This window comes from Cricetulus griseus, chromosome 3 (genome assembly GCF_003668045.3).
Source record: "Cricetulus griseus strain 17A/GY chromosome 3, alternate assembly CriGri-PICRH-1.0, whole genome shotgun sequence".
In the NCBI taxonomy this organism is placed as follows: Eukaryota; Metazoa; Chordata; class Mammalia; order Rodentia; family Cricetidae; genus Cricetulus; species Cricetulus griseus.
In genome coordinates, this window is record NC_048596.1 from 87,110,038 (window position 1) to 87,254,216 (window position 144,179).

The 144,179-nt window shown below is 38.2% G+C and overlaps 1 protein-coding gene across 5 annotated transcripts; it reads right to left on the bottom strand.

Annotated features, from left to right (window-relative positions):
• Window positions 1-8,708: 8,708 nt before the first annotated feature.
• Window positions 8,709-62,906, bottom strand: Far1 (fatty acyl-CoA reductase 1). Of its 5 annotated transcripts, XM_035442270.1 has the most exons (15): window positions 62,763-62,906; window positions 50,887-50,937; window positions 46,123-46,165; window positions 44,236-44,298; window positions 36,538-36,731; window positions 34,779-34,954; window positions 28,347-28,526; window positions 25,840-26,017; window positions 24,866-24,910; window positions 24,638-24,756; window positions 24,032-24,099; window positions 22,237-22,408; window positions 14,682-14,811; window positions 13,726-13,853; window positions 8,709-12,070 (listed from the first exon to the last, which is right to left on the bottom strand). In XM_035442270.1, the coding sequence occupies exons 5-15, from the start codon at window positions 36,724-36,726 to the stop codon at window positions 11,908-11,910; spliced, it is 1,548 nt and encodes a 515-aa protein (XP_035298161.1). In that variant the 5' UTR covers window positions 36,727-36,731; window positions 44,236-44,298; window positions 46,123-46,165; window positions 50,887-50,937; window positions 62,763-62,906; the 3' UTR covers window positions 8,709-11,907. The 5 variants fall into 5 exon arrangements, with proteins under 5 accessions (XP_035298161.1, XP_027265927.1, XP_027265926.1 ...); XM_027410126.2 differs by lacking the exon at window positions 46,123-46,165; XM_027410125.2 differs by lacking the exons at window positions 44,236-44,298; window positions 46,123-46,165.
• Window positions 62,907-144,179: the final 81,273 nt, after the last annotated feature.

Consider the following 144,179-nt stretch of genomic DNA (forward strand, 5'->3'; position numbering starts at 1 on the left):
TAAAGAAGATACCAGAAAATGGAAATATCTCCCATGCTCTTGGATAGGTAGAATCAACACAGTAAAAATGGCAATCTTGCCAAAAGTAATCTACAGATTCAATGCAATCCCCATGAAAATCCCAACACAGTTATTCACAGACGTTGAAAGAACAATACTCAACTTTATATGGAAAAACATAAAAACCCAGGATAGCCAGAACAACTCTGTACAATAAAGGATCTTCTGGAGGCATCACCATCCCTGACTTCAAGCTCTATTATAGAGCCATAGTTCTGAAAACAGCTTGGGATTGGAACAAAAATAGACAGATAGACCAATGGAATCAAATTGAAATCCCTGATATTAACCCATACACCTAACACCTTATTTTTGACAAAGATGCTAAATCTATACAATGGAAGAAAGATAGAATCTTCAACAAATGGTGCTGGCACAACTGGATTCGGACATGCAGAAGACTGCAGATAGATCCATATCTGTCACCTGCACAAAACTTAAGTGCAAATGGATCAAAGATCTCAACATAAATCCAGCCACACTGAATCTTCTAGAAGAGAAAGTGGGAGATACCCTTGAATGAATTGGCACAGGAGACTGCTTCCTGAACATTACACCAGTAGCACAGACATTGAGATCTGCAATTGATAAATGGGACCTCCTGAAACCAAGAAGCTTCTATAAGGCAAAGGACACAGTAAGACAAAATGACAGCCCACAGAATGGGAAAAGATCTTCACCAACCCCACATCTGACAGAGGGCTGATTTCCAAAATATACAATGAACTCAAGAAGCTAGCCACCAAAACACCAAACAATGAAATTAAAAAGTGGGTGCAGAACTAAATAGAGGAATCTGAAATGGCTGAAAGACACTTAAGAAAGTGCTCAAAATCCTTGGCCATCAGAGAAATGCAACTCAAAACAACTCCTGAGATACCACCTCATACCTGTCAGAATGGCTAAAATAAAAAACACCAATGACAATCTATGCTGGACAGGATGTGGAGAAAAAGGAACACTCCTCCATTGCTGGTGGGAGTGCAAATTGCTGGTGGGAGTGCAAATTTCCACTTTGGAAATCAATATGGCGGTTGCTCAGAAAAATGGGAATCAGTCTACCTCAAGATCCAGCAATTCCTCTCTTGGGCATATATAACAAGGACATATGTTCAACCATGTTCATAGCAGCATTGTTTGTAATAGCCAGAACCTGGTAGCAACCTAGATGCCCCTCAACTGAAGAATGGATAAAGAAAATGTGGTACATTTATACAATGGAGTACTACTCAGCAGAAAAAAGCAATGGAATCTTGAAATTCCCAGGCAAATGGATGGAACTAGAAGAAACCATCCTGAGTGAGGTAACCCAGTCACAAAAAGACAAACATGGTATGTACTCACTCATATATGAATTTTAGACATAGAGCAAAAGATTACCAGCCTACAATCCTCTTCACCAAAGAAACTAGGAAAAAGGGGAAAATGGCATGGACCCCAGGAATGGGAAGGGGCAGGAACTCTTGAGCTAATTGGGAGCATGAGGGTAGGGGAGAGGGAGCTGCCAGAATGAGAGGAGAAAAGGAGAGGAGAGGAGGAAATGGAGGAGCAGAAATATTGAGTTGTGGGAAGAATAGAGGAGAGCAGGATGAGAAATACCATATTAGAGGGAGCCATTATAGGACCGAGAAGAGATCTGGCACTAGGGAGATTTCCAGAGACCTACAAGGATGACACGAACTGACAATCTAGGTAATGGTGGAGAGGATAACCTAAATGCCCTTCCCCTATAATGAGACTGATGACTACTTTTTATGTCATCCTAGAGCCCTCATCCAGTAGCTGATAGAAGCAGAGGCAGACATCCACAGATATGCACTGAACTCTGGAACTTAGTTGCAGAGAGGGAGGAATGAAGATCAAAGGGGTCGGTACCAGGCTGGTGCAACCCACAGAAACAGCTGGCCTGTACAAGGGGGGGGCATATGGACCCCAGACTGTTGTCTGGGAGGCCAGTACAGGACTGATCCAGACCCCTGAACATGGATGTCAATGAGGAGGCCTCTGCACTCTAGGGGCCCCTGGTAGTGGATTAGTATTTTTCCCTGGTATAAGAAGGGGCTTTGAGATCCATCCCACGTGAAGGGATGCACTCTCGGCCAGGACACATGGGCGAGGGCCTAGGCCTGGCCCAGGATGATGTGGGGGAATTTGGGGAGCCCCCGTCAAGGGCCCTACCCTGCCTGGGGAGGGTGGATGGGATGGGGGTAGGTCGGGGATGGGGATGGGGGTAAGGGAAGAAGAGGGAGAAGGGATTGACATGTGAAATAAGCTTGTTCCTAATTTGAACTAATAAAAAAATTACAAAAAATTAGTAACTCACTGTGGAAATCTGTCCATTCATTAAAATAAGTGAAAATGCTGTGTGCAGAGCCGAGTAGCCAGACCCAAATGCAGAGCAAGAGCGTGATCTACCAGTTTTGAAACATGTACCCTACAATTTGCAGGTGTAAATGAACATTTCTGATCCAAAGAAGGAATCTAGGTAAGGTTTTTCTCTTCTCCCTCTCCTCCTTCAAAAACAGAAACATTTTCTATCCTATATTTGTATTGGTGGAGTGACTCCCCTCCTTTTCTACTCCCTTGGAGTTAGCTTCTGAAGTTTGACATTCTTGCTAATTACAGGACACGGGTTGCCCCACGCCTTTAGCATCGAGGACAATCAGGCTAATGCCATGTGAAGTTCTTTTAGAAGAATCATGATGTATAATTAGAAAAAATAAAGTCCCACATTCAAATGCAAGCAAGAAAGGGGAAACTCTCAGAAACACAAAGAGAGCCCAGGTCACCAGTTACAAATCTCTCAGCCCTTAGGAAAGGGAAGACCAACCCATCTGCCGAACAATAGGCTGGCTACAAATGATTGGAACTGAAGCACAAGGTGTGCCATCTTAAGATGTGGCTAACAAAATCCATGGGGACAGCTAGTTCTAAATGGGTTAATCTCTGCCTTTGGGTGAGGCAAATGAAAAGGCTATCTTGGGTGGGGTTGTTTTGAAGGAACTCTATCCTAGGCAAGAGCTGCTGGTTGCAGAAAAGCAGCAGGCAAGGGTGCCCAATGGAACTGCTATGGACACTAGGAGAAAAGAAAACTGAATTTTAATAGCTTTACTCAAAATGTACATTTCTTAGAGGTGAGGAATGTGAAAGGAAACAGTAGAAATGGAAAAAGTCAATGTATATAATGGAAAATACTAATTTGGTTATACAAATTCAGGAAATTTTAGGTGATTCTGAGAAAGAGTACTAAACACTTAACTATATTCTGTACAGATGTCTGTTAGAGTATCCACTATGCAGTTTGGCTTCTCTGTCCTTACAGAACAGGTGTTTGTTTGATTGTTTGTTTGTTTTTAGAAGTGACTAGGAACTTCTGTTATGCAGTCACTAAGAGACACAATGCAGCTTGTTCATTTACAGACAACTGCACTTTTTTACTGAAAAGGGTCAATGGGATTTCCTGGAAAATGCTAAACCACAGCAATTTTGCACTCTGCTGTAGTCTGCATTTGGAAAATAAATGATGGTACCCCCAACCCACCCCCAGTGTGGCAAGGCAACTCTTCAAAAGATTTAGGTGGTTCTTGGTCTCCCCAGGTACAAGTCTTGTTATAAATACTAATCCCAGGCCCCATTTCTAGGATGCCTGGGTTGGGGCCCAGACACTTCCTTGTTACATGAATCTGCTAAAAAGCATTAGACTAGGGCAGGGAAGGGCACTCATCATCAGAATCACAAGAGAGTTTAAAACATTCAGACCCTTGGACTTCTCTTTAGCTCTAACTATAAGATCTAGGGTCTAGAGATCAGCCAGGTTTAAAGTGTTATACTGGTTACTTCAGTCACTGGTCAGCTATGGAGCTTTGGTTTAGGAGAATAATGGTAAAGAATGGTGTGGTTTGCAGGCCATCTCATTCAGGGAGGGACAGCATTTAAGACAGGAACTTCTACCACTCAAATGTTCAAGAACCTTAGCAATATGGTGAAGAATGTAAATGTAAGATCAGAGAAACCAACTTAAAAGAAAGTCAGTAAGCATAACCTCTTCTTTGATAGCAACTGTATTTGCTGAGTTACCTAATAAAAAGGAAAAGAATTTACAGATTGACAGGTGAATCAAGTCAGCAAGTTATCAATGGATACCCTTTCAACTCTAACCATGTGGTTATGTCCTAAACCATTAATCTGTCGTTTGTGTAAGCTTATCTTGTCTCCTAGAAGGGGGACCAGTGCACTGGGAGATGGATGCCAGATGCTCTTGGGAATCAAGACAGTAAGGACACTTTCAAGTGAGAGGTGGGAACACAAACCAGATGGAGGGTTAACCAAGCAATACGCAGCAAGGGGACCAGGGCTGGCAAACAGGCAATGCATAACCCTCAGAGATACAGGTAGGTGTACAATGCCTGGGCTTGAGAACAATGTTCCACAGTGGAGCTTTAAAATACCTTCATGTCCACATTTCCCCCTTGTACTCGTTATTGATGGAGAATATTTTCTGACACAAGAAATCCCTCCATTTTTCTTCTCAAGGGGTGGTTGTGAGAATGCCTTTATTCAATTGTATTAACACATCTCAATGTTGAGCAGGATTTCTGGATACAAATACTGGTGCTTCCTCATGAAACCATCTTATTTGTTCTGTGATGACCTAGAATCTGGCGGTCTGTTAAACTAACAAGAACACAGATTTAAACAGTGTGTTTGTAGGGAAGATCTCTGTCATTCAAGGTAAGAGGGAACTGCTAACATATGAGTTCAAATAATCCTAAAACCATGGCAAGAGAAAACTGAGGAGTGATGTTAGATGGACATCTATGCAAAGTGGACAATGTTTTGCTGTACACTGGCCCAAGCCTAGTGATGCATTCTGATAATGTGAAGAAGGCATGTGTGAGGGCAGGTCAATGAGAGGGCAGACTACCCTACTATGCTGTCAGATGCTGTGTGCCTTCCCAACCAGTTTGGCATTATTAAGCTAAGCAAGAATCAAAGGGGTCCTTAATCTATACTACTAAACTTCTTTGAATAAATGTTTTAACAACACAAAAAGGCAACACAAAAAGCCCACCTGATACTGTTATGATCTAAGAATTTAAAGATAGTTTTTAAATTAATGAGTAACAAATAGCCTATTAATGCTTATTGAATGAAGCTTGTCAATTGATGCCAAGTTTGTCACTTGACACAACCTGGAATCATCTAAGTGGAAAGCTTGGATTAAGGAATTACTTAGATCAAACTGGCCTGTAGGGAATTGTCCTGATTGTTCATTGATGTAGGAGAACCCAGCCCACTGAGGGCAGTACCATTCCATGGACATGTGGTCTTGGGCTATACAAGAAAGCAAGCTAAGAAGTGACTTATGAGTAAACCAACAAGCAGTGTTCCTCCATGGTTTCTGCTCCAAAAGCCTGCCTTGACTTGCCTTAGTGATGGACTATGACCTGAAAGTACATAATTAATCCTTCCTTCCCCTAAATTGTTTTGTCAGAGTGTTTTATTACAGCAAAAGAGTGAAACCAGAACAACTTCGGAGTTTCTAAATTGGGCCACTTGTATTATTAACATGTCTCCATTAAAAAACAAAAGGTTATTTATTGGTATGAACTTGCAATATCCCCTCAGTCCTCTTTGCAAAATCTTGTACATAAGACATTTAATCCAAAGACTGCTAAAAGGACACCTTAATTCATCAGCTAAAATTTGTAATAGCTGAAACATGCATGAACAGGTATTTTCCATGTAACAGGGTATGCAAAAAAAAAAAACAAAAAAAACAAAACAAAAAACAAAAAACAAGCAAACAAACAAACAAAAACCCAAAAAGCTTCCTGTTTTTCTTAAAGGGTAAGACAAAAAGAATCCTTACTTCAGGTTTCCTCAACTAGGCCTAGAATTATCAATACTTTCAACTGACTGGGCCATGTCATGGTGGTGAGGGGCTACCATGGCACGGGGCTCTGGAACATAGCTTCAAGGACCAGAAATCCTTTCTTAGCCTCACCAATAGAGCAACCACCTCTGAGCTAGTCCATTCCAGGGCTCCATAACTAACAAATAAGAATGTCAACATGCATTATCATTGTAATACAAAGCTAGCTAAGGTCTGTGACTGGCTATAAGCAGGCACTTCTTAGTTGGAAAGATGAACACAGACAGGCTGAGTCACAACCTGGTTAAGTAGGGAATACTTAGGAAAATCTAAAACAAAAGACCCAGAGAAGCTGCTGTAAATCATTCCCATCCATGAGTCAGACATGCTTCCTCTAGCTAACAATCCAGAATGAATAGATCCTGGCCCTTTAATGGAGCAAAACCACATTTTAACCTTGGCTGATTTTTTGTTGTTGTTTTGTTTTTTTCTTTTCTGTATGTTGTGCCTTCACCTGTAACTTAAAACAGAAACTTTTTAGTTTAAAAACAATTCGTGCTCATGGCAGAACAAAGAAGATATGAAAGAGTGGAACAAAAGCTAGCTCACCCCACCTTCCCACATGGGCAGTCGTATCTGGTATTTTGGCCTCCTCTTTCTATTCAGGCCATTTTTGACCTTTATGTATGTCCATATCCTATTTTATCTTGATTTTTCTTGACCTCCTCTTGAAATCCCAGTGAGCTAACCTAGAACGCTGTACCTCACCAGGGATGACTTCAACAATTCTCTCCAGCTTTAGTGAATATCAGTGTTACATGAAGGCTTGTGGGTTGGGGAGGGGTGCTTCTTAAAAACAGATTGCTGAACCCCCGGGGCACCTGACTCAAAATGCATTTCTGTGTTTCTATGAGATGTCCATGCTACCTGGAGATTACATTGTGAAAATCAGAGAAAACCGACAGCAAAGTTTGTTTCAACAGGTATGGTTTATACACTCAAAAATACAGTGATGCCACATCAGTGCTTTCTCTCTTCAACATTTTTATTTACTTAAATCTATATTTATTTTGGGGTATATGTGGTCCAGGAAAATCTTGTGGTATTTCAGTTTTTAATGGGCATTTCACAACAGTGAGCTCTGAGCATGCAAAGGCCCTCTATTTCCCTCCCTCCCCAGCCTCGAATTTCCCTAACTACCTTATCTTTTAGCACCAAAACAAAACAAAAATTCCTTGTGGTTTACATTACCTTTCCAGACACACTTCCAAAGGCTTGGAAACCTCTCTTCATCACCCTCTTCCTGCTGGGTGTTGAAATCACAACCCAGATATCTTATGATGAGACTTTTATTAAAGCAGTGAGTGCTCCCTCCTCTCAGCTGTATTTAGTCCTTATCTGTGGTATATATTAACTTGCTTTTATCAAATCAAAAAGCTCTTAAGGAATGAGAGATAGTGTGCCTCATTCAGGACTGGGTTACTTGAAGCTTATCATTTGGTGATGTAGACACTTACCATATAAAACAGTACCTAAGCATAATAGGCATTCAGTATTTGTTAAAATTAATGGAGAATTTTAGGAATGAAAAATGAACATTAAGTACAACCTGACAAGGAACTTTCTCTGAACAGTCAATTAGTTTCAAATCAAAAATTTCTGGATGCCTGAGTCCTTTATACAAGTTATACAGTGTTTGCAGTGACCTGTACATATAAAAGTACTTCTAGATTACTTATACCTAATATAAATGCTATATAAATAGTCATGCAGCACAGAAAATTTCAAATGGTAGGCCACATGTTTAACAGTATATACTACAAGCCCTAAGTATGGAATAATCATCAAGGTTTAAATACATATAGGCTTACACAACAAATCACCTGAGGAAACAGCCAGCTAACTAAGGGCACAAGACCAAAGCTATACCATATTATTGTTTAGGGAAGACATGTTTGTAATTTAATTTTTAAAATTAAATAATTTAAAATTATTTTCAAGCTATGGTTGATTGAATCCAGAGATGTGGATATGGAGAGCCAGCTATAGTTATATTGAACAAAACTGTGGGCTTCAGAGCTAGAATAAGTTCAAGTCCTAGCTCTGCCACTGATACTATATGTTATATGCCTCAGTTACCCAACTAAAACAGGGACAACAGAGTTGCTTTTAACAGAGGGCTTGTTGTAAGGCATAAATAGAGCATTATATGGAAATGTTTAGTGTATGCCTAATACACACTAAGTACTCAAAAAGTGTCAGATAGTTTTTACAATGTCCAACATGCATGGTGGATTTGCTCTCATAGAACCAAGAACCAAGTTAAAAAATAGGAACTTGAGAAAGATATAACATAGAGCAAATTGCATATTAAATATCAAATAAACCCTGACAAATAAAATACATGCTCTCCCTGGATGACTATTTCAAATAAAACTATCCTAATTTATCTGTTTACATGCATGTTTCCTTTTTAAAAAGGTTTATTCATATAAAATTATATTACTATGTCAAAGTCATTAGCATATTTATCTTAAGATAAATATATTGAGAATATTTCAATAGTAAGTTTATATAATAGATTTGGAAAAAAATCTTCATAGGTCTTATATAGTACATAGTTTCCAGCCCAAAGCAAGCATACACAGAATGAGAGCTTTCTTCTTCAGAGCTCAAGCCAACAGGAAATGTATTAAACTTGTATACCACTTGGAGCTTTTCCAAGTATATGCATTTTGGACTTATCAACTTGCAAAAGGAGCACATCAAACAATGTTGCTCAAGTTTTCTTTATTAAAATATTTCATATATTATTTAAACAGACAATCTCATTTCTGTCGTAAGTTACGCAGCATATACCCTTTTCATGCAAAGTTAGAATGTTTTTCTCAAAGCAGAACAAGTCAGCGCAAAGGGTTTCAAGGCAGAGCTGAAGGTCTGCCTAGAAAGGCATGCCTACAAAGCCATTTACCCCCCGACCCCATCCTGATGTGCTCTCAGCCTCCCCCAAGTGCTTCACTGAATCTCTATGAAAATGAAGAATCCTGGAAATGAGTCAGATCACTGGTGAAGAATCTCTCAACTAACACGATATCATTTATGCTAGAAACATGCTGGTGGTCTCCTGGTTCTGTTTAGATTAAAAAACTGCCTCATTAACTACTATATAAAAATATTTTAACTGTTTATTTATTCTGCCTATATGCTTCCTCTAAAGTACTGTGTGAACAACTCAGACATAAAAAGACGGGGAGAATGATAAAATGTTCAGAACTACTTAGCTATGTTAACTCATGGATGATTTCCACAATGTAAAAATACAATAGATGCTAGAATAGAAATATAGGGATTCATTTATTACTTTTTGGTTTACAAACAAAGGCACCCAATGCTTCTATTTACTTCTTATAAAAGATTATCAGTTTACACTTAAAACAACAAACAAAACACAAAACAAAATTTCCCAATCAGTTCCTACAGATAAGCACAAAGGGGAGAGAGGAGAGTCCCCTCCACTTCCAAGTTCCATCTGGCAGACTGGAGGAACGCTTATTCTATGCCACCCTTAAGTCAAACAACATACAACCAGGTCATGCTTATCTGCACTAAGCTTTAAGATACATTAGCACTGCCAAGGCAATTAAATGGTTACAATGACATTACAGTGTACAAACATGTATGCCAGAGTTCAGAGAAGGAAAGACAAGGGGAAAAGCCCAAATGGTTTAGAATACAGTTTTGTCAAATGAGTTGAATTAATTTATTTTACAGGTTGTCCTATGAATAATCTGTATGGAAAATATAATCAGAACTAAAAATACTGTCTAGCAAATTACAAACAGAATATGTTTCCAAACTCTTCAAATATGACTTGAATCCAAAGCATATTTGGTGAGGACTGACAATCTCAAATTTTACTCTCCATACTAATTTCAAAATTGTAAATTTCAGGATGAATATAATTTATTCATTATCTTTCTTTTGACAACAGAATTCTAAACACACAAAATTAATTTATAACCTTAGCATGACCCTAGTTAGCATTTCTTTAAATTAGAGTACAAGAGCAATAAAACAAAAAGACACACGTCCAATTCACTTTACAGACCCGTCCACATTGCACCTGATTCTTTTCTGAGACCCAAAGACAATTCACCAGATTCTAGGTATATTTGGCAGATGTATAAAAATCATACAAAGGTTAGTGTGTTTTCATTACATCATGGAAATGTATTTGGAGACAGAGTACTTAATGTATATTATATGGGCCACCTTAAATCAAAGGCATCATTTTATTCTATTTTCACACACTACCATGGTCTCTCATACCTTACACAAGGCATGGTCCTAGACCAGAAACTTCAGTATCATTCCAAAGAATACACAGATATTTACATACATACTTCTTTTAAAATTACGTTTAAAAGTTTACTACACCAAGTCTGGCTTCAATTCAGAAGCATTTTTTTTTTCTTTTCAAGACTATACACCTGCATGGAAAAAGTTGGTTTCCTTTACATTTTGTTTTTCCACAATAGCAAAATAAACTTCTTCTATATTGCATTTCAATTGACAAAAAATTAAAATGTAAAGTTACATTTAATTTCTTGTACAGTGTGAACTGACCCCTTTGAGCACTTTCAAGATACATTGCTGATGATTTAAATGTAGTACAACTTGATCAGCTTAATTATAACAGTGTTGTGCTGAACAAGTCATTAAAGAAAATATATGACAAAATAGTAACAAACTAGTAAGATTTAAAGGGAATTGTAATGTATCAATAAATACACATCAATTTTCTTGCTATTGTTTCTATAACGCATGTCTTTCTAAAGCTAAAACAACATGCAAAGAAATGATGACTTGATATTCAAAAGTTTGCTACTTACATGGTAAAATTTTTTATTTTAATTTTATACACATACTTATGCATCATTTATTTTTAAGGAATTCAGCTTTCAAAGTCAAAATTAGTATGTGTTGGCAAACACATGAAGACATTTTCTTAATGTTAAAAGCTGCAACTACATTCCTTCATAATAATGCATGTTCAGACGGGGTAACTCCCGTGAGAAAATTTATAAGGGAGGAGAGAACACATATGATGAATCCGTCCCCAATCCCACCTCCAATCAAGTCTTAAGAAATCCTCTTCAAAATGAAAACACATCTCCCCAGAGTTCCATTTGATCAAAACATAGACTAGAAAAATGTTTTCCTATTCTTTTGATACTAATGCAGTTTACTGTGCATGTTTTCACTTTGCTTCAAATGCACAGAGCATATACTGATACAGATTCTCAAATTCATGTAGATCTATTAGTGTCTTTAGAATAATATTTGGCCTTCTAATCATAAGAGCCAACTGATCACTTGCAGGAAAAATGATAGGTAACACACATTTAATCAGAAAGAAAATTAGAACATGTCTTTACATTTGATACCACCTGTAACTTATAGGAATCAAAAATACATGGCTATGGTCTTAACAAAACTAAAACCCACCTTTCATCTGATTAAAGAAAAAGAAATCCAACATTGAAAAATCAAATCAGATACTTAACTAATTTAGCTAGGCCTCCTGTCTGCACACTTCCCGTTGCACTGAATAGTAGGACTGCATTTTAAGGCATGTTTTAATTAGTATGTTCCAGAACTGCACAGTTATACTGGTCAATATTCCCATAGTCCCACTTCTGCCCTCTTCCTACCCTCTGAATTGCAAGGATCAAAATGTTAAGTCATAGTTTGAGTGGCTATTGCAGATCTGAGCTGGCATACCACAGTGTGTTCACTTGATTTTGAGCATAGACATTAAAATGTTACATAAAATGGACCATAATTTACTCCACGCTCCAACTTAAGATGGTTTAATGTCTTAACAAAAGGTGAGATGACTTAGGTACATTTTATATTTGTGCATTTAGATCACCATATGCATAGATGTTCTAATGCTAAATTCTTGGTCTTCAGTATCTCATAGTGCTGGATGCTCGGAAGTATGACAGAAATTTGTAACACAGACTAACCACAAAGTACCAGATGTTTCTTGCCATTTGTGATCTTGCAATAAAAATGCGCCAGATAAGAATCACAAGAATGGTATTGAAACCATAACGGATATTCCGCAATCTGAAAAGCAAATCAAGAGACACACTAAATATTTTCTAGGATAAAATTATTTTTGGATAGCAGCTAACTAATAGTTACAATTTTAATCAAAGTTCTAAGCAATTCTTTTAACTTTCAACATTTAAAAGCTAAACTAAAAGTTATTAAGTTCAAGTTAGCATAATTCAAACATGCCTGCCTGCACCTGAACAGTAACACACCAATGCATTACTCTAACAACAGGGAGTACAGCAAAGTCTCTTCATATCAGTGGACCTGGACTACAGACTTAGTAAGCAGCAATTAAACAGAGCATCCCTGTGTACCCATTCCTGTGGCAGACATCAACAAACTGTAGGTTAAGCCAAGCATGGTGATCCTAGCACTTGGGAAGCTGAATCTGAGAAGGAAGATACTAAGTTTGAGATCAGCCTGGGCTACAGAATGAGACCCTGTCAGAAATAAAGAAAGAGGGAGGGAGGGAGACAGACAAAAGTAAAATAGATACATGTCTGAGTTTCTAGAGCTGCTATCTAAATCTAAAAATGTTGCTGATAGCTAACAGTCCCAAAACTCAAATGTCAACTGACAAATCCTCATCTTAGAATAAAAGAAAGCATTAGCTCCATAAAGAACCTTTCTGCTTTCAAAGATCAGCAAGCTCTTGTTTCTCAATATTTTTTATGACTTTTGATGGTTGTATGAAGAAATTTAATCCTTCAGATAGATACTATTATAAATTCCAATATGTTAATCATGCAGTCTAAGACATGGCTGTAGTACAGCAGCAACAAAGGTGTAGAAGCAGAGACAATGGCTTTAAACAGTCAAAACATCTACATTGTAGTTTCCTTACAGTTAGCAAAATATGCAAACCTGTTTCCTCATCAATAAAACTGGTACTGTGCATGCTCCATAGAGCTATGATCTTGGCAAATGAACAGTATGAATCTTAGAAATCACACACAAAAAATACTATAATAAAATGATCCTTAGAAGGACTTAAACTCTGAATGATAGGACTACAGCTGATTTTGACTCCTCTGTTTTCTGAGTTTATTATGTTTTATTATGTTTTAAAACAGCATGTACTACTTCTACTAAGAAACTAAGAATACCATTACTATGTGCTATAAGTTTAAAAAATAAAAGCTATATAAGTAACTTTTGGTTCAAACAATAGTCTCGGTTTCTGCTAATACTTTTATTTTTCAATATAAATTTAAGGTAAATAAATAGTGATTTTCAAAATTAAACTTTACCCCAAGTTCATACACAGGAATACATATAAATGAAGACAGTAAGTTTTTATAATCTTCATTTACTCATGTGTTTGGATATTTTGCCTGCATGTATGTCTAGGTACCACATGTATACCTGGAGCCTACAGAAGTCAGAAGATGGTGTGGGTGGGATCCTCCAGAACTGGAGTGATAGTTGTGATCCACCAAGCAAGCTGGGAATCAATCTCTATTCTCCTGGAAAAGCAGCCAGTGCTCTTAACCACTGAGCCACCTCTCTAGTCCTTTAACAGTCTTAAATAAATATCACATAGTTACAAACACAAAGGTAAGCATTATCCTTAAATATATCATTTTATTCAGAATACTATTTCACCAAAGCAAACTGTGCAATATTTCGTAAGGAAGAGAAAATGTGTACCAAACCCGACTTACTTGTTTAGATGCTTTCTAGCTGCAGGGAGACCAGACATCTCTTCATTCAATACATATTTTTTAGTCCCCATGCAGTAGTTCTCTATATATTCTGCCCAATGTAACTGCCGTACATCAATATTAAAGGTCTATGGTAAGAAAAAAAAGTTATTACTTTGCCAATTTTTTTGTAATTCGTCAAAAAATTCAGTTATCTGAAGTGCAATCTCAAATGAAATAATTACAAAACACTTCAATATAGTGTTAACATAAATCTGTGTTCTTTACTACTTTACAAAGGAATTGACATACATTTCAAGTTCCTTTCCATTTCAACCTCCCCACTCTTCCTGTATATTTTCTACAGCAAACATTAATCTTCCTAGAGAACTCTGACATCAAGAAAAATCAAGCAGAGCATGAGGGCACACACTATTATGCCAGCAAACAGTAGACAGGAGAGTCACCAGTTTGGAGCCAGTCTCTGAGTTTGAGGCCAGCTTGGTCTACATAGTGAGTTCCAGGACAGCCGGGGCTACATAATGAGACACAGCCTCAAAAAACAAAACAAACAAAAATCTGAGGTAACTTCAGAAGGAATACACTTTAACTTTCAAACATCAGAGGGAAATGACAAAGAGCATACAATATAAAAAAGGAATTGGAGCTCCCTTCCAAAAAAATTCAGAGAAAACAAGGTATCCTGAACATAAAACCCATAAAGATGTTAAAGATCTCTTTGAACTTAACTTTGTGGGAAGAACGAATTAACAACTCAATTGTACTAAAAGCTTTTGATATTCCCAAATACTTTATCAATTCTGAGACAAAGAAAATTGTATCTCTCTATAAATAATAAAGACTAAAATACTGAGGAAAAAATAATTAGATCGAATTTGTGTGACAGTTGTGGGAAATGCATAGATTTCAATCTGCTGACTGGTTATATTTTCTAACCCCAAACAGAAAATACTTGCCTTTTTATCTTCAGGATTTAGCTGGTTCATTAACATATTGACATTATCAGTATTCCAAACCCAAGAGTTACTTGTGAAATACTCAAGAAATACCATGGCTTTGTGAAGACGAGTGATTGTTTTCATCATCCTGTATTTCAAGAAAAATCAAGAGTTTCATATAGTATATAGACTGGGTAAAAAAAATCCCATAATCACCAGGGTCCCAACCACTCACTCCCAACTTTGATTCAGTAAGTGTACCAAACCAGCAGAGAATCAGAATATTTCTGCATCTTGGGAAGAACAATTTATAATACAGAATGGAAAAACAAATTGGAAGTAGCAGCAAAGTAAATTTACTATCAACTGCACAAACTTCTGCTGACAAAGAATTAATTTTCAAAGGATATGTAATACTAAAGTTTAAATTCAAATTTTCTATGTATCACACTAGGCAAAAGGATTCAGTTTAGTCTCCCTTTGCTTTTTAGCTAACCTGTCCTGAGTGAAAATCCTTAACACAGATTCTACAACTACGTTATAATCCCAGAACTTCAGCATCACTGAAGCATATATACAGAAATATTCCTTTGCCATTTAGTCAACTCTATTAGAAAAACACAAGAACTTTCTCTTCAACAGTGATTGGCACCACTCCTCATTATCTGGATGTGTTATGAAATCAATGACTAATGCCAAGAACTTTCTGAAATATGCAACTCCTCAGGCCTCACCCATGCTCTTCCTTGGAGAAACAAAACAGTATAAGAGTTCTTTGTTTCTTTTTAAAGGGCATTAGAACTTTAATCATATTTGAGATTTTATTTATTATCACTTGCATAAGTCATTGATATCAAAGCACTAATCCATGTAGTAATTAAGAGCTTTCTGAATCAAATATACACCAAAAAAAATCAAAGAAATAATTCATGAAGAAACATAAGAAATCCATTTACATTCCCACAACTAGGATTAGCTCAAAGTATATGAAATTTAGAAAGACCTCAAATTAGCAGCTTTACAAATGGGAGACATGGCAGAAAATCAGAATATAAGAAATAATGAAAAAAATAAAAGCAGTATCATTAGCCAAGAAACTGTGATAACATTCAACACATTTAGAAAGAAACCCTGAATACAATACTTGAAGGAAACAAGGCAATATGGACAATGTTAAGAAAAACTATTTCATTCACTAAAGAATTTTAAAATAAATTCTTCATTAAACATGTAAAGAATTATCAAGCATCCAAAGCTGTATCTAGAAATAGATTTTAAAAAATAAGTAGATAAAACTTAGGGAAAGTTGCTTTAATGAACAAGATATTTCTGAAAAATATTTTTGTTTACAGATATAACAAATCTAGAACAATCATATACATTAATTTCATCCCAAACATGCATAGTTCACACCATTTTCCAATTAGCATTTTACTAAAATATTTTTCTTCCTAATTCCTGAACTGTACATTCTTGCCTAATCTCATGTGTAGATTCAGCCAAGTGATGATAGTTGCCATAAAATCAACCCTTGATTCAGCCATTCAAAGAATATTTCTTATTAAGACAAAAAACTGAGAGAGGCCAGGTAAAGTAGCTCATGCATGCTTGGGAGAGTGAGGCCAGAGAACTACCATGAATGTGGAGCAAGACTAGTTTACAACTCAATCCTGTCTCCAAAACAAACAAACAAACAAAAAACAAAACAGAGCAAAGAGGCTGGAAGAGCTGAAAAACTCATATACATGAGAAATTTACAAACAATATTATTAGGAAGGTAAAGTACACTTAAACTGTACCATCACTCTGGTTCAACATGTCATAGTTAGTGCTTGCAACTATACTGTCTGGTACCTGCTGAGGATGTATTTATTCTTTACTATGACAACTTCTAAAATATAATCACAATTTACAGTAAGGCCAGATCATAATGGTCATTTAATCTAGGGTTTCTTAACCTTATCTATCAAAAATAAAAGTACCTATGTACTAAGATACTTAGCAGCATCCATTGCCTTAGCATACTGGGGGCTGTGATGATCAACTCCAAATATTGTCAAATGTCCCCAGGTGAGAATCACTTAGGTGAAAAATGTCAGGTTCAGAGAAGTTAAACTGAACAACAAAAAACATGAAGCAACTTTTTAAATATGCTATTTGTAACAATGATGTAATGCTAGAGTAATTTATAATGATTTCACCCTTGCCTCCCCGTTAACCAAGAATCTATGTATTAAGAAACAGAACATAATTGTTTCAAAATATATAGCAAGTCCGATTTTATCGACACTCAAAATCATGTAAATGAGTAAACTGGACTTCCTGAACTGAACATTAGTTGAATGTAGAATGACGTCTTACATTAGGGTCTATAGAAGGTGTAACATAATGTTCACTTACTCTTGATTAGGAAAATATCTGAAGAATAAACTGTGAGACTTTAGTTAATGTGTACATTACCTAAGTAAACTTTTAGATCCCTTGTTGCCTTTATTTACTTAATTTTGGTTTTTTGTCTGTTTGTTTTGAGACAGGGTTTCAATCATTCTATGCGGGCCTATGGAACTATGAAGTCCAGGATGGCCTCAAACTCGTGGAAATCCTCCTGTTTCAGCTTCCTGAGTGTTCAAATTACAGTCACCATACCCAACTCTTTGTTGCTTTTTTATTATACACTTTACAGAGGTCTCAGGTTATTCCCACTTTGACACAGGTAAGACTATTACCTCCCATCCTACAAGGTAATTTACAGTTCACATCACAAGGGGAAGATATCTGTAACCATTAGAATGAGGTGTTGACTTCAGACGCTAGGCAAGAATGGTGCTAAGAGTAGTCTGCCTTGCTCTTTGCCTTCTCACCCTTGAAGACTTCAGTTACCTTGCATGCTGTCCAATGACCTGAGGCTGTCATGCTGCAAGGAAGCTCAAATTAGACCACATGCAGACAACACATGAAGAGTCTAATTCTACACGAAGAGAGAAAGCTGCCTAGCTACCATGCACCCTTTTTTTTCCCTTAATGACTCTCTCTAGTCTACATGCCCTGGTCCCTGTCTGACCACAGGTTAAAGACTTAATTTAACCAAAGCCACTCATTCAAACCTCTCTAGAATTCCTAACTCACTGAAGTTGTGACACTTAAACAAAAAAACTTGCTTTAAGACACTACGGTTACATGGTGATTTGTCATGCAACAGAGTAACACATCTTAGTACTGGGAAGGACTGGCAATAATACAAAACTGAGGTTTGTGGCATTTTAGAATTAGGTGGCAGACTCTAGAATGACCTTTCAGATCATTTACTGAAATCTGAAAGGGTCATGAAAAGAAAATTAGAGAACACTTTACACAGCTTGAAGCTACAATAACATGAAAGATAACAAAAACCAAACCTATATTCCTAAAATTTAATCTAGTCAAGATTTCTTGAATGGAGACAAAGCTGATCTTAGAAAGTGAGCTGTCTGACTGAAATTTGGAGAAATGTAAAAGGATAGTCAGGAATTCTTTAAAAAGTAATTTCTTATGGCAGCACATGCCTGTCAGTCATTCACACATATATAGTATGCAAGTCCTGAGTCACAGGCTCATAATGGCAGAACAGTAATAGGCAGAGGAAGCATGGCTGCAGTGCCTCCAGAACTGAAAAGCATTCAGCATAATTCACTGCACAGAAAAAAGCTGAGTGGACCACTCAACTGATGCTAGCTACCCTTGCAATCACCAGTTAACCAGTCTACTAAGAATGTATTAAAAGACAATAGGTCATCCCTTAGGAGAGTAGAAAGCAGCAACAGACTCAACAGGCCAGTGGGAGACAGATGCTAACCTACTGTCAAGCTATTACCAAATCTGTGAATGGTAACAGATGTTCAAAAAGTGGTATTTTTTATCTGGAATTCAGAGATTCTAGGTTGTATCACATCAACTATTTAATAAATGAAAACAAAAGAGAAAAAAGATAGTTTCTGAGCATAACTCAAATGCAGGGTAGAGATATAGATTCTTTAAGATTTTAGAATGACCTTATTCAATATGGAATCTTTCAGATGGAAAGACCAAATAAACACAAATCTCTCCAGATTCTAAAAACATATATCACATTCTCTAATGTTTGGATGGCAGGTTGTAAGAGGCAAAGATTTAGTATCTATAGTTACTGTTACACAGCAACCTAATGAGATCCAAGAAGGACCTATCTCAGATATTTGTAAATAGGCTCTGATCTCATTATCTTTAAGAAAGACACAATGAAAACTCCTAATTTTTAGCCACATGAATGTATATAAAAAGGGAGAGTATACTAATGAAAATGTCTCTTTAACACAAGAACCCACAGACCGAATCCATTCTATTACTGTTTTGTGAATAAAGTTTTATTGAAACATCATGTTATTTATAAACTGTCTATGACTGCTTTCCTTCTTTTAACAGCAGAACAGACTGGTAATAACAGAAACAATTGCTTATAAGGGCTAAACGTTTGCAAGACAGCTGTTAGTAAGAAATGTTTCCTGACCCATCCTGGAGTCTAACTTTTTATGGGCAGGAAACAGGATTAGTAAGCTGTTCAATCTTACATGTGCCATTTTTTATGGAAAAAAAGAATGGAGAATTCTCAGTGTAGAAATGAGTCTAGCTGTTAACATATACCTGGACTGCAATTGAGAACTGTTATAGAACAGTGTTTGCTGTGTGCCTCCCCATTTTCTCTCTTTTTGACAACAGTTTGAAGCCATTATCTTATGCTTCTCTCAGCATATGTAGAGTATAGGGCAGCTGCTAACTTGATTTGTTTCATAGGTTTTCATGAGGAGTGTCAACTGCAATATCATTTCTAAACAATCTTATCTGCAACTGGATCAGATTTAAATGGCAAAACTCTCCAGCTGATACCATGGGGATTTATAGAGGAAAGAATTAGCTGCATTGCTCAAGGCAGAAGAACGTGAATTCTCTTGGCCAGAAGTTACCTGTCAGACTGTACTTTTACAAAAATGGCTGAAAGCCATTCCTCTCACTTGCTCATTTCTAGGGTCTGACTGCTCTCCAGAGCGCCCCCTTTCCTTACATCTAAAAGGATTTGTAACTTGCTTGTGACTGAAAGAAGCAAGCCAGGCATGGTGGCATTTACCTATGATCCTGGCTTTCAATCTGAGGCCAGCCTGAGCTACATGAGATTCTATCTCAAAGAACAAACAAAGTTAAAGTGATAGTGCAGGATTTCTAGCTTCTATCTTACTTCTTCTACCACTTCAGCTACCATGTAAAAAAGTTATTCTTAGAGGCAACCGTTAGGCCTTAAAAAGATCCTACACAGTGTAATCCTGATGAGACAGAGACAGTAATACCTGCCCCTGGCTAACCCAGCCCCACATCCTCTATCAGACTTCAGCTCTTTCAGCTCCATCTGATCGCATGAGAAGTCTTAAACAAAAACCACACAAACTGATTTCTCTGCAAATTCCTGATTCCCAAGAGAAAAAGAACAGCACAAGACAATGAAATAATGACTATTTTAATCACTAAATCTAAGGTGACTTGCTATATACCACAGTATCATCTTTGTATTGCTTAGTAACTATTGGTATTTTCCCTTTAAGTTTATTGAGCTCCCAGCTATGGTTGCCTTCACCAGACCTATACAAGATAAAGTCAGTCAATATTCTAACAGGGATGGGGGAGAATCTCATGTGTTCCCACCCCTAGCTGAGAAATTACTGATAGTTGACAGCAGTCAGTGAAATGAGAATCAGTTTTCTTCAGGCATATGACACTAGGTAAGTCCAGCATGCGCCAGTAGATGGTCCCACACCCGTTCTACATAGAGAGAGCATAAATTAGATTCGGTGGGTTATTTTTTAAAAAAGAATATAAAGTCAGGAGGGGTAGAGTGGGAGGGGTAGAGTGGGTGCAGAAAGTTGGGGGTGAATATGGTCAAAATATATTGACTTCTTGTAAGAAATTCTTAAGGAATTAATAAAAATTAACTTTTCACTAATGGGAATTAGCCCATCCTCTTTGTAAGGTAATATAATAGGTAAAATCTATTTTACTTTTTGGAACCAATTTTGTCATTTCTGCCCTATTTTATAGCAACTTTACTACTATAAATATACATTGCCATCAATCATTAATTTCACCTGATTTTTAGGCATGAAAAAATGCCAACATAGCAAAACTATTTGCAAATCATTCCAGAAATATTGAAATGTCTGTTCTGTAAGTTGTTCTACTCAACATTCCCTCTTAGTTCAGTAGTGAATATATAGTTATAAACATCCTGAACTATCCAATCTACCAAAATTTCCTATGGTTAAGTCAGATCCTGAGATATTATAACTGGCAAATACCTCACTTTTATTTTTTCAGCAGCTGATGAAAGTCCTGGAATCATCTTCTTTGTACATAAATACTCAAATTCTGAATTTGCCAATCAAAGGTGCCAATGTAGTTTAAAAAACAAAAACAAAAACACATTTTGTAGTATATTACACTATGTGGTAAAGACAGTAGGAGGAGAACTTTATTTGAAGGGTTTCAATGAAAAAAAAAAAGGAAAGGAGAAAGAAAGTATATTAGAACTAACTATGAGAAAACAGAAAGTTTTTGTTTGTCAACTTTTTAAAACTAGAACATTAGTCAAAAACTGTAATTACTATATTATAAGCTGAATAGGTAGCTAAGGTATTTCAAGTAATTTTCTAGAAGCATATTATATTTTTCATATGAAACTGAACCATCTACTTTAAAGTAAAATATTTTCCCCTGAATCCCTTGTTAAAACTCACCCCTAGGTTTTTAAGGGAGAGGGAAAGGGATTCAATTTCAGCTTATAATAACAATGACAATCCTGAGGTAGGACATTTCCTATTATTATGGGAGTTTGGAGAATCAATGACCCCATAAGATGAGATCCATTCTTGGTGTCCAAGCATCTCCAATTTCTAGGTAATGTCCTGGCATCTTGATTGTGATTGTGTTTAATCAGGTTAGTAATTCTAAAGGTAAGCTCATGCTAGCGACATGATGTCTCTCCAGCAAGCTTCCACCACCTTACCAATACATAGTGTATTACTGCTATTCTTCTTACCACGGTTTCTGACCTGTCAACCTGAGTGCAAGATCGAGCAATAATGCAGGTACTGTATGTTTGACACCCTTCCAATAATGGAGCATTAGGTTGTTGGAATAGAACTTAACACAAGGGTGCCTGAATACTTGGTTTAAAGGATTCATCTTGAAGTAATGATTTATACAATCTCCTGTAGGAAAAATAAGCGTTAAAGCACTTTGAATATTATTTGTTATTCAGAAAAGCACCTAAAGTTAGACCTAGAATTCAATATATGACAGTAATTTATCACCCAAACTTTAGAATAAATAGAGTGACTTACAGCACTACCTTTGCTTTTCTGACAATGTCTTAAATTCAAGAGTCTTCTCATTCACAAAGGCCATTAAGCCTTATCATAAGCATGAACAGATACAGAGTTAATAGCATTTTAGTGTTAAGCATGGGTTGTTTAACAGTCAGAGGAACAGATAAGACAGAGCTAGTCACCATTACCTTGGGCTTCTTCCAGTCATCCTGAGGTAGATATCATACAGGAATGCTGGGGCCTTATGGCTTACAGCAATCCAGTAATGATATAAAAGGTGATTGGAGGTTAGATTTACATTGGGCCGTCTGAAGGCCTGTTCGAGAGGATTCCTCTTGAAAGTGGAAATTACATGGTATTCTGAGGAAGAAAAGTTGTGTAACAGCTTTGATAATAACCATGTAATGAAGTTTTGAAAAAAAATGTTTTTACAATGCAAAATATTCTACCAAAGATTCAGAGTTCATTCATTTAAAAAACAAGCTTTTCTACTCTCCACAGCTAAGAGAAATGGGCATTAGACTGCTGATTCCAAGTGGTTTAAAAACTGCCAGTATTTCAATTAAATGAATGAATTTTTACTAAAATTCACCCTGAAAATCTTGTTAATATTTTACCTAGGTCAGTTTATAATGCCACTCTCTATATTTCACCTCTCACGATAGCTTCTTTCTTTCTGTTCCTCTTTCCAGATTCTTATTACTGTACTTACTTAAAAAAAGAAAAGGAAAATCATCATCCATTGCTTATGAATGATTTACTCAAATTAACACATAGCATACAAGCTTACAACAACCCAAAATTAACCTCTGCTGTAGTTTATTTAGGTTATATAACATCAACACAGTCAAACTTGGTATCTTCTATGTTAATATTTTAATGGAAAAATATAATGAGGTATTCACTGAAGAATAATATGGAATTTGATTTTTCACAAAACTGTACGGCACAACAAAAGTATAAAACCTCCCTCACTTAAGATGCTTTGATATCCCTGAAGGACCATGATTTAAAATACTGTGAAATCACTCTAGAGTTTTTCTTCTTTCATATTCCAGCAGTGAGTCTTTAAATTTAAATACAAATGTCACAGAAAAACCCTAATACAAATGTCAAGTAAGATTACTTTAAGGTAGCTAGGTGTGGTGATGCATGACTATAATCCCAGCACTTGGGAGGCTGAGGCAGGAGGATAGATAGTTGGACACCAGCCTGAACTACACTGCAAATTCCAGGCCAGAATAACCTACATAGTGAGACTTTATCTCAAAAGAAGAAAAAAAAAGAAAAAAAAAAAGCAAAACAGAAATAAGGGTTAGGAATGAAGTGGTAGAATGCCAGACTTTGTGGATGGGTGAGGAAAGGGGTAGACTATTCCCAGAGCCAATTTACTTTAAAAAATTATTTAGAATAGCAAAAATTCAATTAGAAATAAAATAGATCTATTATAAAAAGCAATGGCATAAATATTTATATCTGACTCAATTTAAAATGAGTTTGCTTTCAATAGTCTTCAAATTATACCAGCCTGTTTTAGAACAAATGTACTACCTGCTATAGATCTTTGACTTTAGAATGTATTCTGGCAAAATGTATCCTACTTCCTAACTCCTTCACTTACAACTCTGGGAACCAACTGATACACCTACTCTTAGAGGTGTAAATATTATCTACAGACTGACAACATCAGGCCTGAGTGTACTCAATAGTTAGAAAAAGAACTACCCCCAAGTCACAGGTATTTTATGAGGGTGTTACAGATGACAAGAGAACAGCGAGGGTCTCACTAGGTGAGTGGAGACATACATCAGGCTATTCTTATATTGTGAAACTTTAAAGGTGAGCCACAAGGCAGGATTGGTAGTAATTCTCAAACAGCAACTAAAATAAGAATAACTTTGTAAATCAGTGGTCCTAATGCCCCATTAAAAATTCAATGAATGCTTTATGTTCTAACATTCAAAAACATAGATAAAATCATACCAACTTCCCCCCAGTGGAAAGGATTAGTGCTGCCTGTTGTGCAATTATACACCATGATGTTTCTTGGTCTGAAAAGAAAAAGATGAAAGCAAAAAAACATAAGAGAAGTCAAAAGTGTCTAAATCTTATGTACTATCAAAGTAGGAAGACATGATGACACTGGGTACCTTTTCTATATTATATAAAAAGCACCTCTAAGGGATTATTTCTTAAATGTTTAGGCTTTAGTTACAAATACTACTATTACCATAAAAGGATGCTCAGAGATTATTACAGCTGCTCTAGTATGCCATGGTTGACATACAAAAAGCATCTCTTATGAATTTCAACTCAAGTTTATACTATTTTAGTTTGGTTTAAATCATTGTTTAGGACGCCCCCCCCCTTTAGTTCCTAACAAACCTGTAAATCTAAAAATACATTATTTCTTTATTACCACTGATGGCTCCACATGTTACTGCCTCTACTGTACAGACCATGCTATTACCTATATCCTAATAGGACACTTTACTAATATGGCACAATCAGGACTAAGGGATTAAGATTAAAAGCTCCTTTTCCCTCTCAGTCACCACAGTTAATAAGCAACATTGTTGCATCATATACCTATTAACTCCGGAATACCAGGCTGCAGCAAGGCTCGTGTTGACAACTACATCTACAGGAACAAGATCTGCAAGGGCATTGTTGGAGGCACGCATTGTTCGAAGAATTCCTTTCCCTGCCTTTTTTGAAATTAAAAACAACACCTTCAGATACATAGCTGAAATGTGTATACATATGTAATAGATACAGGAAACTTTATAAAACAAGTAAATCAAAAAGTTTATTTACCGCAATGAAGAGACCACTTGGTCCATTAAAGTTATCAATCCATCCCTAATGCCAAAAATGGAAGAAAAAAGAAGAGGTTAAAACTATCATTGAAGTAGATTATTTGAAAGTGCTAACTCCAAACACACTTTGTAATTTTCTCCAAAGCCTAAGAAAGATCTACATTCCATGAGGCATACTGGTCTTAGTCCCCAAAAATGTCCCAAAAGTTTCCTCTGGGGTCACAAATGACTAAATCAAAGTATTTTTAAAGTATTACCTAGCTCTGCTAAATCTCTGCAAAGGGAAAAAAAACAGTGTATACTTTCTGTAGCTTTTCCTAAATTAAGACTTTGATTTTATACTACTTATTAATGCAGTATCTTGAGTAAGAGAAAATAATATGTGTTCCTCAATCTTAGTAAGTAAATCAGAAGAAAACAGAATAATTATCAAAACGACAAAGGACAGGCTATCACTGTTATTTATACAGACCCTGTCAGGTTTGTGTTGTTTGTTTGTTTGTTTTTTTGTTTTTTATTTTTTTCCTGAATCAGCTTACTTTCCGGCTTTTGTTTCTACCTTCTCTTATTCTGAGGATTTAAAAGTATCCTAACACCTTTTTTTTTTTTTTTCCTGTTTAGTAGCAAATTACCAAAGAAATCTCTTGTACTTTTCTTTAGCTTTATAATCTACATATGGAAAGATATACTTCACTTGCTTTGGCAATCAACAGATGAAATCACGGTCTCCTTTACTGAAAACACAGTGTAAGAACTTTCAATTTGATTTTCAATTAGAATTTAAAACTGATAATCTACATTCCATACACTCAGAAGAACCTAAGAGATAGAAGAGGTAATACTACCTCTTCCTATGTTTACCAGCTCTACCATGGAAAAGCACATTCAGCTCTTAAGTCATATCCCATCTCTTTATACAGTTATAACTTAAAACTCTGAATCCCAATTATTTAACAATTTTAAAGAGCTTACTGGAAAAGGTTCTTTCCAACTGGCACCAACAATAGATGGCCTTACAATGGCAACATTTAGCTTTGCTCCTTCTTGTTGTACAACATATTCTGCCAATGCCTTGGTGTATATGTAGGTATTAGGTCTGTCGCCTATCAATTTTGGTGTGATATCATTTACTAGGCCATCATCCATCCATCTGGCAAACAAAGAAATTACATTAAAAAATTCCAAATACTTTATCATAGATGAAAACCAACTTAATTCAACTTTGCTCAAACCTATCTGTTGCTCTTACAATAACTCTTTTCTTTTCTTGGTTTCTTGAGACAGGATTTCTCTGTATAGCCCTGGCTGTCCCAGAACTTGTTCTGTAGACCAGGCTCACCTTGAACTCACAAATTCACTTGCCTCTACCTCCTAAGTGCTGGGATTAAAGATATGTGCCACCACATCAAGTTTTCACAATAACTTTTACTAACAGGGAAAAAATAGGTAGTGTCTTTAAATATGAATCACAGGTCTACTACCTGCAACTCCAATATCAAATAAGGACCAATAGTCCTTTCATAAATCATATGTGAGATAGTAAACTTAACTGACATAAACCAATTAATGGTCTTTAGAAAGTATTATTCAACTTAAACATTCAATATTTCATGTCTTTGATCAGGATGCTACTAAAAACCAAAATGAAGTAATTCACTATCACTTAGTACTTAAATCAGAGTTCCTTTCCAAAGTCCAAATAAATTCCAAAATCTATCAGGTCCCAAATGTTTCATTAGAAATTACATATCTGTGTATTACAATTTAATAGAGTAAAAGGTTAAATATACACATCTGCTATTCACATATATTTACATTTAATATAAAAGGTCTAATAATCTAAATATTTAAGATGAACCACTGGGATTGTATATCCTCAAGTGATATTAGCAAATACTAGGATTAATAATAAAAATTGAAGCAGGTTATAAAAATTCAATTAACAACCTTCGATGCAGTCATCTCTTTAATGACCTCAGCATCTCTGAAAATCACTTATAAAAGGACCATGACGAAACAGGTGATGTCAACAGTCTTTCCTCATTTTTCTCTAAGGTGCTAAGTCCTTGTTTTCCATACTTGTCCTTTATGTCACTAAGCATACAATTAGATTCTGCATACTGTCACAATCTGATGATACCAATAATAACCAGGAAAGCTTAAAATGCTCCTACATATGGAAGTACTTTGTGTATATGGAAGAATTACAACATTAAACTACAGGCAAATAGCTATCCAATTTGAAAAAAAAAACTACAATGGAGATTGAGTTTTGAAAACTGGATAAGACGGGTAGTTGATAGATGGGAAAATAAGCCCCCTGCTCTGCAAAAACAAAACATCTGAAGAAACTCAGGTGAGTAAACCTTATTTCTACTGAGTTTACACAGCAAGCTCACTAGACAGATTCCTTTGAAAGACAGGAAAGGAGAAAAAAAGATTTAGGTTACAAGTTCTTCTCATTTCCTTAGATGCCTGCTTAAGCCAAGACTAAGAAACTGAAAAGTAATAAGCTTCATTAACTTTACTTTTCTCCAAAATCATAAATACTTTTATTGATTTGTGAGGAAATGGGGTATATATTTAGGAGCATCTGTATAGAGGCATAAAATAAAAGTAGGTAATTCTCACAAAAAATGTCTCAGTCATCTATGGTATTGATTTTCTGACAATCCATTCCCTCACCATGAAAAGCCTTTCTTAAAAAGTTATGTGTGCTTATTTCAGGAAAAATCAAGAGATTGTAGGAATCAAAGGTAAATGGGACCAAGAAAAAGCAAAAACTATAAAACAAAAAGCTCACAGAGATAGTTTGAAAACAAATATATAAAGATGTAATGGTTGTTGGACTGCTTCTGTAATTGTAGTCCAAAAAAGAGAAAAGAGCTCACACTTTATATGGTAAGAAAGACCAAAAAGCAAGTGAAGGCTAGGTTGTGTTATATGTATTTCACAAAATCCTCTACATCTACTGAATACAAATATTGTTCATAATAACAACTGCTGATGGGAAGGAATCCCCATCCTTAGAAAGACAGTAATAGGAAGGAGTATAAATCAAAGGACTAAGGTTCCTCTGATTCTCTTAAAATGAAAAGCCTCTCTATATGTATTGTACACTGCAGGGGAGGGGATCCTTTAGTAAACTAGAACCTTATGGTTAAGCAGTCATTGGTGTCTGGTCTCCACAGGAGCTAGAAATGACTACCTGAAAAACAAAACTTCTCATTTTTTAAAAACAAAACAAAATTTCTAACACATGGATAAATTACCTGACCCAAAGGGAAAACTCTAATTGACCTCACCAACAGACATAACCCTGTACAATAGGGCAACAGATAAGCAGTCAGTTGTTGAATATAGGAAGAGACAAAGGCATGCAAGCACATGTGTATGCATAGCAGAGAGAGAGAGGAAAAAAGATAAATTTGGATCCAAAGTCTTAAGATTAAAAGCAATGTGTATAAATTCAAACATACTCTAAAGAATCAATCAGCTTCTTGGGATCTACAGGGGGAGGATAAACTACTTCATCAATATGCTTTCGATTGCAGTAGGCATATGCTGTTGACACATGCATGAATACTTCCAGATTCTTCATTTGCTGTGCAAGGAGAATAAGCTGTCGCGTAGCAATCACATTTAACTGAACAGCATCTCTGCAAAAGAAAGAGACAATGAAAACTTAGAAACCTATATATTTTTTCTTTAACCTATTTAAAAACCAAATCTGAATTTCATTAGGTAATTACAGAGAAAGAAACATGTTTTTCAGTAATTTGCAATTTCTCCTTTAGCTCTGAGTTGCTCTATTTTATTTCAGTATGAACAACATCCATTTTACCAACTATGTATGAATTTTCTAATCATAAAATAAACTCCAATATAGGATTTGAAAAACAAAGCATACACTATGATGTAAAACAGGAGTATGAACAAAGCTATGGAACCAGGCTGGACTCAGATCCTGGTATGGCCTCCACCCGTCAGCTAAAATGCTAAGTTACACAAGCACTCAAGCCTCAGCTTCCTCACCTGTAAATGGGAACAGTAATGGAATCTCCCACCAGAACTAGGAAAGACTAAATGAAAAACTAACTTGTAAAGCATTATAAGCATTTAGTATCTGTTATTCTTAACACAGTTTCAAAACAGGCCACCAGTGAGTATTAAAGAAATGGTGGAAAGCTTTTTTTTTTTTCTATGTAACTTTAATCATAGCACTTTTTAATGATCCATCAAGAGGTCTATTGTACAATGTAGTAACTGGACTTAATAACTATATACCAGACTACTTAAAATCATTGATTTTTTAAAGCACTCTCAATACAAGAAAAGTTATCTGAGGTCATACACATACTAATTAGATCAATTTAGCCATTCCACATGTATCATACATGATAAACATAATACAGAGTGAATCCCAAGCCAGTGACACATCCAATCTCAAATAAATAAATAAAAATAGTGAATGACACCTAAGGAATCTCATCCTTAAGTTGTCTTCTGGCTTCCATGCACATGTATACACACACCTGTACATACACCAATAAACAGACTATAAATGTAGGTCGATGGGGACAATTTGGAATACTCAATACTGTTGAGTGGTAAAACTGGAAGAGTATTACATTCTTGTTATAAACTATAAATACAACAGATCTAAAACAAACTAGAACAATTACCAGTAATTTCAGCAATTGTACATTTACTAATCTAGTAACCTAACTTTCAGAGCAAAAACTCACCTGAAGCCTAACTTTTTAAACAATACATAAAATTTTTATAGCTAGTGAAAATTACAGATTGTTATGTTTCAACATTATAGAATATCATATAGTAAGTATAACCATGAAAAACATTAAAAACATGCAAATTATCCTACACTAAATTTGAAGGTGAAATTATTAAATTAATATTCATGATTATATAAAAATAATGTATGTTCAAACATAGATCCAATGAACTTTGAGGGGAGGCCTTTTTAAGACAGGGTGATGTGGTCCAGGGCTGGACTGGAACTCCCTATGTTGCCTAGGATGACCTCATTTTATGATCCTCCTATCTCCACTTCATGAATGCTGGGATTACAAACAAGTATCATTACATCAGGTGTGAAATATTTTTACAAAATTGAAAATGGCTTTGAGCACTTTGCAAAACATTCATATTGTCAGTGTTAAGAAAAAATAAGTCACAGACAGAATTCAGTCTACCTGACTGTATGGCAATACTTTGATATCTATCTGTCTGAAAACAATGAGGACAAAGAGGATATTGTTTAGGTATACTGAGAATATTTTATTACAAGCTCCTGAGGACAGGACAAGAAGTTCTGGGTCACCAGAAACAAGGACTAACTCATAAAAAGGAAAAGCTTAATAAATATTTCTTAAGACTTGTATTTTTTCTTTTAGTAGCACCTGAGATCCTATGGAGAAAAAAAAATTAATGAAACTAAGATGTGGTTCTTATGATCCTCCCAAATTACAACTAAGGAGAAAAAAAAACATCTGTTCAAATGGAAATCTAGCAAAAGACCTTTCACAGAGAGGATACTATCTACTAGAGCATTAGAGAATGCATTATTTTCTTTCTCATTTACAAAACAATAGGGATAAAGAGAGTGATGTTTTGGAGAAAGGACACAAGGGATATTCTGTTGCACTGTCCTGAGGATGTTGACAGAGTTTCTAGGTCACCAAAATGAGGACTAACTCAAGAGGCACACTCCTGTGCCTTTTGTCTCTCCACTCTATTTGTACCTTCAGCCCAAACCTGAAGCCATATTAAAACAACATAAGATATAACATAACTTAATTATCTGCCAGGCTAGTTTTAACCTCAATAGAAACCCTATATTTTATTTTGTTGAACCTCAGGCTGTGACCCTTACATGCTAAACCAGAAAGTAAATAAACAGAAATAAAGTTCTCATGGTTTTGCTTTATGAAATCATAAGTGCATCTTAAGACAGGCAGGGTCAGGTACAACCAAGAAATCTACATTTTAAAACATGTTTTCCAGTTATTGCCGTTTTCTTTCCTTTTCTTTGAAGGTGGGAAGAGGCAGATAATATAATATTTTTACAAAAGGCAGATTTCCCTACAGGTGGACTTATGAAAAGTTCACAGCATGAGGGAGTCAGAACTAGAGGAAAAGTCATCAACACCAAATACCCACACAAGCACCAGGATTCACCAGAGGTCTTTCTGGGCATTTTTCTAGTCACAATACATTCTTAAAGTCTAAGAATAATACACTTAAGACTCCACCATTCCTTTATCTTAATCTGTACTTCCACTCCTTTTGGAAAACCTACTCCATACTCATCCCCTAGGGCCTCATCATCTAGAACTCTTCCATTCCTGAAATCTCGTATGTTTCCAACCTGTTTATTCTTCTTCCTCTTCTATTTTTGCCTTCATGATGGCCTCTAGCCTCTTGATATTCCTCTCTACACAACTGATCCTGTCCTGTCTAGAGAATACAAGACCCTGTGACCAACTGCTTATGCAACAATTATTCCCTTTCTCCTTCCTCACCCCTTTATTCCTGTCAATTTCTCCCTGTTTCAGTATTTCAGAAACATATCTGAAAATTAATGAGCTTTGCGTCCCCAACTCTCAACATATGCTGTTCAGTACAACCTACATAGCATATATGCCCCAGGGCTTATGAAAGGCTTGTGAAAGGGTCCACATCCAGCCTTATCTTGGTTCCTCCCCAAGGCACTAGGTAAAATGTTAGGTGAGTCTCCTCCTCAGTAGTAACAATTTTATATCATGTGATTGTTATCTGTGGCTTAACAGATAGTGATGGTTATGGTTATACATGGTTTTCCCCTAAGTGGCTCTTATATGCTATTTCCAGTATTTCTGAATATCTGGCCCAAGTCTAATGTTCTACCAATATTTAGATGTCAACAGCCATTAGATCTGTTTCACAGAGATAGTTATGATGTGGTGACTAGGACTAGGACAGTGAACATTTATAACTTAACAAAGGGAGAAAAACAAAAAATTATCTAGGCTTTCCAATTTGGTCTCTCTAGTATAAGAAATTTTAATAATGAAAATATTATTAAATAGTTTTCTTAATCAAAAGAAAACAAAAAAGTAATATACTGTGGTCCTTCTGGTAAAGGTTACTTTGATGCATTTTACCTAAATTAATGTTTTCTGCTAATAAAATTCCCCTTTAAAAGCATGAAATTTCCCCCCAAAGGTCAATAAGAACTATATCAATTAGTATTATTCACCAACCCCTGAAAACACACTAAGTTTTATGTGACTTTATAAATGCTTTCTTTTTATTATAAAGAAAATAATGAAAGCATGAACTGAGGGGAAAATATGTTAGACTGGCCATTTTATAGAAATGAATTCTAAGGAAAAATGAAGCTTGCACTAAAAACCATTAATAGACAAGCACAATAGTATATGCCTGTTATCCCAGCATTTGGAAGTCTGAGGCAGAAGGAACATAGTATTAAGATTAGCCTTGGCTATCACAGGCTGATTAAAACAAAAGTCAGAGACTATATTCATAATCTTGAAAATATTATTTAAAGTGCAATGTTAGGTCTATGTGCAAATATACATGCAAGGAAAAGGTTAATTTTTTTAAATTTTCACTTAGCCTCAACTGATACATCTATGATCAACTCCTACACCTAAGGCTCAGGGATTATCACAGAAGAGGGGCAAAAAAATTCTAAGAGAGGACCAGGAAGTCTGCTATGAGATTATGTCTTCTGTATATGAGAAGACAGCTATAATCTCAGTAATATGGCTGCCTAAACAAAACCAAACAATGAAAACATCAGGTAATATGACAACACAGGGGAAATCTGTGAGCCCTACTGTGACAGCTGAGAAAGAGAGAGACTTGGTCTTTCCCAGGAATGAGCCCCCTAACTGGTTATCCAGTACCAACTGATAAATCCTAAAAACATATATAATATGAGAAACACTAAATGGACTTGGCAAGCTGTGCTTATGTATTTATGATGTAACTATAGTACACATATGAATTTTTAATAATTAATTATAAAAAGAAATTTTTTTACTGATGAAGGTACAAATTCCTTTAAGATAGAATGCAAATATTGCTTTAAATATATTTTCAAAGTTACTTTGTTTCTATTTTTTTGAAGAATAACATATGTTCATGGTAGGAATAATAGTATGTAGATAAAACTAAAAACAATTACCATCAATATAGAAAGACATGTATTCCTAACATATACATACATATATATACATATACGTGTGTGTGTGTGTGTGTGTGTGTGTGTGTGTGTATGTATATATATATGGAGATTATACTACACTGATTATATTATTTTGTCACTTCTGGATTCTAAACACATGACAGTCACTGAGGGTCTCACCTGTTGGCTCCCAAAAGAATTTAAAAAGAGTGAGTAAAGCAATGGTTTACAGACTCAGATACTCTGTGGTAAAGAGCTAAAACAACACCTCATTTAAACTTTGCAAAGGGAAGGAAAAAAAATCTTCTGAGAAGTTTCAGTTTATAGATAAGCAAACTCAAATTCAAGGAGGTTAATAACTGTGCAAACTCTTCAGTTAATAAACTATGAGGTCAAGACTAGAACTAAGGTGTGTAACTCCAAAACTTCTTCTCTTTTCTTTATATTGTTGCCTCAGCTGCCTCAGGAATAAAATGGATTTGCCTAGGACAAGCTGAGTAAAGTTAGGACAGAGGAACTGACAAATAAGTAATGTTTTGAAGACTGTAAAGTACAACCCAAGAACTATAAAAGACAGTGGTAGTACCTTCATAAGCCCAAATACTTGGCATTGTGCTCTCACACAATATAATCATTAAGAGTTATGCTTCAATGTTCAAAAACTATGGGGGTTATTGCCAAAGCCATTTGCAGAGTCTAACCTTTTGAGCATTTTAAAGGGAAGGGCTTCACAAATAGTTCTGAAACCTAAAAACAGATGCTTTACCATTTAAACTAGTGTAAGACTATATAATAAAATTAACATAAAATTGCACTTCTAAACACACCATAAAAATAAGTGTTAGGAATTAAATGCCATTGTTTGAAATGTATACTCACTTACTTCTTAAAAATATTTATTTATTTTTAGTTCATGTGTATCGATGTTTTGCCTGCATCTATGTCTGTTCACCACATATGTGCCCAGTCAAAGGAGGCCAGAAAGAGGGCAGCCAATTCCCTGTAATGAACTACAGATGGCTGTGAGCCATAATTTGGGTGCTGGAATTCAAGCCAGGTCCTCAGGAAGAGCAGCCAGTACTCTTAATCATTGAAGAATAATGATCACTTAGAAAACTGTTTTTTGTTTTTGTTTTTGTTTTTGTTTTTCCTAGAAGGAAGATGTATCCTGAAGTTCAAATTAGGTTTTAAATTAAACTTTATTTCTGATGTTACCTTATCTCTTAACAATGCCACCAAAGCAGAGTTTTTGAAATATAAACAAAGTGACTATAACATGAAAGTCATTTCTATCTATCTTAGTATGCAAAACTTGAGCTTAATTATGATTACTGTTCTGGAACACATAAAAGTGCAAACAGTTGCTAGGGTAGAATATTTAGACAACACTTCAGGAAAAGGTAGCCAACACAGCTGAGTAACTATTCCTGCTTCTTACCCAAGTACACTCTCTGCTTTCTTCTAGTACATTGCTTGCTTCTGTCCTATTTTATAAAGTCATGACAAGGTTTTCTAATCAGCATATACTATTTTCAAAATGATTATAAAAAAAGAATTTTACTAACTTCTATAGGACACTGAAAGTCAATATTAGCATATGACAGTTTCATATCACTTTCAAAACAACTTCACTAAAAGGCAGAATTAAAATTACATCTGGAAAATATAAAATTCAAATGTTAGTATCTGTACTTACCTTAAATTTTCATTAAATCTTACAGTAGCTGCACAGTGGAATATGATATTGGTAGAATCTATAATGAGCTCCTTATCTTCTTCACTGAGAGCGAGTTTAGGTTGGGTGAGTTCACTGTTGATTGCTATAATTTTCTCTCTAAAATCTGGATTTTCATCTCTCAACCTGTCAAAAAGCTATCAAATGGGAAGATATTTATTCTAGGACAGTGTTTTCCACTTCTCAAAACCTATTATAAACCCTTCCCCCACCAATGACAGCTATTTTAAAATTTTAAATTTCATGGGGTACAGAAGATTCTTCATCTTACAGATATAGAGTCAAAACTCAGAATTCAAGCAGGGCTTCAAGAAAACAGAGATGGCAGTCAGCAGCATAAACATTAACTGTCCATGTGCCTTACACCTCAGAACAGACTTAAGAAATAACAGACATCTGGACAATGATAGTCTCACCCCTCCTACACTGCCAGTTAATTGCCTTACTCTTAAAAGATTTTAAAACTGCTTAATTGTATGTGTATGTGTCTATACACCTGAGTGTAGTGCCCACGGAGGCCAGAAGAGGGTGTGGTATCCCCTGGAGTTAAGAGTTACAGAAAGTTCTTAGAGGAAATGACATTAAATCAGAAACCTGAAGGATCAACAGAACAGGCAGGCACATGGGTGAGTGATAGGGACAAAATTCAAAGCACAATAGTGTTCCTCCACAGGATGAAAAAACATACATTTTTAGAAAGAAACATCCAACTGGACTTGGCTACTACCTGGTTTTGTTTGCTTGGGTTTTTTGTTTGTTTTTTGGTTTTTTCCTTTGTTGGAGTAGATATATGCTACTCTAGAAGGGCAAGGACTACAGCTACTCTGCACAGTATACAGACCCTAGATAGAGTACTTGACAATATACAGTCTCAAATATCTGCTAAGTGAGTAAAGTCATTAGATTAGAAACACTATAAATAAAGAATTTTGGAGATTTTCAAAGCCAGTCTTAGGAATGTTGACTACATATCACCTTCATATCCTAGAAGACATAGGCCTAAAAAGGTTTAGTTTTGTGGGTCTGGAGTTCAGAGAGGAAGAAAAAGAACCAATATAGATTATACTGACAGCATACAGTTAATAAATGAAGGAGGCCCTGAGAGTGGAGATCATCCAGACAGCAATGAACACCCCATATCCAAACTATACAAACTACTTCCAAATTTAATTTAAAGGACAACCGTTCAATTCACAAAACAGAGGGTGCTATACAACTACTTCACAGGACCTTATAAAGCCAGATCAAGGCCTACAGCAGGTATATCAACATTTACTAGGCAAGCAGAGAAAGTAGAACCCAGGGGAGGGCCACAAGTACATTTTAACACCTCAATCCACACCTAGTAGTTATAAAGTACATTAATATATAGTCTCTAAGCATGGTAGGTACTTCAGAAACTAATTATTGTTATCTGAAGACTAAACTATCTGGTAGTTACAAATAAAGCATCTCAAAAAGGATACTTGGAGTATCAATCATAACAATAGTTTAAACCTTACTAGAAAATTTAGTTTAGCATAAAAGAAAGCTGTTTTTCTTTTCTTGATTCTAGTTCACTGTCACACTGCAGGAACTTAGCAAATTTTCCCAGGTCTTTTTTCTTGGAGGGGGTGGGCGTAGGTACTGAAACAATATTCCAAGCTAATGATGCTTCACAAAATTCCCATACAAGCATATACTTTTATTCCCCTTTCAAATGATCATCCTCCACACTTACCTTGCCACTAAGGATTTCTTCCACTCGCTCTTGTGGTGTTTGTCCAGCTTTCTGCCTCACCAAAACATAGACTGAATTCACCTTAGGACAAGATCTCAGCAACTTTTCCAGAAGCACCTTCCCTAAGAAACCAGTAGCTCCTGTGAGGAGGATATTCTTGCCTTCATAGTATTCTGGGATTGAAACCATTTTGACTATGAAAGAAACATGACAACACACACATTAGTTTATGAATGTATGCTCAATCTTATTTAAAAACCTCTTAGTTTCCACACAAATATTTTGAAAGACTGGCAAAAATCAAAATTGAATATTGACAAGAGCAGACTCCTTTGATTCATTATAGTACAGTGGAAGCAAGAATGGACTGCAGCTCTGCAAGACCTTGTTCTTTCCTGGATCATTCAGACAAGTCACTCACCTTCTTTTCAGGCCCCAAGTTTCTTTAGTACATTTGTATATTTAAAAGACCTCTAAAACATTAATTATGAACATGAATATTCATTCGACCTCTGTTAAACTTTGAATACAACTGAATTATAGTTCTTTCTTTCCAAAGAAATTTATAACCCTGAATGGAGGTCAGCAGATTCAAAATGTTCAGCTTGAATAACACTGCCAGGTGTCATAGCCACCTGTCATTAACCACTTAAACAGGAAGAGGTAACATCAAGTTCTTTTTTCTATACATTCATGACAATAAGCAAAAAGAAAAAAAGAGGGGGTAGAAAAATATACAAGAAAACAAACAGAGAATGAATGGGGTGAGTACAGGAAGATCTACAAAATACATTACTACAGGAGACTACACTATATTGAAATCCAAGCTCTATGCTATTTAGAGCCTGAGGGCATGCAATGCAATCAGAGGGGAAAAAAGCTTCAATACTACTTAGGTCTTAGTTAAGCTGGAAAGTCTAATAGATGTGTTTATGTTCAAGGTTCTTATAACTTGTGTTTTGGTAAAAATCTGGAGGTGTGAGCTACTGTTCCTAAACAAGTGTGGCAACTACTTCTCAAAAAAGCTTCTCTTTACAGAAAATGGAGAGCATCACAGAAAACAACTATACACAATGCAGAGAGCAAATCATGGGGAGCCAAGCTCAACAGATACATTTACATCACAGCTTCTGCATCTATGGCTCAGGGAACATCACTGAAAGGGAATGGAAAGATTTTAAGAACCAGAATACCAGTAAGTCAGCCTTGAAATAGTCTCTCCCAGAAATGGCTACATAAACAAGACCCAAACAATAGATGGACAAGTTAATGTGGGAAGGGGAAATTTTAGGGATCTCACCCCTAGATAAAGAACTACAGATAACTACTGAATGCTGGGAGAAAAAGAATTAGCCTCTCCCTTATTGGTTGTCCAATGCAGACTGCTCAGCCTTGAAACCATACATACAGAAACGGCAAAAATGGACTCAACAGGTTACATTTATTTCTGCATATACATACACTAATGTATTTAACAAATACAATCAAAGAAAAAGAGACTATCAAGTTGAGAGTTGTGGGGCATGGGAGAAATTCAAGAGAGGGTAGCTAGGAGAGACTGCAGGGAGGAAATGGAGGGGGAAGTGGTGTCATTCTATTTCAATTAAAAACATTTTTTAAATTTAGAAACAAAGAACTTCATGAATAAGCAAAAAAAGGGGGGGAGAAATAAAACAAAATAACTTCTAGAAGAACAGATGAGAATGAATTGACAGAGAGGCCACAGCAGAAGAAGAAAAGTACTCTAAGAGCTCAGAGCTGTATTTAACATCTATCTCCCCCACTCAAATCCAGGAGGAAACACCAAACTCAGGATCAAGAAGCTGGATTAGAGTATGCAGTCATCAAGGTAATCAAAAAACATGCACACAGAATAGCAGAATCACTCTTGAGAGTCTCATTTCTTAAATAAATATTGGCTCCAGCCTTTATATTTGTTTGTACTTGAGGAAAGCACGCAGCTGGTACTTGGGACAAAACTGAAATAGGCTAGGTTCTACAGTGCACCAGACATCCTTTAAAAAGTGGGGAAAGCAGGATCTACAGAAAGGAAACAAAAACAACCAACAGAAAAACAAAGTCTATGCAGCATCTTGCCTCCAGAACAGATTTTAAGGCATTACTGCTCCTGGCCCTGAAAGTATATTCCAGGAAGCTCTCAACCAGCAATCCCATCTCAGGAAAATTCTTTGGAAAAAGATATCTCCAAAATCTAAATCAAGATCAAAAGCAGCTACCAAAACCAACTGCCTAGTCCTTCACAACCCAACTACAAAGTAGGATAATGAAAACATCAAGAAGACATTCAAGTCTTATAAATACCCTTAAGGCATCTGGAAAAATCCTCCAAACCTTTTATAAGAATATTGTGTCTGCATAATGAAAGCCAAAGGTAACTTAAAAAAAAAATCCCAATGAGGTACCAGTCAAGGAGGCCTCTCAAATACAGGCTCTATGCCACTCTTGTTTGTTGCCCACCAAAACTACTTAATAAGACCCTATTGCTGAAGACACCACATACCTAGGTTACAAGTTGCAAAGAATCAAGCATAGAACAGGTTGGAAGCTTCATCCCTGCTAGCAAGCTTTCATTGTAACTAAAGGTACAATGCAATCTTCTAGAGGAGTAAAGGCATCAAAGGTCTTACTCAGTCATGAACCCTACAATCTGCAATACCAACCTGCCAGGCAAGATGTGCCCACCCATGCAATGGTGCATGACTGTTATGGAAGTAACCAACTGTTCTCTTACTGTATTGAGGCCTACTCTGTAACAGAGAATTCATACCTGGTACTGTAACCGGATCCAAAACCCCATGGCTGTAGAGGTCTTAGGCCCTAAAGGGGAAACTTACTATTGTTGTTTAGGTAAATTACTACAGCACCAACCTATTCTCTAAATATCTACATTTATAACCACACAAATGTTATTCTAAGATTCAGAGAAACTTCTCTTTGCACTTTACATTAGTGAATGCAGAGACCAATTAGCTGCTCAAGGTACTGTGAATACTGCTGAGTAATCAGGACATTTATACCACTCCTTCTAAGACTCAGGAAATTTCAAGGGAAAGGGGCAAAAAGAATGAAGAACTGGAAGACAGGAAAAAGAATTGCTGAAATGTTGTCTTCTACACATGGTACAGTCAATGTAGTTATGTCACAACAGCTATGGCTATCTGCAATAGATCTAAACAAGAAGGGTGTATCAACAGTCAATCACAGACCAGGAAGGAGTTCATGGGGCTCTATTCCTTCCTGCTGAATTACTGGCTACTAATGGACTCTGAGGAAGGGGAAGTATTGTCTTCAGTTGTGTAGCCCATGAAGAAACCCACCAAATGCTGGTGGATAAGGCATACCCATCTTCACAGATAATAATAGTTTAAACACTATGGACCTTTTAAAAAATGGAATTAATAGGGGTAGAAAAAAAAAGATAAGGAGTTACAGTAATCAGACCGCCCTTTCTACATGTATGAAGTTATTAAAGGACAAATTCAGTAAAGGTTTAAAAATATTGCATCTACAAAATAATTACTACTAAAAAGGAACAAAGATATACCATGTTTGGAAATCAGCAATTCACATAAATGTAGAAAATCCAAGAAATAACCAACCAAAAATTAATTGGTGAATGAGTTTAACAACCTCTTATCATCTGTGAGCAAGCAGCTACAGCACTGCATTCCTGAGAGCGGCACAGGATCATCATTCTCTCTTGGAAAGGGTGAATACACATAGCAACTAGAAGTTTCTGCAGGCAACACTGTATTCTCTGACTCAAAAGTTTGGCAAAAACAAGTTAAAAGTCTAACAAAGGATTGAGTACCAAGTACTACCACTGCTTTCAAGGAATTCACACAGGCTTACTTGACAAAAGTGCTTTCCAGCAGCTGTTTAAAAAAAGAATATTTTCATTTACAAAAAATATTTCCTTAACTAATAATTCAAATCCAGAATCTGTCATTTAAGCTAAAGCTACTACTAATCTGAACCTGTTTTTATTTGTAGAAGAACATGCAGGTTATTATGGGCAAACAGAGACCACAAATGAGGAATAAGAGACTAACTAGGGTATCAACTTACATACAAAATAAACTTTTAACTGTATTCCCCAAACAAATATCCTAGTATTAATATAAGGGTAGTAAGTTAATAGTTTTGGAAACTTGGTTAAGTAATTAAAATTAAGGTCCTCTCTCTCATTTTTAACTTTTTAAACTCTTAGGGTTTTCCAATAAGTACAAAAGCACAAAAATCTACTACTTAACAAGCAGTTTTTATATTGCCAAGAAACAGAAATCCTCTTTGCCCTGTGATGATACTGAATTAAATTAAAACTTCCAATACAATGCTGTGATGGTTAATTTCAATTTTCAACTTGACTGGATTAAAAAACAAAGGCATTAATGAGGTACTCATCCAAGTGAGACTGTAGGATATTTCCTGAGAGTTTTAAGCAAGGAAAAGAGGAGCCACCTTAAATATGAATAGTACTAACCCATGGGCTGGGGTCCTGGACTGAGTAATACCTTCAGATATTATTTCCCATAAGTTCCCAGTAAATTTTTCTTTGTTGGTTGGTTGGTTCGCTAAGTTCACTAAGCACACATGTATGGGCAGAATCAAATCTGAGCTAGTATCTTTTAACTAAACTCCACAATTATAGAAAGCATAAAAAATTTCTATATACATTGCAGTGAGATAAACACATCAATCATGGAAGTAACTAAGTACACACCACCAGAAGTTCAGAGGAAATGGAAGGGCTGGAGTGGCTTATCTTAAAGATCCTGTTCAGTTCTAAGGTGCACAATTCAACTACAGAAGGAAAAACATATCCTTCTTCACATCAGGGTGCCCTGCCATTCACTGAGTGCATGCAATAAACAAGAACCTGCTTTCTAAAGAGATGGGTGTGAAGTACAGTGAATTCTATATGAAGAATCCTTTAAAACTTCAGATTGGTCCACATACAAAGCTGACAGGTCAAACTGCAACTGCAAAAAATCTGTTAATTGGTTCAGGTGATTTCACTTTAACAAGATATCCCTGAGACTATTTTCAAAAGTAGTCAACCACAGGGAGGAAAATACAAAGAAATCTATTGTCAAACTTATAACTGGAGTTGGAAAATCACCAGCTAGATTTAATTACTGTCATAATCAATTTTAATGAAAATATATCATACTTGGTCAAGAAATAAGCACATACCTATCATCAGTAGATTTACTTTCCTGTCCCACCAAACATGACCTACTTAAAGACTAATTCATTCATTGGAATACTAGTAACAAAAACCCCAGGACAGTGGAGGGAAACAGATAAAGGTACAAGAAGCTCTGAGATCTTGCTCAAGTGTAATAAATTCAAACACATTTTTACATGTAATCAAGGGAACTCCATGTGGATCACTAAATTTTGAAAATGAGTTGGACTTAAATGCCTTTGAAGAAACACCAAGTTACTGCTATGAATAAACTGTACATCCACAGCTTCTTGGAGTACCTTGTCCCAAGCTTCTCCATTTAGGTACCAATGTAAAGGTGAATAACCCAGTACATTATTTATACAAATAAACAACCACCACCATATATCAGGAGTAGGCAGGTACATTAAATTTACCAAGAAACACCAAGACAGTGAAAAACAATTTCTTTGTGCAAGTAAATAACCAGCAAATGTTGGACAGAAATGAATCAAAGTAAAAACAAGAGACGCAGACTGCAGCATGGCACAGCAAGCCATCACTTTCTCAAGGACTAATCAAGCTTCCCTCCAGCCTCTGCCTAGACCACCAGCAACAAACTCCTGACTGTCCTTGTACTCAGCTCAGCATAATCCTATGGTCATTAACAATGCCCACATTGACACTATTCAGACTTTCACCTTTGTATCAATTGGTTTGTGGGCCAAATACTGGCCATCTGAATCTAATCTACATTTGTTTAGTTCCTTTATATTCTTTAACCGTTCACAATAGTCTGTAATCTAGATATTATTTGAAGTGTAATGTGAAATTTTAGTGTTGTGCTATTGATTAACATCAAACTGTAACAAATAATTTAACTTGCAAGAGTGGGAATTTCAAGAGAAACCAGGATTATTGGTAAAGTTGAGCTGATAAAATTTACATGGCTTGCAAATTTCACATTCAACACATTTCTAACAGTATGGAAAGACACAAGCCACAGGTTGTGTTACTGTCATAGCTCATTCACAGCAACTAGCATGGTCAGTATGATTCTGTTTGTCAGACAGAATTCAGTGAATAGAAACTACTGGCAAAATAACTGAAAAATATATGAAAAATTTTCAAGCAAATTAAGCCATTTGGTGATACAGGAAAGACTGAACACCATATTACATACTTTTGAACTAATAAACAAGTTTTTAAATCATCGCTAAATCTGTAGTGTAATTATCAAACCTCAGGAAAAAAGATCATTACTAAAGACTAAAAGCTATTTATTTATTGGCTACATACTACAATCTACACATGCACGTACACTCTCACTTTTTACTTTGGGGAAAGAAATGAATGATTTTTAGCAAAATTAGACTTACATATCAAGTATCTGAAGGTTCAAAGAAACAAAACAGAATTACTCACTTACTGGCTGACAATAATTAACAAGCGCTCAAACACTCTTAAGAGCTCTGGTCCTACACTCAGACTGCTCTAGTATATACAATACATACATGTAGCCCCTTCAACCCCACTATTCTGAAACTTTTAAACACAGAAATGGAGATAAATCAAAATAGTACTTAAACAGTATGATCACTTTGGAAAGCTTTCTGGCATTATTTAGGAACATTTGTAAACATACGTGGGCACTAAGACTTGAACAATAAATATTATCTTTAAAAAGCCTCAAATATCCATTGGTAATAAAATTAATTATAGCAACATATTATATATATATATATATATATATGTGTGTGTGTGTGTGTGTGTGTGTGTGTGTATGTGTATACACATATAATGCATGTACATGTACACACACACACACACACACACACACACATAGCGCAATGTAGTTGAAAGCTCTCAAATATTAGCCAAAAAATACAGATGAAAAAATAACACAGTCTGTGTGATTCTTTATATAAAAAACACGTACAACCCAGAAGTCAAGACAGTGTTTATCTCAGGGAGAAGGAAGTGGCACAAAGCAGGTCTGTGAGGATCAAATTCTTTCTACTTTCTTGGTCCTCTTCCTTGACTACACTTTCGGCCAAGGAAGTGTAGTAATCAAAAAGTAGTATCGTGATAAAGCTGTACTTGTACTTCTGCTTAGACTTAAAAGGTTTTAAGATCATTTTTCCTGTCTCATTCCTAAACTATACCATCACTCCTAAGTCCTACAGGATACCCTCCAAATTTAACTTGATTCTAAGTGGCCCAGTACTATCTAGACCAGTGGTTCTCAACCTGTGGGTTGTGAAATCTTTGGGGGCTGAATGACCATTTCATAGGGACTGAAATCACTTATCAGATATTTATATTGATTCCTAACAGCAGAAAAATTACAGTTATATAGTAGCAATGAAAATAATTTTATAATTGGGGTCACTACAACATGAGGAACTGTATTAAAGGGTTGCAGCATTAGGAAGGCTGAGAATCTACTGGTCCAGATCTCTTTCAAATTAACAGTATTTAAGGCATGCTCACTGCAAACACAGTACCTGTGCCCCGCTCAGGAACTCAAGAACTTCAGTCTGAAGGCTGGGTGCCACTTAGGCACTATGCTAAGGAGAAAGACAAGCACAGCTTTATAAGGCCTGATTTCATAAAGAGCCCAAAACCTTACATATAAAATCTGCTACTTAGCACGTCAATTGTTAAGGTGTCCACCTACCCACAGAACTCTAGTTCATCCCCAATTCTCCAAAGACACTAGACAGAGCAACGAACTATCACCCTAAGTTCAAATCTCTGCTATTCTCTGGTTTTGCATATAAAATTTTATTGGAGTAATACAAACAAACTAGAATTTCTGTCAATCGCCCAATAATTCATTTTTTGTTTTTGCTTCAAATACATCTATTTTTTCCCTTGTTTTAAATTTCAATTAGAAACAAGCTTGTTTTACATATCAATTCCAGTTCCCTCTCCCTCCACTGCCCCCCACCGACCCCCTATCCCATCCCCTTTTTGCTCCCCAAGGAGGGTGAGGCCTTCCATGGGGGAATCTTTCAAGTCTGTCATACCATTTGGAGCAGGGCCTAGACCCTCCCATGTGTCTAGACTGAGAGAATATCCCTCTATGTGGAGAGGGCTCCCAAAGTCCATTCGTGTATTAGGGATAAATACTGATCGACTACCAGAGGCCCCATAGATTAACTAGACTTCCAAACTGCCACCCACGTTCAGAGGCTCTGGTTTCCCAGTTATCAGTCTGGGGTCCATGAGCAACCCCTTGTTCAGGTCAGTTGTTTCTGAGGGTTTCTCCAGCCTGGTCTTGACCCCTTTGCTCATCACTCCTCCCTCTCTGCAACCGGATTCCAGAGTTCAGCTCAGTGTTTAGCTGTGGGTGAAATGACCTAGAATTTCAACCTAACTGCATTTCACTATAACAAAGACTATATAGTCCCAAAGCCTAAAATATTCTACGTGGCCTTTTATAGAAAATGTTTAGGGACTTTCAGCCTATATCAAAACACTAAGTTTGTGTTCATGTCCTGGGAATGTACTCTGATTTCTTACTGCCCCTTCAACTCTCTTGATTCAAACACTGACAACCTCATAATGTGCCTAGCTCTTATACTATTCTCTTCCCAGAACCTAATACTAAAGTGATAGTTTCCACTGGAAAATAGTGAATCCTAATATTCCAGAAAAAAAAAAAAAAAAAAAAAAAAAAACCCTCAAAATCAAACACTCCAGTGATAAGGCCACATAGACTTCTACAGCAGTTCCTCCACACACACAGTCAAATTTAGAATTATATTCAGGACACCATTCCAAGTCTACCCTTCTGTAGATATATCATTTGTAGGTCCTTCTTGGAAGTCATAGGTGAGCCCTCCACTAGTACTTCTCAAACATTAAAATACACACAAATCACCTGGGAGTCTGTTAAAATGTTCACTCTAATACATCTACGTTTCTGAAAGCTCTTATGTGATCCTGGGGCCTCTCTCTGAACTGACCCATGTCTACTAGCTTACAGAGACTGTACGGAGTACCAAGGCTATTTAATAGTTTATAATGATCTGCTTTAATGAAAAGAAGCTGAAGTATGAGAACATGCCTTCTTTCATTCACACTCTTCTTGTATAAACATACTCATTGACATCATATACCCAAAATGACATGAGAGTGTTTCACATGATCGAACAGGTAAAGCAAGATGACTTTTCATCTATCAGATTTACAATAACCAGTAGAATTTTTTTTTTTTAGATAAAGTGTACAAAAGGAACAGAATCTTAATAGGGGGATATAATTTGGCAGTATCTATAAAAATGTAAATGCTCATTACTTCTGACCTTGAAATTCTACTTCTAAAAATTATCCCCCAGTTCTTCCTTACACATGTGTGAAAATGCTGCAACCAAGTGTGTACTTACAGAGGAGCAGGTAAAACCTGGAATGTTCGTCTGGTGGTATATTCTGTATTTAAAGAATGAAGTGGCTTAGCAGAGAATATATCGGTATGAAGTAGCATCCATGATTAAATAACCCCAAATGAGATCTATATCACATCCCCTTCCCACAAGGCTCAGGTACCAGACCAAAGCAGTGTCTTCTGGACATGACAGGACTACTGGGCTTAAGAATTCACAGCTGCTATCTGCAAAGATCAAGGCATTCAACAATACAGCATGCAGGAGCCCCTACCTCTAGCTGAAGAGACTGAAGAGCTATTGACAGCTGTTAGCTTCTGGAGGAAAGTCAGTTTTCTTTAATGGTGTGGATCCTGGTAGATAGACCACATTCCACACCCACTGAGTATATGGGCAACACAAATTGCAATTAGTAGGTTAAGGAAAAAAAAAGGAGAAGAGGAGGACATGAATTTGGAAGGAGGTTGTTTGGAGGTGGATCTGGAAGCAGTTAAGAGGGAAAAGCAGCTTGGATTAATATGATCAAAACATTACATTTAATAATATTTTAAGTTATTTTATGTGTGAGTATTTTGACTATATGTATATTTGTGGACCATTTGTATGTAATGTCTAGGGAGGTTAGAAGAGGATGCTGGATCCCCTGAAACTGAAGTTACAGATGATCTTGAGCACACATGAGGGTTCTGGGAATCAAACCCTGGTCCATTGAAAAGCAACCCAGTGCTCAACTGCTGAGGCATATCTCCTGCCTCTCCCCAATATTTATACTTTAAAATACCCAAAATGCAATATACTGTGATGCCACTTTTCTGGAAAAGGAATTTCTTAAATGTATAAATATTCTTATGGATTATTTCTGGAAGAAAAGCCAAAAATTTGGTAATGTCGGTTGCTTCTGAAGAAAAGTATGTGTAACCACGGAGTGGGGATGCAGGAGATTAACTTTTTACTATCCTTTCATACATTTTTTATGTGCATGGGTTAAGTATTTTTTAAATGTTTGTAAAGTTGGAGAAAGTATGAAAATATAAAAGTTAGAAATCATAACTTTCTCCTTCAATTCTCTAATTTATACTTATTTTTGTTCTACAACAACAAAGAATTGATTTTCAACTTTATAGAAATTTTGAAAAATATTTTAAGAAAAATATTTTTATAAGGAAAAATAATTAAGTACTACAGTGAAAAAGTATAATCTTTTTTCTGGTAATCTTTACTAATAAATTTGTCCTATTTCTTTATTAGAAGAAAAACATTAAATTAAAAAGCAGATGGCTACACATGAAACTATTAATAAACTATTGATAAAAAGGTTGAACTTTGAATATGAAACCTATCCCACTCAGGATAATGATACTGATGTTGGGACAGGACCCACTTCTAGTTCCTAATGAACTTTCTTCATGATGTTTACCAAATACATAAAGCACTACCAAATATATTTCTGCCGTCAGTCTAGACTGCCTACTTCTACCAACATTTTAATTCACCGCACTGTAACTGATAAAGGACCTTTGCAAGGACATACATCCATGCTTTTTCCCTTCTACACATTTAGAGAAACTAAGCACTGAATCTGAAAGTCTCAACATGGATTCTTAACCACTCAATCCTGATTTCTATCAACTTCCATCTCCTACAGCTATACCTCAAAGTAGGCTCTATTTACTTTTCTGTTAAAACTGGTTCCTCTATGCATTTAATATACAAACACATTCATTAAAGCCTACTAGTAGAGACAGTTGGGTAAACAAATGGACAAAGAAAGCATTTCTACTCTCATCTGTATTTTTGCACTCATTCTTGGTCACTGTCTCTCTGTCTCATTCCCTCTCTCTCTCTCTCTCTCTCTCTCTCTCTCTCTCTCTGTGTGTGTGTGTGTGTGTGTGTGTGTGTGTGTGTGTGTGAATCCTAGGGTATGAATAAGAACCTTGCATGTATAGGAAAGGGTTCTATATCCTCATGTTAATCCTGAGATTCTCTAGAGAAAAACCAGTTTAACTATTTTGATCAAATTAAGGCAAGCTTTTTGTTAAAACATTATATACCAACCAAGATGGAATTCAGTCAAGACTACTCATGAAAACTTTCCTGCTGAGTGGCCCCAAGACACGTGTTATCAGGGTTTTTGTGGACAAAATAAATAAGCCACTGTACTTTCCCATGATGCTTTGTTGTTATTTTCCAAGAACTACAACTTTAAGAATCCCAAGAAGTTTCCTGGTGCAGGTGGGACTTACAGGTTAACTTAGGGTCTAACGCCTTCTTTTTACCTTTCTTTTGTTCTTTCTTTTCAAGACAGGTTCTCATTAAGTTGTCCAGACAGGCTTTAAATTTATAATATTCCAGCCTCAACCTCCCAAGCAGCTGAGATTACTTCCGCTACAGGCCAGCACCACAAGTCTTTCATTTTAAAACTCCCAATTAGATGTAATTCTTGTGTTTAACATAGTATGTGCAATGCTGGTTTGTGATTAATTCTTTAATTTGCTTATCTCATTTTTCTGTACCTCAGCTGGAGGATCTCTGGTCAATAGACAGGCAGATAGTTAAGCTAAATGATCTTTCAACATTTCTCAAGTTGTATGACACACAAAGTAAGAAGAAAGCTGGAAAGATGACTTAGTAGTTAAGAGAACAACATACTGCTCCTGCAGAGGACCCAAGATGGGTTCCCAGCATTCACAATGAACAGCTCACGCACCCTTTTAACTCAGCTCCAGGGGATCCAACGCTTTAGGCCAATGCAGGCACTAGCACTCAGGTGTACATACCCACAAGGTAGACACACACACACACACACACACACTCAAAAATAAAATGTTCTTAAAAAAAAAAAAGCTAAATGAAAAAGTTTCAAATATCTATTAAGAGAAAGAAATCCAAAATGTTCTAAACCATGGGTCAGCAAAGATTTCTATAAAGGGCTAAAGAGTAAATATTTTCAGTTGTGCAAGCCACTGCTCAGAAACAACATTGCAGCATGTATTATAGCACAAAAGTGGCTGCTGTGTGTGAAACTTTGCCATTCCACCAAAACTCATGTTGTAGTTTAATCTCTACTGCGATTAAGAGTAGAAATCTAATTCAACTATTATGCTTAGAGGTAGAGTCTTTGAGCAGTCTTTGATGTCATCAAGTGGATTCCCCTTGACTGAATATTGATGGCTTAGGGGAAGAGGGGAGCCCAGAGGATTCAGATACACATACATTTCCTGTCTCTTGTCATATAATATCCTTGGGACTTTGCCAACAAGGAAGACATCACCAGATGCAGTCCCTTGAGCCTCCAACTCTAAGGTAAATAAACTCTTCTTTATGAAATTATTCAGTTTCAAGGTATTTCATTACTGTAATATAACATGGACTAAGCAGCTATAGAGAATAAACAAAATGGCAGGACTATGTTGCAATAAAACTTAAAAAAAAAAACCTTAAAACTGGTTCCTCTATGCATTTAATATACAAACACATTAGTCAAAGCCCATGTTGGGTAAATCAATGGACAAAGAAGAAAATATTTCTATTCTGATTTGTATTTTCTCACTCTCTCATTCTATCCCTCCCTCTCTAGAGAGAGAAACCAGAAAGCTACTATTTTCTGGTATTTCACAAGCATTCAGAAAAATGAAGCAGAATGAGAAAAGCACCACAGTTCAAAAATGCACAGTCAGGAGCTGAAGAGATGGCTCAGCAGTTAAAAGCACTGGCTATACTTCCAAAGGACCCAGGTTCAATTCCCAGCACTCACATGGTAGCTCAAACTGTCTGTAACTCCAGTTCCAGGGTATCTGACACCCTCACACAGACATACATATGCAAGCAAAACATCAATGAACATAAAAGATTTTTAAAAAATTTTAAACTATCTTTTAAAAATGCACAGCCTAGGAGTGCTCTACTAGCCCAGGAAAAACACCATGTTACAAGATCAATGACTAGAGCTACATAGCATCAAGCCAGGCATGGCTCTACCCACACTTATTTCACATGCCCAGCCTCCAGAACCTTGATACATTTCCACTGAAATAAAGAGCCAACTGTGTGAAAACTTGGTAACCATCAGCCTAAGAAACTGATAAAAGGCCAACAATCATCATTACTACAATTAAGGGTCCTGAGCAAAAGGCCTTCTAAAGATGATGTCTAAGCTTCATGTCATGATAAATATCCACTTTTTTCAATACACAGAAAGACAGCTGCAGCCCAAACTCAAGAAATAAACACTACCTCAAGATGGCAAGTATTCTAATGATTGTTGAATGCTAGAATTGTGCCCCCAAATTGTGACTGTGGCTATGAGAGCCACTCATCCAACTTGGTTAAAGTTTTTTTTTTTGTTGTTGTTGTTTTTTTTTTTGCAGTTCAATGTGAAAAAAAAAAGATGAATTATGTCTTTAAATCCTGACAGCAAGTGTCACACTCCCTGTGGTACTGCCTTCATTGAACACTACCTTTAAAACTACAGCCAGCTTAGGGATGCAGATGCAGCTAAGCTAGCAGGTGAGCTGGCACTTGTGCGGTATGCACAGTCTACATTGAGTACTGCAAGGTCACAAACTCGTCTTTCCCAGGGATGTGACTGCCAACTTAAACCAAGTCAAGCAAGCACTCACAAAGCAAACTAAGTGTGGTAACCCCAAACCAAAATGATCCTAGGCTCAAAGCAAAAAGAACAGTATCATCAAGAGGGGCTTATCTGGAAACCCTGTGGGCTCTGTAAGAAAGATAGGGGATCTCAACTCTCAATGAGGCCAATAGTACCTTGCCTTCGTTGTTCAAGGAGTCTCTGGGTCCCTTCCTCAGTCACCAAATCTGTCAAAGGACAAAATTGGAACAATTTAGTTTAGCAATCTGCTTTTGTTTTCCAGTGACAGAGACTGGCCCCAGTGCCTTACAACATATAGTTTAATAGACCCTAATTGAATTTAGTTTCTACTCTATAATCAAACAACACTTCACTCCATAAGACAAAAAGAATTCCAAGGAATTTGGAAGTTGCTAGGGGGGTTTGTCCTCCTTCCTTCCCCCACTCCTCCCCCCTCTCCATTAAAACAGTCTTGCTATGTAATCCAGGAAGGCTTTGCATTCAATATCCTCCTGTTTCCATCTCCTAAATGCTAAGATTATAAGCATACACCACCATATCTGGCTTTAAAAGTTGGTTTTATATACCAACTTTTATATAAAAGTTGGTTTTATATACCAAAACAAATATACAAAAAGTCTAGAGAAAGAAGAAACAAAATGTAGACCACAATTACAATCCACTTAAAATGACCTTCCTTGTGAAGTAGAGTCAGGTTTAGAACAGAAAAATAACTGGTTAATATCAGATTTTTTGAAGGTTATCTTTTTTGGATTAAGGAAGAGGGAACTTTATTATCACATCAAATGAAACTAGCCCATATGGGAGGTTTTACTGTTGTTGCTATAATCCTAATATCCCAGGAAGTCAAAAGTCAACAGAAAGCTTCACTGTGGTGACACACAACTTTTACATGAATGACTCCATTTTTTATTTTTCAGGGTATGTGAGGGACTAGTATAGGAACCTTACTACAATGACTTCCTGTATTTTTTTATCAAATACTTGGTGTGTGTGCATATACACACACCCATGTATGTGAAGGCCAGAGTTCAACCTCAGGTGCCATTCCTAAGGAACCACCCACTTTGCTTTTGAGACAGTCTCACATTTGCATGGAACTCACTGAGTAGGCTAGGCTGTGCACCCAGTGAGCCCCAAGGATAAGCCTATCTTTACCTCCCTAGTGCTGGGATAAAAAGTACACTACTCCTGGCTTTTTGTGGGTTCTGGAGAACTCAGGTCATCATGCTTGAGTGACACATACTTCACCAACTGGGCCATCTCCCTCCCTGGGCCCCTTTACCACATATTATTTATCTAGCAAAACTTTTAAAAGTATGGTTCCATGGGTCTTATACTTTCAAACTTTTTAACACACACATACACACACACACACACACACACACACATACACACACACACACACACACACACACACACACACACACACCAAGTAATAAAACTTATTGAATAATGCCATTTCCCATTTCAATTAACTATGAACTTTAACTAAATTGCCACATTTGGAATTGGTAACCTTTTAGGCAAAACAAGGCAATTCACTTCAGTGAGACTATAAAGGATTCTTACCTACATCTTTCAGACTCTCATCTGAAGATACAAAAGTCTAGTCAATAACTACAAAAGATAAATTAACAAACTAATGACAAAATTGTATATATTTATTATATACATGTTTTGAAACACATGTACATTGTGAATGCAATCTATATGCAGTCTTTTCATTAAGAAAAGTATAAATTCCTGTGAAAGTAAGCTATACACAAGAAATAAATGACCAAAATGCAAACTCAAAATGTACAAACTATGTTCACACAGCAAAGAACAGTGAGTTCTTTTCTCAAAAATTAAAGCTTATCAGGCAGTTTTCCACAGACAAAAGAATAGCTCTAGCATCTTGGATAACATTTCTTTTTTCAATAAAAGATGCTAGTGTCCAGTTCTGTTGTAAGCATCCATTGAAGTAGACATAATAGCCACTCTGTTTGCCTACACAGGCATTGATATAGCAGTATCTGTACTCCAAATCCCTAATGTCTAAGGTACTTGGTAGTGAGGAATCTTAATGGTCCATTAGATTAGTTCTTGGGCTACTACATGACCATTTTGTACACAGATGCCCTACTATAAGCACAGCACTTTCAAAAGAACTAGAATACTTCTAGAATCTTATTATCCTGAAAATTTTTAGATGTTGAGACCCTGTCTCGAGAATAGAAGAACTAACTATACTACATCAGAGAGGAAGTACCAATTCTACGGCACTAAAATTACATGCTTACAAGAAATTGCAAATTTCTCAGTATTATCCATTTTCTTTCGTTCCTGTTTGTAAGTTTAAGGCCTGTAGTTATAATTACTACAAAACCTATAAAAAAGAGCTGTGTTTCTGTTTATACATAGTATGGAAAAAAAAAAAAAAACGAAGAATGAGAAGGAGAAGTAGTAGTAGTAGTCGTCGTCGTCGTCGTCGTCGTCGTCCAAAATAGAAAATGCAAGCTGTCGTAATAATGAGTTTAGTCCCTGAGTGGGTGGGGTAAAATTCTCTCCATTTCAGGGAGAGAATCCTTCAAAGAAACTTGCCCATTAAGTCAGTCACATGTAATTTTATTTTAGATAAACTAATTTATAGACAAATGACTAAGCTATATTTATTCCTTACCTTAATAAAATGTTTCCATAATAAGAAATTTTTATCTTAATATTTTTAGCCTAGGAGAAATAAAACAGTGTTTGATATACAAGGTATACTAATACTTTGTGTTACCAAATATGATGTTTTCAAACCTTGCTAAATCTGCAAAGGAAACTAAAATATTCTCCTTTGCTTAAAAAGAAATGAAGGTTGTATACTATCCACAATATATTTCATGATTAATATTTTTATAATACTGAGCTGAAATTGATGTTAAAGGAAAATCTACACCTTAACCCTAAATATTATATGTAGACTACATGACCCAAAACTGAGTCAAGTTAATAATCATGTATCTTGTACAATCTAATTAAAGTTTACTAAACTTTATTCCCCAAGTTAAACTTCCAAAACATGGTGAGAAAATTGGGTATTCTGCAAACACATTCATAACTGCAAATGGTTATGACTCATGATTATCACACTGAATGACTTATATGTAATCCTTAATCCTTGCTTTGAATCCCTGACTCAGAGTTACACCATACTTCACTTCTCTTGTATCACTTCTTCAGGAGGCTTCTGAATCTGTTTTTACAGTTAAACCTAAAAACAGGGAAGTTTTGTTGGGAAATGGGTGCAGGAAACTGTAAACTATACTCAATCAGATTAGTGAAGGTACATTAGCATTACAAAGACTACAAGATGTACACAAGTAAAGAAACTAAGGGAACTTCAAGTCAGGCCCTTCACAAATTTCCCAATACACCCAGAGAAACAATGCTCACTAAGAGCTTGTGATCACCAGATCAGCCATCTAAGTAATACTTCTCTAGAAATGGGACAAACCTCTGAATACAAATCACTTAAGAAAGAAAGCACAATTGTCCTTTGATCCGTAAGGCCACATATGAATAGTTACCAAAAAAAAAAAAAGTGAACATTATCAAAATATATGAAGGATTTGTACCTGTATTCAAGTACTAAGTCTGGTTACTGCAACTAGTAATGCGGCCACATTTGATACTCAGAAGTTATAACAGTAATTTTCAAGAGATACTACTGCCAGTTAAATCATGCTATCTTTATCTAGCCATGGTTTTCAATTATCAGCCTTGTTTTTTAATTGAAAAAGGAAATCACGTAATGCTTAGTTTAGATTAGTTACCAATTTGGTTATAGTTTTTATTAAACTTCTACAATTTCATTATTGATTTTCAAACTAATCAAGACTTCAATTTTTGTAATTCAATTAGAAGCTACCCATATTCCTAATGAAAATCTCCCCCAAAATACACTTGTATCTTGGTAACAGTTATTATTCCACTAGAAAGTTTAAATTTAAAAGCTTCAGAGGCACTGTTATGAGTCCTTTCTGATTATGGAGACATGAATGTGGGGGAGGAAGTGTGACTTCCCTCTGGCTACAGCAAGCAAAAGTGGTAAAGAATTCAGAAATAGGACCTGCAGTGTAAGTGGTAATAACATCTGCACTTGGATGCCAATGATCCTTCTGGTCTTTAGATTTGAGTGAGAAGGAATACTTTCATGGATGTCTTTAAAGAACTAAATCCTATAATCTCTCAAAAATCAGTATCTTTTAAGACATATCATGCAACTAAATGCTATCGGGCAAGGAACGGCCAAGAACTGTGTAAAAGTCACAAGGGTAGTAATGTCTAGTGACTTTCTGGATTCCCAATGTTTTCATCTATCAAACTGAATTCAGGAACCTGGCAACCTACCCTAAATAAGCCTTGAAACAGTTACAATACTAAGAATTGTATTGTTAGTACAATACAAAAACTCAGGGATTTTGTGATCAAATTATCAATCATAGAGCTAAAACATACTGTTCTCTGCATACTGAGACTCATAAAGAAAAAAAAAACAGCCAAAATTAAAAGAAAATGTGTGTGTATGAATGTAGGTGCACACGTCATGGCCTACGTGCGGAGGTCAGGGGATAACTTCGTTAAAGTCAGTTCTCACAAAGCTGTTCCTGAAAGATCTGCCTGAGTCTGCCCCTGGTTGCTTTAGAAGTACTGAAATTACAGATGTTCATCATCCCGTCTGGCTTTTTACATGAGTTCCAGGAATCAAACTCTGGTCACATCTGCACAACAAAAATTTCTGCCAGTTAAGCCATCTTCCTGGCTCTAACTAAAATTTTAAAAAGCATAAAAGATATAACAAGAATGAGAGTAATCAATTGCTACACTACTGGAATCACAACAACCTTGCTTGGGCAAGTTAATTAACATCTCTAGTTCCTTGTTCAATTCACTGAGAAGCCAGATCACTTACCATCTTCTAGCTCACAAAGTCTGTATTTCTAACTGCTATCCACTGGAATAAACTGTTTCCTAGTCTTACATTTGCTACTTAGGGAATTATTAACTCCAAAAGGTCACCAAGGTTATCATTTTAAAGCAATTCACCTACTATTTACCATCTCAGTCTATCAAATGCCCCACTATCAGCTAATTTACCTGCTTTCTCTCTCCTGAGAAATCTGCTTATGATAATGACCTAATATTATTATGTCCTATATTTTAAATACAATCCACAGGTTTTTAAAACTCAACTTATTAAAAACCATTCTTCAAAATAAAGAGATGATGTGTGACTATGGGCCTCAGGGTTTCACTGACAATCAATTCAATCGGCCACAAACCCTGTATTACTTGTAGAGCTATTTCAACCCACATGTGAGCTTCAATATAACAGGATTTTCTTTTTCTCCACAGACTCTGTTGTTTAAGGGCACATTAAGCTGAAGAACTTTCATCTGCTGCAAGAAAAATAAAAGGTATTTAGGCATTCTACTATGTTCCACTTTCTATTCATTCAAGTAGATGCAGCCCTATATCATATATATAAAACACTATACACCTATTCTGAAATCCTTTGTAGTTACTTCTAATTATTAAACTGTTTATGGCTAAACATGGGGGCATTTACCTGTACTCCCAGAACTCTGGAGACTAAGGCAGAAGGACAGTCAAGTCAGCACAGCCTGCACAAGAAGACCTAAACTCAAAAAAAACAATAAACAAAACCCTGGCTATGAGCCAGGCAGTGATGACTTATGCCTTTAATCCCAGCAAAGGCAGGTGTATCTCTGTGAGTTCAAGAACAGCCTGGTCTATGGAGTTAGCTTTCCAGGACAGCCAGGGCTACACAAAGAAACCCTGTCTTGAAAACAAAAAACAAAACAACAACAACAAAACAAGTATCAAAAAAAAACCTTGCTTGTTAATGGCTTAACCCCCACCCCAGGAATCCAAAGAAGAATCTAATTGGTCTTCTTTTTAAGCAAGTATTTGCATGATAAGCTTCATAAATTTATAATTCCTATTAGATCACTTAGTTGTTAAAGATAAGCATAACATAAAAGAGAACAGAGTTGAGTTTTCACAGTGTCTTTTCTGCCTATACATTAAAGAAGGAATTATTAGCTAAGTGTATAATTCAGGAGTAGAACACTTAACCAAGTATGAATGAAGCCCTGGACTCAATCTCTAACACTGCACAAAGGGGCAGTGGATCCACAGACTTCAAAGGATTTTTTTTTACTAAGCTCCAAGAGTCAGGCTGGGGACCACTGAGCTATAGCTACAGCCTAGGCTCTGAAAGTTTTAAGAAACCACTGAAGTTATACCAAAAGCTAAATATGGTGTTTCTTCTAAGGAGACAAATCTTTGTGAAAATGCTCAGGTTATAAACCTTAAGAACTTCTGCATTCTAGGAAATAAAAGTTATTCTTAGAATATTTCATAAGATGCCATGATATAAATTCCCCCAATTCAAAGATATCTCATGAATCTCTATACCCACATTTCTAAGAATTCCATGTATACAAAACAGACATTATTTAAAGTCTCCAAGTGATTTATATCTAAAAGTGGATGGCACATATCCACACGTTAGTCAAAGTACATCGATTATTACATGTTGGCATACAATATTTATAAGATACCAGCACTTTTTAATGGGATGTGCCAAATAATACACCAGGGACAAAGATACATTCACAAAACATGCGCCTTAATTTTTTGTACAACAAATGGCTTTTTCTAAGAACTGATGCAAGATCTTCACTAAACCCATAATATCTTATATGGGTCTAAAAGATAGAGATACAGATTATGCATTAATATATGTAAATTCCTTCACCATACCACCTACTATTCCTTCTCTCTCAACCTATCTAAATTCTACTTCATTTCAAAATATTCAGTTCACTACCTGTTTGCAGTGCACAGTCCAGCATTACTATATTCTTTCTAGTACACATATTTAGTCTCCCTCCTAACATTCTACCTGCCCCAGGGCACATTACTGTATCTGATTTCTCTTGTACAATACAGTAAAAAAAAAAAAAAAAAAGAAGTTTCAAAATACATTTATATGAAAAAGATTTTCATTCCACTTTGATTAACATGTCTATTGTTAATATATATAATATATATTTTCCTAATGATTTATTAGCTCAGATAAGAGATAACATCCTTCCATTACTTTACTAACAATGTAATGAGTATCTGTTGTCTAAGATAACCTATCTCAGTAAATGTAAGATAACAAAAAGAATATAATTAAGAACACAACCACATCCTTAGGAATCCATGACAAAAATGACAGGAGGGAAGAAAGGAAAATAAAAAGGGAAAACGAAAAATGAGGTAAAAAGCAACAGTAGTTTTTAAGGTTCTCCTCCTTGCCACCAGTGACAGATGAGGAAACTAAAGCCCAGACAGGGGAAGTGACTTGCCCACAGTTAAACATGAAATCACTAACAAGGCCAAAATTAAAACTCAAACCTGCTAATCCACAGTTCAATGTGAATTTTCTGTATTATGACACATTTTCTATATCATATTAACTAAAGAAAATGAGCAATAATTTAAAGTAAATAAATGATAACCAAGGAAAAGCTAGAAAGAAAATGAACACAAATTCTAAAGTCATTACACATCAAAAACTACATGCATCTCCATACTTCCTCAATTCTCAGGCATATTTGACTTTTAAGACACAGTATCTATTCCTAACATTTTAAATATATACTATTAAATACATTGTCTTTTCAAAAATACTGATATGTTGAAACATTCATCTCTAAAACAGAAAAATGTAATATAACACATTAGACAGGCCTTGTAAGAAACAAACTCATTACGATTTATTTAGAGGCAGGAAGGATCACAGAGCACAAACATCTGCAGCAGCAGTTTAGCATGGTGGCATATACCTTAAGCACTCAGGAAGCAAAGGCACACTATCACTGTGAGTTCAAGACGAGTCTTGTTCTACCTAGAGAATTCCAAGCCAACTAAGACTTAGAATTAGATCCTGTCTCAAAGAAAGTGGGAGAGGGGACTGAGACCTATCTTTTAAGGTATCAAATAGCTATTAAATACTGGAGCTATGATGTTTTTCTCAACCACAGATATTTATATGCAAATAAGTCCTTATCTGTTTGAATTTTAGAAACAAAGCATAGGTTTGGGGATTTGTTTGTTTTTCTCGGACAGGACTGTGCTATGTAACCCAGGCCAGCATCAAACTCAAGAATCCTGCTTCTGCCTCTGCCTCCCAAATGTTGAAATTACAGGCACATGACACTGCCCCAAAGTAAGGACTATGTCCTAGTTCTGTCCCTTAGTTCTCTAACTTAAGTTCTCTGAGCCTCATTCTCCTCATTTGTAAAATGCAGCATGCACATAAGAAAACAAAATGTAATTGTGATCATTTATTTAAGGAACATAATACAGTGTCTAGGTGAAACCGAAATCACAGTACACTTATTCCACAATCTCTACAGGCCAAATCAAAGTTATTTCTCCTTCTTCACTTATGAGATTGAAATCAATCTGCATTGACGCTTGGGCAAATCCTCGTAGTTTATTTGGGAATAATTACTTGGCAAACAGAGAGCAATTTTCTTGATATGCTTCCCTTCGAATCAGGAATACAAGAGTGAAGCATCTGTGTGGTGCTTGTTATACATGTGTGTGCTTCTGCATGTGGAGACCAGAGGTTGACATCAGAAATTTTCCTCAATTGCTTCTCCACTTTATTTTGAAACAAGTCTCTTATTTGATTAGACTAGTAAACCAGCCCCAGGGATCCTCCTGTTTCTCCCTCCCCAATGCTAAGATTGCAGGCATGTTTGCCAGTTCTTTGCTGGTACAGGAAATCCAAACTAAGATCTTCATGCTTGCACAGCAAACACTTTACTGAGTGAACCATCTCCCAAGTCCTAACAGTGAATTTTTAACTGTTTAAGTAGATGAGTCAAACATAAATGCAGCACTTTTGTATGTTTATTGAACTGAAACTTGTAAGTCTGTATCAAACCCACCAAACAGAGGAACAATAGAAACATGTGAGAGAAGAAGGAAGGATATAAGTAAGGCCAAAAGTAACAGTTAAAATCACCCAATACTATGAGTAGTTCAATGTTTTTTTTTTAATCTTAAATTCTTTTATTTTCTTAAACTCTAAGAAAACAGGAAAGTCAGGAGCCTATCTCAATAACTCAATCTTTAATAACCTAATCTTCCAGATTAATCAAATGCCATCTTTTGGGATGTACTGTTTCAATTCACAACAAATCAGTCATTTCCAACATGGCAACAGGCCTTCCAAAATAGCTCACATGGAGCAGACATTAAATAAGACCATTTCTGCTCTCACCCCAAGCTTAGACCTACATATTCCCTACTGCCCCGTTTCTGTTGAATGGTTGTTATCCCTTAATGATAAAAATAACAATCCTCATTTTTATTTGGAAAAATTTTTAAGAGTACAAGCATTTTTAAAACACTCAGATCTTTTTAGTCAAAAACTAAAACATTACAGGGGTCCTGCTATGATTTTTCCCCTGACTGTGACCGTAACTGTGACCACACCAAATATTTAAATTGAGTACCCTCCACTAAGCATGACTGTTGGCCCCTATCATAATTCACTTCAGTGTCTTGAGATTACATTCCCCTTTCTTTTTTTCTTTTTTACCTCAGTGGTTTCTTTTTAGTCATTGTTCTTCTGAGTCTCTAGGACTTTCTATAAAAAGTCAGCTCTAGGCTTCTCTAATCTTTCCAAGCAATCTTTTTCCTTCTTTACTGACTTCTTTTATAACAAGTCTCTTCTATAACAGGCTCAGGTCTGACCTTTGGATTTTCTGTTAAGTTATGTATCTCCAGCATTTACCAGTGCCTGGCATCAAGCAAATGCTCAATTAATGTTTACTGACTGATTCTGCCAATCCTGACTTGCCATGTAATAGCTGGTGTGACCTTAGGCAAGTTAAATCAATCAAAAGATGATACTTGAAAAGCTCAAAAAAGTTTCTGGCACAAAGTAGCAACTAATAAATTTTGCTATTTCTAACTATCAAAAAAATATTTGGGGGGCACCGTATGTTACTGACTGTTCTGTTTCCTTCCAAACCTATGTATGGAACCATTATTTACCAATCAAGCTTCAAGAAGAGGCTTAGCTGATGACCATGTATCTAATCATTCAGATTTATCTGTAATTTGCCTTAGAAACCATTTTCATTTGTGAAGTACTTTTGGTCCAGAGTGAAGCTTATGCTTCACCCAAACTACTGGATTGTAATCACCCTTGTGTCTAATAACCCACAAACCAACTCCTTGTGCAAATGATTCAAAATCCACCGTTTCCAAAAACTTGCCCTGCTTGACTTGAACAGAATCTCTGCTTAGAGGTAACTCATCACTTAGGCACTAGGTTATACTAAGGACAAAATGTGATTATAGGGGTTGTGTTATCCACAAATACCTTCTATGTCCTAAAGAATAATCCATTAGCTAAAATTCTATGCTGATCTGATGAACAAGAAAACATCTATACAACTACTCTCTTGGATTTTTTACTGGACACTGTAACTCTTCACAGGTCTTTTGTCCTGTCCTCAAGCAGAAATTATCCCTCCCATTTAAATCCACTGCCTCCTAACTCTGCCTGCACCCTGCAAATAAAAGCTTCAAAGAGGAAGGCAGTAACAGTAACACACATATACCGTCTTTCTCAAATGAAAAGAGTTTTTGTATTTAACTACAAAACTCTTCTCAAAATTGAAAGCAACTACCCAACAAATAATACAAATTCTACTACGTTAAAAAAAAAAGATTGCTTATTCAGGACTGCACAAATATATTCACACATTAATCCTCACTTTTGTTTCTGTAAGAGACCTTGCACCATTTTTATGGCATACCACACATACCCAACAAGATAATTTAATCTTTGAATGTTGCTCTTAGCACTTTTCTTTGTTAATGTAAAGAATTAAGCAATGGCAATCCCAGCCCTCGGGAGGCAGAGGCAGGAGGATCTCTGTGAGTTCGAGACCAGCCTGGTTTACAAGAGCTAGTCCCAGGACCGCCTCCAAAGCCACAGAGAAACTGTCTTGGAAACAAAAAAAACAAAAAACCAAAAAGAATTAAGCAATGCCCCAATCAAAAACAAACATACCCATTACTTCTGAGAGGTAAGTTTGTGTGCGCTGAGGCAAAACAAGCAGATGGATCGTCCAGAGGACAGGATAAAGAGCAGCCTCGGTAGCAAAACTGTTCAACCCTTCCTAAGTATTGAGTAAAAGGACTGTCATCTTGAGGTACTCACTCCGTCAACTCAGCTCTCACTCCACTATTCACAAAAGATCCCCACCCTTGAGCAAGCACACAGAAATCCATCTTGACTGCTCCCTGTGTACTTTCCAAGAAGCCAAGAAACACCTTCTATTCAAACATCCTCCATTCACCCCAACCTAAAATCCGTCACTCCTCGGCCATCTTCCGGTTTCTGTGTACCTTCTTACACTCCACATGCCCTGTTCCCATTGGTCCAGAGACCTTAACCTTCAAACCCCAAATCAGTTCCCCGGCTCTCAGTCGATTTCTCCGCAACCCCTTCGAAGCCTACTTCCTAGGGGCCAATCCCACTCCAGATCTGGGGCCTCTCACTGGATACCCTCTTCCGAGCATCACTTTCTTCCTACTCAGACCCAGAATTTCTCAATCCCAGGCCACCACCCTCCTCCGTTAACTCCGCACCCCACCGTGGCCGCCTCTCTCCGCCCCCGCAGGCGGCCCCCCTTCCTCCCAGAGCTGCAGGCCAGGGCCCTCTCGGCTCCCTCGCCGCGGCCCCGGCTGCCGGGAGGGCGGCGGCCCGGCCACGCCGCGCAGGGACCGTCCCGGCAGAGGCGGCACCCCCGCCTCCGGGCGGCCGCAGCGGGGCGGGGGCGGGGCGGCTCGCAGGCCCCACCTCAGCGCAGCCCGGCCGTGGACTCCCGCAAACGGCGGCCGGGCTCGGAGGGGCCGCGGCCGAGCCGGCGACAGAGCCCGTGCTTCTCACCTCGACGCGGAAGCTCAGGCCTCGCTCTCCCCTCAGCGATGGCTACGCCGCCGTCGCGCTCTCCTCACTCGCTTTTCACCGCCCCCGACCGGCTGCTGAAGAGCGGACAGACAGCGGTGCGCCCATTGGCTGTGGCCGCTCTGGCGTCAGCGGGTCCCGACCGCGCCTCGGGGTCTGATTGGCTGGCGCGGTGCCTCTTTTCCACGTCTGCTCCTGATTGGCTCTCGCGCACACCCTTCCCGGGAGAACCGCTCACCCTCCACTCTTCTTCAGCCTCCCACCCCAAACCAGGTTCCCCCCGCGGGCGCGACGGCCAATGGGGGAGCGGAGAGATGCAGGGAGGTGGGCGGCTGGGCGGCGTGATGGGGAAAAGCGTAGCCAATGGGAGCGCGCCGCACATCCCGGCTCAGCAGCGCCGCCCCTGGCCGCCAGCGTCCCGGAGGGTCGCGCCCCGAGCCACGCCCGAGTGCCCTGGCGCGGGAGCCCAACTCGCGCGAAAGGTGCAGGGCAAGGGGGTGGAGGGTGCGAAAACCCGCTCGGCAGCCATTGCAATGTGCTTGAGTACTGCTAACGTGGACCCTGGCGCGCCCCAGATGGGTCTGGCTACCCTCAGCCATAGCTGGGTGTGAGGATCCTCCCAGAGACCTGCTTGCTTAGCTCCTCAGAAAGCAGAGCCATGGCTGTGTAGACCTCCTGAAGGGCCCATAGGGAGGATAGGAGCCGGGGTCTCATCCACTCCACGAGACTGTTCGCCTAGTCGTTCGTCCTCCAAGACGATCTCGTGCATGATTCAGGGACAGTGAGAGAAGTTTCAGTGCTATGGCCTTGGAGGGTGGGGAGTGCACGCAGGACTAGGGTGCCAGAGAACTCGATGTGCCAGCTGGGAACCTGATTTTTCTTGATCAGGCGGTGGTTACCCAGGTGTGTGAAGATTCATGGGGCTGTGTGCTTCATGTGCAGTTGTTGAAATAACAAGATCCTGGTAATCACTTAATAATCAACACCAGGATTTGGCTGTCATTCAAACACGTTAAAAACGTGGACTAGAGAGAAGGCTTAGTGGTTTAAAACCACGCACTGCTCTTCCAGGAAACTAGAGCTCACTTCCCAATACCTTTCAGTGGGCAGTTCACAACCACCTGCAAGTAATAACCAGCCTCTGGCCTCCGTGGGCACTCGAACTCACGTGCACATACCCACATACAGACACACATACACATAATTTAAAACAATAAAGGTAATACTTAGAACCTACAAACCACGGCGGGGCGGGGGGTATGTGTGTGTGAGGGATTTCCCTTTTTCTAAATCAAACATCTTTTTTTACATACACAACCCTCTCCCTTTTCTGTTGAAAACCTTATCCCCAACAAGCCTTCTACTTTGAAGTCTTTCTTTTTTAACCCACTGAGTTTAATTATAGATGCTTTCATGGGTGTGTGGGGAGGTGGGCGGGGGGGGGGGTGTTTACCAGGACAACATATTATTATCGAATTTGGTTGGGCTCTCCTAGCCTAGTTGGTCCACTCGTCCTCAAGCCAATTAAGAGCCAGTAATAATGTAGAGCAAAAGAAAGAGATGTATTCAACATGACCACGTTGGGAAGAGGAACAGTTTGTCTTCAGTGTCCTGTAGTGAGATTAAAATTTAAATAGAGAGCCAAGGATCCTAGTCAGTGTGTGATCTCACCGGCCATTGACCCATCATTGTCTGGGCTTCAGTCTCATCCTGTAACTTGGTCTGATACATTGTTAGAACTGTGTGAAATTTCTTTCTTAAAGACTAGTTCCCTTTCTGACTGGCCTCTTTTCCCCCAGCATCAGATTTTTAGGACAATTCCCATTTCTATGGGGTCCATTGTTTCCAGTAGACTGATTGAAAAACACAAGTATCTCTTTAGAATAGCTTCATTTCTTCAAGGTATGTTAAAGTTCCCCACTTTTTGTTTTAAACCCCCAATCTTGAGGTGGAATGTGTCTGAAACAAATAAAATAAAATTTAAGTTGGGACCAAGGTTAAAACACATTTAGTGCCAGATAGCGTGTGTAAGACATGTTTTTCATAACCTCTTGGCTTTTAGTTACTTTTGGAAGAACTGGGCACAGGCAACTTCATCTTGTTAGTTTGAGACAGGTTTGGAGTCACGAAGCCTAGCCTGCTGTCAAATTTAAAATCCTATTTCAGCTTCCCATGCACTGGGATTTCAGGGATCTGCTACCATGCCCAGTATGACATTATTTTAGTTCTGACAACTTATCTCTGAGCAATAGTCTTTGCAGACATTGCTGATTAACTGTTTGGGGGTTTGTTCTCCATTGTCCTGGGATGCTAGGAAAAGACTAATCTTGGGTGGCATAGTTTGTTCCCTCTTAGGGGAAAAGGGAGAGTAAGTAGAAGATGTCAAGGAGTTAGTGCCAAAAAAACCTTTAGACTCAATGTAAATAGCTGAAGTAGAAGTGGATTTCAGATCAGGCATACTTGAAGTCCATTCTGCTTGTCCTGTGAATAGCACACACTAGTTAGAGCTTTCAGAGTAGACTGGATGGTGTTAGCCATGCTGCACCCAGTCAGAGGCTTACCCCACAAATCTTGTCTCGATGCCTTTGTCAGAAGCTGTTCCTCTGTAGAAGGCTAACAGCTTAGTTGTGAAACTTTACAAAAACAAAACCACCATGTAACAGAAAATAGTTAGTTATAAGGTTTTATAAAAAAAACACAACAACAGTAAATATGTTTCAAAAATTAAACAATTGCATACAGATTTACAAATACCTAATACCTGTCAATCTTTAAAAAGGCTTGCATAGCTTAAGAAGTACCTCATAGAGCTGCAACAATTGGTATCACAGCACAGAAGCATGTAGAAGCTACTTCTAAAGCAAATTTTTGAATCTTTGGTTAGTAGAATAAATCTATAGCCTTGTCGATCAAAAAACATTTTTTTTTTTTTTTGGTTTTTCTAGACAGAGTTTCTCTGTGGCTTTGGAGGCTGTCCTGGAACTAGCTCTTGCTGACCAGGCTGGTCTCCAACTCATAGAGATCCACCTGCCACTGCCTCCTAAGTGCTGGGATTAAAGGCTTGAGCCACCCACCGCCTGGCACAATCAAATTTTTAAATCACTTACAAAATTAGGAAACAGGGCTAGTTATTACAAATAGATACTATACAATTATGTCTCAATATAATAGCAAAATACTTTGTCAGAGCAGATAAGTATATATGCAGATTTTAATTATCCAGACTGTCCAGATAGCAATTTTCAAATGTCATTTTAAGTCTGTAAGACACTAAGAGGTCAGCATTAGACCTTACTTGTGCTAAGACCTTTTTATAGACAGTGGAAGGGGTCTCCAGAGGCCCATCATTACTCATTTCAACACGGGTGTCATTTGGTTTTAGAAGTCAGTAGCTGGGGGACAAAAGAAAAAAATATTAGCAAAGCCCATACAGCATGTAAATCATCTATCATATGAAGGCAGGGAAGGGTCATTTGAAGTAGGAAGACCTGCCCTAAAAGAAGGGAGCATCTTCCAGTGGCAGCCCAGAGAAAAGGAGGTTGGAAAAAAAAAGATTTGCATTTTGCCTGCTTGCCTTGTGTCTCACCATCAAGTTCATCTGCCCAGCTGCCACTGCTGCTGCTGCACCATAACTTCACTGGCATTAGAAACTAGCTTCTTGAGGCTCCCGACATGGAACACCAGTTGTTCTCCAGGTATCCTCCAGGCTTTCAGCATCAGGTTGCAACGACCCAGGCACCCAACCTCAAAGGCCAAACAGCTACTCAGTTCTCAGCTTCTCCAGTGTAAACATAGCCATTGTTGGCCTACCAAGAACACATCACATAAAAGAATCTAATAAATCCTCTTTTAATATATATTAAAAAATCAAAGTTAGGTATAGCTGTATAGATCTCCTCAAATGAACATATCCTTGGCCTTATTTTTTTTTAAATAGAATTTTGTTGATTTTTTTGGAATTTCAAATCCTGTACCCCATCCCAGTCTTTCTATGTCTGCCCTCTATCCTTATCCTTATAATCCTTCCACAGGAAATAATGAAAAAATTACAAATTAATTAAAAATTTAAAAACCCTGCCAACCCCTCTGGGTGATGACCTGCTCCTCTGTCAGTCACAGATTTCTCTCACATCTGTCACAGCTGTCTTCAGCTCCACTGTCGTGTGTGTGCCACTTCACTCCTCATTTCCCACCTCTGCATCACATATTCATTCATCGTAGTGGCATTGGGAGCTGTGGTGTGTCACACAATATACCGCCCTGCCAACATAGCAATGAGTCCTTGGTCTGGTTCAAGGCCTCTGGCTTCTGCTACAGCATCAATACTAAACCCTCACTGTGACTCCTCTCTGCTATCCTGCTGTTGCCCTGTGTTGGAGATCCTGTGGTTATGATAGCATGAAAGTGCTCATGGTGTTGTACCCAGTCAGAAACTCCAAACACTTACCGAGTTGCTCAATTTATGGCAGACCTAAGTCCCTAGTCTAGGAAATGAACTTGAATACCATGGCTTCTAGCCTGGAGGAATTCACAGTCCAGTCCCAAGCAGTCATTTCTAAAGAAGGCACAGATCATTGGGCGGCTAATAGCAACTTACGCTCACATTTGATGCATTCTACTATGTTAAATGCAGTGCTGCAGATCATTTCCGGGGCCTTGAACATGTGAGGCAAGTGTTCTGCCACTGAGCCACATCCCCAGCAGTCCCATCTACTTCAGAGGCCAAGGGAGGAGGAGCACTTAAGCTGAAGAATTCAGTTAGAGGGCAGCCAGAGCAACATAGCAAAAGCCTGTCTCCAAACACACACATGCACACTCCCACACACATAGAGAGAGACAGAGACAGAGAGAGACTCTCTGTGCTAAATAATAAGTCTGAAAGTACACCAGAATAAGTTAAGGGTGTAATATTTGTGTTTATTCATTTAGTAATATGTTTAATTTTGATAAATGTCTTTATTTAAACTGCTTATCACTAAACTAGGCATATAAAGTTCAATGCGTCAGTCTCCCCCACAGAGCATGGCTGTAATGAGACAATTCCAATGTTAATCAGACTGAAGGAATACACAGAGGTTAACCCAACATAGGGCATTTGGAAGGATCTTCTCAAAAGCTATGGAGCTAAGTTAGTCACTACTCAGGTTTAGCCTTGTACTATATGTATGTATTCAGGAACTATTTCTAGAAAATACATTCTTCACAAAAAATTTTAACACAAAATACCTTTAAGTGATACCTGTATATAATTATAAGTTCATACTTAATTCTGAGGAAGACAATGGAATTATTTAAGTAATTGCTTAATGATTACATTATGATTTAACAATAGCCTTAGATGCTAGTGAAGGGGCTCAGTGGTCAGGAGCAACAGCTACTCTTTACAGAGGACCTGGATTCTGTTGGCAACACTAACATGGCGCCTCACAGATGTCTGTAACTCTTTGTCTAGGGACACACTCTTCTGGCTGCCTCAGGTACTTGTGTGCTGCACAGACATACTACCAAGCAAACACTCATACATATAAAATAAATAAACAAATAAATCTTAACAGCTTCTGGTTCAAATGTATGTGTATCTAACAATGTGCCTGTAGCACAGACTTTCCCACGGTTGAACAGAGAGTTTTCTGGAGTAAGATTTAAAATATTTCAGACCCAAGGATGATGCAGTGCCATGTTGTGTGGCCAGAACCCCCTATAAGGCACCATCATTCCACACTCAAATGAATCTTCTAGTTATAAAAAGTGAGGACTTACTAGCTTTCACAGAAGGCAATGGAGAATTTTTCCCAGAAAATGTAATAAAACTGTGATATTTGGACCTGGGTTATCCCTCGAATGTTCATATTTGAAAGATTTGGCCCTCAGCTTAATGTCTTTGAAAAGCAGTACACCCTTGAAGAGGTGGGGCCTTGTCGGGGGTCTCAGGCCACCAGAAGTGTGTTTTCAGAGGGTATTGGGGCACTGCTTTCTTTACCCCTCTTCTGCTTCCCATCCATCATGAGGCCAGTTGCTTCACCACTTGCTCCCTGTCATGATATACCATCTTGCCACAGGTAGAAGGAATGTGTACAAAAGGAATGTGTGTTTGGCTGTGTCCTGAAACTTCCAAGACATTGTGCCAAAACAAATGTTTCCTCCTTTTAAGCTGTTTGTCTCAGATGTTTGTTGCTATAATGGAAATCTAGTTAACAACAAACACCAAAAAATTATAATTGGTCTGGGAGATGGCTCAGTTGGCAAAGTGCCTACTGCACAATTATGAGGACCTGCATTCAGAGCTCCAGCACTCACTAAGAAATCCAGGCACAGCAGGGAGCATCTGCAGTCCTGGGGGAGGGAGGTGGGAAGACAAGTGGATGAGGAGTGGAGTTCACTGACTGGCCTAGGCTAATCAATGAGCCCCAGATTTAATGAGAGATAGTGTCCCAAAAAGACAGGTAAAGGAGCAACAGAAGAAGAAATCTGCCATTAACCTCTTGCCCTACATATACATATGCACCTTCATACCATGCATACACCACATATACATACATATATACTACACACATATGCATACATCACACACATACCAAAAAACATACAATGCTAGGACATGACTTAGCAGTTAAAGCACTTACCAATCAAATAAGAGGACTAGAGTTTGGATCCCCAGAACCCACATAAATACTGGGTACACTTGTCAGCTCACTTGTAATTGTGACTTCAGACAGGGGAGAAGGGAACCCCAGAACAAGCTATCGAGGCAGACTAGCCCAATCAGTGAGTTCTGGATTTGCTTGGAATACCAAACCCAAAGAATCATGTGAAAGAACAATTGAGGTTTCCCACATCCACCGTGGGCCTCCACAACATATGCACATGAATATGTGCTCACCTGCACCCTGATGGGCATGCTCACACATTCATGAACAGCACACACACACACACACACACACACACACATGAAAAGGGGGAGACAACTTCCTTGCTCATCTTTACTAAGTGATATCACTGAAAATAAGGATGCTATATGGGATTAAGCTGCATTGCAGTTTTGTTTAAATATGAAACAACTATACATAGAACCAGTATTCTATAAATGAAGGTAAATTATACCAAGCCAAAAATGTGATACTATGTTTTATATCTGAAAGACAGGTATCATATATTTACTAAGACAATGCACAAGGAAATATAGTCTATGCATGAATGTAGTAGGTACTGTTGCTTACAAATACTCGATAATTCCATAACTTCGTTAGAAAAAGAAAAGGGGGATGGAGAGGTGGCTCAGTGGATAAAGAGCTTGCTGTGCAAATCTGAAAAATGGAGTTCGATCCCCAGAACCCTTCTTTGGGGTGTTTGTTTTGTTGTTTTTTGTTTGTTTTAAAGGAAAAAAAAGCCAGGCAGGCATGGCAGCAACCTGTTATCTCAGCACTGGGGAGACAGAAGCAAGAGATCCCTAGAGCAAGATAGGTATCTGCACTGGCCAAAAGATGAGAACTTCAGAAGACAAAGAGAACTTTCCTCAATTAAAAAAATGAGAGCAATCAAGGAAGACACCTCCTCCACCACACACACATAGACACCAGTGTGTGCCCACAGATAAGAGTTCCTGTATACCAAATACAAAAAGAAAGAAATGAAGGAAGGGAGGGAGGGAGGGAGGAAAAAGAGAAAAGAAGCAAAATCAATTTTATATGAATATTATCCCTGACTAGAGGAAACACTTTTCTTATGGCATGTGTCATTTTCTAGTTCATGATAAATTTTTATGTCAATGTCTTACTAAACATAGTTCTAATGAGGTCTTTACTCTGTTCTCCCCAGCAGCTCTATGAAAACTTTCATTTGAATTTCTTAGAAGAAATTGAGACTCAGTGAAACACATAACCTGCCCAAAATTGCACAGCTGTTAGATGGCAGAAGTGGGGTTAACATTCAAGTTTATTTAATGGTAACTAGCATAATGGTGTTACTATGCTCCATGTGTCTCTTCCATGACAAGATTAAACCAGTGTGTGTGTGTGTGTGTGTGTGTGTGTGTGTGTGTATTCATTACATTCTTATGCATGTCCCTCATAAAAGTCTTTTTTGTTGTTGTTGTTTTTGGTTTTTCGAGACAGGGTTTCTCTGTGTAGCTTTGGAGCCTATCCTGGCACTCGCTCTGGAGATCAGGCTGGCCTCGAACTCACAGAGATCGACCTGCCTCTGCCTCCCAAGTGCTGGGATCAAAGGCCTGTGCCACCAACGCCCAGCAAAAAGTCTTAAGATTCATAATTATTTCTACAATGCTTTAGCTGCATGAGTCCCATGACAACTTGAAAACAGCTATCATACATTAGGAAAAAAATTGTTTGTCAAAACTGAGGTTTCAGTAGTGTGCCATTGCAGATACCTAAAATGCACCAGAGCTCTTCACTCATAGTTTCAGGCAACTTTACCAAAGTAAAGTAAATTCTATTTATGACAGTTATTCTCTGCAGCTTATTTAGTGAGCCCTTCCTTACCCAGTACCCAACCATGACCCCCAGAATTGGTCTGTGTGTGTGTGTGTGTGTGTGTGTGTGTGTGTGTGTGTGTGTGTGTTGCTGATGATCAAACCCAGGGCATTTCAGCATGCTAGGCAAATACCCTACCATTCAATTACATCCCCATCCTTTTCATTGAAAAATATTTCAAGGCTGTTAGTGAAAACACTAAACAACAAAGACATGCTGTCTGCTTTCTAACATTCCCTCTGGTCTACCAACTGCCAGTTTGAGCAAGTACACACAGATCCCCTTGGTTTCATTTCCTCATTTCCCATTATCTGTCTTGGGTGTTTCTGAGACTTGTAAAAGACATTTGGTTTTCATGTGAAGGCTTAACTAAGTGGGACGAAGGTGGAGCTGCTATGTTCCTGGCTCTTAAAAGCTCTCTTTGTGTTCTGACCATTGACTGGTTCTTAGCTGTCCCCTCTAGCTTATAGGTCCTTAAACTGTGAGTCAGGACCCTGCACAAAAAAATAACACAGCTGTCATCTTAAAGGGAATAAGAGGTAGTTTATGCTGGAGTCATTTTTTGAGTGACCTTGGTGCAGAAACACAGATTTAGATTACCCCAGATTCCATGTTCCAACATGGAAACACTTTCATGAAGTTTTATAGTTTCACAGAAGAAAATCATCTGTCAAGGCAAGTTTAAAACACATTGGTGAATAAACCAGAGAGGCAGATACAATAAGATGAGAACGCTTTTCAATAGGCCCAAGATGCTTTCTGATTAAATCCTTGGCTTTGGGCTTAGTGCTTAGTGCTAAGTTCATAGACTCTAAAAGGTTCTGTCTATTAGCTACAGGATGTTAGTTCTGACCTAGAATGGGCAAGTAATGGCTGCTTCTGGGTGGGGAGGCTAAAACTAGCTGGAGATAAGATGTAATTAGTCCGTAGACCTGCCTCACTCTACTCTCTCCACAGTACTGCACTTACAAGCAATCACTCCCTGCAGCTGCAGCTTCTTGCCAGGAGTTCTCATTCACAACCCCATATGGAAGAGTCACATAGCTGAATGTGGGAGCCACAGAAACTTGGGCAACAGTAAAACATTTCTGAATGTCAAACAACCAGAAATTAATTCAAAATGAAAGTCATGAAACCAAAGGTTCTGGTACTGCTCACCTGCGTTATGTCTCATGACCTCACTGAAGCCTGTTGTTTGAACACACACACACACACACACACAGAGAGAGAGAGAGAGAGAGAGAGAGAGAGAGAGAGAGAGAGAGAGAGAGAGAGAGAGAGAATTTGCATACTGCATATGCCATCACAACCCACAAGGCCAGTGGACCCTGCCTAAAACAACAGTTCAGATTCAAACTATTGTGTATTATGCATTGTAGTTTTTACTAAACACACAGAGCTTGCTGCTTTTATAGCAACATACTAGTTTAACTGTGGAAGATGAAGCCCTGGGGTTTTCATACCATAGTTCTTTACCATGCATTAAATTATTATAACTTTGTATTTTGGTAAATATTTTATTTTAATTTTTTGTTTAAGTTGTTTTAATTTCATGAAGAACCATTAAATAAATTTTGGCTTGGGATTATTGTAGGATTTCCAACAATTTGAGGGATTACCCTAAACAAACATATGCCATTATGTCCAACATATTTATGTATGGTGGTGTAGTCAATATTGACAGTGAAACAGATATCAGTCAATCCTGAACAGTGTTAAAGATACTCTGCATGCTGCAGTATCAAGTAGTCAAGCTTTAATGCTTCATGTAAATATAAACCAATGTGTCCTCATTAGTGTCATTAGAATGTAAATTTGCTTTTGTCTATAACAAATAGTATAATTATGTATATACACCAAAGAATTATTTTAAAAGAAATGTATGATTTATTAACAATATATGTTTGACTTATATACCTGGTTTATATGCCTGTGTTCCTAGGGTTGTGTAAAATTTTTCTTGGAAGAAAAAGAGTCACAAGTTTGAAAAGCCCTGCACTAAATTGTTGATAAAGATCTACTGTTGTTACCTAGCTCATAGGCCTTGAGAAAGAAAAAACAAAAGTGTTTTATTGTTGCTGCTGCTGCTGCTGCTGCTGCTGTTGCTGCTGCTGTTGCTGATGTTCATGGGTTGGTTTTTGAGACAAGGTCTCACTGTGTAGCCCAGGCTAGAATCTGACATACAATCCTCCTGCTTCATCATCTCAAGTGCCGAGATGAACAAGCATATATTGCCACACTGCCTAAGCACAGTGCTTGTACTGTTTCTTTAGATACCATCTGTTCTCAATTTTCCAATCATCATTATGAAATGAAGGTATCTTGTTGGCCAGTTTCTTTGCATATTTGGTCACCAAGCCTTGTTTTGTGTGTGTGACTGTTACGGTTTGAATCTCGTCTTGGCACAGCAGCAGTGGAACAGTAGTACCCTGCTTTCTCTTTCTTCTTTCTTTCTTGGGGACTTACTGCCTTTATATCTGAGTCATAATGGAGCTGTCCCAGATGCCCAAAGGTGAGAATCACCAGCTTGTCATCTTTACTCTAAAATCACAGTGCGTCAAAGGGTTACCACAGGTTCTGGCCTGCCTGTTTCCTTTCTTTGGATAGTGTTCCTTTTGAGAACAGAGCCTGAGTGGCTACAGTGTTACAGGCACACCTCTGGGCCCGGGAGGTAAGGCTCCCTCTTGGGCATAATTGCAAATAAAGGCCCTAAGCTGGAAAAACTTCAAGCAGCCAACCACACCTATGTGTTAAAAAAAAAAATGTGTGTCTACAAAGATATGGCTGCTGTTTGATGAAATAAAATGCATTTGACTAGTTTTTAATCTCTTATTGTCCTGAGTTTAGAAAACAAATCGGTTTCTCTATAACATAGCATACTAAAACTGGCAGTGGTTGGCATGAGAAAATGGAGCACATTGAATATGGGTCCTGGCTTTAGTAGTTGACTCCTGGTATAGAATCGGTGGCTCTCTTCTTACTGCCTATGTCATCTGGAACAAGCAAGTTGTTTAACCTCTGCCTCAGTTTCTTGAAGCTAAAACAGAGAAGTCTTTAATGTTGCCTCCTCATACGGATGCTGTGAAACTTAGAATCTTATATCACTGACAAGTAGTTTCCGACACTTGGCAAATGATGGTGTTTGTTAAATTGTGGTGGGAAGTGTTAAAATACCTCCCAAACATCAATACTTATGTCTACTTTCTATCTGTTGTAGTATGTCAGGTGTCTTCTATTTCCTGAAGTATATAAGGTGTCTTCTATTCTCTGTAGTATGTCAGGTAACTAATAGGTGCTATTTTTAAGCTTCACAACAAGGTGGATATTACTAATTCCATTTACTGACAAGGACACAGAATATAGAGGAATTTAACCCAGTGCCCCCAAGACCACATTACTGAGTCATGAATTCTGTCCACTTGTGTCCAATTCTAGAACATTTACCTGTGGATCACATATAGCATTGACACTGAAGTCAGCTTTTCCACCTGTTGTCCTGACAACTGTTCACAGGGTTCTACATTTAGTCACAGCCATACGGTTCAGAACTGGTCTTAGAATTACTGTGCCCATCTTCTGCCTTGTTTCACAAATTAACAATTTGGTAGTATGAGATTCTAAATGACGCTCTAAACCACATAATTACCTAACAGCTATTTAGTAAGCATTGACTATCAGCCAACCATAAGCTGAGAGGGAGAGGAATAAACTTTTATATCCCTTGTCACAGTGTGCTTCTCATAGTACTCAATCAACACTGTTTTTATTTATTGTTGTTCATATATTCATTTAACAAACATTTGTTGCAATGCCATTATCTGGGAATACAAAAGTGATCAAGATATGATTTCTCCTAAAACTCATACTAGCTGTCAAATATGGGAATTACTAAGCTGTTTAACCGAGGCTGGTCCAGACTGGGTAGTGCTTTAAATATAGAGGGAAAAAGTCTTACAAAAACTTTAAAGTGAAATACCTCATTAGTAAGTTATATTAATTTTATATTCAATTCATAATATTAAGTAAAATGTTGTTAAATTGTTTTCACATTTTTAAATGTGGCTACTAGGAAAATTAAAATTACTAATAGCTTGCATTATATTTCTATCAAACAGCTCAATCAATGGCAGGAAACAAATACAGTAAAATATAAGTACCATAAAAAGAGTCAATAGGAAACCCAGTGGGAGCATAAAGGTGTAACGGTGTAAGGGACACAGTAAAAGAAGGTTTTATGGAGGGATTAACTAAGTTTGACCTGAATGTCCACGGTGAGTAAGCACATTGTCAGAGGAGTATTTTCTAGACAGAAGCTGAAGAATGTTACATAAAATGGAAGGAGTAGCCAGAAAGTTAAAAGATGATGGATAGCCTGGTTCCCTCAGAGATGAGACAGAGGATAGGAATACTTGATGAGAAGATAGATTAAGAAATGAATTTGGAAAAATCAGTTGAAACAAGACTATGAAAAATTATGTGGGTCACACACTGTTGCAATGTTTTAAACAAACAGGACTTCCTTGAACTCCAGCAAGTTAACTTTAGTGGCCATATGGAAGTTGGACTGGAAGAAAAGAAAAAGACATGGAGTGGGATATGGGAAACAAAGATAGAGATTTGGATGGCCACAAATGATTTGGCAACAGTGATAGTGGGAATACCAGGAGACCAAGGATATTAAAGACAAAAAGGGAGAACTGATAAGACCTGGTTAAATATGTAAGAGAAGGGGAAAAAAAGAGTAGGGCTAAGAGGGACATTAAGTTTATTTCTGCTAGGTGATAGAACATTCAGAAAATATTTACTGAAGGCTTACTTCTATTATACATTAGGTACAATGCTAGTATATTAGAGCTTAATAGCATCTCAGAGACGGTGTCTTCACTTCGTGTGGTTAAAACATCAACTAGGGTTCAGAAAAAAGTGGTTAGATGTATACTTAATCATTGATGAATTAGTGACACTTCTATAGCTTATTCTCAAGAGGCCAAAGGCTTTGTAATATGATAAATGTTAGGATTTCTCATTAATAGTTAAAGTGAGGACCCAGTTCCTGAAGGGAGAAGACACCAGTAAATACAGGTCATACAAGGTTTCAGGAAGAATGTGATGAAACAGGAACTCTTTCATAAACTACTTGCAAAGTAGCATATTGCACTTTGCAAAGCAACTCATTGTACTTTGCAGAGCAATTTGGCAGTCCCCAGAAAAGCTTAAGATGTGCATTGCACAAAATTCAGCTATTGGACTTCCACATCTCTGAACCCCACTAAGTAAAGTCTAGTATCCCAGGTCATGTGTGGGAAGAAAGCTATGAATGTTTCTATGTAAATAGAGGTTTCTCTCCCACGCACCAGTTCCTGGATAAACACTCAGAGGCTTAATATTAATTATAATTGTTTGGCCAATGGCTCAAGCATATTACTGACTAGCTCTCACAATTAAATTAACCCACTTTTATTAATCTGTATCACTAATACTAATGAGTATCACTACGTGTCTGTGGCTTACCAGTAATGTTCTGGCATCTTTCTCCTTCAGCAGCTACGTGGCATCTCCCAGACTCTGACTTCTTTCTCTCTGTATCTGTTTGGATTTTCAGCCTAGCTATATTCTGCCCTGCCATAGATCAAAACAGTTTTATTCATCAGCCAATAAAAGCAATACATATCCGCAGCATAAGGAAGAATAGCCCACATCATTTCTGATTGTATGTATTTTTATACAAAACATTCATCTTTAAGTGGAAAAGAAATTGAGTTTTATTGACACGTTACACAAATACCTGAAAATTAATTTAAAAAAGGAAGCCTAGAATATAGCTCAAATGTGCAGCACTTGAGCACATCCTGCCACAAGCACATGCATAAGTCAAAAGGACAGATTTTAGGAGTTGGATCTTTTCTACTGTGGATTCCAAGGATCAAACTCAGCTTGTCAGGAATGCATGGCACATAATTTTATCAATAGAGCCATCCCACAGGCCATGGAACAAGTCTTTTAACACATAGACCTTTGACAGGTATTCAAGATTCAAACTATAGGAACACTGGGGCTGTTGTTCAGTGATACAATATTTGCTAAGCAAACAGAAGTCCCTGGGTTCAATTCCCAGAACATGGATGGGAGGTGAACCTAGAGAAAAGAAAGAGAGTAGAGAGATACCTAAATTATAGCACTGGCAATGTCATTCAATATATATCTCAAATAAATACTGCCAACTCCCAAATTTAAACACTCAGGCTTATCTTCTCCTTAAACTTGGCCTACTAAATATCTTCATTTTGGAATATATTGAAAAGATGGAATGAATAAGAAGTTTGTAGGTAATTTACAAATAAAACATGGATCAAATCCAGGTATGGTAGGTTGTGCCTTCAATCCCAGCACTCAGAGGGAGCAGAGGCAGGCAGATCTCTCAGAGTTCAAGGCCAGCCTGGTCTATACAGTGATACTCTGTCTAAGAAAACAAACCAAAACAAAAAAACAAAACAGAAGACATGCATCAAGAGAAAGCAGTGCATGCTTATTTTTAGGATTGTCAAGGGGTCAACATGTCTTCTCTCATTGCCATTCTCTGCCAGTGCCATTTTGCTTCCTTCTTAATAATGACAGTGTGATTCACCCAGAGTTAAGCCACTAGCATTAGTGCAAGAGAAAACAGGGTGGGCGTGGAGTGGTGGAGTGGGGCCCGAGGCTGAACCACAGACATGAAATGAGTGAGGCAAAAAACATTAAAAAAAATACTACAGAAAAAAAAAGAAGGCAATGGCTACGAATTCTGAAGTTTGGGTCAGAAATCTTGGAGTGAGACTCCCTTCCTCACCTTCCTTTTCATACAATCTCAACTAAGGAAATTTGGTCTAGCCACCCTTTCTTCCCCTCTCCCTTTCTTCCTTTCATTCATTCATTCTTTCTTTTTCTCTTTTTATTACTGTTAAGTTTGGGGAAGGGAAACAAAGTTTTAGTGTCACAGTTTGACCTCAAACTCACTATGTAGATGTGGCTAACTGTGAACTCTTGATCCTTTGCAGTCTCTCCCAGGTCCTAGGATTGCAGGCATGCTACATAACACCTAGTTTGTGAGAGTGTTGGGGATACAACTAGGGTCTCAAGGAAGATAGGAAAGTGCTGTACCAAATGAGCTACATCCTCACCTTTAGCCATCCTTTTGGACCATAGTGGTAATAAGGAAGTTAGGAGGCATGAAGTGGGTATGATAAATGGACCTATAGCATCAGCAGTATGGTCCTTTCCTGTCTGGTATATATATATATATATTATATATATATATGGAATAATATATATATTAATCTTTTTTACTAAATGTGTTGAATGTTTGCCTACAAGTATATATACACCATGTATATGCCTGGTGCCTGCAGAAGCCAGAAGAAGGCATCAGATGATCTGGAAATGGAGTTATAGATGTTTGTGAGCTACCATGTAGGTACTGGGAACCAAATCCAACTCTTCTACAAGAGAATCAGAGTTCTTAACTGCTGGCTGAGCCATCTCTCCAGTGCCACTGGCTTAGTTTCTTCCTCAATTCTCTTATCTTGAGCAAAATCAGAAAAAGGACCAAAATAGAAAGGAAAACTGAGCTGAGGCCCTGGCAGAAATAGCAGCTTCCAGAGAACATTATAAGGAGGGGATCACTAGTCATGTACAAGGTAAAAGGAAGGAATTCTCCTCCCTCTACCCAGTCCCAGAAGAGAAATAGAAAAAAAAATAAGATCTTCATTAATCTAAGCGTGTCTTTACTAATCAACATTCGGTCACTTGGGCAGCCCATCTCTTTAAAGTGAAAGTGTTTACTTACTACAAAAACCACCGGAAGGGTTGGAAGAGGGAAGAGGATGCATTCATCAGCCTTAGCTCTTACTTCTGGCTGTCAGCAGAGAACTTGTGCTTTGTATGGGACAGTTCCCAACAACAGTTGTTAGAAAAAGAAATTGACTACAAGGTCAGAATCCTGTTGGCCAAAAGAACTTGAAGCTCAATACATAGTCAAAATAAAAATAAAGTTAGAAAGGGGAAGGACCTAAGGGTTGAAATACAAGCACAATACACACTTCTTGTTTCACATATGAAAAGAAAACTAGCAATTCGGGTTCCACGGGGCTTTAAACTACCAACTGATAAGGGAAAGGTCAGGAAAGCGAATGGAGGTTGAAGAACAATTAGTCATACAGGATGGAGACTTCTGTTAAGATGTTGAAGAACTGGTCAGGCTGAGATTCTGGAGTCAGTGTTGTGCTTTATTTGTTTATGATTTTGAGAATATGCCACAGGTTTCATTTAATAAAAACATCAAAGAAATAAAAGAAATGTCCATTTAAAAATGGTAGAAATAGTCAAGCTATTAAAAGAGCGATAGGGGTGCCAAGGTATCAGAAGTCGGCTTTATTGTCTTCAACAAGCATGGTGTTGCTGGAGGTCTTTGTGGAAGAGCTGGTGGCCAAGAGGAGAAAAGGACCAGAGCAATAGTGGGGAAGAAAAAAGGTGGAAGGGATGGAAAATTAGGGGATGCAGGTCTCATTTTGAGCCTTGGACTAAAAGGTTGACTTTGGACCCTGGGTTAAGCTAGTTCTCAGTGAAAGATGCAATAGCCCCAATTTTGAGGTTGGTAGAATTGGTCCAAATGCCAAATATTTTGATTTACAACTAGAGAGTATCTCTTCCCAGGAAAAGGATGTTCATGTGCCCTCTTCAAGGACTTCCTAATGCTAGTAGATACCCTTAAGAGCTGAATCCCAAAGGTTCCTGAGTAAGCTGGGAATAACTTCTGATAGGGAAAATTAGACTGCAGGCATTTTTCAGTCATCTAGTAGTCAGGCTTGGGGAAGTACCCATGATCCATTGAAAAATATTTTTCTATATGACACTGCCAAAAAGTGCTTTTCTGAACATGCTTAAATTTTTAAATTATTTTTGGGATAGATTTAGATCAACCACAAATTCTCAAAAGTAAACCAGTGAGTTGCCATATACTTTTTACCCAGTTTCCAAGAGAAGATAACCCAGCTGAGGACTTAGGTTTGATGACCAGAACCCACGTAAAAAATGCCAGATGTCACATGCTTGTAATCCCAGGGCTGGTGAGGTAGAAACAGGCAGATCTCTGGCTTTCACTCCCTATCCAGGCTAACCTACTTAGCAAGCTCCAGATCACTGCAATACTCTGTCTCAAAAAACAGGTAGATGACACCTGAGGAACAACACCTAAGTTCATACTTTGGTCTCCATATGCACTGTGCACACCTGTGCACTCACACATGTGCACAGGTATGCACAAACACAATCTTAAGAAATTAACACTAATGTAATACAATTAACTGTAGACTTTATCTAGATTTTGTCAGTATTTCCACTGATTTCTTTTTCTGATCAAGAAGCCAGCCCATGATCCCATGTGTACTTAAGTCACTGTATTTTCATAATCAGTTTCATAAGACAGTTTCTCAGTCTTTAATGATTTTTGATAGTTTGGAGTGTATTAGTCAATTGTTTTGTAGAATATCCTTCAGTTTGTCTTTTGCTCACAATTATACTGTTATTATGAGTTTTGAGGACAATCACAAAGACTGAGCTGAGTGTACTTTGCCCATCACTTCTGTTAGAGAGTGATTTTGTCCATGTGACTTGACACTGACGGTGCTAACCTTACCTCCTGGCTAAGGTGGGGCTTGCTTGGCTTTTCCACTGTGAAATCATTTTTCCTCCCCATAGTCTGTTCTTTGGAAGCAAATCTCTAAGGCCAGACCAAGCTCAAGAGAAGTGATCTCTACTTCTTAGAGCAGGGAATATCTACAAATATGATTTAAAATTTTCTATAGCATATTTCTGGTCCATTTCCTTACATATCTAAATTTATTCATCCCATCCTTTGTTTAATCAATATTTTATACAATGTGTCTTTACTACTTGATTTAAAACAATATTATCCTTAAGTATTTCGGCACTAGGATTGTTCTACAGTTTGCCATTGAGAGCTCTTCTGAGCCAGTTCCTGTGGCTTCTCATTGCAAAAATGCATTTAGTAAGTGAGGTTTGAGTACCAAATATTTACTTTGATTGACCCACTCAGTCAGTACACAGTGCTAGCAAATGCATTGTGCATGTGTATATGCATTGTTCTAATGTTGCACACAGGATTATTCTAGCGCTTCCACAGCAATAAATTTAGAACTTCTCACTCTGACAGAAACTTGGCTCCACATTCAGATTTGCTAGCCCATGGAAAGGACGGTGTCCATAAACACTTTTTTGTTTGTTTGTTTGTTTGTTTGTTTTCGAGACAGGGTTTCTTTGTGTAGCTTTGGAGCCTATTCTGGCACTTGCTCTGGAGACCAGGCTGGCCTCGAACTCAGAGATCCGCCTGCCTCTGCCTCCCGAGTGCTGGGATTAAAGGCATGTGCCACCAACGCCCAGCCCCATAAACACTTTTTTTTAAAAAAATGTCTTTATCTTAGAAATGTTCAATTACAATGATTCTCCAAAGTTACTCAGATGTTTCCTTCCCCATCTTCTCTATAGAGAATATTTCATACATTTGAAATAAATGGATTCATTTGTCACTGTCTGAAGTACATCCTGGGATCCATAGGCATTAGAGCTTGTTTCTTTAAAAACCCAGTGCAGGAAAGTTCACTACTTGTGTTACTGTGGATGGCTGAATTTTGACAAATGTCTAAGCCACATGTCTTTAGTAGGACAGTTCTATAATACAGAATAGTTCTATTGTCCTAGAAATCCCCTTGTAAAGTCCCCTTAGAGTCTGAAAGTGCTTTTAAAATGCAGTTTGCCACACCCCTTTAATTAATTTGGTCATTTAAACTACACAGCTGTTGGGCCAGAGAGATGACTCAGTAGGTGAATCACTTGCTTCTAGGCCCGATGACATGAATTTGATCCTCAGGACTCACATAGTGAAAAGAGAAAAGTGACTTCCACAAATTGTCCTCTGACTTACTACACATGTGAGCAATGGCATGTGAGTGCACAAATAAAAGCATACACACACACAAAACATTTTTAAAACCCGCACAGATGTTTCTTAGTTCTGAGAGACACTTACTCACTTCTCTCATGCTCAGGACTGTGTGTGCTTTGTTTTCGAAATTCTAAATTTGTGGAAAATATCTCACTGCTGGTTACTGCCATGTATTAACTACATAGCTCACATACATACACAAAACTACAGGGATCAAAATGTTGGTTCTTTAAAAACAAAAACAAAAACAAAACCCTCTCTATTCCAATTAACACACATGTACAAACACCACACTTGCCCAGTCTCCATAAATTGCCTCTGGGAAAAACAAAACAAAACAAAACTCTTTTTAAAGTAAACTGAAGTACAATTTTATTGACTAAATTCCATTTGTCAATTTTAGGGTAAGATACAAAATAAAATCTGTTGAGAATCTATTACAATTGGTGAGAATTGTGTGTGTGTGTGTGTGTGTGTGTGTGTGTGTGTGTGTGTGTGTGTGTGTGTTGAGTAGCTTTTGGAGCAAAATATTAGCAAAATGTTCTTGTTGAAATATGTGGTAACCTGACCTTCAACGTCAAATAGGGCACACTACTTTTCCAGATCCATCTATAGTATCTGGTATCTCCTAGACTCAGACCCTTCTGGACTCTCCTGAGCAAGTGGTGAAAACTAGGTTTCTCCCTGGAAAAATATATGCACACATAACTTTCGTCTAAATATTGCATATAATTAGAAAAATCTGATGATTCCTCCAATCTCACCTAAAGAGAAGAAAGCAGTGTTGTTCCCGTTAACAGACTATGGGCTCTAAATTAAGGAGCATTCCCTAAACACTAGTAAAATTAGTCGATAAGAATATTTAAAGGTTTGTCCATAATTAATTCCAGCATTATAATGAGCAAAATATTCACCATGACAGTGTGCCAACTTGAACAGGTGACGGTGCCCATTTGTGACTAATATTTTAAGTCAGTAGACTTTTAGTGAAGCAAGTTGTCCTTCAGAATGTCTAAAGACTTTTGCCCATTCAGCTGTAGACCCAAAGAGACTGTTTCTAAAGTAATTTTCTTCAAGAGTACAATTTACAAAGACTGCTCACATTTCAGCTTGCTAGCCTGCAAAATTCAGGCTTACGATTACAAGGTAGCTCTTACCTGATATTCCAGTTGGACAGTATACACTGAAGACTTCAGACTTCCTAGCCCCCACAACTGTGTGAGCCAGTTCATTAAAACAGAAATGCACACATTTAATCTGTTGTTTCCTTCAGTGAACTCTGACTAATATATATACCCAAATGGAACACATGTAACAAGTTCCCTAAAAATGTCAGATTGCTGGGGCTGGAGAGACAACTCAGCGGTTAAGAACACTAGCTGCTCTTGCAGAGGATGTGGGTTCAATTCTTGGTACCCATACTCACAACTGCCTGTAACACCAGTTCTAGGGGATCAGATACCATCTTCTGGTCTTCATAGCATCAGTCATGCACATAATATAGAGATACATGTAGACAAAAAACACACACACATAAAATAAATGAATCTTTTTTTAAAAAAAAGTCTAGTTCCTATCTCAGTAAGAAAAATGGTAATAATTCTTATAGTAAAGCTTATCTTAGTATTTTCATACTTCTGTTAACAAAATACCCAGGATGGAGTATTTTATAAACAATGTCATTTTATTTCTCACTGTTCTGTGAACTAGGAGGCCTGAGATCAAGATGGTATTGTATTTGGTGAACACATTTGGCACCTTGTTGCTGTGTCCTCACATGGTACACATTGGAAGAAGGACCAAAAGGATTTACCTAGTCACCATTCCCTTTCTTAAACACTGATCCCCATCTGCACCTTGGTTGGGCAGCCCTCACAGTTTCCTCACTTCCTAATTGTCTCACCTTTTAATGCTGTTGCACTGGAGACTAAGTTCCAAGGTGAGTTTTGAAATGGAAACAGGTGTTCGAATCAGAGTGATGCCCAGCTAAGTCTGACCTCTGTTTGGGTGCAGTTCTCAGTCCTCGTGCCCTTCCACTACTCAAGTTGTGTATGCATATTTCAGTGTTAGTCTGTGCCTTGATGTTCTGTTTCTGCTGTCACAAATTAACAGTAGCTTAGTGACCAAAAACAATACACATGTATTATTTTATACTCTGCAGGCCAAGTTTAAAATCAGCAGGGCCACATTGCTTCTGGAGCTCTAGGAAACGATCACATTAGATGCCAGTAAATGCCTTAGCTACTGACGAGTTTAATGACCAAAGGCATTGCCAGATGCTGTAAAATTCCCCTGTGAGGCAAAGTTGCTCTCAATTGAAATTCCTGTCATCAAGGATTCTTGGCAGTCCAGTTTTTCTTTAACAGTAACTTATGATTCAATTCCAGCTATACAAAAGGGAAAACCTGGAGTATGCAGCTGTAAAAAGGAATATTCTGAAAACCCTCCCTCCCTCAAAAGGGGGGGATGGGTTGAAAAAGGACAAGGTCCTTCTGGTCTCTGCCTTTCTGCTTGGGAAGCTGGTGTATGGGCTTGACTTCCTTTTTAAATGGTAAAGCCTGCATTATTGGCAGCAGTTAGGACTACTCGATGCTATCAACCCCCAAGGAAGAGCTCAGTGATTTATCAGATTACTTGTTCATTGAGAGCAAAGTGAAATGGAAAGAGTAATCGCTAAGTGAAGTCAATGCCACTTCTTGGACAGTAAAGCCATAGCCAATTGCTATGTGGAATATACTATGCCACCAAATTAAGAACCCTGGAGTTGGGATACAGAGGTCATTGACTAGAATCCCACTACTCTCAAAATAGCTTTTGTTTCTTTGTAATCTTCTTAAAATACCTGCATAAAGCAGGGAATATGGTCCTTTGGTCAGACTGGTGAAGGGCCAGCAGATACTGTAGCAGCTTAGTTGCTCTGGTCTCGATTCTTCAATCTAAAGTATGAAAGAGTAGAATGATGAGAAGAGCCCAGATTCTTGACGATAGAAGTAAACTGATCAGTCATCCTTGAAACTGACTATGTCAGCAAACTAGTCTTCTCAGTCTGTCTTCACTATTTAAAAAATCAAAGATTTTTATTATTCATAGCCCAAACCATCCTGATAGGATTGGGGTGATTTGAAAGAAAATGGCCCCCAAAGGGAGTGGCACTATAGGAGGTATAACCTTGTTGAAGTAGGTATGTCCTTGTTGGAGCAAGTGTGCCACTTTGGGGGCAGGTTTTGAGGTCTCGTTTGCTCAAGCTTCACTCAGTGTGATACTGAATCCATTTTCTGTTTCCTTCTGATCAAGATGTAGCCAGCACCATATCTTCCTGCATGCCACCATGTTCCAAGCCATGATGATAATGGACTGAACCTCTGAAACTTAAGTAAGCCACGCCAAATAAATGTTTTCTTTATAAGAATTGCCATGGTAATGGTGTCTCTGCAGCAAAAGAATACTGATTAAGACAAGGATCAAACACATGATAGAGATATTAAAAGTTTATTTTAAAATGTATTAAATGTTTTCGCCCACACCATACACAAGTGGTGCAAGTTTAGAGAACTATGGAGTGTTTAAAATAAACCCAATTAAGTCTATAAAATATTATGCATAGTCAGTATTGAAGAACAGAAGAAAATGCACAGGGATGCTTTTTGCATAAGGAAAATTGAGTTATAGTGATTTAACAAAGCAAGATCTCAAATGCCAGATAAAACATTATTAGATGTGGAAAGGAAGAAAGTAGAGTTAAGGAAGCAATTGGAGGACCAAAATAACACTGCCTTCTAATAAAGTGTGAAGCAAGAACAGGGTAACACAACTGAAGAGCATTTCTTTCTTTCCCTCCTTCCTTCCTTCCTTCCTTCCCTCCCTCCCTCCTTCCTTCCTTCCTTCCTTCCTTCCTTCCTTCCTTCCTTCCTTCCTTCCTTGTTGTCTATCTTTCCTTCCTTATTCTTGTTTTTTTGTTTGTTTGATTAATTGAGACAAAACCTTATGCTACAGCACAGGCTAGCCTAGAACTCCCTATGTAGCCCAGGCTGGCCTCAAACTCATGGTTATTCTTTACTCATCTCAGCTTTCTGAATTAAGGAAGCTACTTACAGGTGTGGTCTATGAAATAATAGAACCCAGGGTACAATGATTTGAGTGAGAATGTCCCCCATAGTATGAAGTATTTGACTTCTTGGTCCCCAGGTGGTAATACTGTTTGGGGAGTCTTAAAACATGTGGCCTGAAGGAAGGAAGTCACCAGTGGAGGTGGTCTTTGAGAGTTTAAAGTATGGCACTATTCCTAGTTTTCTCTCTGCTTTGTGCTGAGGTTCAGGATGTGAGCTTGCTACTCAAGCCACTATGCCTGCTGCCATGCCTGCCACTTCCCTACTAGATTTTTATGTCTCTGGAATCATAGGCCCAAATAAGCCCTTCTTTCTGTAAATTGCCTTGGCCATGGCGTTTCATAACAGCAACAGAAAAGTTGCTAATAGATAGGATCTTGTGAATTTGAGGCAAGTAGCCTACCAACTGAGCTACATCCCCAGCCTTGAAATAAGATTTTCAAGATAAACAAAAGCCTGGTTAATCATTATATCGACCAGAAAAGAATACAGAGTTAAAGCAATTAGAAGTTAGTCATCACAGAGAACAAACATAGAACATAAGATTAACTATTGTCTTGAAAGAGCAAACCTGAAAAAAAAATACAGGAGAAAAAAATGTGTTAAAAGTAGGTAGAACTGAAAAAGAGTCAGTCTTAGTCCAGGAAAAAAAGTGATTGAGTGGAGATGAGTCCAAATTAAGGTAAAATTTAAGGATGAAAGAATATTCTTCAGGCATCTACACACACACACACACACACACACACACACACACACACACACACACACACACTGAGAAATCAGGTACAGTGGTACATGTCTGTTAACCCAGAACCTGGGATGATGCTGATAGAGGAAGATTGCCATAATTTCAAGGTCATCGTGAGATACAGAATAAGACTCTGTACATCCTCCTTCACCACACCCACACACACCCCCCCCCACACACACACACACACGTGTGTGCATGCAAAAGCAGGAGGAAATAGGATTATCCATTTCTTTCCCAGCAATATTTAATGCCAGGAAAAATAAACCAAAACAAAAACAGAGCATTATTTAGGCTAAAAAATGTTATACAAGTCATTCACATCTAACAGAAGCATATTCACACCCCTAAGCATTCATCGAGTCAGGGGTCACAACAACAACCAAAGGTCTTAGAACAGAATAGCTTTGAATAATACCCATTCGGTTTAAGTGAAGACAAAGGAAGGTTTAAAATTAAAGGTAAATAATAAATGCATTTACATATAGAATCAAACAGCAATGATATAGAGATCTCAAAAACAGTGTCTACCAAATATTTTTATGATAATGGTGAGTGCTAGTATTTTTACTATTTTCTTATGAAAATGTTTCATTTCTTCAATGATTTTCTAAGAATATGCAATATATTCTTCCATAGTCATAGACATAATAATTATGATAAGAATAAATTATGATATAGCTTAATAAGTTATCACTTATTAAGTAGTAAATTTTACGTGGGGTAGAATTTGGATTGAGAGAGAGTAAATGTAAGTGTGTGTGTGTGTGTGTGTGTGTGTGTGTGTGTGTGTGTGTGCACATCCATATGTGTGAATAGTGGCTTCCTCTATTGCTCTTAACTGTGCATATCAAGTATCCTGCATATCACATATTCACATTAGGATTCATAGCAGTAGCAAAATTACATCTATGAAATAGCAACAAAAGTAATTTTATGGTTGGGTCACTGCAACATGAGGAACTATATTAAAGGGTAGAAGTGATAGGGAGGTTGATAACCACTGGTCTAGACCAGTGCTTTTCACAAGAGTAGTCCTAGAACTCCTCACCTAAGTCTTAACTGTATGTTGTTGGTATTTAATGCAATCCAACAGTTCATAGAAGAACATTTGGGCAAGTAGGATTTATTACATGAATGCAAGATTTGTTTAATATAACAAAATGAAGCAATGCAATCATCATTGATGTAGGAAAGATAAAAATTATGATCACTCAACAAACTAGGAATTTAAGGACATTCTATGAATTTAATAAAAGGCACATATAAGAAAACTACAACGAATATCATACTTTTGAAAGACTTGACGCTGTCCCTTCACATTCCAAACAAAGATAATAAATAAGTGGCTTCTGCAATTTATATTCAACATTATGGTGGAAAGTGTAATCTGAACAAATAAGCAAGAAAAAAATGTAAGTAACATATGGATTAACAAGAAGAAATAAAACTAACTCTGTTTACAACATCATCTGCTATATAGAAAACCCCAAGCAGTGCATTTTAAAAAATACTAAAACTAATTAATTAATTTGCCAAGGTTGCTAGATATTAGCTAAGTATACAAGTATGAGTTATATTTCTATATGCCTGTATTGGATGGTCTGAAAATAGATGATGAAAATATGTCTGTAATTACAACCAGAATAAAATAGAAAAAAAAACTTTATTAGAAAACTTCAATGGAGAGGACACCATGGCCTGGTGGTGCTGACGCCCTCCAACCTTCCCCAAGTTCAGCAGGCTCAGGCCATCCATGCCCTGGGTGCAGCACCCTGGTCTGGAGGAGGGAATGCAGCAAAGGAGGATAGCAACAAGCAGTGGAACCTTCCTGGAACAGTGGACCTCTCTGCTCCCTTTCCTTGGGCTCTGGAAGATTTCCAGAAAGGCTCAGAAGCCACATTTCAACAATCTAAAGGCAACTGCACACCTGCATAATGTAACAAAAAAAAGGTTGGAAATCATCTGCAAAATGGAAGTGTGGAGCCTAGTAAGAGAGATGAGGGTCTTGGAAGTGGTTGTGGAAGCCCTACTTCTGCAGATGTATCCAATGACTTCAAGGAACTCTGAGCAAAACTAAGAGGATCATTATAAGGAAGAACAAAAGAAAAAATAGCATTTATTCTAAGAAGCTAAAATCTGGACAAAAAAGTACTAAACTTCAGAAAATATCCACATGGAATTTCATTTTCTTTGCTGTTAGCAATATAATATGAAAAAAAAGAAGGAAGGAAAGGAAAAAAGAAAGACAGAGAGAGAGAGAGAGAGAGAGAGAGAGAGAGAGAGAGAGAGAGAGAGAGAGAGAGAGAGAGAGAGAACTACTACAAAAGTAATTCTTTGAGGAAACAATTCATCCCATTAAAAAGAAAAGAAACAAGTGAAAACAGAAGCCCTTGTAATTCTCAGTTGTTGAATTAAGACAAACAAAATTGGATCTGATCGATCACTTTACCTCTCACCTCAAATCTCCACTACTCGCAACCAGAGTACATTTTGGAGTCAGTATTCTCAACTGTTCAGTGCTGAGGACCATGAGCCCGGCCTTGGAGAGAAGCAGTTTCTGAGATCAGCATCCTCAACAGTTCAATGCTGAGGACCTTGAGCCTAACCTCAGAGAAAAGCGGAGAGCCAAAGGCACTTAGGCACCTTCTTTTTTGGTTGTCTCCTGGACTGCAAGGCCACAGCAGAGTTCTGCTGCAGTAAGGTCAGCTAAGTCCTAGAGGCACAGGTGGGGATGCCAAGGCCAGGGCTGGGGCTGTTATCTTGTGAAGCCCTGAGAGATGGTTGCCCAGACCTCTCCCCACAGTGAAGCCCTTTGCTGGCTGCCAAGAATATGTGCCTGACCCTTTCAAAGATGGTTAAAAGAAATTGTTCTAGGTAGCTGGTTGAGGGTGGGGAACTCCTGACAGCCGGACATTGATGTCCAGTACAGGACTCAACAGTTTTTAAATCCATCTTTATGAAAAAGTAAAGCAGGTTTCTTTCTTTCTTTTCTTTTTTCAAGAATAAATGGCAGGTTTTGTATTAGAAGGAGAAGAAGGAAGAGGAGGAAGAAGAAAAGAAAAACAAACATCAACTTGACAAATAAATACACCACCACTGACCTGACTCCCAGCTTGTAATCTACTTTTGTGTGTTGTTTTACTTCATTCCTTAAAGTTGTCTATTATATTCATTGAAATCTTTATGAAATATTTTCAGAGATTTCATATTTGCCGAGACACTATCCTCCTTCATGTGATACTAACTTTTAATAAAGACAGCATTTCTTATTGCTCCATCCTATTGAGTGCTCTTGACATTTATTTCAAGCATCAATTGTTACCAATATTACACTGTTATCACTGCTGCCTTATGCAAGTATGTTTTATATAAATTATGGAAAATAATCCATATTTGTCCATTCGTCCACATATTTTGTTTCCATTAGGTAGCACCAAATTCTTCTCTATATCATTTTTCCTTTGCATATGCTGTCAAATTTATTTCAAGGAAGATTTATCAGCAATTAATTTTCTAAGAATTCTTTCATATATCTGTTCTTTTATTTTTTTAACAACCTTATCGAGGTATAATTCATTTCAAATTTAGTCTTTAAATTGCATAACTTCCAGGACATTTTTGGTAAAGAATTTTGCATCAATTACCAATGTTAAAATACAGCATATTTTTATTACATCACATATATACACATGTGTGTGTGCCTCCATGCCACCTTTGAATGAAATGTTCTAGATGGATTTGTAACAGAGGTTTTCCCTCCAACTATCTTAACTCCACTTCCTTCTTGATTGAATGGTTTCTTTTGAAAAAAGGATCAAATAAAAGATGAATTTTAAGTTTTTCATTCTTACATGATTATACATATTTATGGGGTTTGATATGAACTTTGTGTACATGAGTATATTGTATAACGATCATGTCAGAGTAGCTTGCATATTCATCGTCTCAGACATTCATGTTGTACCCAGCTGCAAACTCTCTCCTTGTAGCATATTATGTCGTTCTCAGTACCGAATAACTAATATTCTGCTTGTGTGTCCCATGATGTTTATTCTTCATATTCCACATTTAAGGGATGTCACACCACTTGCATTTATTTAAGAAGTTTATTTAGGCAGTATTATGTAGTGATATTTTGTTTATGATCTAACACATCAAGCTTGCCTGAAGATCAGAGTGCAAAGCTAGCCACACTAGTCAGCCACAGAGGCCAGGCAGTGGTGGCACGCACCTTTAATCCCAGCACTAAAGAGAAATATAAAATGGGAGGAGACAGGAGTCAGTCTGTCTGCAGTCATGCTAAGGACAGTATTCCCCCTTTGGTCTGAGCCTTGGTAGAGGTAAGTACTCTCTAACAGCTGGCTGCTTTTCTTCTCTGATACTTTTAATACTTTAATGCTAAAGTATTATGTCCCCAAGTTCTACCCATTGTATGTATGTATTTTAGTTTTGTTCCTTTTTTCTGACTCTGAAAATTGAGATTATAAATTTATTTAATGAATTATGGTTGAGGTAGTGTAGTGTCACATAGTATCATTGTATAATTTATGTTTGAGGAATTACATGTAACTTAAGAGGGGAAAAATTCAATGGATCCAGGCATGGTGGTGCATGCCTTAAATCCCAGCACTTGGAGGCAGAGGCAGGGGGGGTCTCTCTGAGTTTGAGGCCAGCCTGGTCATATAGTGAGTTCCAGAAAAGTCAGACTACAGAGTAAGACTCTGTCTTGAAAACAACAAACAAAACAAAGAAACAAACAAAAACTTCAATAGAAAGTAAAGTTCTAGCCAAATAATATCTTGTATTTATAGACTGGGAGATGTAATAGTACTAAGAGGGCATAACTCCTCAAATTGGTCTACATATTCAACATAGTGAGTGCACTTCCCATCAGAATGTCAACTGCTCTTCTTTTGCAGAGACTAACTAGCAAGTGATACCAAAATGCTTGTGGAGTAATGAACCTAAAGATACAAAAAACAATTGTGAAAAGAAGAAAATTTTTTGAAGCAAAAACATTTTTAAATTATTTTCTTTTATATGTATGAGTGTTTTACATATATATATATATATATATATATATATATATATATATGCACCATATATAAGCTTGGTTCCAGGGAAACCAGAGGAAAGTTTTGGATTCCCTGTTACTTGAATTAAAGACAACTGTGAGCCACTAAAGTCCTACTCCTACTTGAAGAAACAATGAACTATGGAATTTATTTACACAATACAGATGAGAGGTCACTTACAGTAGCATGGGTGGGCCTAAAGTAGCCTGCACAGCTATTAAGTGTCACCTCACATGGATGACTTTCCCATAACTTCACAGATGGAGTTCCACCTTCCACTAGCCTTTCACAGTTTGTACACTAAGTTACCTCCCAAGACCACCAGGCCACACACTATGAGGCTACACCATGGAAAATTAGAGCAGAATTACATACGAATGTCTGGGATCTGCAGGAAGGAGAATCTGCAGACTGGAATATCAGGTGAGAGTCCAGTGACCTTGTCTGTTTTTTTTTCCTTCTATGAGAGAGTGTCCAAGTTCTCCCTCATCTTGGGGGTCTCTTGCAGGGGGTCACAGCCTCTCAGATGAAGGTCACAGCTGTTCTGCTCAGAGCACACTGCTCTATAACAATAGCAGTGGCTGCACAAGTTCATGAATATACTTGCAGCCACCTCTTTAAAGAGTGAATTTTATGGTATGTGAGTTACCCTGTTGAGCGGTTCCTCTGAGCCACACCAAGCTAAAACATTAACTGAGAAAGTAAATAGCTACATTATGAGCCCTTCCCTTCCTACACGGAAAATGCTCTAAGAAAAAAGCTGACAGAAAAGATGAGTGTCCAATAAATCCAAGTGTGGTGGCACATGTCTGTAGCACAACACTTGGAAGGCTGAGGCAGTAGGAGTTCAAGGCCAGCCTGGTGCAGTTAAAACTAGACACAATTGTGCAGCAAGGATTGGCCAGTGCTTATTTAGCTTGCTGAAATTGTACTTCCCCCACTTCTTAGCACCCAGTTCATGCATAATCAAAAGCAGCTCTAGGAGCCTGGGAGATGTCTCAGCAGTTAAGAGCGTGTACTAAGAGGCTGGAGAGATGGCTCAGTGGTTAAAGCACTGGCTGCTTTTCAGTGCACCTGGGTTCAACTCGAGTACCACGTGGTGGCTCACAACTGTCTGTAACTCCAGTCCCAGAGTATCTGAGTATCTGACACCTTCTTCTGATCTTCTTGGATACCAGGCACACACATGCATAGATATGCAGATATACCACCTGTACACACAAAAATACATTTTTAAGGAGTGTATGTTGTTCTTGCAGATTTCGATATCATTCCCAGCATCTGTACAAGGTGGCTTACAACAGCCTGTAACTATCTCCAGAACATCTGATTCCCTCTTTTATACTCTACAGACAGTGCACTTAGATTCACATAACCACACATAGAGATGAACACACACACACACACACACACACACACACACACACACACACACACACACTACTTATAAAATAAAATAAATCTTTTTTAAACAAGCAGCTCTAAGATCCACAGTAGCAGAAACTCAAGAGCCATCTCCACTTACATGCTGTTCTTTGTCTCTTTTTCTATTATCAGTTCTTTTTTGGTTCATAGTTTCTGAGCATCAGATGCCCAGTTATTGACTTTAACAAACTCAAAGAGAGAAAACATTTCTGGATGTTCTTAGGTTTTGGGAATTAAGCAGACATAAAAACAGATTAATAGGAGAAAAGTATGCATATCTTATTAATACTTTAAATATACATACAGGAGCTTTCATAGAAATAATAGACTTCAAGAAGCAGAATCAGTAGTATATGTTAAATGCCTTGTACAGGCAAATACATAGATACATAAGCAGATTAGTGCTTGCCCACGACTGGGATGGGATGGAAGAGTGTGGAGAATATGCTTAAAGGGTGTGGTGAAAATATTCTGGAGAAAGATAATGGCTTCTCTGTGAAACTATTAAAATCCATGAACTGTACACTTTAAAGTAGATAAGAGTGACATTTATGCGATGTGAATTTAACCACAAAATAAAATAAAATCTGGACATCATGGTGAATGCATATAGTTCCTGCACTCAGGAGGATGAGGTAGGAAGATGGAAAGTATAAGGCCAGCCTAAGCTACACTGAGAGATAATTCAGACTCTCTCTCTCTCTCTCTCTCTCTCTCTCTCTCTCTCTCTCTCTCTCTCAGTACAAATTAACTTTATCAATATATAAAATTTATTTCCAGCAAAAAGATCATTTACAAGAGTCCAAGAGTGATACAAATAAATAACTCCTAAAAGGCCTATAAGTAGACCACAAAGATTTTAAGAGACTGAACCTCCCAACTGATTAGAAAAGTACAAATTACATTAGCAAAGTAACTATTTAACTCAGATTTTCCAAAGTAGAAGAGCTTAAAATTACCAAGCATGAGGGCTGGAGTGATTGCTCAGTGGTTAAGAGCAGGTACTGATCCTTCCAAAGGACATGGGTAAAGTTCCCAGCATCCATATTAGGCAACTCACAAATACCTGAATTCCAGCTCTAGGGGATCCAAAGCCCCTTTCTAGCTTCTGTAGGTACTGTATGCAATTTTATGTTTATCAAAGAATAACTTTCTAGTTACTTGTAGTAGAAGGGAGTGTCTTAGATGGGGTTTCTGTTACTTCGAAGAGACACTATGGCCACAGCAACTCTTATAAAGGAAAACATGTAATGGAGTGGCTTACAGTTTCAGAGATTTAGTCCATTATTATCATGGTGGTGTACAGGCAGATATAGTGCTGGAGCTTCGAGTCCTACATCTTGATACAAAGGCAACAAGAAGTGAACTGAAACACTGGGTGAGGCTTGAGCATATATGAGACCTCAATGCCTGCCTCCACAGTGACATACTTCCTTCAACAAGACCATGCCTACTCCAACTAAGCCAATAATGCCATTCCCTATGAGTATATGGGGACCAATTACATTCAAACTACCAAAGGGAGCAAGTGAAACACTATCAGGGAATAGTTAGGATAAAGGTTCTGAGATGAGTTGGCCTTGGTTTAATGTTAAACTTCACACCAAGATGGGTAAGTAACCTTGGGGAAATTACTTCTCCATATTTCAGCAAAATATACTGAGAATGGACCTTCATATGCAAAACTGTCATGCAATGGAAAAAAACCAAATGTTAAAATTTTAAGACATCCACATCAAAGAAGACGCTGGAATCGCTGTGGGTGACAGCTAGTGCTAGAGAGGACACAACGAGCACCCTCGATGGCACAGTGTGGCGGGGGTGGGGAGGGCTCTAAAAAAATAGCCAGAGAGATCTTAAAAAGAGATTAAAATCAAATGTTAATAGTATTTTAATGCATTCAGAGTGTTTGTATTATAGTATTTTAATAAACTTTTTGATGCTCATAAGTTTTTAATACATTTAAATCCATAAACTGTTTTACATGGAGTCTGGGACATAAATGTTATAGCAGTATTATTCATTGTAATCCAAAAGTACAAACATCTAAACATACATGAAATGACTAATAGTGGCTAAACAAAATTCAGTATATTTCAAAAAGAAATGGAGTATCATTTTACAATAAAATGAAGAACTAATACACACCAAAGCATGATAAACTTTGAAAACTTTATGCTAAATGGGAGAGGCTAGCCACTAAAGATTTCTTTTTGGATGTTTACATCTGTCGGAAGAGTCTAGAAGTGGCAAATAGCGAATGGAAGTAGAATAGTCTTTTATCAGGGACTTGGGGAAGGGAGGAAGGGGTGTGGCTACTAATGAGTACTGGTTTTCTCTGTGGCTTGATGAGAATGCTCTGGAATTAGATAGTATTGATGGTTGCACAGCTTTATAAAATTACTAAAAACGGTTGACATGTATATTTTGAAAGAGAAGATTTTTGTGGTGGTGAATTACATGTCTAGTAAAAATAAAATATATATTTATGTATGCAAAAATTAAGACATCATTTAGCATATGCCAATCAATCAAAAAAAGTCAGCTCTTTATTAATCTGCTAGTCTCTTTATCTTCTTGGGTCAAGTATAGCCAAATGGATCTTTTCTGCATCTAGATGAAAGAAATTAATTCCTTATCTCTTATGGACAAACACAAAATTTAGACTTCCAATTCATTTAAAGAGGGGCTTGGAAGATAGCTTAGTCAATAAAGTGATTGCTGCACAAGCATTAGCACCTGAGTTCAATTTCCAGAACCCAAATAAAAAAGCCAGGTGCTGTGACTCATGGTTGTAATCCCAGGATACAGAAATAGGAGACTCCATGAGGCTTACTAGCTAGCCAGCCTCACCAAATCAGGGACTTCCAGGCTGTTGTAGGAGAACTGTCTGTACAGCCAGTCCACTGTGCCAATAAAACAACCTCAAATCAAACCATGAAATCAGCAACTGGCTGACCAGGATTAGCCATAAAGTTCTGGGAGGATTTAGGAAGGTGGCTAGAGAGGACAGTAAGAGAGGAAGGAGAAGATTTGGAGAATTTTCATGGCTAATGGTTCAGAAAAAAAAAAAATGGAGAAGGTCAGCCAATCACTCTGATTTCCTTGGATTTTTCAGGTCTTTTTCTCAATTTCTGACTCCTGTGTTTTTATTATACTGGAACAAATTAGATAATTGTTACATCTAGCAGTCTCATCTGATGCCCAACATGTGGCATTATTAAACCATGCCAAGGCGGTCAACCCTCCATACTGCTGCCACTGATGAAGTGGCTGGCTTTGTCTTCTTTTAGACAGAAAGGGGGAAATGCTGTGGTATAACCCTTTTGTGTGTTGTAAAGATGTTTTATTCTATTGGTTAATAAAATAGTTGATTGGCCTATGACAAGGCAGGAGAGAGGCCAGGCAGGAAACTCAGAGATACAGGATTTCTCCTATTGATTTCCTCACACTAGCTCTTGAGAAAACTCATGCCCTTCCTGCACAAGCATGTGAGCAGCCACATTGACCTCCAGCCCAAGCATGCAATTAGCATAGCTCAGGGCACCCTGCCACACACCATACATGCAAGCAGCTGAGGTGCCCTCAGCCAGGCCTGTGTATCATGATAGCCCGCAGTGATCCCAAAGCTTGCAAAGCTAGTCTGGATGCCTGGGTACCCTGCCCCCCCACAGTGCTGCCTATGCTGTCAGTCATCAGATATGGTAAGAAACTTGGGAATTTTTAAACAGGGAATTTGATTTAAGAAGAGGGGAGGGGAAATCTTTCCCATGTTAAGAATCAGGAAATAGCACAATGTAGATAGTTATGAATCTATTTAGTGCTACTATGGATGGCTTTCAAAAGGAAAAAGACATAAATGAGGGTTTAAACAACTTAGCTGGGATTGACATAATGTCACCCATAATTATTAACAATTTGGTAATTCATATTTTACCCTTTAAAAAGTGGTTTGATAATTGTGTCAAATATGATCATTTGACTGATAAGATACCAGCCTTAGAAAAATTTACTATTGATAAGATACAAACTTTTACTATTGCTAAGATATGAACTTTTGAAAGACTACTGATAAGACGCAAGCCTTGAAAAGACCTAGTAATGAAAAAGAAGAAAAATATTCAGACAGCAGAACCTACCTCACCGTTGCATTATGAAACTGAAGAGAAGCAGCCTAAGGTTATTAGAAAACCAACCTTAATTTATCCAGTTACCATATAAGAATGACCACCAGATGATAGGCAACCCCAAGGCCAAACAGAAGTTAATTGGGATCCTGTAGAAAGGTTAGATTTGAGATTTAAGGAAGCAATCATTTCACATAGTATGCATTCACAAGCAGATGTTAAATTCTTGGACAACTGGGACAGGATTATTCCACAAGCCTGGAAAGATTTAGTTACAGATTTAAGATCATTGAATAAGGTGATTCTGCCAATGGGCTCTCTACAACCTGGAATTCCCTTGCCTTCTCTATTACCTAAAGGTAATACCACAGTGATTGAAAAGATTTTTTTTTTAACTGTATCTTTACAAGAACAGGATAGAGAAAAATTTGCCCTCACAGAGTCTACTTATAATAATTTCCAGTCTGGTAGAAAGTATCAGTGGAAATTTATTCCACAAGTGATGTTAACAGCCACATCTTGTGTCAATATTTTGTACAACAGCCATTGGGAATAATTTGTAAACAGTTTCCTCAATCTGTAATTTACCAGATGTATGGATGATATCTTACTAGCTGATTCAGATGTGAATACCTAAGAAAATATGTTTCAAAAAGGAAAGAAAATTTTACCTTATTGGGAATTTCAAATTGTTCCTGAAAAAATACAAAAAGTAGATTTTATTACTTACCTAGGATATAAGATAGGTTTATAAAAATTCAATGACAAAAAGTACAAATCAGGAGAAATCAATTATGAACTCTTAATGATTTTGAAAAACTTCTGGGAGATATTAACAATCCAATTGTGAGCCATCCTCAAGAACTAAGTAATTTATTTCAAATCTTACAAAGTGATAAGGAATTAAGTAGTCCAAGAAAATTACCAGTTGGGGCTGAGAGAGAACCAATTTTGGTAGAAAAGAAATAATAGGATGAACATGTGGATCACACTTGGGTTGAGAGCTTGATTGTATCCTGGTCACATTACTCTCTATGCATTCTCCTACAGGAATTCTTATGCAGAGAAGATAATATTTTAAAATGGATATTTTTATATACACATATGCTTTTTATGTGCATGTGTATGAAACAAAAATTAAAGAATAAGAGGCTTTAAATTTGAGGAGTTGGGGTACACGGAAAAAGTTGCAAGAGAAGAGGGAGGGGTGAAAATGATGCAAATATAATACCATGTATGAAATTCTCAAAACTTTTTTTTGCTTATATATATATGTATATATTTATATTTATATAAAAAGAGCAATAATGGCAATATGTTATGCATCAATAGCAGCAACAGCTTTTCCAGGTTCTGTAGTCCTTTGAACAAAATTGTAGAGACATCCAGCACACTCCATTTTAATAAAACAAAAAACAAACAAAAACAAAAAAACAAACAACAACAACAACAAAAAAGTAAAAAACAAAATCCCAGAAGACAGCACCGTTCTGTTACTCTTGTGGTACTTGGCACCATTTTTTTTAAATTAGTTTCTCAGTCATCATCTGGGAGGAAACCATTATGAGCAACATCATTAAAAACAGCTCTGATAAAGCATGGTCACTACTGTGTATCATAAAGCAGGTCCACATATGAGTGAGTACATATCATGTTTGTCTTTTTGTGATTGGGTTACCTCGCTAAGAATGGTTTCTTCGAGTTCCATCCATTTTCCTGCAAATTTCAAGATTCCATTGTTTTTTTCTGCTGAGTAGTACTCCATTGTGTAAATGTACCACATTTTCTCTATCCATTCTTCAGTTGAGGGGCATCTAGGCTGCTTCCAGTTTCTGGCTATTACAAATAATGCTGCTATGAACATGGTTGAACAGATGTCCTTGTTATATGAATGTGCTTCTTTTGGGTATATGCCTAGGAGTGGAATTGCTGGATCTTGTGGTAGACTCATTCCCATTTTCTTGAGGAGTCGCCATACTGATTTCCACAGTGGCTGTACAAGTTGGCACTCCCACCAGCAGCAGAGGAGGAGTGTTCCTCTTTCTCCGAATCCTCTCCAGCATAAACTGTCATTGGTATTTTTGATTTTAGAATGGATATTTTTACCACACAAACAGCGTAAAAAATTAATGACCTATGTAGAAAAGGTTTCTGAATTGATTCCGAAAGTAAAGTTGAGACTTTGTCAGTTAACAGTAATGGGCCCAGCAGAAATTGTAGTACCTTTTACTAATGCTGAAATTTTCTCATTATGGACAGAAAATGAACATTAGCAAAGAGCTTGCAGTAATTTCCTTGGTGAGATTAGCAACAAATATCCCAAAAGCAAGAAACTTCAGTTTATAAAAAAAAAAAAGAAAGAAAGAAAGAAAGAAACTAATTGGATTCTGTGTGAGGAAGACCAATTTCTGCAGCCCTGACATTTTATACTGATGCAAAAAAATCAGGAAAGACAGGTTATAAGTCAGGAGATTTAAGCAATGTGCTTAAAGCCATTATGATTCTGTTCAAAAGTCAGAATTATATGCTATTCTCATGGTATTATTAGATTCTCCTGAACCTCTTAGCATAGTTACTGATTCTTGATATGCAGAAAGAGTTGTTTTGTAAAGGCTGATTCTGTAATAACACATTTATTAGAAGTAATGTCTATTATGGGAATACCTGTGAAAATTAAGATTGACAATGCTCCAGCATATGTCTCTAGTAAAATGAAAGTGTTTTGCATATTATAACATAAAGCATATTGCAAGTATACCACACAATCTAACAGGGCAAGTAGTTATAGAAAAATCTAATCACAATTTAAAAGATATACTTAATAAAAATGGGGCTAATAAAGATCTGAAGAAATAGATGATACATGAGATAGGAACAGCAGCTGAGGAGAGACATTGGTTAGTAGAAAGAAAAGAAAAAAACACTGAACTAAATCATCCTGTATACTTCAAGGATGTGTTGACCTCAAAATGGAAACCAGCAAATATGTTATATTGGTGAAGAGGTTTTGCTTTTATTTCCACAGGAGATGAAAAGCTATGGATACCATCAAAATTGATAAAGATCAGATTCGAAAAATAAAGACCTCTTGATTAGGAGAGGTGATAGTTCATTAAACAGTCTGGTAATTCAGTTGACACAAGGGAAACCCCAAAGTTAGGGTTGGGGCAGGGTTTGTTTTTGTCTTTTCAAGAGAATAAAAGCATCCAACTAAGGAATCTGAAGACCACTGAACAAACGAGACATCTGAAGAAGAAGGATAAATCATCCAGATAAAATGCCCCAAGAAAAAGGGTAAATTGGCCTAATGATATAGTATACTTCCACTAAGTAAAACCTCACAATTCTTCACAAATGTTTATCTCTACTGTTCTCTATAGACATATAAGGCAAATGGTCTTTTTGTGTTCTCATTCAATTAAAAATTAAAGCTGGTTCTGGAGTTGGAGCATAGCTCTCTCCTTCTCTAACCCAAGCATGCTTGTTAAAGAAAAACCCCAAATCTCTGTCTCATGTCAGAAGAGCCACCTGGTATAGGACAGAAGAAAAACCAAAATTAGGAACTATTCTTTTGCCACTAAGCTCATAATCCTTTGGTTTTATTTTGACTCTTTAACCCCCTTTTAAGGTATAAATATTATCTCAAAATTTATAAGATTATATTCAAACCTTCTGTTGTGATATAGAGTACTACTGTTTCTAGAAATAGGCTTCATCTATTTTCTTCTTCTTTTTTTTTTTTTTTTTGGTTTTTCAAGACAGGGTTTCTCTGTGTAGCTTTGGAGCCTATCCTGGCACTTGCTCTGGAGACCAGGCTGGCCTTGAACTCACAGAGATCCTCCTGCCTCTGCCTCCCCGTGCTGGGATTAAAGGTGTGCACCATCAATGCCCGGCTTCATCTAGCTTCTTATATGTGATTTCAGGCTTGAGTCTGAAGCAGGTAACTAGGAACTAAGTTTGTGTATCCCAGGTATATTTAATAGATTGTGATTCTTTAACCTCTCTAATATCTGCTGCATATGACTTTCAAATATTTGTTTCCTGCAGTGAACTGTGACCATTCCTAACAGTGACCCTGTAGTCTCCAAAAAAAAAGGATGTTGGGGCCCCACAATGATGAATCCACCTGGATTGTGGTAATGCTACTAAGCTGACAAATACCACCCAAAGATCAGCTTTGGACTACAAACTGCCCAAGACAATTTCAAACCAGTTAGCTAAGTTGGTACAGTCACATAGACTACTCCAGTTAGGACTGCCTTGCACCCTCCCATCACACCACGACTAGATAATAGCTAGCTCTCCCAGAACTTGGATCTTTATCTCAATTTTTTCAGGGTCTCCTGAAGATGCAATAACCCCAGACATAAAGAAATAACTTTAAGAACATGACACCCACATTCCCATGAGATGGAATGGGTGGTTGGGTTTTTTGTTTTGCTTTGTTTTGTTTTTGTCATTTCATGGATGTTTGTCAATGTTTACGGGGGTTGGTCACAAGTTGTTATTGGTTCTGGTCAGGAAAGAAACTAATCAAAGGAAATTAGATTCAGGGATCTCATTCTGAAAAGAAAAAGGAGGATATATAAATGATAGGATAAAAGGGTAAATTATTGTATCTACTTTCAAACTAAAATAGCAACTACTAGTCTCAAATATTTTATATTAGCATGGAATTGTGTATATTGATACAATTTTAAGGTTATTTTTGTTATACTGTATTATATGTTTCTATTTTTTGTTTAAAGCATTGTACCTGTGAAGCTCACTTAAAAAATGTAGTGTAAAGTTCTAGTCCTTGAAAGCTATTTAGGATAATAAAGAAATACAGGTTAGTAATTAGTCATCTATAACAATCAAACTTATAGTCATGTAAGGTATATTTTTAGTCAATAAGAGACATACTTTAAATACATATGTGGTCTTCAAACACTTCAGAGACCTAGAGAATATGGCATTTTAATGTTTTAATAACCTAAGGTTTTTCATGACAATGAGACACATCTGCTCCTGGCAACACCAATTTACTTCAAAAAAAGGATGATTGGCACTGAAGAACCTCCATGTGAAGTTTGCTTTCAATGTGGCAAAGCTAGCCATTTGGGCAAGAAACTGCCCTCTTGCCTTGACTGCTGACAGTATGCTGTCCAAACTGGACAAGCAGGACACAAAATAAAGCAATTGCCAAATTTTGCCAAGACAAGGTAGGATAGTCCTTCAAAATTCCTGCTTCACAGAAAAGTCTGCCAGATATTCAAGGCCCATAGGCCAAAGATAAACGCCCCAACTTTACAGTGGAACCTTGGGATGACAGTCCAGGTAGCCAGATGTCTGTATTGCTTCTTAGTTTTGGAAGTTGCTTGCTCTTTACTTCCTGTTTACTCAGGTAATATTATATTTTTCTCAGGTTTGATGGGGTTGAAGTCTAGACAATTATAGTTTACTCTAGCTATGATAGAAAGAAAATTAGGTACAAAACTTTGGATGCCAAGATAAAACAGAAATTGAGATAAATACTTGATAATTATTTTATTTAATAATTATTCTTACTGTATATAGTTTTGCATTCTTAGAGTTAAAACCTTTCATTTTTATTTAGACAAGAGGGGTAAATGTTGCAGCACAAGTGTTCTACAGCCAATCCACTATGCCAATAAAGCAACCTTGAATCAAAGGACAGAGTTAATGATTGGCTGACCAGGATTAGCCATAAAGTTCTTGGAGGGTTTGGGAGGGTAGCTAGAGAGGACAAGAAGAGAGAAAAGGAGTTCTGGGGCTGGTTCTCTGTTTCGTGAAAAACATGGAGCATGTCAGCCAATCGCTCTTCTTTCCTTGTATTTTTCAGGTATCTCAATTTCTGACTTCTGAGTTTTTATTATACTGGAACAAATTAGGTAATTGTTATATCTGGCATCCTCACCAGGCCAATAAGAGACCCTGTCTCAAAACACAAAGTGGATGGCTTTCTGAGTAATAACATTTGAGGTTGACCCCTAGCCTCTGAATACAAGTGCATGCACACACATGTATACTAAACACACACACACAAGCAAAGAAAATATCCAGCTTCCTCAGTCTACCCAGAGTTGGTCTGATGTTTTGGTATCAAGTATTCTTGGATCCCTCCTCCAATGTAAGTTGAAGCCCAAGTATAATATTCATGTCAGCAACAACCCTGAGCTAATCTTAGCATTCTCATAAAATGGTGATAATGACCTTAACCACAGCCATACTTTATTAGATGTGATTAGGCAAAGCATTTACCATATACTAGGTGTAATTACAGTGCTTTTTATGTGATCTCATGTAATCATAAAAACAATTTTGTGAGGAAACTGAGTGTGGTAGTTTGAATGTAATTGGCCCCCATAATCTCATAGGGAGTGGCACTATTAGGAGGTGTGGCTTTGATGGAGTAGGTATGGTCTTATTAAAGGAAGTGTGTCACTGTGGGAGTGGGCTTTGAGGTTTCCTATGCTCAGGATATCACTCAGTGTCTCAGTCGACTTGCTGTTGCCTGCAAGATATAGGACTCACAATTATTTCTGTCTTCATGCTGCTATGCTTCTGACAGGATGATAATGGACTGGACCTCTGAAACCATAAGCACCCACCCCCCATTAAATGCCTTCTTTATAAGAGTCACTGTAGTCATGGTGTCTCTTCAAAGTGATAGAATCCTAACTAAGACACGGAGTTATAGAGAAGCTGAATAATTTAGGCACGACTCACACAGCACTATGAGATAATAAAGTCTGCATTCCTAAACCCTTGCTGTCTCCAAACAATCCAGGTTTCCTTTGTAGGAATGTTACATCTTTTACAAATCAAACAACAAGCAGGATCATAGAAATATCAAGTTAAAAGTCCTTTAGTTAGAGTATGCTATTGCTAGGGGGCAGAACATTGGTATAACTATTTTGGAAAAAAAAATCTGGTATTGTCTATTAAAGTTTAATCTAATGCATGCCCTATGTTCTGGTAAATTTATAAAGTTTTCCTCACCACAATGAAGTATTAAAGGTAATTTTGTTGTAAAGGAGGGGGGCATATTTTGGCTCATGGGTTTAGGTTCTTGTGCACAATTGCTGGACCCACTGCTTTTAGGCCCTTGATAGAGGTACCAGGTAACCATGGCCAGAGGGTGGACTCTGGAATCCCCAATAAGGTAATCTCAGTCACCCATCCTCAATAGACCAATTAAACAAATTAATAGTAAAAATCAACCAGTGTATATTTCTTCAAGGTGAAAACATTAGGAAGAGGGACAAAGAGTTTCAGTGATGTCCCCAAGTCATCTTTAGGGTCCCGGCATGGGAGTTAAAATAGAAGGCAAAAGGTATGAATTACTAAGTAGTTCCTTTCAAAGTGGTTCTAGTCTCTCTTAAAAGGTGACCTGGCAATTGCCAAGACTGTGTGACTTCTTTCTGCAGACAAGTTTGCCTCACTGGTTGACACTAGACCTTTCCATTCTCCCAGTGTGAGATTTCTAGAGAAATTCCAGTTTCTTGAGCATTTATTGTTTCAGTAGTCTGATATTCAAAGGGAGGGGCTGCTGTGTCACAGTTTAAGATAAAGTCATCTATCTTGAAGTTCCTTGAGAAATAAGATGCTCTAAAAGGATGTAAAACACCAGGATATTCTAAGGGGACATTCCATCCTGCAGAGAAGCACCTTAAGTGCAGGAAGTAAACAACTCAAAGGTTTCATGATGTCTCCTAAACTGACCACATTCACTAGTTCCATTTCTCCTGAAACATATATAAGCAGCAAGGACTGCTGAGAGATAGTCTCATACAAGCTGAGAGTCATTTCTGCTCGTGTAAATAATCTCTTAACTGTATCCCTGTAAGCAACCCCAATAAAACACGTTGGTTCACCAAGTTAGATTTTTGTAGTATCTATACTATGGTCCGTTGTTACTTTCCTATCTGGGGTGAGTAGACATTCATTCATGTCTCCCCAGTAATAGAGTCACACAATGTAATTGGTGCCTGAATATGGGCAGACAGAACTAAAGATAAACAGGGGCAGAGTGACTACATGATCCTAACTACGGGTAGCAAGGCAAGAAACTGAGGCTGAGCAGCCTGAAGGTAGAATGAATATCTGAGGGGCTGGGAGTGGCCATCTTTCCCTCTGTTCTCCTATATAACATTCATTGTTTGTTATATCAGCAGTTCCACAGAGCCTGCAATAGGTGCTGAGACATACAACCAAGGCTGACTTCTCTACTCAGAGGCAATGCCTGGGTGGGAAGTCCAAAATGGAAGCACTGATATGACTACCTTTCCCTATGTGGTACAAGAGTGTCAGCAGGCTGCCTCAGAGTTTGCATGGCCACTACTAAGTATAGTAGGAAATGCATCTAAGGTCAAGATGGGTGTCCCATGAGTATCTCCTTATGTAAGAGAAGATGAGACTGAAGTTCTGCATGACTGCTTCTTAAAATTAGCAAGATATAAGGAAAAACAAGAGATACAAGAACAAAAGCCAAACAAAAAGTTTAAGCAAAGTTAAATCTGTGCTAAAGAGCCCCACACAGATTATTCCTTTGTCAAGATCCAAAACCATAGAACCCATGGAAAGTGTTAAATAATTTTAAAGTGATATTTGATGCCCAGTGCACTGGCCCAGATGAGACTCTTTTTCTTTCAGAGTTGAGAAAGAGGAGGATTTATCATGGACCTCAGGACTGGACTGAAGCCTTAGTGGCTTTAGTGAGTTCTGTGTTAGGACATCATCTTTGTAAAGTAGAAGAAGAGGCTTTGGAAGCCCCAAATTATTTAGGCCAATGTGTGCAGGAGAAGCTACGCCAGCCTACCCAAGCCACAGGTGCCCAGGCCAGCCTTCATGAGCATGCTCAGCAGGTACTTCCTCCTTGAGCCAAGTCTGCCTCTTTGCCCAGAGACTGCTGAGGAAGAGACACCTGACCCAAAGGCACCAATGAGGAAAGGACAATGCAGCAGAGTCAGCCTCCTGAGCCAATGGGACCTTGGGAGGGGATATAAAGGCCGGCCTAACTTCCTTAATAAAAGAGTCTGCAGCATGCTCTGCTACTCACTGATTCCAGTGCCTGTGTCGTTGTTGCTTCATCTTCTCACCCCCTCCCACAAGGCGTGTCCCAGTAATGTCCAACAAATGTGTAAAATCGGATCTGTAAGGTATTAAATGAAGTAAAAACGGATAGAAAGAAAAAGAAAGCCAAACAAAGGGACTGCACCATATCGCTTAAGAGGCGAAATCCCTAGGGGAAAAACTAATAAAAGATCAGGTTCAGTGTTGGTGAGCCTTGGGAAGGCCTTCAGACCTGACTAGCAGCTTCTCAGCAAACTCAAAGAACATGTGACAGCTTTCTGATATAATATATGAAACAGGTTCCTCAATTTTTCAGTCCTGCTACTCTACATTTCTCCTTCGCCATTGTACTAGTTAGCTTATAAACAGTGTGAGAAATACCCATGACAAACAACTTGAGAAAAATGATTGATTTAGGCCCATGGTTTCAGAGATTAAACCTATGCTTGATCGGTTCCATTGCTTTGTATAGTCGAACCTTTTTATGTCAGGACTGTCGGCTCCCCAATAATGACACAGAAACTTGTTATTAATTATGAAAACTCAACCAATAACTTGGGCTTGTATCTAACTAGCCCTTATAACTTAAATTAGCCCATTTCTATTCATTTACTTTCTGCCTTGTTGCTTAATTACCTCATCTCTGTATTACCCATCCTGCTTACTCTATTTCTTGACAGCTCCCCCTTTCTTCCCAGCATCCCATGTGCCTGGAAATCCTGCCTAGCTATTGGCCATTCAGCTTTTTATTAAATCAGTCAGAGTAACACTTCTTCACAGTGTTTAAAAATATTATTCCACAACAGTTATGGGACTGAGATGAGACAGAGCATCATGGCCTGACATCACGAGAGAAAAAGGCTAGCTGCTCACCTCCATGGCAACCAGAAAGCAAGAGAAAAGGGTCTAGTCCCAAGTGCCCCTCAGGACCCACTTCTTCTAACTTAGCTAATTCATTTACCTCAATTGCTCTGGTATTAATAAAAACTCAAGAGTCAGAAATTGAGATAAAAATCTGATAAATCCAAAGAACAGTGGAGGAATGATCAGCTGACCCTACTCCCCTTGTTTCCCAGATCAAAAAACCCATTAATCTTGCCAAGCCTGTCCTTCTTCCTCTCTGTGTCTATCTTCCTCTGAGTGCACCAGAAAACTCTATGGTTCATTCTGGCCAACTGAACATGAACTCTGCCCTCAGAACCAAGGTTCACCTCCATTGGCAGGGTCCTTGTAAGATGGACAATGTGGATGATTCTATTTATGGATTAATAAGTTAATGTGTTGTTTGGAAATGTTGGTGACCGAGGAGGTAGGGCCTGGTTGGAGCAAGTAGGTAATTTCTCTCTCTGTTTATTTGCTTCCTGGCTTCTGTGAGGTGAGCAATTTTCCTCCACACATGTCTGCCATGACATACTGTCTCACGATAGGCCTAAAAGATACCAAAGCAAGTGACTCTAAACCATTCCAGAATAAACCTGTTCTTCTTTATGTTGATTTCTGTCAGACAGTTTATCACAGTGCCTTTACAGTCCAGACATAGAAAGTCTGTCGTGTCATCTCCAGAAGAAATCTTTGTACGGTGTGTACACCTCCCTAACCTCTGGCTCTTACATCCTCTCTGCCTCCTCTCCCATGATTTCCCTGAGCCTTGGAGAAGGTGATACAGTTGTCCCATTTAAGGCCACTTATCCAGAATCACTTATTCTTATCACTTTGGCCAGTTATATTCCTGCATTAGCAACTGGTGACTACAGTAAGAAGCTTCTCTGAGGAATGCTGGTTGTAACACCAATCTCAAATGGTGTTCCAAGCTGACTCTGTTCTTTACCTAGATAGACAGTGACTTTATAATTGCTGTTGCTGGGCTTACTGGTGGCGCATACCTTTAATCTCAACACGCAAAAGTCCAAGGCAAATAGATATTTCTGAGATCAAGGCCACCCTGGTCTCTATAAACCCATAAGATCCTTTCTCAAAACCAAACACAATTGTTTTTGTCTTTATACTGTAGCTATAGTGATTCTTCAAAGAATTACAAATTTGGTCACATTAAGAAAATAATCATTGAGCTCCAATTTTATTGCTAGTCTTTATTTCTTTGTGTATATTTGAATATTTTGTAATAATTTTAATTAAAAAAGAAATGATAGGAAAAACATTTTATGCAAAATTGTTAGATTCACCCACAAAATGGTGATTAGAAGGAAATGTGTGGTCTTAGATACATCTTTGGGAGAAGAAGAAAGGTTAAGTATACTGAGCTAAGCAACCATGACAAAGAATCAATGAAATTCAGTCAGAAAGAAAAGAAATTCAAAAACCAAACATACAAACAACAGCAAAATGCAAATCACAGGGCAGAGAATCCATAAGGTAAAAGTTGTTTCTTTGAGATATTATAAATTTTCCAAATTTTTCATGATCTCAGTTCCTAAAAATATGAGAAAACACAAAATACTCTTATCAGGAGATAAAAATGCAGGCAACAATATGATTTTAAGAGAATGGTATGAACATCAGTATGCCACCTTTTGATTTGGGTATGTGTATGTGAAACAGTGTGAGGAGGGTCTTGCTATACAGACCCAGCTAGTCCCAAACTCAAGATCCTCCTAACTTAGCCTCCTAAATCTTGAGATTGCCAATATTTTTGAATTTAGGTAAGAATGACATATTCTTTTTAAAACTAATTTATTTATTTATACTTTATTTATATTGGTATTTTGCCTACATGTGTGTCTGTGTGAGGGTGTCAGATCTTGGAATTACAGACAGTTTTGTGCTTCAATGTGGGTGCTTGGACTTTAATCCGGATCTTCTAGGAAGAGAGTCAGTGCTCCAAACTGCTGTGCCATCTCTCCAGCCCCCAAGGAATGACATATTCTTAGGGAAAAAAGTATTTAACAGAGGGCATAGAAATCTGAAAAGTGTTGTATCTATTAAAAAAAATTGAACCTATAATTTAAAATCTTAATAAATGATTTCACTAGTGAATCCTTCCAAATATTTAAGGAAGAAGTTATACCAACCCTGCATAAATATTTACATAATATGGAAAATGGGAGAATGTCTCACATCATTTACAAATCTAAGAGTATCTTAATATCAAGGACATTATACTAAAGAAAATTATAGGGCACTCTCATCCATAGACATATGGGCAAACCTCCTAAGCAAAGTATTGGAAAATCCAATCTAGAGATATTTATAAGAACCCGTAACAAATAAAGCTACAGTAATTCACACTATGTTGTACTATCACAAAATAGACAAATAGTTAAAATGAATGAGATGGAAGACCCAGGCAGACACAAAAAAATTTGATACTTGATATGAAAATGTTTTACTGTGTGTACTGACTGGTTTTATGTGCCAACTTGACACAAGCTAGAGTCATCAAAAAGGAAAGAGCCTCAGTTGAGGAAATGCCTCTATGTGATCCAGCTGTAAGGCATTTTCTCAATTAGTGATCAATGGGGGAGGGCCCAACCTATGGTGGGTGGTGCCATCCCTGGACTGGTGGTCCTGGATTCTATGAGGTGGACTGACCAAGCCATGGGAAGCAAACCAGTAAGCAGCTCCCCTCCATGGTCTCTGTATTAGCTCCTGTGTCCAGGATCCTGCCCTGTTTGAGTTCAGCAATGCTGAAGTGGAAGCCAAATAAACCCTTTCTCCCCAACTTGCTTTTTGGTCATGGTGTTTTGTTGCAGCAATAGAAATCCTAACTAAGACACCATGGTTAATTAAAATGGGCCAATTCAATATCAAAACCTAAATTGTAAATTATTTTTATCTCTAACTTACACTGCATATAAAATAAATTTCAAGTGGACTGATGGGCTCTGTCTATATGTAGCAAGTAATACTATAAATTTTACAGGAGGAAATTTTTTATTATTTTGGAGTATGTCAACACATTTGACTAACTGGATTAAAGTTTAAAAAAATGTAGGTCACAATGGGGCAATTAAGATAAAAGGTCTTCACTCGGGAGGCAGAGGCAGGTGGATCTCTGTGAGTTCGAAGCCAGCCTGGTCTCCAGAGCGAGTGACAGGATAGGCTCCAAAGCTACACAGAGAAGCCCTGTCTCAAAAAAAAAAAAAAAAAAAAAAAAAAAAAGATAAAAGGCCTATAGAAGGAATTTACAGGTTGTGAAACCCAGAAACAAGATAAGGATATCCTAGAGCATGCCCTGGGGGTGTGGTGGAGAGAGGCCAGTATTGGACACATCACAAGTCAGGTGGCCAAGTGTGGGAGATGCATATAGTAGAATACCAGAGAAACAAAGACTGAGTTCTCAATGAGAGCAGTAGATCACTGTGCCAAAGGAAGCATAGAGCTTAGATGAGGCAAAGGAAAATGGATCAATGGATGTGGTAACTTGGATGTCCTTGGCAAAAACAACCTGAATAGTATGCAAGGGAACCACCTTTCAACAATTAAGAAATACTTTATCTGGGTTAGATAAAAGTGATTAGTACAGACACTTAAGAGGTTTCACAATGAAGAGAAATTGGGTATACAAGGAGTTCCCATGACATGCATTATACTTGGAACAAAGTATATTACTGGATGAACACATGGACATTCTTATGGGGTGGGGAAACCCCATGTAAGAGCTCCTCAACTGGACTTTAGGATCGTTGACAAAAGAATTAAGAAAGGACTTCAAATCAAGCTGGTGAGATGGCTCCATAGATAACAGTGCTTCCCACTGAAGCCTGATGACTTGGACTTGAGTCTCCAGAACCCACACAACAGTAAGATACAATATCCTAAGCATCTGTGATCCCAGACTGCCCACAGGAAATGGAGGTGGAGAGAGGTGAATCTCCAGAGGCATGTTCATCTGTGTAGACCCTGTCTTAAACAAGGTGAAAAGGCAGGGACTGACCATCCTCTGATCTCCACACTCAAGGTATGGCACCACCACATCTGGACTACAAAGTTATTTTAGAGAACATAGTTTATTGAATGTTATTATTTGGAATTTTTAAGTTTCAAAAAATTAGAAATTCCCATTGTGGTTTTCATGCCCCACATTCTAGGTATCAATGCCATAGAGTGTCACAACACACATTAAGAGTATTTATAAACAAATGTATGGCCAGGAGCGATGGTGCACAGATTTAGTCCCAGCACTTGGGAGACAGAGGCAAGCAGATCTCTGAGTTCAAGGCCAGTCTGGTCTACAGAACGAGTTCCAGGGCAGCCAAGACTCCACAGAGAAACACTGACTCAAACAACAACAACAATCCCCAAAACAAATGATCCCCAACATTCATATCCAGATATTGTACTCTATGTCTTCATGGAGTGAGTTACAAGTTATCTACTGTAAAGAAAAGTTAATCTCCAAATTTAACTGAGGGAATATGGGGAATCCAAAATAGTCAATCCAAAACAATCACTGGAAGAACAAATCTGTAGAACTCAACCTTGCCAATTTTGAGTCCTTGGTATTGAACTCAGGGCTTTGCACATGTTAGACAAAAGTTCACTACCACTAAGTTATATCCCAACCCCACCCTTGCCAGTTTTAAAACTTACCAAAAAAACTACAGTCATAAAGACTTTATGATAGTGGCATCAAGATTGACATTGTATGAAGGCATGGGTCAGTGGAGCAGAATAAAGAGTCCAAAAGTAAACCCTCATATTTGATAATCAATATGATTTCATAAAACTATTTTTGAACTTATTTATTTTATGTGTGTTTTCCCTGCATATATGTGCATCACATGAGTGCCTGGTGCCCTTGGAGTTGAGCAGAGTGTGTTAGATCTCCTGAAGCTGGGGTTACAGATGGCTGTAAGCCACTATGTGAATGCTGGAAACCAAATTTGGGTCCTCTGCAATAGCAGTCAGTGCTCTTAACTGCTAAGCCATCCCTCTAGCTCCCAGGCAATATATTTTCACCCATCCAAATTGCTTGGAAAAGAGTGGTCTTTTCAACAAATGGTGCTGTGATAACTGTGTACAAAAGAAAATGAATTTGAAACCCTATATTTGTTGGATAAGAGACTAGACTCCGTAATGAATGAAGAATTCTTTCCATTCAATCATAAAAGACAAATAATTAAAATATAGACAAAGTATCTAAATAGTCACTTCTCCGTCTGAACATGAAAGATTTCAACAAAATAACAGAATATGTGAAGTGAACAAGAATAGGCGACTGATGGAGACAAAGAAACCCACAATCTAGAATATCTCCAGGGATCTTCCCTGTAATCAAGGAAGCTGGAAGACCTGTGGAACCCAGGCACACTGGCTAATTGTATTAACAGTAAGACTAAGAATTGCTGCTCAGAACAGGGAAATGATTTGCTGTCTAAATGCATGCACAAAGGTGGCAGAAAATATAATACCTAAGTCCCCTAGTATGACCTGAATTGTTCCTGGAGTCAGGGTCAGGGGTTGTGTGAGGAGTCTTCTCTCAAAATTCTGTCTTCAGAAGGATAACCATCAGGCCTGCTTTACATGGCTCTTTAGAATGTCTCAAGAGAGACTATATTTGCCCATGCTGTATCTAGCTTAATAATACATTCATTAGCTGCTCATTTCTCTCCATTGTCTTACTCCTGTTTCCTAGGCATATCTTCTGCACCCAAAACCTTGTCTCAGACTTTGTTTTCTGGAAACTTGAGGGATAGAAGGCAACCCCAGCTCCTCAGTTAATTAAATTAACTTTTGCCCAAGCTTTGTTTAACAACAGTCAATGCTGATGCAGTTAAAAAGTTAGCTATCTAAAGGAACTTTTGTGAGGACACATCCTGCAGGCTTCTATTAACAGAACAGGTGCCTGTAATGAAACACTTTTATTTAATTTTCCTTGTGCCAAGGTCAGTGATAAGTGGGTTATCAGTCATTCTTCCCAGCTTCCTTATCTCTCTTTATCAGGATTCTAGAGCTTATTGGCTCCTAGATAAAAAATAGTTGTCTGTTGTAGCTGCTGCTAGGGACAAACAAGCTCCAGACCTGGCCTTGTTCAGCATATGAATGGCCACAGGACCACAGAGCCTTAGACCTCATTGTAGAGAGAAAGAACTTGGTTGTGTCCCTCATTTGTGTCAACCTTTGCTTTAGATACCCAAACCCACAACACTCAAGAGGCTTCTCTGCATCCACGCAGCAACTTTAACCTCTGGGCACTCACTGCATTGGGTAGGTTTCATTTCTATCACTTAAACCAGTATTTCTCCACTTTCCCACTGTTCTTCACTTTTTCTCAGATTCCTCAATGATTTGGTCTTTTTGCTCCTCCTATATTTCAACCTTGGTTTAAAAAAATGTATTTTCACTTGACAAGACCATACACATATGTGATGTATTTTAATCATATTCACCACCACCACCCACAGTCTCCTCTCTTCTCTCTACCAATCCTCAAGTTTTTTCTCCTCAACACTTTCCCCTCCTACTTTGCTTTCATGCTTTGTTATGTATTCTGTAACCCACTGAGTTTAATAGCAGTTGCTGCCATGTGTGTGGGCATGGGGTTATTTACTGGATCATGAGCAACTTAACAGGGCTCACATACTTGAAACACAACTCTCTTCTCCTGGTAGCCATTGATTGCCAATAATCCCTCAGCTAGGGGCTGGAATGTCAACAGTTCAATCTTCTGCAGGTCCTGTGTGGTCAGCTACAGCGGCTGTGAGTTCATAGGCATAGCTGCCGTGTCAAGTCCAGAAGACAGTGTTTTGCAGCACCCCTCCCCATCCTCCAGCTCTCACATTCTTCCCATCTTATCTCCCATGTTTCCTGAGTCTCAGGACCTGGGGGACAAGGGGAATGTAGATGTGTTCCATTTAGGCTGAGCCCTCAGGCTCATTCTCAGCACTTTGACCAGATATGAGTCCCTGCACTGACCACTCTCTAATACAAAAAGAAAATTCTCCAACCAAGACTGAGAAAGGAGTTAATCTGTGGGTATGAACATAGATATTTAGAAAGCAGTTTGACAACATGTCCATTTAGCAAAATAACTGCAGTAGGTTCAACTTAGGATGTAAGACCTCCCTAGCTATGGGCATTTGAACAGGCTCACGGTATCAGGTATGGGTTCCCTGCTAATTAATTAGCTTACAAAGTAGTGGGTTTCCATAAGACTTTCCATACATCCTTAGTTCTGGTTAATACCCCCACCTCCTGCTCTCCACTGCCTTCTTACATACTTCTATTACCATACTTCTAACATTCCCTTCTCTCCTTAAGTCCTCTTCCTCTCCCTGCCTCATGGTCCCTTTCTAGCTTCCTGATATCTACAAATCTAATCATTAAAAGCTGGGAATCATATATGAAAAGAGAACATGTGCATTTGTTTATGGATCTGAGTTGCCTTATTTAATATAATATTTTCCAGTTCCAATCATTTTCTTACTTTCCCTCCATTTTTGTTTATTTATTTTGGGGTCAACTTTCAGGTGTTGATTCTCTTACCATTGTGGTTCCAGAGACTAAAGTTAAGTCTTGGCCACAAAAGCCATATCACCAGACCAGTTCTATCCCTTTTCCTGAGAGTTTCGTAATCATTTTTCTTTACCGACAAATGGTATTACATTGTGCTTATACATTCTCATTATCCTTGATAGATATCTAGGCTGACTCCATTTCCTAGATATTGTGAATAGATTAGCAATGAGCACAGATTTACAAGTATCTATAGTAGAAAATAGAGTCTTTGGGATTAAGTCTAGAAGTGGTGTAACTGGAGCCCTAGTTTTCTTTCCCACTTTGTCTTTCCTAATGGTCTCAATCATGTATTAAAGGCTCTGGTGATTGATATAATAATAATCCAACCTTCACATTGTGGTGATATATTATTTATGATTTATTAAAGCTTGTCCAAGGATTCAGAAAGCAAAGTCAGCTTCAAGATATAGAGATCAGGCAGTGGTGGTACACATCTTTAATCCCAAGACACAGGAGAGATGGGCAGATGGATCTCTCTGAGTTCAAGGCCACCAAGGGCTACAAAAGATTGAATCAGTCTAAAAGAGTAACAGAGGTCATGCCTTTAATCTCAGCACTAGAGAGATATAAAAGATAGGAGCAGGGTCTTCAGGAGTCTCTAGTCACATTGAGTAGAGTATAGCAGTCTAAGTGAATCTGAGGAGCAGTGAAGTTAGGAGCAGTCTGAGGATCACTGCTTTGGTATGAGCTGAGGTAGACGTAAGAGCTAGTGGCCAACTGCTCTGATTTTTCTGGTCTTCAGCTTGAAGCTTGAACCCCAATATCAGTCTCTGGGTCATTTATTTTTCATGTTATTCTGATCATAAGAGAAAACATTTTCCTGGGTATAAAATGCTCTCAGTCTTCAGAAAATTACAAGTCTAAAGGATAAGCCATGTTGTTAATTCTGTTTCTCACCCCATTTAATTCTCCATAACACGCTCTGTTTCATTGTTAGTGTTTCCTGATTAATCCATAGTCTAATAAATTCTCTTTAGAAGGAGAAAAATGACATAAAGTGGCATCAACCAAGGGACCCAGTGTTTGTAAATGGTACCTCAATAAGTTTAGGAATTCAGAGAAGTCTGGAAAAACAGCTTAGCAAATTATCCCTTCCAGATAACTTCTCCGTTTGGTCCAAATGGCTCGTTTTTAGAATTCCCAAGAAGAGACAACTGAGTCTGGCCCAGCTCCTTAGCTCAAATAAGTCAAGGACAAGGAGAAGTTCAACACAGGCATATGGATAATGTTGGCCTTCCAACTCCTAAATTCAGCTGTTATTTGAAACACCTCAGTAATCTGGACTGAGTTCTTTTAAAGGCTCCAAAGAATTGATTGTGAACGCTGAGGTTTTAAGCTCCATTCTGAGATCAATAATTGAAGTCTCCTTAAAACTCCAGGTTTTAAAAGCTACATCACAAAACTCAGCTCAGAGCATTCTTCCCACATTCCTAACTTTCAGAGAGTTTCCGAAGACCATGCCAAGAGAGGGACAGAATAGAGGGTCACTGAAAGCAGAAAAACCACTATTCTGATTCTTCCAGAATGCTTTCCCACCATACTGAGAGCTGCTTCCTCTCAAGCTTGTTTTCATTTGTTGGCTATTATTTTCTGTGTGATGTAAACAGGTTGTATTGCTCCCTAAATATTTACAAAATAAGAGTTGCCTTGGTGTCTCAATGACTAAAACAGAAGTTGGTACCAGTGGGTAGTGCATTACTGTGGTAGTTCTGATCATGCTGTTTATTAGAGGGATATAGAAGACTGGGACTTTGAACTAGAAAACAGTTGGACCCTTTAAGCAGGGCTTAATGAGCCATCTTAGTGAGTACATGGAACTGTGAGTGATTAGAACTGTAGAGGTCCAGTTTAAGAAGTTCCAGAGGAGCCCAGCATTGGTGGCACATGCCTCTAATCCTAGCACTCAGGAGGCAGAAGCAGGCAGATCTCTGTGAGTTCGAAGCCAGCCTGATCTACAGAGTGAACTCCAGGACAGGCTCCAAAGCAAAGAGAAACCCTGTCTCAATAAATAAATAAATAAATAAGTTTCAGAGGGGAAGAATATTTTTAGTAAGGGACCTAGAGAAAATTCTTATGACATTTTGGTGACAAATGTGGCTACTTTTTACTCTTTTCTAAAAAGTCTGCATGTGGCTAAATTGAAGAGTTTTTGATTAATGGTATAGTCAGAGTAGATTTTAAGACAGCCTAGTGTTGACTGTGTCACTTGGTTATTTGTATTCACTCTTTATGCAGATCTTTCAAGGAGAAAGTTGGGAAAAGGGGAAAACAAAATTACAATTTGAGAGGAAAGGGAGCATTTGGAAGTGTAATGGAGCTAAGTCCAGTGGTCTAGAAGGTAAAAACTTTAAAGAAAAGCCTGATGCTAAATGGGATAAAGGGAGTGGTGACCTCATCCAGCAAAGCTTCCAACTTCTGAAAAGGAATTAAAGGAAAGTTTAGACAGTGAAAGAAACCATCAACAGCAGAAAGCTGATGCAAATGTAACTGAAAGAGGAACAAAGTCCCAATCCCATGAAGCAGCAGAACTTGGAACTTTGGCCATGTGGTTCTGGCTTTAGAGTCAAGAATATAAGAAAGGGATTGCATAATCTCCCTTCATAGCCAAAGAAAACTGCTGAGGACAGGTCTGTATCAGGGGAGTCCCTTCATGGAGACCAGAGAGGTCATTATATGAAGCTGTAAAGATGAAACCTGGATTGTATGGAAGACACCAAGATTTTGGAGGTGCCAGAGTCGTGGGATACCTGTCAAGAAGTGCTACTAGCAGGGTGTAGAACAAGCCTAAGAGAACAAAGTATGTTTAAGTCAATAAAGCTAAAATGAAATGGAGATCTGTAGAATACTTTGACTTCAGAAATGGAGATGCAGAATTTGAAGTTTGCCCTCTTGGTTTTCAGTCTTGCTTTGGTCCAGTATTTCCTTGCTATGCCCCTTTTCCTCCCTTTTGGAATAGTAATGTCTATTTTCTGCCATTGTATGTTAGAAGCCTGTGATCTGCTTTTTGGTTTTGATTTTATGGGGGGTGGGGTGGGGGAGGAGGTTACGGTTAAGAGATTGCCATGAGTCTCAGAAACTTTGATATTTGAACAATATTGAGACTGTGACAGATAATAGGGACTTTTCAAGTTAGACTGAATACATTTTTGCATTATGATATAGATACAATGCTATGGGGGCAAGGAAGTGGAATATCATGGTTTGAATAAGAATGGCCCCCATAGGCTCATCTATTTGAATGGTTAGTCAGTAGGGAGTGGCACTATTTGAGAAAGATTAAGAGATGTAGTCTTTTTGGAGGAAGTGTGTCACTGGGGATGGGCTTTGAGGTTTCAAAAAGCCCATTTGAATCCCAGTCTCTCTCTCTCTCTCTCTCTCTCTCTCTCTCTCTCTCTCTCTCTCTCTCTCTCTCTGTCTCTTCCTCTCTCTTCCTCTCTCCCTCCCTCACTCCCTCTCTCTCCTCTTCAGATCAAGTGTAGGTCTCAACTACTTCTCCAGCACCATGCCTACCATGGCTGCTCTGATGCTCCCCACCATGATGATAATGGACTGTGCCTCTGAAACTGTAAGCAAGCCCACAATTGAGTGCTTTCTCTTGTAAGAGCTGCCTTGGTGTCTCTGTCTTTTCTCAGCAACAGAACTGTGACTTGCACAGAGAATTATAAAGGGGGAAGAGGTAGATACCAAAATGACTACAGACTCCTGTACAAGGCCATTTGTGTTCCAGGAGTCTAAAAAGATCCATTTCTTCTAAGATCCCAGAGAGATCTCCCTAATCTTAAGAGGCTCTCCCAGATCTCCATCATCTTCGGGTTACTTGCCTCCATAGCAAATGTGTCCAAAAGAGAAGGGTCTCAGAGAAAAACAAGCTGAGGGAAATATGGTGATATGTTATTTATGATTTATTAAAGCTTACCTGAGGATTCAGAAAGCAACGTCAGCCTCAAGCCATAGAAGCCAGGCACACACCTTTAATCTCAGCAACCAGAAGCTAGGAAGTGGTGGTACACAACTTTAATCCTAAAACTCAGGATTAAGAGGTAGATGGATCTATACAAGATTGATCCAGTCCTAAAGAGAAACAGCTCACACAAAGATGATCTCAGCAGCTGGGATCGCATGCCTTTAATTTCAGCATTATATAAGACAGGAGCGAGGTCAGTATTGAGCATTCATTTTCCAGCCACGTTAAGAATAGGAATGCTTCAGCACTGTTAGAGGTAAGAGCTCTCTGGTAGCTTGGCTGTTTTGCTTCCCTGATCTTCAGGTTGATCCCCAATATCTGTCCCTGGGTCTTTTATTTTTCATGTTAAAGGGGAACCTCAGAAAAAGTCTTTTGAGAAGTAATTATAGAAGGAAGTGAAAGACACATTTGAGCATGTTTTGTGTTAATCTGTGGATGATTTTAACAAATCAGCCACATCTGGTGACATTTGACCTGGTCTCTCAGGGTGAAAACTTGGCTTCTATCTCGCTGATATATACACACATTGTACAACAGCTTCTACTAAGAACTTTCTGATATAGTAGTCTGTGGAGTGCTCAGCCACAAGTGAGAAATCTGCATCACACTCCCTTACTCCAAAGCTCAGGGAGCATCAAGGTTAGTAGGGTGGGAAGTTTGTAAGAGCTAGGATTTGGGGAGGACTAGTCTGAAACAGTATCTTCTGAACAGAACAGGACTGCTTCACTTAGGACCTCACAGCCGTGGTTGCCTATACAAAATCAAGACAGTGAGCATTACAGCACAGAGGGATATGAAGGCTCATGAGCTCCAACCCTTAGCTGAGGAACTATTGACAGTTAACAGATTCTATGGGAGGGAATGTAGAATCTTTCCCTCCGTGGTCTCTGGTATGTTGATCCAGTTTAGATTGCCCCACACCCATGAGTATATAATATTCATTAATTGGACTCAATGGGTTATAGAAAAAAGCAGAGTGAAGATAAGAAGTTGGATGGGGATGGGAGGTAGAGAGAGAGAGCTGGGAGGAGTAAAGGGGAGTAAATATGATCAAAACAGTGTATTCATGCACAAAATTCTCAAAAAAAGCAATAAAGATATACTTTTCGAATGGAAGAAGATAACAGTTCTGAAAGTTTAACTGCAAAGGATCAAACTCAGTCACCTGCTTAGCTGAGTGTGATGAGTTCAACGATCACTGTGACTGTAAACCTTCACTGCATATGGCGAAATATCTGCCTGCGGAGAGGTCAGGCTCATAGGCTGCAAATGACAGCCAGCAATTGTCATCGACCTGAAGTCAAACTCAAAACCACGCCTGATGACTCTAACAAGTATGTAGCTGTTTGCTATACACTTGTCCATTCTGTCAAGAGACAAGGAATTCTGACTCATCTTTGACTACATGAAATTGTCTCTGGCCAGCAAAACAACTTCAGAGTCATCCTTTATACACGCATTGTACAACAGCTGTGTCACCAGTCCACCATGTCTAAGAGCAATACTTCAAACCCACTGCCATGACCCTGAACAAGTGCTTTACTTTATATCTGAAAGGCACTGAGCTACACACTACCCAGCAAAAGAACCTTGAGATACACTGGAGACTTTGCATCTCAACTCCCCGGGGAAGCATATGCTAAATTTAGTGGATGAGGAGGGAGTTTTAAAGAAGAAAATCAGAAGGGAGATTTACAAAAAAATATCAAAGTGTGTTCTCTAGACTCAGGCTTAGCAGGCACAGCAAATACTCTTTCTCCCTCTATGGTAAAACCAAGGCTGTGGGGATCTGATAAGGCCTGCACCTCCAGTACCTCTTGTGCTATCATAGTTACATCCTCCATCAGAAGACAGACAGGACCGAAAGAGTAGTAGAAGCTCCACCATTTGAGGCACACCTGGCCTACAATAAAGGGGTTAGTTTATGAAACATAAAATAAATTAAGATGTGGACTAGAGAGATAGCTTGGTGGGTAAAGTGCATAAAGACCTCAGTTCAAACCCCCAGCACCCATGGGAAAGCCCAATGTAGTGGTGAACATCTAAAATCCTAGTGTTGGGTTGGGACAGGGTAGGTGTCTTAGTCAGGGTCACTATTGCAGTGATGAGACACCATGACCAAAAGCAAGTAGGGGAGGAAGGGGTTATTTAGCTTATATGTCTACACTGAAGGAAGTCAGAATAGGAACTCAATCAGGGCAGGAACCCAGAGGCAGGAGCTTAGGAAGAGGTCATGGAGGAGTGCTGCTTATTGACTTGTTCAACATGACTTGCTCAGTCTGTTTTCTTATAGAACCCAGGACCACAAGTCCAGGGATGGCATCACCTGCAATGGGCTGGGCCCTCCCCTATCAATAACTAATTAAGAAAATGCCTTACAGCTGGATCTTATGGAGGCATTCTCTCAACTGAGTTTCTCTCCTTTCAGATAACTCTAGCTTGTGTCAAATTGACAAGATTATCCAGCACAGTAGGCAGATCCTGGAACTCACTGGCCAACCTGAAGGGTCTCTCTGTGGCTCTGTGATGTCACCTGAAGTGTCTCTTTGTGGCTCTGTGATGTCACCTGAATTGTCCCTTTGTGGATTGTGATGACACCTGAAGGGTCTCTCTGTGGCTCTGTGATGTCACCTGGAGAGTCTCTCTGTGGCTCCAACTGATGAGTTCTGGATTCATTGAGAGCTTCTGTCTCAGAAAATAAGATAGAAGAGCAATGGAAGCAGATATCTGAAGTCTACCTCTGGCCTCCTGGTGCACACTCATACACACATGTACACACACATGAACACACACACACACTGGTGTGATTCTACTAATCTTTTGTTTTTTTGTTTTTTTGTTTTTTTTGTTTTTTTGTTTTTCGAGACAGGGTTTCTCTGTGTAGCTTTGAAGCCTATCCTGGCACTGGCTCTGGAGACGAGGCTGGCCTCGAACTCATAGAGATCTGCCTGCCTCTACCTCCTGAGTGCTGGGATTAAAGGCGTTCGCCACCAACACCCGGCTTGATTCTTCTAATCTTTGGCATGATACTGGTCATTCTATAAAAAAAAAAAAAAAAAAAAAAAAGAAGTAAGGTTGTGGGGAATGACTTCAGGCAACCTAATGGATCAAGAATCCAAGAAGACATCGAGAAGGAATGCAAGGAAATGTAAACTCAACAAAGGTTATAGTTACCATAAATGAAGAAAGCCAGATTTTTTTCAGAGCATTTTATTTATTTACTTATTTGGTTAGTTAGTTATTGATTATTTTGGTTTTTTTCAAGACAGGGTTTCTCTGTAGCTTTGGAGCCTGTCCTGGAACTCACAATGTAGACCAGGCTGGCCTTGAAATTACAGAGATCCACCCTTTCTTTGCCTCCCAAGCACTGGTATTAAAGGCATGTGCCACCACTGCCTGGCAGAATACTTGTTTGTTTGTTTTTTAAGTTTAAACTTCACAGGCATCCAGTTGAGTTACCTGACCAGGTATATTTCATGCCACACAAAGTATGACTCCAAGTGCTTATATCAGTACTTCCTTTTTTTCCCACTGTCTCTTTTGCAAAGAATTAGGTTTTCTAATATATGCACATACAAACTTGATGCTTCAACTGAAATGCAGAGTAAGACCATTCTTGGTCATCATTCTCTTCACCTTCCCTTTCTCCAGGTTCTTGAGAAGATGGGAGAAAAAATATGGGAGAAGAAAAATTTAAAGTTACCACTAGGCCAAAAAATTACTCAGGCTTTGTGAGAGTTAACAGACCATGAAAAACCTTTCATGGTATTAGAGAACATGTGCATAACCGGGCAAAAGGATAATAATGACATTGTTGTCCTTTCAATGTTGTGGCACTGGAGTTTTTATTGATTTAATAATAATAATAATAATAATAATAATAATAATAATAATAATAAAAAATCAGGTAGCAGTTCAACATGTAATACATTACAGATACCAAGGGAATGAAGTTGTTGAAGGTGAGAAGAGATCATGAAAAATAAGGGATAAAAAGGACACAGGCAAAGAAGGAAGTTAGCAGTAACCTGAATTAAGATTGCAACTGGAAATGGAACTTCCATCCATCATTTTCTAGTTGATTTTTGTTTTTTAGTAAGACTGTGTAAGGATATAAATGTGTTGCTAAAACTTATGTTTTGCAAGTAGTCTTAGAAATTTTAAGTCATCAAATGTCTTAAAAAATAATTTGCTGGACTGGAGAGATGGCTCAGTGACTAAGAACATTTGCTGCTCTTGCAGAGGATCCAGGTTCAAGTGCCAGCACACACAGCGCAGCTCACAACCATCTATAATTTCAGTGCCAAGGACTCCCTGTTCTGACTCCTGAAGGCACCAGGCATACACATGGTACACACATATACATGCAGGCAAAATATTCATATATGTAAAAAGTAAAGGAAATAAATCTTTTAAAATAAAAAATAATCCACTGTATGTTGAAATTATACAAAAATAAACTAGAAATTTTGACACACCATATTTGTAACACTCACCTTAAAAAATATCATTTTGTCATGTATTGTGCTTTTACTTTCTATAGGAGACAGCAAGTACAGCTCTGTGAAGGCTCTAATTCTTCCCTCCATTTTTTACTATAAAATAAGCATTAGCTCTACACTCATAACTGTATACACAAATATAGATACACACAAGAATAAAAAATAATAAATACATGGGAAATATTTGCAATTAGTATCATAAGCTGAGAGTTAATACCCCTAGTGCGAAGAAGTTTCAAGACATTTGAGAAAGCCAATTTACTGCAATAAGATGGACAAAGACAGAAATAACCAAACTCTGGGCCACAGGTTCACTATGAAAGAAATACAACCCTTTGAAAATATATTCAACATAATAAGTACAAAACAAAATTATGTTAGAATACTAGCATTCACATGTGAGACTCCTGAAAATTCCAAGATGTGATAGTATTTTATGTCATGGAGGCTAAATTAAAAAAAAAAAAGCCCTGCCTCAACCCCCACTGGAGAGCAAAGTGGTACAAACCCTACTGAAGACAGTTTTCCAGTGACTGTCATGATCAAAAGTACATTATACAGAAAACTCACTTCTCAAGGGGGTTAGGGGGATTGGTCAGTGATAGAGTGTTTGCCCAGCTTGCACAAATACCAGGGTTTGTTCCATCCTTACCACCATATGAGGAGGTGGGAGGCAGGGAAGAGAGGACAAAGAAAGAGAAGAAAGAAGAGGAAGAGGAGGAAGAAGAAGAAGAAAAAGGAAGAAAGAAAGGAAGAAAGAAAGAAAGTACGAAGTATAACTATACACCAACTGCACATCAATTAAAATTCAGACATAGATCCAAAAAAAAAAAAAAGAAAGCACAGAAAGAAACTTGGAAAATTGATCAGTGAATTATAGAAAATTTTGCTTTAACATTTTACCCTAGAAATTTAATCATGCTAGATGAGTTCTCTTTGGTACAAAATAAGTCATTGAAGCACAGGATACAAAACATACTTCACAGTATACTGTGAAGCACAGTAGCAAAGGACTGGAAACAGTGTTCCTCTAAGTGTCTAATCTAGAAAGATGCAGGATCTATAGTTAAAGGCAGAAAGAAAACTCAGTAGGCTGTTTTTGTGTAAGAGAGGAGGAATACAATTTGCATTAATAGTTCAGTATATCTGCTTAAGGATATTTAAAGAAAGCAATAAATGGTGGTCATATATGGGGATGAAGGAAAGAAATAAACATACTCGAATAAGGTTTCTTAATGTGTAACTTTTAAGATCTTTGAACCAAGTGAATGCATTACCTATTCAAAGGTCATTAAGCTGGACTTGGGATGTAGCTCAGTTGATAGAATGCTTGTTTAGCATTTGTGAAATCCTGGATTCAATTCCCAGCACCACATATACAGAGCATGGTGGTTCATACCTGTAGTCCCAAATCTCAAGTGGTAGAGGCAGGAGAAGCCAATGCTCAATCAACGTTATTCTCAGCTCCACAGTCAGTTTCAAGCTAACCCATAATATGTGAGCTGTTATCTCAAACTAAAACTTGGGACTAGAGATGTTTTGAAAGTTAAGAGCTCCTACTGGGTCAGGATATGGCACATGCCTTTAATACCAGCACTTGGGAAGTAGAGACAGGTGGATCTCCATGAGTTTGAGGCCAGCCTGGTCTACAGAGCGAGTTTCAGGACAGCTAGAGCTGTTATCACACAGAGAAACCCTGTCTTGAAAAACCAAAACCAAAAAGAAAGAAAGAAAGAAAGAAAGGAAGGAAGGAAGGAAGGAAGGAAGGAAGGAAGAAAGAAAGGAAGGAAGGAAGGAAGGAAGGAAGGAAGGAAGGAAGGAAGGAAGGAAGAAAGAAAGAAAGAAAGAAAGAAAGAAAGAAAGAAAGGAAAGAGAAAAAGGGAACTCCTAATGGTTTGCTGAGGTTCAGAACTGGGTTCCCAACACCTACATCAGGGGGTTCACGACTGCCTGTAATCCAGAACAAGGGGGTTCTAATGCCCTCTTCTGCCACCACAGACACTGGACACAAACCTACGCATAACTAAAGTATAAAATAATTATTTTTGTAAAAGTCATCACCGTTAAATTTGTAAACTTTTGTCTACCGATCCCAGCAGCCATTACCTGTGCCTCTGTTCTCTGCCCACACTCCATGTTTATCATGTCTTTCACTTGCTGTGCTTACTCTCTTACCTTTTCATTGGCAGATTACAATGTGCTTTCTGCCTGAATTGTGTAATCAAATCATTCTTACCTTACAGCCCAGTGACCTCAGCATTCTTACCTTACAGCCCAGTGACTTCAGCATTGCTAAATCTGATAATGCTGTTCTTACATCATAGCTCAGCAACATTTGGCAAGCCACATCTTTCCTGGTGCATCCTCCTCCTCTGGCTTTATAAGAACCTCAGTTTCCCTTCCACACACACACCCATAGATCCCCATGTTTTCCTTATCTTCTACTGCTTACCTTTCCCTCTTCTCCCTGATCTATCTGAATGTTAAATAGTGGATTTCTCCAAAACTTTGGTAAATGTATTATTTTTCAACACTTTGTTCCAAATTCATTTGACAATGAGCTACAGATTCAGTTGATAACAGTGACCTCTACACTTACATTTTCCCAGTTCCCTTGCAACTGAGGCATTCATTTCCTGGCAGCTCCCTCTGGCCAAACACAGTGGGTAGACACAAATTCAACTGCTGAACTTCTAGCAGCCCAAATTCCTAAGAGTTGTTGGGGGCAGATCTGGTAGGAGCCCCATACCAAGGAGCTATATTATGGATATTTTCTTTCAAAGTGTTATGCACCTGCCCATTTTCTTTTTGGTCTCTTGTTTAATAGGTATTTCTAAAGTTTTTATCAATGCTAACATTTTCCTTTTATGCTTAGTCTTCTTTTTGTAACAATTGAAAATTAATTTTAATATGGAGTAAATACATAAGTTTCATCTGTGATGGATAATCATTATTGTTAACTTGACTGGATTAGGATGTAATAAATTTTTCTCACCTTATGCTCCAGTCTAGGAACTGCCCATGCTGTAGCATCAGCATGTAGTCTTACCAACAAGGTACAAGGTGACCAATACTACTAGACACCTTTCAGTATGTTATGTGGGTATTTCCACAGATTTAGCTGAGGAAGGAACACCCACTCTTAATGTGGGCAGCACCATTCCAACAGGCTGGGGCCCCACGTGAATAAAAAGAGACAAAGTAGAAAGTGAACTGGATGCCAGCATTCACTCTCTGCTTTCTATGGACAAAACATAACCGCCTGACTTATGCTCCTGACACCATACCTAGAGAGAGGCATTCTCACCACTAGGCCTTTCCCCACCTTGACAGACTATACCCTCAAAAACTACTTTCTTCCTTAAGTTACCTTTCTCAGGTGTTTGGTCACAGCAACAAAATAAGTAACTAATAAACCACCAAATGCACAGCTTAAATTCCATCTTAACTTTATTTGGCATACGGGTTTGAGGAAAACAACCCAATTTCAGGAATATTAAGCTGTGGAAAAGACCATGCACTTCAGAATTGAGAAAATAAGTACTCCTTTCGATTTCTTATAGCTTCTAACACAATATGTGTGTCACACATGGAGTCACATACAGAGCTTCTGTGGGTTAGAGAAGTTGAGCAATTTAACCAAGATTACAGTTGAACAGGAACAGTACGACTTTCCTAATGATATATTATGCTGCCTAGCAACCTATGGAGCGAACTCTTACTCAATTGAAAGGTTTCAGTTCAGCTTGCATAGGGTCAAATTCATCGGATTATGAGAATCCACACAAACTGAAAACTCACTGTCAGACCAGACTTTCAATTAGGAAGAGGCGGGCTAGTGAAATGGTTCAGTAGGTAAAGGTGCCTGCTGTCAAACCTGGCCACCTGAGGTCAGTCCCTGGACCCACGTTGTGGAAGGAGATAACTGACTCCCAAAAATTGTCCTCTGACCTCCACATTGTTGCAGCAATAACAAATAAATAAGTGTAATCTAGCTAAGCAATAGAGTGTCGGCTTCATTGTAATAACAATGTGCTCTATTCATGAACTCAGATTGAGATCGTCTCACTGGGGTACAAGTGTTATTGTGGATGGAGGAATGGAAGATCCAAAGAGAGATCTATAATATTTTTGGCTGCAAAGAACAGGGAACTTGATCCAAGGTATTCTACATTAAGGAAATACATTCTCCCATGTATCAAATCTACAGATAGCCTCTGTGTGCTCTAAACACATGATCTTATTTAAACTCCAGAAAGCAAGGGCACAAGGATTGTTTCAGATGAAGGCTCTGTGGCAGAAAAGATTAACTTTTCCAAATGAAAGATTTGTAGTATTTCTAGGTGCAAGTGACAGGAAACATCAAACTGTATTAAGCAAGGAAGTGGACTCTGCCTCTGAGGGCAGCACATCTGGTGGTTAACCTCTGTGTAGTTCTCTCACTTCTGTGCTCAACAGTGGATTGCCTGAAATATGATGTGGTTCCAGGGGCCCAAGCAAGCAGGGCAAAGGAAGGAAGAGAACCGTTCTGTTTACCTATCAACTTTAACAATTGCAATTGTTTCAGAGGCTCCTTGGATGGTATCTTCTCACATTTTGTTGCCAGGATTGGCCCAATCATATCTTGATTGCCAGGAAAGGGACAGGGATTGGCACATCTGGGCTAGAGGTAGATGAGAAGAGAGTGATGAATCACTATGTACACAACACCAATACATCATGCAGGAGCTTCAGACATACCTCTATAACTTGTAGAACATTCCTGGCCTTCAAACTCTACTATAAACACACTGAAGATCTGCTCTGTCTCCTAACTGGTGTTCGTTGTGGAATATTAGTTTAAGATACGTTACATTCATTTCTGCCATGGAATATTTGTTTAATGATACAAAGATGTGTTGTATTCTTTTATGGTGCATTTGTTTAACTCTCTGAAGCTGTGTTACTTTGCCTGTCTAAAACTACACAGAAAGGCTACACAGAAAAACCATGCCTTGAAAAAAAAAGAAAGAAAGAAAGAAGAAAGAGAGAGAGAGAGAGAAAGGAAGGAAGGAAGGGATGAATATTGTAAATGTAATACTTACTTGATAACTGCTGGTGTATGTAGTTTTACCATATTAAAGTTAAAACCTTTCATTTTTATTTAGACGAAGGGGGAGAAATGTTGTGGAATATTAGCTTAAGATGTGTTATATTCATTTATGCCGCGGAATATTTTTAATGATGCAAAGGTATTCTTTTATGTTGTATTTGTTTAATTCTGTAAAGCTGTGTTACTTTGCCTGTCTAAACACCTGATAGGTCTAATAAAGAGCTGAATGGCCAACATCTAAGCAAGAGAGAGAAATAGGCAGGGTTAGCATGAAAAGAGAATAAATAGGAGGAGAAAACTAGGGGAAAGAGAAGGCAAAGAACAAGAATATATATTAAAAGGCGAATTTATTAGATTGGATTGTATGGTATGGTCCTGGTAGTTCAACAATAGCCATCTCACACTGGGGAGACTATAAATACTGTATTAATTTTGTCTATGAGGCTGGATGTCTCAGGAGTCCCAAACTGGAGCTGAAGTCCTAGGATTCCCAGAGAATCCCAGTCTATGTCTGAAGCCCAGAGTGGTTTCTAAAATCAGCAAAGGAATGCTACACCCACATGATAGATGAACTTGCCAGAGGAGTGAAGGCAGGCAAGTTTCCTTCTTCTGTGACCTTTTATCTGGTGCCACCAGAAGGTGCTGCTCATACTTAATCAAAATAAGTCCCTCACAAGAATGCCAGGTGGCTTGTGTTTAGTTCATTCAAGTTGGCAACCAACTACTCTTTCTTGTCTATACTGTTAGTTTCTCAGCAGTGATGCCACTGTTCCAGGCAGGACATATCTTCACCATGCAGTCCTGTCTTACCACACCCACCCCTTATCAAATGCCCTGTCCTTTTCACTGGTGTCCAAGGTGTTCTTTGCACTTGCTCACTCCTCTTCCTGGAACATCCCCTTCTTTCTCCACCAAGAGAAGACATCCTTCATGAAAACCCAGCTCAGATGTCACATGTCAGATGTCACAGGGAGCTCTTCCTGTTTCCCCTGTAGGTCTCTCAGGACGCCCACAGTTTTCAACCGTCTCTCCAATACAGAGAGTTGCTAGAGTTTTTTTGAGGGCCAATCTCCTTTCTTAGATTCATCAAAAGACAAAATTACAACAAATTTAATCATAAATATGAATGACTTTTCTTCAAGGATGGTAAATCAAGGCAGTCTCTATTCTACAAAATGGAACAAATGCTTTCACTGGACAATGTTAGGACAGTGGGTTTGCAAAATGGAGACAAGGAAACAGAAGGGGAAAATAAACTGATGGGTTATGTCTTTGGGGGAAAAGGGTTAAACCTGAATGGACTTCCTTTTATTAGCTTAGGAAGACTGGAATCTTTTTTCCAGGAAGCTAGTCTGTTAGGGTTGATTTACTCACATTTTTTGTTTATGTGGCATTTAGCTCTAATTACTCCATTTTGGTTTGGTCTGGTCTGTTGAGGCCTGGTACAAGTGTTGAGATCCAAATAGTGTCCTCCTGGAATTGTTGCTCACCACACAAATGCTCCTGAAGAGCTGTTCTGTGTCTTTGAAGCCATCTGTGTTCCTCACGGTTCCTGGCCTCAAACTTGAGATGTGAAAGTCTCTTAACCCAAGGATTCTGGGGGGTGGGGTGAGGGTCCCTCAGGGACACTGCACATTTTCCAGTTCAGGGCCAGCTGTGCAGCTGGGACCAAGGCAGAATGGAGTGCGGCTTTTACTGCCACCTAGTGTCAGACCTGGTGTTAAGTTTTGATGAAAAAAAAAAAAAAGTCTGCTGTAGGGCCCAGGGCCAGCTATGTTAACCAGTTACAACATTGCATTCCAAAATATGACAGCTGTCATCATGAATATTAGTGCCGTGACAACCACTATTTATGTGGTGATTTTATAGTTTAAGGTGATCTTTCTTCACTGAAACCATATTGCAACCTGTGAGGTCAGCAGAATAGCAATGGCTTTAATTCACACAGGGCTTAACAGAGATGAGTAACATCAACAGCATCACCTACTACTACTATATTATCACCACCTCCACAACAACAAACGTCTCCTCTTATTCTTCCTCTTCCTCCTTCCCCCTCGTACTATTTTGTGTTTAGAAGGTGCCACGCATGGGATATGGGATTCACAAATACCATGTAGCAGACTCCTGAACTGGACTTGTCCTATGTTAGTTTTAGTTCAGGTAAGCCCTAAAGCCATATGCCCATACATTTAAAAGCAGTGCTTCCTAGTAGAGATATAATATAAGCTGTTTATGTGGTTTAACTTTCCCTAGTAGCCATATTTCTTAAAAGGAAAGAAATGGAACAATTGTAGTTGTGGTTTTTGGTTTGCTTTGTTTTTTACTCTTTGGAGACCTACCACCCAGCTCCCAAATAAATACACAGAGACTTATGCTTATTTATGAATTCCTGACCTTAGCCTGGGTTGTTTCTAGCCAGCTTTTCTAACTTAAATTATCCTGTTACACTCTAACTACATTTTGTCTCTGGTCTTTTTACCTTTCTTTATGCTGTATTATCTTTCTTTTTGTTTATTTGTTTTTGTTTTTTCGAGACAGGGTTTCTCTGTATTGCTTTGGAGCCTGTCCTGGAACTTGGTCTGTAGACCAGACTAGCCTCGAACTCACAGAGATCCACCTGCCTCTGCCTCCTGAGTGCTGGGATTAAAGGCGTGCGCCATCAACACCCAGCTGCTATATTATCTTTCTTTCTTTCCTTCTTACTCCATGGCTGGCTGTATGGCTGGTTGGCTGGCCCCTGATGTCCTCCTCTCCTTCTCCCTTTTTTGTTCCTCCCCTTCTCTTTTCCCTAGATTTCTCCTCCTATGTATTATTCTCTCTGCATGTCAGCCCTGCCTATTTCTTTCTTCTGCGTAGCTATTAGCCATTCAGCTCTTTATTAGACCAATCAGGTGTTTTAGACAGGGAAAGTAACACAGCTTCAGAGAGTTACACAAATGCAACATAAAAGAATGCAACACATCTTTGCATCACTAAACTAATGTTCCACAACATAAACAAATGTTCCACATCTCAAACTTATATTCCATGAGTGGCTTTTTTGGTTTGTTTTTGTTTTTGTTTTTGTTTTTGTTTTTGTTTGCCAGGGGCATCTCTCAGGAGGGGAATCTCTCAGGAACCCCTTGAGTTGAGAAGCTGTAATACTAGTTCACAAGACACTATCTCTAAAGGATAAACTCAGCCATAATCAAACATCAGGCTTATTAAATTTTTAACATTTTTACTTTGCATGTGAGTGTGACTGTGCACATGCTACAGTGTGTGTGTGTGTGTGTGTGTGTGTGTGTGTGTGTGTGTATGTGTGTAAGTCAGAGGACAACTCTGAGGAGTTGGTTCTTGCTTTCCACATTGTTTTTCTTCTTTTAAGTATATTGAATGCTTATTTTTATTTGTTATAATTGTGTGTGTGATATGTGTGTTCATGGACACTGAGTGGGCACTCATGAGCCAGGGCACATGTGTAGAGATCAGAGGACAACTTTTTTGGAGCTGGTTCTTTCCTTCAACTTTATGTAGGTTCTAAGAACTGAATTCAGGTCATTGGGCTTATGCAGCAAGTACCTTTATCCACGGATCTTACCAGCTCTCCTAGTTTCATCTCCCTTGCTGTGATAGAATACCCAGACAGAAAGTAATGTGGGGTTTATTTTAGCTCAAAAAAAGCAAGAAAGGGTTTATTTTAGCTCACAATTTCATGTTATAGTCTGTCATTATAGGGAAATCAAGGCAGTAACTTGAAGCATCTTCTCACATCACATTCAAGAGCAGAGATAAATGAATGTGTGCATACTTAGTGCTCAGCTAACATTCTCAACTCTAAAGGACAAACAGCTGCAGAAAGACACTGGACTACAGAAAAAAAAAAAAAACTGCTGAACTGAATCAGCCGGTATACTTCAAAAATGTACTGACCTCTGTATGGAAACCAGACATGTGTTACATTGGGGAAGGGGTTTCACCTTTGTTTCCACAGGAGAAGGAAAAATTTGGATACCATCAAAGTTAATCAAGATTAGAAATTAGTTAATCAAGAGTAGAAAATGAAAAACCTCTCGATGAGGAAGAATGACAGCTAACATACCAAGGTATGTCTCATAAACTGTATAGAAACCTCCCAAAGGAAAGGGAAGTGTTTTGCTTTTATCTTCAGAGGAAAACTCATCTCCAGAAGTCAAAGGACACTGCATGGGTAGATACTTAAGAAGAGAAGGTAACTATAACCATCAAACAAAAGGAATGTGCCATATGGTTAACTTTACAGCTGTCTCTCAGAGAACTCTATTTCTCTTTATTTCCTAGTGCTTATTCAATTAAACCAATGCTGGCTTTAGAGTTGGATTTGGCTTTCCTCCTCTAAATCCAAGCACGTTGTTAAAATAAACTTCAGAGTTTTGTATTATATCAAGAAGCCAATTGATGTAATACAGAATAGGAGAAAGATTAGGGACTGTCATTTGTCTTTTCTTGGCTTTTTCTCTCAAGGTGTACACCCTCTCATAATTGTTATTTTTCCATGGTTGCCTTTCCCAATATGCATACATACACAAGCTAACATTTATGTTTGAGTCCCACACAGCCAATGAAGACCTGCCTGACAGCAATCCCTGGATGCTCCGGAAAGAAAACATGCCACACCTCCTTGAGTACACTGGATCCAACTTCCTTTCAAGTGACACTCTGGCCAGAACTTCAGGTACTGACTTCAATCAACACAAGAACTTCAATCACGATAAGGACTTCAACCTGGACCTTCAGTCAAGCATCTCCCACCAGACATGGATTGGATATAATCCATTCAGGACTTTCAAGACACTAACATTTTTTCCCACAGGAACCCATGAGCCTTTGTCGTTCCAGTTCAACAGGAAGTAGCATGGAGAATACTACACCCCTTTACCCCACTGTTGACACCTAGTTAGGCCTGGATTCCTATTGCTTAAGGTTGGGTTTGGAAGGAGGTGTTCAAGCTTAGACATCTCTTTCAGATAATTTTAAGGTTTAATTGGAATAGTTACAGTTAAGATGTTACATTAGTAGATTATTATAACTTCTTGTAATTCACCCTTATGATTGTTAATGATAGATAATTTACACTGTTAAGTTTTAATCTCCTTTTAGGCTAAAAGGGGAATTGTAGGGGAAATGCTGCCCACGCCCACTTGGAGGCTGGCACAGGTGATGCAGACCACACACTTGGGCATGATCAGAGTGGTCATATTTAAAGCAAGCCTTTAAATATGAGGGTCGAACTCATGCGGCTCTCTCTGTTCCCTGAACTGCCTGGTTCTACTAGACTGACTTTGCCTCGTGAGTACTTTCTTAATAAACATCTGCTCATCAAACTTGCTCTGACTCCATTTTGATCTGCATTTATTGTGTTTCACTATAGTGATGCTGCCTGCTTTCACATCAGTAAGACAATCAAGATAATATGTCCAGAGGTCAACCTGATCTATACTCGTTGAGACTCTTTGATAGGTGTGTTTGATAGAATGAGATGTGTCTCCCATAGGTTCATGTGTTGGAACTAGATCCTCAGTCAGTAGAGCTGTTCAGAAGGTTATGTAATATCGAGAAGGTAGAAACTTGCTGGAGGAAGTACATCACTGGAAGCAGGCTTAGAGGATTTAGAGCACTGCCCCACTTCCTGCTAGATTTCTCAGCTTCCCGAGTGTGGTGTTGTGATCAGCCAGCTTCCTGCTCCAGCTACCTGCTGTCATAACTTCTCTGTCATTATATACTCTCCCTCTGGAACCATGAGCCAAAATAAACTCTTTCTTCTATAAATCAGTTTTTTGTTATAGTATTTTATTATGGCAACAAAAAAGTAACATACCAGGTAATTTTAGGCCATGTCCAATTTGACAATTCAAACTAAACACCACACCTCTACTTTTTTTTAAGAAAGGGTCTCTTGTTCCTGCCACTTCATTGCTTACTGCATCGGATATGAAGATGCAGAGAGGCGATGAGAGCAAGGTGAAATTGCAGTGACAAGGGATCAGATATATGATGGCAAGTCATAAGGGTTGATCCTGGGAGGCAGAGATAGAATTAAGTGGTTTCTGTGACATATAGGGAAATTGACTTTTTAATGTCTCTGTTCCATTGCTTGAAAAATAAACAGTGATATTTTAAGAAGATAACTCAAGAGCTGATGAAGAAGCCACAGTGGAATAGGTGAATTACTTGTGAGACTGTCCAACCAGACACAGCAAGGATGGGGACAAAGGAACAGAATGAAAGGGAATTGTGAAGAGACCCAGCTCCATGAACTCCAACACACCTTCTCTGCCATAATAGAGTGCATTCTCTCAAACCCTCTAAGAGCCCAAGCAATGATTCTAGCACACTCCAGCAAAGAATGATTTTCCTGGAACTGGCTCAAAAAGGCACACTGGTCGATATGAGACTGGATTAGCAGCAAGATGAAGTTTTTAAAGATCCCTGCTGAGTGAGTAGCCACAGACTCCATGAACCACACTCATGAGTGTGTCATTAGACTATACACTGATTCTTGGCCAGAAAATTACCCCTAGGCTATGGGGTAGAAACTTTAATTTGGAACTGCACAGTATTCAGTAGGGCTAAAATCTGGTCAGAGCCAGGCTCCAGGGGAAAATAGACTCACATTCTAAGTGGTACACAGGGCAGCAGAAGATTGAGGCCAACTTTGGCAACCTGACAAATGAAAACAGTATCAGTATCTGAAATCCAACCTTGCAAAGTTGAGATGGGTCCAGCATACAAGGACAGTTCTTGAAAGGCTATCCATTGACTGCTTCAGCATCTGTGACCTTTCAAAATGTCACACAGGGATGTGAGAGGCATCTGCAAGACTGGGAAGAAAAATCAAAGAGAGCTGAGACTGATATCAACATGTGAGACTCTACTCAGACTCTGCTCCCACCTCTATCCCCTTAACAGCCATTCCTCCTTTATTTAATAGCAATGCCAATTGTAGAAATCAACAGCAAGAGAAACTACAGAAAATACAAACTCTGGGAGATTGAGTAACATATCACCAAATGATGGGAGGATTATGGAAGAAGTCACCCAGAAAATAAAATATATCATTAGAATTGAATAAAAATCAAAGCACAAGATTCTAAAACCTATGGGGTACCAGGAAAGTTTTTCTAAGAGGAAAGTGTAGAGCCACAGGTGCCTGCATTTAAAAAGTCAGAAGACAGCCAGGTGTTGGTGGTGCACACCTTTAATCCCAGCACTTGGGAAGCAGAGCCAGATGGACCTCTATGAGTTTGAAACCAGTCTGGTCAACAGAGCAGGTTCCAGAACATGCTCCAAAGCAATGCAGAGAAACCCTGTCACGAAAAACAAAACAAAATAAGACAAAAGTCAGGGTGTTTCCAGTAGCACAGACATTGAGATCAACAATTAATAAATGGAACCTCCTGAAACTGAGAAGCTTCTATAAGGCAAAGGACACAGTCAGCAAGACAAAACGACAGCCCACAGACTGGGAAAAGATATTCACCAACCCCACATCTGACAGAGGACTGATCTCCAAAATATACAAAGAACTCAAGAAGCTAGTCTCCAAAACACCAAACAATCCAATTAAAAAATGGGGTACAGAACTAAATAGACAATTCTCAATAGAGGAATCTAAAATGGCTGAAAAACACATAAGAAAGTGTTCAACATCCTTAGCCATCAGGGAAATGCAAATCAAAACAACTCTGAGATACCATCTTACTCCTGTCAGAATGGCCAAAATCAAAAACACCAATGACAGTTTATGCTGGAGAGGATGTGGAGAAAGAGGAACACTCCTCCACTGCTGGTGGGAGTGCCAACTTGTACATCCACTTTGGAAATCAGTATGGCGACTCCTCAAGAAAATGGGAATGAGTCTACGACAAGATCCAGCAATTCCACTCCTAGGCATTTACCCCAAAGAAGCACATTCATACAACAAAGACATCTGTTCAAGGATGTTCATAGCAGCACTATCTGTAATAGCCAGAAACTGGAAGCAGCCTAGATGCCCCTCAACCGAAGAATGGATAGAGAAAATGTGGTACATTTACACAATGGAGTACTACTCAGCAGGAAAAAAACAATGGAATCTTGAAATTTGCAGGAAAATGGATGGAACTCGAAGAAACCATTCTTAGCGAGGTAACCCAATCACAAAAAGACAAACATGATATGTACTCACTCATTTGTGGATTTTAGACATATAGTAAGGGATTACCATCCTACAATCCACACTGCCAGAGAAACTAGTAAACAAAGAAGACCCTAAAAGAGACAAACTTTGTCTCCTGGGGAAGGGGAAAGGGTCACCATCCCCTGAGCAAATTGAGAACATGGGAAGAGGGGGGAAGAAGCTACAAGAGTGAGAAGAGAAGAAAAGGAAGGATGCAGAGGTCATGAGGAAGCAGAAATTTTGAGTCAGGTATAGATTAGAAGAAAGGACATATGACAGGTAGGATTTTAGTTGGGGGGTGGCAGAGGAGGAAGGGAGGTAGAAGGGAACTGGGATCGTCATGTAATTCAATCTTGTTTTAATTCAAATATATAAAAAATAAAAAATTTTAAAAAAAGTCAGGGTGTTCTTGAATAACTAACTTACTGATGCACCTTGGGGGCCTTAGAAACACAAATCAAATCCAAAACCAGTTGATGGAAAGAAACTACTATGGTCAGGACAGAAGTTAATAAAGTGAGAATTAAAAATCCCAAACAATATAAAGAGTCAAAGAAACAAAGAGTTGGTTCTTTGAAAAGATTAACAAGAATGGCAAAGTCAAACTAAGCAAAAGAAAGAGGACCTAAGTTAATAAAATTAGACCTGAGGCAGGAAGATTGCATACAAGTTTGAGGCCAGTCTTCTGGTCTAGGAAGTGAGTTCCAGGCCACCAATCAAGGCTACAAAGTAAGATCCTGGCTCAAAAAAGAAAGAAAGAAAGAAAGAAAGAAAGAAAGAAAGAAAGAAAGAAGGAAGGAAGGAAGGAAGGAAGGAAGGAAGGAAGGAAGGAAGGAAGGAAGGAAGGCAGGCAGGCAGGCAGGAAGGAAGGAAGGAAGGGAAAAGAAAAAGAAAAAGAAAAAATTTAAAGAAATAATATATACACATTGAGGTAAACTAAAAAAATCTTCCTACATTCTATGACTAAAATATAAAGATCTCAGCTACATTTGCAAAGGAACACACTGATTTGGTATGTTTGATATTACATTACTATGTGCACAAAAAGGCTCATGATAAAACAAGTTCTGAAGATATTTCTAATGATGCTACAGTTTCTAACATCAAACTGGAAAAAATTTAAAATGTAGCATGAAAATGGTTTCCCCTTTTAAAATAAACATTCTACATTACAACATAAGCTGAATGATAAACTATTCAGGGTCGAGAATGTCTTGGGGACTGGGCAGTAGTGGCACACACCTTTAATCCCAGCACTCGGGAGCAGAGGCAGGTGGATCTCTATGAGTTTGAGGGCAGCCTGGTCTACAGACAGGACAGCTAGAGCTGTAGCACAAAGAAACCCTGTCTTGAAAAACAAAACAAAACAATAGAAGAATGTCTTGGGTTGCAGGGCTGGAAAGACAGCTTAGTGGTTGTGGTGGTTTGAATAAATATGGCCCCCCCAGGCCCAAATATTTGAATGTTTAGGCATCAGGGAGTGAAACTATTAAGAAGGATTAGGAGAGGTGGCCTTGTTGGAAAAAGTGTGTCACTGGGGATGGACTTTGAGGTTTCAGAAGGCCTAAGGCCCAGTGTTGCTCTGTTTGCCTGGGAATCAGGATGTAATTCTCAGTTTCTGTTCCAGTGCCATGAAAGCTGCCATGCTCTCGCCATGCTTCCACCACGGTGATAATGGAATAAGCCTCTGAAATGGCAAGCAAGCCACCATCTGATTTCCTTTTGTATTATAATTATTTTATACATTTATAGCAGACAGTGTGATTCTCAACTTTATTTCTGCTTTTAAAATCTGGTTAGAAGTGCTTTCCAAAAAGCAGCTGAGGCAAATTTTTGCGTTTCTGAGTCTATGTTTCCTCATCTTTAAGATTATAATAATATCTAGTTATAAATCAGATTGAATACTTTGCATTAAAAAACCCTGCAAACCTCACATTTATGCAACATTTGCTTTTTTTGTTTTTTTTGGGGGGGTTGTTTGTTTGTTTGTTTTTCGAGACAGGGTTTTTCTGTATTGTTTTGGAGCCTGTCCTGGAACTTGCTCTGTAAACCAGGCTGGCCTCTGCCTCCCAAGTGCTGGGATTTAAGGTAACCAACTCCCAACTAACATTTGCTTTTTTATTCTAGAGAGACCTGTTTTCAAATACCTGTTCTAATGTATTGCTCTAGCATTCAGAAAGCAACAAACTCTTGAGAACATTTGTTGAACTGTATCCAACCTGAAAATATTCTTTACTATGCAATCCAGCCACTGTGTTAAACACAGGTCAGAGGCATTTGAATGAACAAAGCATCAAAACAGCCCTTTTATTTGTCACCTCTTCCAGAAGGTTCTCTTTTGTCCACTTGATGGCAGCATTGCCCGAGTCACTAACAAGAAGCCACACGGGGAATCTCCCTTGTCTTATGACTCAAAGCAAAAAGAAATGATGCAAGTCACAAACCTGGAAGCATCTTTTCCTTCTAGCAACTCACTGTCCGTATTAGTCTGTTAAAAAAAAAAAAAGGCAATTTACTAACTCTCTTATACTAGAGATTTAAAAACTAAAAGACACCCTGTCAATCAACTGAAGATTCATAGTTTATTACTGATGATAAAGAGGCTAAGCTAAGCAGAGGACAAACCTGAGAAGGTAAAAATGTAACTATTACATTCCTAAGAACATCCTAAAAATACTAGAGAAGAGAAAAGGCCTAGGTAAAAGAGTGTGTGTTTGGTGCTTTCATTTCTGAGGTAATCAGTATAAATTACAACGCAGAGGACTGAAGATGCAGGGTTAAGGACCGGATACAAAGCTGGTGGACTTCCAAGCCCTTCTATGTATGGAATCACTCACCTATACACTTCAGCTTCTTCACCCCAGGTGAGGTTTTGGGTGATGCTCTTAAAAGTCAGCCTCAAGGATGTGTTCTTAACATCTATCAACTGTAATTTGATAAGTTATGGAAATGTACACAGTCCTTTGACTACTAACATTGTTCAATACAGAATATGTCATCAATCATTTCTTCTAAGAACTTCTAAGTATTAGGCTTTTTAATCCTTTTTTTGCATTATTATTGGCAGCTCTGGGGATAGAAAATAGCCTCGTATGTACAAGGCTAACAATCTATCATTAGCCTATATCTCCACTCCTTGAGTTAAATTTTGTATGTGGTTTAAAGTAGAAATCCAGCTTTTTAATTAGTTAATTTGCTGTCACCATGGCTTTATTTATTTATTTGAAGCAAGTTTTCCTATGTAGTTCAAGCTGGCCTTGTACTCAGCATCCAACACTAGTTATGTACCACCATACCCAGTATAACAGCTAATTGTTTTTGAGCACTTACTGTGTGCTAAGCACAGTTCTATTATGTTAAACAAATCATTTTCTTTGAATGTTTATAGATTAGTTTCTTCCAAGTTAGCTATAGAAATGGCATGAAATATCCATTTACACCATTTACACTGTTTAACAAAGGCCTATTTATGAATATCCAAATCAAGAACTAGCATAAGGGACTGATGAAGTGCTCAGCACATAAAGCACCTGCAGCCAAAGCTGATGACCTGAATTCAATCACTCCCTCAAACTCATGAGAAGGAGAGAACAAGCTCCTACAAGTTGTTCTTTGACCTCCATGTGTACACCATGTCATGTGAACACACACATACACAGACAATCACTATAAAAATTCATAAATAGAATAATGCCAATGATGTGGATTAGCAGGTAAAAGTGCTTTCCATGCAAGCCTGATGACCTGTGTTTGATCCCTAGAACTCAAGTAGTAGGAGAAAGACAACTCCATAAAGCTGTCCTGTGACCATGGTTGGCCTCCTCCATCTCCATAACACACACACACACACACACACACACACACACACACACACACACACACAGAGTCAATTAAAAAATAATACACAAAATTGTTTTCACTGGTGAAGCTGCTTGTCCATGATCACAAACGCCATCTTCCTCTGGTTATAGATCCAGTGATAATTTCTTTGCCTTTCACTATAGTTTCAGTGTCAACATTTGAAGACCTAACTGCATGGGAGTCATTTTCATCTGATTCCTATTAAAATTGCTATGTCTCTCTTTTCCTTCCATTGCTATGTCTGTTGTCTGTTTATAAACAAGGTTTATCTACTCTACTCTTTATGCAACATGACTTGGAATTTTTCTCTGTTTCAGATATGGCCAGGAGACATTTGTGCACATATATTGATGCAAATTCACAACCCAGACATTAAGTTCCTGACAGATGCTTTTAGTTTTCGTAAGCAATGCTGAAGTGTCTGCAGTGCTACTGGTCAAGGTCTTGCTTGTATGCTTGTACTAGCAGTTGACAGGGGTTTCTTCTCCATTTCCATACCTGCACGTTGTAAATCATTTTAATTCTCACCAACTTTTGAGGGTTTATTATAACTTACTACCTTTTGGATGGGGGTGTGAAATTGGCTATCATTCTTTGAATATTACCTTGTTTGTGGTGATGGAGTTTTATCCATGCCCTGATGGGAGATGTACTTCTATATATATGTTTCTCTTACTGGTTGATGAATAAAATACTGTTTGGCAAATGAGACAGGAAGATAGGTGGGACAAGGAGAATTCTGGGAAAGGTAGGCAGAGGAAGACCTCAAAACAATCACTGTTAGATTTCTGCTGCAGCTATTGGTGATGCAATCAGCCAGCTCTAATGCCAGGCCTCTCACCTAAACTCTCACCATTCTCTGACCACCTGCTTACACCTTTACTTTATCATCTCCGTTCCCTCCTATGGGAATTTTCTGACCACTCTCTACCTTGACCATGTGACAATCCCTGTACATCCCCAATTAATATCGGGGATCAGGTTCTTATTTCTCCTCCAGACCAGCACCCCTCACCCCTGTCTCCTAAATGGCAGGGCCCCTTCAAGGTGATTCTTGTTACTCCAACAGCTGCTAAGCTTTGAGGGTCTCCCCCACTGGATTCACATATCCCACCTCAAGCCCTTTACTTCTCCACCTGAGACTCACCCCTCATACACAGTTTCTGCAATGGGAAACTGTTCCCTTAAGCTTCGGAGGACACCGAGATCATCTACTTTGCCTCCCATTTCAGAAGACTAAGGCTCCACTCCTACAAGGCTGATCTAAATTCTCCTGCTTCTAATTACACCCTGTTCATCAATCTCCTAGGTATCCTACAATAACTCACTTAAAACTCCTAATCCAACCAATTAGCTGTTGTTACAGGAATGCCAGCCAAAATCCATGGATCTAGAGACACAATGACCAACAAATGCTTGTGCCTCCTGGATAAAGATAACCAGAAAGATTCCATACAGCCTAGATATGATCTAATGTGTCTAATATTTATGTTTTCACAAACTCTGAGGATTTTTGTAAGTTCCAGGGAGCCGAATAGGATCCAAACAAATAGGTCAGATTCACTCCAAATAAATATTATTCAATCTTTCCCTGGTCCAAGGACTCCTTTCCCTCATGTTGGGACCCCTTGGGAACCCATCCCTCATCTTACAATCCTTCTCTCAAGCAGGACCTAAGAAAAGTAAGAAAAAAATTTTTTTCTCCAAACTTAACTTTGTCCTCTACTTTGCCAACATCTTACCTGGTCTAAGAGGCACCAGACTTCCATACAGCCTGGACTGCAATGAAACAACCAGCTACCCCAGGATATGGAAGCACCCCAACTTTCTCAGGCCCCCAAAAGATGGTCAACGCCCCCCAGGTCAGCAGGAAGCAGTCTTGAGAATTTGACACCCTTAGTCCTTAATCTGCCACATCTAATACCCCACCTTTTAATAATAAGTAAAGGTGGGAATGAAAGATTCAGGCATTATGCTGGCCTGCCCCTGTTACCTGGCAGAATCCACTCAGGCAGTCCCTGGTCAGCCCAGGGTTCCATGGGAACTAAGTCTGCATGCCGGAGTAAAGGACCCCTTTAAAAGAGAGAGCCCTGTCCACTTACTCTTCTCTTCTCTTTCTTCTTTTTTCTCTTCTTCTCTTTTCTCTTCTTTTCTTTTCTCTTTTCTCTTCTTCTCTTCTCTTCTTCTCTTCTCTTTTCTCCTCTTCTCTTCTCTTTTCTCTTCCCTTCTCTTTTCTCTTTTCTCCTCTCTTCTCTTCACTAAGTCTCTCTCTTACTCTCTCGCTTCTCTCTGACTCTCTCCCTGCTCTGTTCTTCCATTTCTCTCCCTCTCACTTTCCCACCCTATAATAAACTGGATAATGTGCTCTCCATAGTTTGTCTCTTATCTCCTGTGTCTATTTCTAATTTAAGCAAAAGAATAACAGTCACCATGTAAGGACTAGGAAGAAAGGACACACTAGGTGTTCTTCAATAAGATAAGGTCATGTAAAAATACATAGATTAGCAGTTATGGGTTAATAATTAAGCAGAGCTAGCCAATAAGAAGCCCTAGTCATTGACCAACACTTTTATGTGTTCATTTAGGGCTGAAGCGGCGTCAGGACCTGATGGGACAAGAAAGAGAACCTCCAGCAACAATGCCCGACAAGCACTCTCCTACTGAGCTACTTTTCATACCCCATGCCTTCATCTCAAAAATATTTGTCTAAATATTTTGCCAGCTTTTAACAGGCTGTTTTCTCTGCTGAATAACAGTTGATGTATGTGAGATATTTTCTGCTCTGGCTCCTTTTCACTCTGTATTTGTCTGTGTTGAAGTTCTGTGTTGTAAAGTTATAAGGTCTCCTTTAAATGACCAATGCTTGTTTTAAGAATTGTTGTTCTACTTTGGGATAAAGGTTTTCTTCTGTGTTCTGTTATAGATTTCCACTTCTACCTTTAACATTTGATTCTTTATATTACCTGGATTGGTTACCATAAGAAGGAGTCTGTTTCATTTTTTTTTCTGCCATAGGCATATCCTTTTGTTTCAGTCAGGTGTATTCTTTAATTTTAATCTCCAGGTAGTTTCTGTTTTCATCCACCTTCATCTAGATCAGTTTCCTTGTTTGAACTGATCAAAGGTCACTTCCTTCTTAATTCTCCTTAGTGAATTTAAGTGGTCTCAGGCTAGCAAGACCACCTTCAGCACTGCTGATATCTATCGCAGAGGCATTTACTATGATTTTTTGTTCTTAAGAGATAGATGGGGACACTAGAGAGATGACTCAGCAGTTAA

Coding starts and splice junctions, on each gene's coding strand:
- Far1 (XM_027410124.2), bottom strand. Junction 36,732..50,886: donor CCTTGAACAACGAAGGCAAG/GTACTATTGGCC, acceptor TTTCTTTCATAG/TCAAAATGGTTTCAATCCCA. Junction 14,812..22,236: donor ATGACTGGAAGAAGCCCAAG/GTAATGGTGACT, acceptor CTTGAAATACAG/GATGATGAAAACAATCACTC.